The sequence below is a fragment of the Bos mutus genome, chromosome 14 (genome assembly GCF_027580195.1).
Source record: "Bos mutus isolate GX-2022 chromosome 14, NWIPB_WYAK_1.1, whole genome shotgun sequence".
Taxonomy (NCBI): domain Eukaryota; kingdom Metazoa; phylum Chordata; class Mammalia; order Artiodactyla; family Bovidae; genus Bos; species Bos mutus.
Genome location: NC_091630.1, coordinates 17,812,346 through 17,921,564, shown reverse-complemented (window position 1 = coordinate 17,921,564; position 109,219 = coordinate 17,812,346). Strand labels below are relative to the sequence as shown.

At 41.3% G+C, this 109,219-nt stretch overlaps 3 protein-coding genes across 7 annotated transcripts in view; 1 reads left to right on the top strand and 2 right to left on the bottom strand.

Annotated features, from left to right (window-relative positions):
• Positions 1-2,924: 2,924 nt before the first annotated feature.
• On the bottom strand, positions 2,925-88,274 carry SPAG1 (sperm associated antigen 1). 2 transcript variants are annotated; one of them, XM_070383042.1, is made up of 19 exons: positions 88,151-88,274; positions 84,713-84,854; positions 81,894-82,053; positions 71,774-71,899; positions 65,602-65,666; positions 64,992-65,098; positions 63,999-64,104; positions 59,521-59,651; positions 55,880-55,986; positions 53,724-53,883; positions 29,492-29,863; positions 29,080-29,179; positions 22,815-22,967; positions 18,192-18,358; positions 14,531-14,663; positions 11,849-11,975; positions 5,531-5,695; positions 4,079-4,450; positions 2,925-3,974 (listed from the first exon to the last, which is right to left on the bottom strand). In XM_070383042.1, exons 2-19 carry the CDS (start codon positions 84,850-84,852, stop codon positions 3,843-3,845), a joined length of 2,823 nt encoding a protein of 940 aa, XP_070239143.1. In that variant the 5' UTR covers positions 84,853-84,854; positions 88,151-88,274; the 3' UTR covers positions 2,925-3,842. The 2 variants fall into 2 exon arrangements, with proteins under 2 accessions (XP_070239143.1, XP_070239144.1); XM_070383043.1 differs by lacking the exons at positions 64,992-65,098; positions 84,713-84,854; positions 88,151-88,274 and having other exon boundaries at positions 81,894-82,031.
• A 5,978-nt stretch (positions 88,275-94,252) lies between these two features.
• On the bottom strand, positions 94,253-97,259 carry POLR2K (RNA polymerase II, I and III subunit K). Of its 4 annotated transcripts, none has more exons than XM_005887006.3 (4): positions 97,172-97,259; positions 96,031-96,099; positions 95,587-95,679; positions 94,253-94,920 (listed from the first exon to the last, which is right to left on the bottom strand). In XM_005887006.3, the coding sequence occupies exons 2-4, from the start codon at positions 96,089-96,091 to the stop codon at positions 94,898-94,900; spliced, it is 177 nt and encodes a 58-aa protein (XP_005887068.1). In that variant the 5' UTR covers positions 96,092-96,099; positions 97,172-97,259; the 3' UTR covers positions 94,253-94,897. The 4 variants fall into 4 exon arrangements, with proteins under 4 accessions (XP_005887068.1, XP_070239147.1, XP_070239148.1 ...); XM_070383046.1 differs by having other exon boundaries at positions 96,031-96,228; positions 97,172-97,242; XM_070383047.1 differs by having other exon boundaries at positions 96,031-96,228; positions 97,139-97,233.
• A 9,331-nt stretch (positions 97,260-106,590) lies between these two features.
• The window catches only part of FBXO43 (F-box protein 43), a 13,330-nt gene continuing 10,701 nt past the window's right edge, over positions 106,591-109,219 (top strand). Inside the window, exons 1-3 of the mRNA XM_070383020.1 lie at positions 106,591-106,659; positions 107,418-107,784; positions 108,169-108,210. Coding sequence (XP_070239121.1) covers positions 106,591-106,659; positions 107,418-107,784; positions 108,169-108,210 — 478 coding nt within the window. The remainder of the gene's footprint in view (positions 106,660-107,417; positions 107,785-108,168; positions 108,211-109,219) is intronic.

The following is a 109,219-nucleotide window of genomic DNA, read 5'->3' as shown; positions in this document are numbered from 1 at the left end:
TCTTCGCATGAGGTGGCCAAAGTACTGGAGTTTCAGCTTTAGCATCATTCCTTCCAAAGAAATCCCAGGGCTGATCTCCTTCAGAATGGACTGGTTGGATCTCCTTGCAGTCCAAGGGACTCTCAAGAGTCTTCTCCAACACCACAGTTCAAAAGCATCAATTCTTCGGCGCTCAGCCTTCTTCACAGTCCAACTCTCACATCCATACATGACCACAGGCTTACCTAAAACAGCTCATAGATGACAGTCCATTTTACACTGATAGCATCTTCATTTCCCCATGAAATTTCCACCCTCACTCCCCTCCCTTTTATATTTTTGATGTCATAATTATCTTTTTATGTTGTATATTTGTGAACAAATTATAATAGCTATAGTTATTTTTAATACTTTTCCTTTAACCATTATCTATAATTAAAGTGGCTAATACAGCATCCTATTATAGAATTTTCTAAATTTGAGTACATATTTTTCATCTTTACAGGTATAAAGGTGTTTTCATGTCACTGATGAGCCTCTTTTCATTTCAGCTTGAAGCACTCCTTTTAACATTTCTTGCAAGGCAGGTCTAATGGTGATAAACTCCCTCAGCTTTTGTTTGTCTGAGAAGGTATTTTTCCTTCATATCTGAAGAATAACTTTGCTATATGGAGTATTCTTGGTTGGCATTTTTTACCCTTCAACACTTTGAATATGTAATTCTGCTGTCTCCTAGACTGAGGTTTTGGTGAGAAACCTATTGCTAATCTAATGGATGTACCTTTGTAGGTTATACTCATACTCCGTCGCTCAGTCGTGTCCAACTCTTTGTGACCCATGGACTGTAGCCTGCCAGGTTCCTCTGTCCATGGGATTTTCCAGGCTAGAATACTCGAGTGGGTTACCATTTCCTTCTCCATTGTAGGTTACACGTTTTTAACCCCCTGCTGCCTTTAAGATGCTTTGATTTGTAGTAATTTCATTACAGTGTGTCTTGAAGAAGGCATTTTCACATTTAGATAACAGGGTGATCTATTAGCTTTGTGAATTTGGGTGTCCAAGTCTCCCCAGGTTTGGGAAGTTTTCAGCTAATATTTAAGTAAATGTTATGTCCCCTTCCCCGTCTGGATTCCCAATTCTCCTAGCATATATCTTCTCTCAAATCCCATAGATCATACATGCTTTCTTTGCTTCTTAAATTGTGATTTATTTAAAAATTCTCATCCCCTAAGTCATTTACTGTTGGAAGAAATGCACTACTGCAGAGGCTGTCCAGTGCACTCTTTATCTCATGTACTGAAATTTTCAGCTCCAGAGTTTTATTCTTTTTTTGTGATTTCTTGGCAGAGTTAATTTTGTTCATGTATTTTCATTCCTATTATCATTAAGCTATCTTTGAGTTTTCCTGTAGCTTTCTTCAAAACAGCTATTTTGACATTTTTATCAGCTACATCAGAGTATTTTGAGGCTTTGAGCTCAGTTGTTGCAGAATTATTGGTATCTTTTGGGGGTGATATATTTTCTTGATTTTTCATGTTCCTTGTATCTTTGTGTTGTTGCTTCTGTATCTGAAGTAGCATACCTCTCCTTAAGTCTTTACTGGTTGCCTTTAGACGGTACTGGGGTACTGGTACTGATCGCTGGTGTTGCTATATGAGGGGTTTCCTCGATTTCTGAATGGGTGGACCTCCTCCACTCTTCTTGTTCAGCCTTGTGGACGAACTCTGATGTTTCTTATTGTTCCTAGAGTTCACCAGAGTGGCTGCTGGAAATCTCTCTTTTGTTTTCTAGAAGGTAGTGTTATATACAGCTCCAACTGCAATTTCTCTCTTACCTGCACACCCTGGTCCACTCTTCTGCGAATCCTCCAACTACTGAGCTTGCTCTCACTGCCTGCACACTCAGAGGCATGCCACAGAATGGGAGGGGGTGTGGGGTTAGCACTTGGGGATGCCCACAGACCCAGCGGAGAGATCCCTGAGTGGTACTCCCAGAGACTCATGGGCAGACTTCCTGCTGAAGTTCTGAAGCAGTCTGCAGGAACTGTGCTCCTTTCATGCCCTTGATATTCTTGCCTGCTTCCTTCACCTCCTCTTCCCTTCCTTCCATCATGGAAGTGCCGCCTCTGGACTGCTGGTGCTGCTGCAGAGAAACAAGTGTCTCCAGGTGTGACCCCAACAGCTGGGACGGCCCACTGCTTCCCACGCCTCCATGGGGGAGGCTGTCCCCTACAGCCAGTACTCGGTATGTACCTGTTTCCTTTTTATCTTTCTACTATACAGTTACTAACACACTCCCTCATTTGCTTATACAAAAAAACTATCATTCAAAAGGAGAAAACTATTTTTTTTTTTTTTTGCTTGAAGACTAGAGTTAAATACCCATCACAGTAGATTTTCATTTATGAACTTAGGAAAGAATAGTTTAAAAGAAAAATTGCGGGGGTGGTGCTTCCTGGTGGCTCAGTGGTAAAGAATCTGCCCACCCAATGCACGAGACGTGGATTGGATCCCTGGTCTGGGAAGATCCCATGTGCCAAGGAGCAACCAAGCCCATGCGCCACAAGTACTGAGCCGAGGTTCTAGAGCCTGGGAGCCACAGCTACTGAAGCCCACATGCCCTACAGCCCCTGCTCCACAACAAGAGAAGCCCCCACAAGCTGAAGCCTGTGCACCTCAACTAGAGAAAAGCCCGCACAGTAATGAAGACCCAGCACAGCCGTAAATAAATAAATAAATATTTTAAGGAAAAATGGCAGTCTGAAACCATTTCCCCACAACACTTTAAATATTCTTTAATTATTAAATATTAGATAAAATAATAATGGGTATGGTAATAATGAATGTGATAGTCTTCTTTCATCTGCTCTTCTGAAGAACAAGAAAATGCTCCAGAAAAAAGAGAATTGACCAAAGACTACAGGAATAAATGACAGCACACTGATAGAGACCTGAATGTTTTATTGTAAGAAATACCTTTACTTTGACCCAAGTAACAAGCGAGCTCTCAATATAGAGAGTTCTTCATTTTCCCTTTTGCACTAAGGGAATAAATATGATCATGCTTAAAGGAGGAGGAGACAAAGGAGGGAGAAGTAATTTAAAATGTTTGGGGGAAATGTGCGAGTGATAATTCAAATAGAAATGCAGGCTTGGTTGATTTTATACAGTGCTAGTTCTGTTATTGCTTATATAAACAACACATAAGGGAAACCAGCCTTTAAAAATCTAGTAATAGAATTTTTGGCAATTTCTGCTCTTAATTAGTAGGCAATACTTCCATATTAGAAAAAAATAGGTTCCTCTTATAGCTCTAAATAACCACAGTTTATTTAATAATCATTTCATATTATAGACTTAAATGTTGTGTTTCATCTTAGAGGCCTGTCATCCACAAGTTAATATAAAATGGGATTTATATATATCTTAGCAGAAAATAAAGGTGATGTAATAATCACTGTTAATGATTTTCACTTTTAAAAATGAACTATAAAGAAATGACATTTCTATCAAACTTAAGAGGACTGTTTCATAGCCCAAAGAAGTAGAATTTAACTCAAAATTTTAACAAGTCATTAAGAGAAAATGTATAATATAAATTAAAATGCATCTTAACAAGTTCCAAATATACTTATTAAATATAAAGATGTTAGTTCTGGTACATAAGAAAATATTTACAACTAATAAAAAGCAGACTGTAGAATATACGTGTTCTGTGTATAAAAATAAGTAAAATATTTTATAGTCCAGACCAAGGGATCTTTTCTAAGCCAGGTTTTATCCATGCAGCTCTATTACAATACCATCTCACTGGCATTACCGGAACACATACATACATGGAAGAAATCTAACCGTTATCTTGATTTAAAGATCATAGTCCCTTTTGAGGGCTTGTACATCTTCTAAAGTAAAATGTTTGTTTGGTGCATCTGAGAGGTCATCAAAGAGCTGCTTAATCTGCTCCTTTTGGCCTTTGCTAATTAGTGTCAACATCATCTGCAATAAGGGAAAAAATTATATCAGCTTATAAATGAACATTTTAAAATTATAAGAACCCTAAAAGAATCTATCTCCACGAATGAGATATTTTTGCCACTTACCTTAAACCTTTCTGCTTTGCTCAGATATAAAAGATGCTGATACACCAAGGAGGGATCTTTATCAATAAGATGACTTTTCAGAGACTGGAGGAGGAGGAGGAATGTGTCCCCTTCAAGTTTGTTACTTAACAACACTGGCAAATCTTTCGGTTCAGTGATGGCTAGCAGGTGTGCACAGGCTCCTTGATCTTTTCTCGTGCTGATGGCGTTTATAACCTGACCAAATTCGTAGGCATTGTTAGGCTTGGAGATCAACAGTTTCTCATAGAGCTCTTGTGGCCCGTTGCTGGTGTCCCCCTTCTCAGAAGCAAGGCCATCCATGGGGACCTCCTTCGAGGTCCTCTCAGGCTCTTCCTGATGGCCTTCACTCACCTGCAGGAGGAGGAGAATTACACCGTGACCCAGACAGCAGTGCCTGCACACACCCCCAGGTTACTTTCATTAAAACAGGAGGGAACTGAAAAACACCATGGGCTGTATTTTAGTCAAGTTCTAAGTGAAAAACATGTAACTTGCAATAAATCATAAAATCTACTTATTTTTTAGGAAGAGAAGTTTTAAAGTCTAAGCATCCATTCATAAAAGTATTCTTTTTTTAAGGTTTAAAATTTTTTTTGACATTGAGAATATGACCATGAAATTTTTATAATTTTCCATGAGTAAAAGCTGCTGTGTAAAAGAAGACCTATAACAACTTTATATCTCTTCTTCATGACAGATTTTATATTTACTTATTTCCTTATATTTGATAGGGACGTGAAGTTACATTTTTCAGTTCTCTTAAAAACAGTTTTTTTCTTCCCTCCTTAGTGGGGAAAAAACTCCCTTGCTTCTTTCAGGTATTAGCCTCCTACTCTTAGTGGAAATGTAAGATGATAGACAGGTTGATATGAGCATTCATGAATACATAGGGATCCACGAGCTGACATTCTTCACTAAAGGCTACAACACAAGGCACTGGGTTATCTGAAATCACAAAGGCAGGTTTGGTTCTAGGGTGGTCCAGGACCCCTGATGAGGCTGATCTTGTTTACAAATACTAAGAAAGGTCTGAACTGATCAGGAACCTCTCTGGGTGTGGTGTGCAGGACGCTGAAACTGAATCAGTCCTCTAGGGTTCTTCAGGTCAATCAGGAAGCAAAGCTCAGTGGTCACAGGCTCACAGGGCAACCTGGATAGAAGCAATAAAACCACAGGCCAGGTGGCATGGAGGGAGGGGAGCACAGAAAGAAAGAATGCAGACACCCAACAGGTTCTTAAATCCAAGGTGGAAATGCAATGGCCATTTACCACAACAAAAGAAAAATTTTGTCATTATAATCTGTTAAAATGTCTTCATTGATTACCAGGATAAAAACACAGAATTTTAAAAATTCATAGGAATATGACCTCAGAATCCCATGAGTATAGGATCTCCAAAGAGTACTTACAGAGATAATCAAATACACGTACCTCTTGAATCTCAATTTTCCTTCTCTCCTTTTCTTTGTTGAATGATGCTGTATTATCCTTAATATTAAGGATTCTGGTTACCTCTTCCAGTTCCATTTTTGCCTCAACAATACTTGGGTCTAGCAGGAGAACTTTATTGAGATCGTTTAAACTTTTCTGATAATTCTGAAAGCAGGAGGGCAGAGAAAATAATTCTCATAAATAAAAGGAGAAGGGGCACAGATGAGCCTGAAAGGGAGACTGGTGAGATAAGTACACAGAGCGTGCACAGTAGGTTCCCATTAGTACCACAGTAATAAAGTCAGGCCTATGAGCTAAGTCTTGGGCTACGATACTATAATCCGTAACACAACAGGGGCTTCCCAGATGGCTCAGTGATAAAGAAGTCACCTGCCAATTCACGAGACTCAAGTTTGATCCCTGGGTCGGCAAGATGCCCTGGAGGAGGGCATGGCAACCCACTCCAGTCTTCTTGCCTGGAGAATCCCATGGACAGAGGAGCCTGGTGGGCTACAGTCCACAGGGTCGAAAAGAGTCGGACACGACTGAGCAACTGAGCACACACACACGTAACACCGAAGAGTGAGCACAGAATCTGGAGTCAGAAGTTAAATTCTGTATCACCACAGCTTTCACTGTCCCTGACACACAGGCATTGTCTGCTAAATGAATGAATCAAAGAAGCAACAGCCTCGTATCAGTACCTACTAGCAGCAAAAACTTGAGCTAGACCCCACATCACCTTTCTGAGCTTCAGTTTTCTCATCTTTAAAATAGGAATAACAAGAGATTCTTCATTCTAGTTTTCACAGGGCTGTGCCAAGTAATAAATGAATTAATAAAACGTGAGTGGCTTACACCTACAAAGAGCTGGACAAATCTTAGTTGTTACCATAACGTCCTATTCCATAACACCCTTGGAGTTGTAAACTGTCCAGACAGGCTAGAGTTAATATTTATTCTCCCATAAAGAGTCAGGCAATACCTTGGAGAGGTGGAAGGAAATGAAAAGTGTTGTGTTTAACCAAACACTGCACAGAATATGGTGACAGAGGACACTACAAAATCAGCCCGCTGGTGAGAGGCCATATTCCAGAACTATAGACCAGACTCATGTTCTGATTAAGCCAAAAGTAATTCTGTGAGGAGGCGAAGAATCCCAAGTATTCGTGACATATAATAATAGCATGCACTGGACACGAAGCACAGGTAAAATGAGTTAGTGGTTATGTGACATTCCTGGGGGACTAGCTGTAAGGACACAGCCCTTCCCACTCCACCCAGCAATAGACCAGAGCAAGAGCGATGTGCTTAAAGGGATAGCCTTAAACTGCTCTAACTTATTGTTTAAAAAAGGTGAATTATTTACGAACTGTATAGTACATCGGGCTTCCCTGGTGGCTCAGAGGGTAAAGCGTCTGCCTGCAATGCAAGAGACCTGGGTTCGATCCCTGGGTCAGGAAGATCCCCTGGAGAAGGAAATGGCAACCCACTCCAGTACTCTTGCCTGGAAAATCCCATGGACAGAGAAGCCTGGTAAACAACAGTCCATGGGATCGCAAAGAGTCGGACACGACTGAGCGACTTCACTTATATAGTATATCGGTACTATTGACAACCAATCTGCACACAGCAGTGTGTCACCAGAGCACAGTCAGAACCTGCTGCAAGAAAACAAGTGGCCCTGGGTCTCCATCCCGGGTGTTCAGCAGGGTGGGAACCATGCGGAAAAGCACGGGGGTGGGCGGTGGGGCAGGCGGAAGGGGGACTAGTCTTCCTTCTCCGCGTTTTAGTCCCACAACTGCCGGATAAATACTAACTTTTACTGTCCCCATTTAAAGACGAGGAAACCGAGGCACAGAAAGATGATCTTTGAGATGATCAAGGCAGCAATGAGCAGAAGGCGGGTGTGAGGATGGTTGTGGAGCTCAAGGGAGAGGCCTGAATATGGAGTCTTGGAAATGGAGGGTCACCACCGAGGCGTGGATGTGACTCTTTTTCCATCAGTTCAAGGAAAGCTTGTGCCTAAAGAACCAATCTGTTTGGTTAGAAGAAAACCTAAGAAAGCAAGAAATACACTTTGATAAATGATAAACAGAGGCAGGCAGTGTGAAGAGAGGGCCCGAGAGCAGGAAGGGCCGGACAGCCATGGGGTGGGGGGTGCAGAGGAGGCCGCTGGGTCAACACAGTGTCAGACCAGACGGGTCACCGGTGCTCCGTGTGCTGTGGGCTGGGACACGGTGGCGGAGCAGACAGCGGGGCCTGGGCCCTCATGGAAGCTCATGTCTTATGAGGGAAAACAATAATAAGACGAGGGAATAGACAAATAAATAAAGTAAGCGTGCGGGCACCATCATTTACGCAAGTAAGAAAAGCAAGGGTTGAGATAGATACTAACAAGGGGCAGGAGTCTCCTTTGACACTGCCTGTCAGAGCAAAGGAGACTGGAAGGGAAGCAAGCCCTTGGAGTGAAGGGCAGAGCTCACACACAGAGGAAAGTGGCTCCAGCAAAAAAGGAGGACAGGAAGAGACGCTAATGACCTTGCTGCTGCTGCTGCTAAGTCGCTTCAGTCGTGTCCAACTCTGTGCGACCCCAGAGACGGCAGCCCACCAGGCTCCCCCGTCCCTGGGATTCTCCAGGCAAGAACACTGGAGTGGGTTGCCATTGCCTTCTCCAATGCATGAAAGTGAAAAGTGAAAGGGAAGTCGCTCAGTCATGTCAGACCTTAGTAGGCCTTAAAAAAAAAAGATAAATCACATATGTTTGTGACAATATTTACTATTAATAAATGTGCTTAAACTACAATAACAACAATTACTTTAGATGATGTTACTGTTTTTGATACTTTGGGCCTGCTGGCGTCCCTGGATGGCTGTCAATTTCCAAGGGCAGGCTACATGTCTCACCACCTCTATGCTCCCACAGCCCAGCACACGCTGTGGCACTTGAGAGAGTAAACAAACTGTAACTAAACCCAAGATGCTCAGTTATCTTTTCTTATGAAGAACAGCTGAACAGTAAGAAAAGCCCTGGACTTCCCTGGTGGCCCAGTGGTTAAGAATCCGCCTGCCAATGCAAGGGACATGGGTTTGATCCCTGGTCCGGGAAGATCCCACATGTCATGAGGCGACTGAGCCCATCTGCCAATTACCAGGCCCGCGTGCCCTATAGCCTGTGCTCTGCAACAAGAGAAGCCACAGGAGTGAGAAGCCAACGCACCACAATTAGAGAGGAGCCCCCGCTTTCTGCAACTAGGGAAAGCCAGCATACAGCAATGAAGACCCAGTGCAGCCGAAAATAAAACTATATAGGGAAAAAAAGAAGGAAAACTCTGTAGTTTTCAAACCTGGCACACAAGGAAAAAAAAATTTAAGCCAGCTAGAAAACAAATAAAATATCTGAGAAAGCAGAGTTTAGTTCAGAAGCACAGGCAAGGCCCTGCTCCCTGTGGGCTCGTGGGCCACCTCCTTAGCAGTCATACAGAGGAAGCCAGTCCAAGTGTGAGTTCTGATGCATTTTATAAGCAGCCTTTGAAGATACTCAAATTAAATTCACTTGGCACATAACTCAAACCACAGGGGATATAGATAAAACTATGAGAGATCAAACCAGAAAAACAAGCTGCCAGTCTCATACTCTACTGGGGTAGGATTACTAAAAGTTGGGATTCTCTTTCTGCATTGTAATGCAATTTCCAGAATTCATTCCAAGGAAGTACAAAATTCCAGTCTTTCAAACAGTGAGGCAGCCAGTATGGGATAAACCTGCTCTAAGAGTTTAGAATCTTGATATAGAAGCTCATGAGTCACACACATCATGACTGCCTCATGGACCCAATCCATTAAGTTAAAAAACAATTGAGTAAACTTTCAAGAAGCCTCTTTTAATTCATGGTGCCACACCCCTCCTAGGAAATCTTTACGTGAGGTTTACAAATGAGTATGTTGTTAACAAAAAAAGAGGAGTTGGGGCAGGGGGCATGGTGGTGGTGGTCAGGTGGCCTGGGCACTGGAAATCCAGGGCCGCTGCGGAGCTGCTGGGCCGGCGAATGGGGCAGTCACATCCCAGAGGGTAACACGGCCCACTTTCATCAGGGTGGAAGCTCCTACACTTGGGACACTTCTCGACCTTGCCCTCTGCACCTCTTCAATTGGCTGTTCATCTGTATCCTTTATAACAAAAGGAAGGGCCGGGGAGGGGAGGGAGGGCAGCAGCATGGCTGAGGGGTCGTGACCGGTCATCCTGCCTCAGTACCGGGGTCACTCCACTGCAACCTGAGGGGATCTAGGCTCTAGAAAAGCCTGAATGCTCAGAGCACACAAGCACACATCCTTATCTGATACAGGACATAAAAAACATGACCACCCTCTTTCAACAAAACCTAGCTTTTATGGAATTAAAAGAATTCTCTCAAACTCAGTAAGGTCAACACTCTGCCCTCAAACCTCTCCCTCCTGCTGTATACCCTCCCTCATCACACTGCACCGCACACATCACATCACAGCCACCCGAGACAGAACGCAGGACACGGCCCCAGTACTTATCCGAAGGAAGCAGAAACTCTAATTCAAAAAGACATTCCCATGCTCACTGCAGCATTATTCACAACAGCAGCCTAAGTGTCCATCGATGAACGAATGGATAAAGAAAATGTGGTATATCTACATAATGGAATACTATTCAGCCATTAAAAAGGGAAGTCTTACCATTTGTGACAACATGATGGACTTTGAAGGCATCATGCTAAGTAAAATTGGTCATATAGAGAAAGACAATTATCATATGATCTCTTATATGTGGAATCCAAAAAAAGAAAAAAATGAAAAAATGAAGTCGCTCAGTCGTGTCCAACTCTTTGCGACCCCATGGGCTTGTAGCCTGCAGGCTTCTCCGTTCATGGGATTTTCCAGGCAAGAGTACTGGAGTGGGTTGCCATTTCCTTCTCCAGGGGATCTTCCTGACCCAGGTATCGAACCCAGGTCTCAGGGACCAAACCCTGGTCTTCCACCTTGCAGACAGATGCTTTACCCTCTGAGCCAGTCCCCAGACCTGGCTAAAAAAAAAAAAAACCCAACACTGAGAAACAACCTGAACTCACAGAAACAGAGAACAAAACTAGCGGTTGCCAGAGGAAAGGTGGGGGTTGGGGAGTAGAGGATGGGCAGAATGGTCAAAGATGTTCAGAAGGTATGAAATTTCAGTTACGAAATAAGCCATGGAGATGTAATGTACAGCATGATGACAAGAGGCAATGATAGCATATTGTACATTTGAGAGTCTCCGAGAGAATAAATCTTGAAAGTTCTCATCACAAGAAAAAAATGTGTTAACTGTATAGTGAACTTGGAGAAGGAAATGGCAGCCCGCTCCAGCATTCTTGCCTGGAGAATCCCATGGACGGAGGAGCCTGGTGGGCTGCCGTCTATGGGGTCACACAGAGTCGGACACGACTGAAGCGACTTAGCAGCAGCAGCAGCAGCTGTATGGTGAACTAAACATACTGTGATCATCTGATCATTTCACAATACATACAAAGATCAAATCACTATGCTGTACATCTGATACTAATATAAAATGTCAATTATATCTCGATTAAAAAATAAATTTAAAGAAGAAAGAAAAGTCAATGACCTGTACAATGTGTGAACTTCATTGTATTAAACTTTAATCAGATTCTTTAAAAATACCATTGCAGGAAATGCTATTTCCCAGGATGTTCTGAGTTTTCCTTGTGTTGTTATTTTCTACAAATGAGAATGTTCACTTTTCCACACAGAAGCAGCAGCGTCAAGAAAAGTGTAATTATATAAACTGTCTTTGAAAATAATGGTGTGGTTTTCTTGGAGAAGAATGCGGTCCTATGGCCTCCTAGGGACCACTTGCCAGTTTAAGGCTCAAATCACATGAACCCCCTGGCCTCTGCCGCGTCTCTGCCAGTGTCCATGGGTGAACAACCTCTTCTGTTCCATTCCTTCCTCCCCGCCCCGCCACAGACAACCCCAGCCCTCTGCCCGAGGAATCCAGCAGCACTGCCGGGGGCCTTCAGTAACTCAGCAAACATTCCTGTCCCTTAAACTGGACCTATTCTAACTAACGACACTCCTTAGAAAATCAGGAAATAAATCCTCATTCTTGAGCTGGAAGGAATCTTAGAAATCTGCGGCATCTTCCTAGATTTCAGGATTGGTGGGTACGGAACCAGGCTTAAACCCCAGGATACTGCCACACCCATTCCTCAAGCCCGTAATTTATGTTCATCGAAAGCATGTGATTTGTTCAGAGATGACCCTGACATATGAAAACGAAGGTTTCCTCACCTTGAGCCCTTTGTGAGCAAGGGCTCGTCTATAGCAAGCTTTCACATTCCCGTGATCCATCTGAAGGGCCTGGTCACAGTCCTGCTTTGCCTCTTCAAATTGGCCCAGCTTCAAGTAACAAAGGGCTCTGGTGTAATGAAATGGAACTCAGCATTATCAAAGGTAAAAACAACATATCCATAAACTGGGGCAGCTAATAGAAATCAGAAAATAACTAAATAAGTCTGTTTCTATAACACAGCTGCTGCAATTGAAACCTAACATTTTTTTCTCCAGCGATGCCATTTTCTGGCAATACTTGGAATTAGGGACCCTGGGGATACCACTGCAATCAAAACAGTCCAGGCCCTCAAGGAGGCTGCAGTCTAGGGGAAGAGACAGTCTATCAAAAGAAGCAAATGCAATGAAATCTGTAAAGGATGCTCTGGGAACACAGAGCTGAGAATCTCTTCAGACGTGGTGAAGCTGAAGTGAAAAGACAGTCAGGGAAGACTTCCCAGAAGAAGGGACATTCAAGTTGAAGCCCAGAGTACGTGCGCAGCGAGTATTATCCAATGGGAAGGCGCTGGGCTGAGACTTAAGATGGAGGGAGGGCGCACAGCCCGCGCAGAGTTCAACAGTGACAGAGAACGTGGCGCTCCTGGCGCTACCTATGGCAGGAGTGTAGGGGAGGTTTGGGGAAGGGGAGGCCAGACAGGAAGGGCCTGGCAGGAGGCTGAGCTTTATCCAGCACTTAATGGAGTCTGGTGATGGGTTTTTAAGGTTTTCCCAGGTGGTGCTAGTGGTAAAGAACCCACCTGCCAATGCAGGAGACGTGAGAGACACAGGTTCGATCCCTGGGTCAGGAAGATCCCCTGCAGGAGAGCATGGCCGCCCACTCCAGTATTCTTGCCTGGAGAATCCCATGGACAGAGGAGCCTGGCGGGCTACTGTCCATGGAGTCTGAAGCAACTTAGTACGCACGATGGGTTTTTAAACAGAGGTGGACCCATTCACTGTGTTTGGGGAAGGTCACTCTAGCTGCCAAGTGGAGAATCGGAGGGGACGAGGCTGAGCCGGGGACACCGGGAGGGTGTGGCAGACGGTGAGGGGGAGTTGGTGACAGCCAGAGCAGGACTGATGGGGAGGGGGGATGGAAAGGAGTTTAGAAGTCCTAGAAGAGTTTAGAAGTCAGGACACCTGCGCTGCATGGACTGACGAGGGAGGCGTGGGTCAGGGGTGAGAACCCATCATGAGCACAGAAGGCAGGGCGGCGGCGCTCAGGTCCAGGGCTCAGAGACAGAGATCAGTCAGTTCAGTCGCTCAGTCGTGTCCGACTCTTTGTGACCTCGTGGACTGCAGCTCGCCAGGCCTCCCTGTCCATCACCAACTCCCAGAGCTTGCTCAAACTCATGTCCACAGAGATGTGGAGCTCAGAACTGAAAGGTGGTAAATGGAGCTGGGGAGAATATGAAATGGGCCAGAGGATATTCGAGCGAAAAAGAGATCTACACCTTTAGAAACCCAAGAACAGCAGGGAAAGAAAAGGCTTAAAAAAAAGAAAAGAAAACCTTAGGGAGCAGAGGAGTGCCAGGCACGCGAGCAGTCTGCAGGAGAGGGGAGGCAGTCTCTGGGGAAAATTAAGAGGCCACTGACGCCAAGACCACAAAGGCCAAACAGGAGATGGGCAGAAAAATACCTGCTGGTTTAGAACGAGAACTTTTCACAAAAGAAGGTCGCCAAAAAGAGGAAAACATGGCCAAAACAAAACAGTGACAAGTTTAAAACATTTTCTGAAACAGCTACAAAACCCCACGCCGAGTCACTATTCTTTAGAAACCATACCTTACTCGTCCTTGTCACTGAAGACTCTCTACTACCTAAAAAATCCCCAATCACTGTATTCCAGGTAACTACCTTTTTCACCATAACGTGAGCAGCGTTCTGGAACACTCGGCTCATCCCGACTACACTCGAGAAGACACGGACCCTGCCCTCAGTACTTCAAGAGGAAAGGGGCACTGGAGACACTAGCATGCAAGACAGCTGATTCCCGGTCCCACTCTGGAGGTTGAGGCCTCACACCAGAGAGGGAGGGGGCAGGGAGGCCTCACACCAGGGAGGGAGGGGGGCAGGGAGGCCTCACACCAGGGAGGGAGGGGGGCAGGGAGGCCTCACACCAGGGAGGGAGGGGGCAGGGAGGCCTCACACCAGGGAGGGAGGGGCAGGGAGGCCTCACTCCAGGGAGGGAGGGGCAGGGAGGCCTCACACCAGGGAGGGAGGGGCAGGGAGACCTCACACCAGGGAGGGAGGGGCAGGGAGGCCTCACACCAGGGAGGGAGGGGCAGGGAGGCCTCACACCAGGGAGGGAGGGGCAGGGAGGCCTCACACCAGGGAGGAGGGGCAGCACCAGCCAAGCCAGCCAAGGCTGAGCAGGAACCCTAACACAGCCTGTGTCAGCTCTCCCAACCCTAACACAGCCCGTGTCAGCCCTCCCAGCAACAAGATACCAAGACACCTCAGGCTTTCAATCTCTCCTATGGCCTTACTTCTTAAAAAAAAAAAAAAAAACTCACTTAGAACAATTTATTATATATACTAAATTCTCAGAGTCATGGGAAAAAATTTTGGCAATTAATCAGTCTATAATTTTTTCATCAAAAATATCAACATAAGAAATACAGCAAGTGGCAGAGAACTTGCCTGTTTGTATAAATGGCACATTCCTTGTTGTTAATCTTCAAGCATTCACTGTATTTACTAAGGGCATCTTTATAGTTTTTGTCTTTTACACATTGATTTCCTTCTTCTTTAAGGGTTTTAAATACTTTTTCATCTATGGAACACACAAAAAAAGTGGAATTATTCATACAAGCACCTCTACAAAACTTTAAGTATACTGTAAACTAAGTGACCACAAACCATACAGAGCTAAAGTCTAAATGGAACAAAATGTTGTATATGAATTAAAAAGATAAATTGGCTACAAGTAAAAATTTGATTACACAATGACGACACAGTTTTTTCAAATTAGAAAATAAAATACAAGCGATTGTATCATTTTATCCATATTGGTATGCCTTCTCTCTGCTGGAGACAGTAACTATGTCGTGAAAAATGAATGAACAAACCCATTAAAGCCTTAATTAGACTTCTTCCAACAGTCCAAGTTTCCTTGGAAAAACCACACCTCCTCCCCTCTCTGCTCCTGTGGTTTCAGCAAAGCAAACCTCACCCCAGCCCTACCTTTTGGGGTAATCTGTGCTTTACTATGGAGAAGGAAATGGCAACCCACTCCAGTGTTCTTGCCTGGAGAATCCCAGGGACGGGGGAGCCTGATGGGCTGCCGTCTATGGGGTCGCAGAGAGTCGGACACGACTGAAGCGACTTAGCAGCAGCAGCAGCAGTGCTTTACTAACCAGCACATTATACTCCCTTGGCCACAGTCAGCTAATTGGTCAGGGAAGGACCTATGAGAGCCAATAAGTGACAATAAGATTTTTGTGGCAGCTTCTGCTAAGGTAATTCTTGCTTTTCCCTGTGGAACATGAGGATAAAAGGCTATTTTGTCATTGTGCAATACAAGGGGAGAATCTGTCTGAGAATGGGGTCAACAGAGCAAGAGAGATACCAAGACAGAGAGCTCAAGAATAACCTCTGAGCCCTGAATCTAGCTGCCCAGGCAGCTATCCTACCTGTGGACTTTTCCACAAGGGGGGAGCCAATGAACAACCTTTTCTGCTTAAGACATTCATTGTTGGGTTTTCTGTTACTGGCAATCAGAGAGTCCTAACTATTACTGTTGCCTATTATCTTGCCATGAGCATGACCCTCCACTCAGGATCCATTCCCTTCTTCCTAAGGGTACCTCGATATTCACGCAGCTCTCACTCCTCTCCTACTCAGCCCACGTGTCCAGGGGAAATTGACCCCACCAATCAGAACTTGGGTCTAAGTCAATCAGGGCATTTTTTTCATCACTGAGGGAGTGGCTCAGGAAAGAGCATATGACTCATTAGAATAAATACCAAGACAGTTTAGCCTACAGAACAACAGGCTAAAAAAAGCTAGATCTTTAGGGCAATGTATTTCCTAATCCTTAAATTAATACCACCAAAAGCAGTGGTGTCTCTCTCTCTCTTTGGACACTGATCTGTGCAGTCATTAAGTCTAAAACTGTTACAGTTCTGTATTTCTGGCCATACCCTGAGCGCTGACAAATCATGCCTGATTTTGGAGCCTGCCCAGGCCCTTTCAGTTACTTTGAGCCAAAACTATCTCCTTACAGTTATAAGTCAACAGATTTTCTGTGACTTGCAACCAAGGTTGTCTACCATACATAAAATATTAAAATTTAAACTTTTAAATCTATGTATTAACTTTATAGAGTAAATATAAAATGAAAATCCATAACTTAAATTTTAAAATATATCTTTAAATTCTGTGCTCTAAAGATCCTGATAGATGCACTGAATTTATAGTATAAACTTGGAATATAAATGATAACCTTATTTGTCCCTCTGCACAAATGGCAAGAATATTAATTTTTCATCCCTTATTTCAAATCACAGAATATTTCTGCCTAATGTTTCATGTTTCAAAAAATCTCACACTATGCAGCCAAATGACACTCGCCATAAATCTTGGCGTCTATATAAGCTCTAAAACAGATTATTACAGAGGATTTTTTCCCTCTAATTTGCTGAAAATTTTTCCTCAAGCTTTTCTTCCCACACTGTTTTTAGGAATGTGGAATCCAGTCTCACTAATAAATATGAACAGAAAGAACTGATTATTCTTGTGCTCATGACTTGCTAGAACATATCTGCAGCATGGTTAGTTTTTGCATGTTATTAATAATGAAGAGCTACCCTTTACTGACCAAATAACTTTGTGCCAGTCCCCACTGATTACAGCCTCTAGAAACTAGAGATCTCTACAGCTTCCCCAGGACTGCTGCCCATTTAAAAGCCTTGGCAGAAGTTCCCTGCCTCTTCTTTCTAGGCAAAGAAAAGGGTGAGGGTCTAACACCAGCCTTCGGGACATGCCAGTTCAGGAACCTCAGGGGCTTTGCAAGATGAAGCCCAACAAAGACACACATGGGTCCCTCAGCAGGCAGTAGAAACGGAGCCTCAGCTGGCTTTCAGGCAGAAGGCCAGTGTGAAGTCACACTGACTACACACTCTACACAAAGTGCTGAGGTGGGCACTGTGGGGATGCACTTGTGGACCTGAATGACTATGATGTAAGGGAGAAGGAAGTCCCGCTAAGATACATGTTATAAGGCTTTATTCTTTCAAAAACATCAATTTCATTACACTAGCCTTGCCACCACATTCATGGTATGATGAGAACCACACGGCTACTTAATTCTTTTTCTTATTATTAATAATAATGCTGACTCAAACTTTATTAGGAGCTTCCCTGGTGGCTCAGTGGTAAAGAATTCACCTGCAATGAGGGAGATACAGGTTCAATGCTCAGATCAGGAAGATCCCCTGGAGGAAGAAGTGGCAAGCCACTCCAGTATTGTTACCTGGGAAATCCCATGGACAGAGGAGCCGGAGCTATAGTCCATGGGGTTGCAAAGAGTCGGACACTACTGAGCGATTAAACAATAACAACTTTTATGAAGAGGTTCAGTCAGTTCAGTTCAGTCACTCAGTCGTGTCCAACTCTTTGTGACCCCATGGACTGCAGCACGCCAGGCCTCCCTGTCCATCACCAACTTCCAGAGCTGACTCAAACTCATGTCCATTGAGTTGGTGATGCCATCCAACCATCTCATCCTCCATTGTCCCCTTCTCCTCCCACCTTCAATCTTTCCCAGCATCAGGGTCTTTTCAAATGGGTCACTTCTTTGCATCAGGTGGCCAAAGTATTGGAGTTTCAGCTTCAACATCAGTCCTTCCAATGAACATTCAGGACTGATTTCCTTTAGGATGGACTGGTTGGATCTCCTTGCAGTCCAAGGGACTCTCAAGAGTCTTCTCTAACACCACAGTTCAAAAACATCAGTTCTTCAGTGCTCAGCTTTCTTTACAGTCCAACTCTATGAAGAGGTTACTGTACGCTTACACAGGCAGCACGTTGTACTGAGAATACCATATGCATATCTCCACTTATTCCTGAGCATAACTCCGTGAGACAGTTACTCACATCTCCCCGTTTCACATACATGAAGACACTGGAGGTGGGCAGCAACTCCTTAAGACTCTGCAGTTAGACAGAGGGAGAGCAGGGTCTTGAACTTAAACCCAGGTCTGACGCCTGATATCACGCACTTACCCTCCCGCTCTACTGAGAAAATAACATGCACAGCTGACAATAACCCTCAGAAGAAATGAGTGCAGGCTTCCCCTACCTGGCATGCCCGGCTGGGAATGGCAACAGGAATCTCCCACTTGGTCTGGGGGCGTCTCTGCTGCAGGCCGCCAAGCCCGCACTTGTGTGGAGGTGGGCACAGCAGGAATGGGTGGCAGCTTCTCCCGCCAGTTTGGGCCATCCAGAGCGATCAAAATCTTTGTTATCCTAAAAAGAAAATCAGTTTTCTCTGTCGATCATGCAGTTTGCTTTTTTATATTACTGAAGGGTACATCAAGGTAAAACTTACAAATGCTACACAGCTCACGGGGTCACAGAGAGTTGGACACGACTTGGCGACTGAACAACAACACGCATTTGTATACTTCCCTGTAGAAAACACAGCAACTTGAGCTATATGCTGTCCACATAAACTGTCTTTGAAAGGACTTTTAAAAGTTGCTCCAAACTATGTAACTTTAGATCTTTTTTGTATCAAAAGAAAAAATGAAGACACTTCTAATTGGTTTAAGAAATTTTTAAATGTATATGCAATAAAATTTTAATTTTTAAAAAAAGTAAAGTATAAAACTAAAATTTAGGAAGCCTAGAAGAAATGTGCCCCACATAACATTTCATATAATTGCTAAAGTGATTATCACTCTTGGGAATTAACAGAAGTACTTTAGAATGGCTATGCCCAAACTGTATACTAAAAATAGGCACACAGGACTGGCTGCTGAAACTGATGAGGGCGTGTACGTGTGTGCTGAGTTGCTCAGTCATGTCTGACTCTTTGCAACGCCACAGACTGTAGCCCACCAGGCTCCTCTGTCCATGAGATTTCCCAGGCAAGAGTGGGTTGCCATTCCCCTCTCCAGGGGATCTTCCCAACCCAGGAATCGAACCTGTGTCTCCTGCACTGGCAGGATTCTTTACCACTCAGCCACCTGGGAAGCCCACAACTGACGAGGAGTGGCTGTCAAATGGAATAGTGCTTCTTCTTGAAACATTAACGTATGGTTGATACTCTTACCTGCATTGTTTCATCTCTAAAACGATCCACTCATTGTGTTTTCATATGCATAAAGATGAAAGAATTTGATAATGGAGTCTACTACAAGGACCCTTGTATTAATGACATTTGCTAATGGCTATAAATAATATTCAGATTACCACCCCTGATTATCACTTTTGCATCATTTTAAACACACAAAGTATCATACTTAGATTTTAAGACAAACCTAAATTATGTCTGGGATAAATGTGGTTTTAAAAAAAGGTGCTCCCCAAGACTGAGAAAGTCACTGGTAATTAGTAGAATGCATTCAAATTAGTTAACTCAGTAGTACTTTTTATGTGAAAAAATTATATTTATATACAGCCAAATATAATACATACATTCTCCCTACAGTTTCATAAACTTAAATTTCAACAGTGATCTTTGGTTATGATAGCCACATTTCATATTTTAGTACAAAAATATTTTTTTGAAAAATAATGCATAACCACCCACCACAGCAGAAGAAAAGGACGCTTTAGAAAAAAGAATTTTCAAGCAAAACTTGTATTACCAGCAGAAAGGAAGGAAGAAGCAGCTTAAAAGAGATGATGTGTTGCCAGGGAGTAAATAAGTATATGCAGGGAAATGTAACATATGAGATTCCTGGAGAGGAAAAGAGGAATATGGTTAATGGAAGAAACAAAATAAGCATAGATGTTTAAATTTTTTTTTCCAAAAAAAAAAAAGCTGCTTAGATGGAAAAGCAAGCATAAATACAGGGTTCATGAAAAGGAATAGTGAAATTTTTTAAAGACTATTTTACAGAAAATATATATGCCAAAACCAGACAAAGCCTCCTCACCTTCTCATAAAATGATACATAAGCAATTACCATTCTATTAAAAAAATGAATGAGTCTTAAAAGTCAATCTGTGTAAAAGCACCTTCTTGAGTACACCTAAAAATTACAATACAATTCTCAAAAAACTAAACAGAATTACCGTATGATCCACCAATTCCATGCCTGGGAATACCCCAAAAGGAACTGAAAACAGGTATGCAAACAAAACCTCGCACATGATGTTCACAGCAGTGCTATTCACAATAGCCAAATGGTGGGAACAGCCGAAATGTCCTTCAACAGATGGATGGGTGCGACACATCCACACAGTGGAATATTGCTCAGTCATAAAAAGAAATGACATCATCACACATGCCACACCACGGACCAACCTTGAAAACATAAGCTATGTGAGTCAGGCACAAAAGCTATACACTGCATGTTTCTATTTATATGAACTCTCCAGAATAAGTAAATCCACAGAGACAGAAAGCAAATCAGGGGCTTAATGGGGGTTTCCCTTTGCGGGGGAAGGGAATGAAGTATTTTGGAACTATTAGAGGTGGTGGCTGTCCAATACTGTGAGTGTACTAAAGGCCACTAAATTGTACACCTAAAAATAGTAAATTCAGTTGTTATGTGAATTGTACTTCAATTTTTTTTAAAGTGTAAAAAATGTAGCAGGTTCAGAAATATGAATGATCCCGGTCTCTTGGACATGAATTTCTCCCTTCAGACCCATTCAGTCTATCACTATGAACCAGAGTTCCTAAAACACCTCTTCACAGGCCCCTCGTCTCTGGCAGACACTTCAGGTGTCTGCCCACTTTTTTTCACAAGAACTTCTAACCCGGGGAGAAGATCCTACTTTTCCAACCATCTCAGAGACCCCCAGGCAGAGGATGGGCGAATTAACAGCAGAAACCCACAGCACAGGGTCTGCTGGAGAATGCATTCACTCCACACAATTTTACTGAGGATGCCTGCTGTACAAGGTACTGCAACAGCACAGCTGGATAAAACACAACCCTGACTTCCCAGAACTCTTAGTGGAATGAATCTAAAAGAACTTTATGAAAAGAGATAATATGGAAAGAAGGCACAGCTTGGAGGGAGAGGAGCCTGAGGGGCACGTGTGCTGGGGGAGATGGGTGGATCATGGGACGTCCTCTCCTAAAGGTAAGAAGGGACTTAGCCAGACAAAAGCAGGGAAGAAGAGCCTTCAGGAGCCCATGTGGAGGCAGCAAGTGATGTGCAACCAGGCGGCTGTGCAGCAGGAGAAAAGGCTTGGAGGGCTCCCAGGGACACACCTGATTTTACAGGATGGAGACCATGCCCTGAATGCCCACGGTTCCATCAGGTTCCACTCTAGATCCAATAACCAGTATCTTTTCTTTTCTTCCCAACAGGTGGGTCCCTAGCGACCACGGAGAAGAAGCACCAGAGAAAAGCTGCCCACTCAACACACAGATCTTTCCAACAGTTTTCTCCAAAGTGCAGTAGGACCGGGTGGGGAGGTAAGGCAGGACTATAAGTCACGAGTTCTCATCTTCTTCAGCTTTGTTCAAGGTCCCCTCCGTGGTCAGTCAGTGCCCTTCACTGACCACCTCCAGTGCTCATTCTCCAAAGCTGCAGCCCACAGACCAGGGCAGCCTGACCCCTCTGTGATCCCCTCACTCATCAACTAACGTTCCTGCTTGGGGATAACGTATCTTATGTTAAGTTGTTCCCCCCTAGCTACATTCTACTTTGCTTAAAGACAGAGACTGTGTCATTTTCCCCCTTCCTCTCTTTCTGTGGGGTGTGTGGGACATGGTACACTACATCAACACAAGGCACAGTGTGACACACAAAAATCCTTCAAAGAGATTATACTTTGGACAAATGGAATCAGAAAATATCATATATAACTGGAAATGTTAGCCAAGTAGTAACTTTTCAAAGTTCACGTGAAAGCAGTTTATGAAATCTGGAAGCTCTTACTTTCCCGTTCTCACCTAGGGAGTAAATAGGTCATAATATAAATTAAATCCAAATTCTGTGCTATTTAACCATCCTGTGCTGTGCTTAGTCGCTCAGTCGTGTCTGACTCTTTGTGACCCCATGAACTGTAGCCGGCCAGGCTCCTCTGTCCATAGGGATTCTCCAGGCAAGAATACTGGAGTGGATGGCCATGCCCTCTTCCAGGGATCTTCCCCACCCAGGGATCGAACCCAGGTCTCCCACTTTGCAGGCGGGTTCTTCACTGATTGAGCCACAAGGAAAGCCATCACCATCCTAGATGAGTGTCTATCTAAAGGGCATAGAACACAAACATCTAGTAGGCTCATGAAACATCCACTCTCCTGAGGAGAAAATAAAATATGTTTCCACTGACAGATGTGGTGCCAATGAATACCTGCAGATCCTGCAGAAGACGACTCAACACGGCAGGCAGGCTTCGCTGCATTTTTGGATCTCGTCCTATAATCAGTACTGACGTATGACATCACTGAAAACACCCTTCTAACCCCACAGATGTTAACAAATACTAAAATCAAATTCTGTACATCTTGAGTTGCACAGAAGAGCCATACCCTGTGCTGTTTTTAAAATTAAGTGTATATCATATATAACATTGGGCGTCAGAGGACAACTCAAAACATATCACGGGACAGTTAGAAAGTTAGAGAGTGAGAACCATTTGGTTTGGAAGGGGTGAAAAAAGGCACACATCCATGTAATGCCAATAAGGAAGGACATGTCCACACCCTGACCTGGTTCTGAAAGGAGGGGAAGAAACGAAACCTCATTCCATTAGAAAACAACTCGCCCTCGGGCAGCGGCCTCGATTAGGTTACCTGTTAATACTGTCATTTGCTAACTGGATTCCACAGTCTATTTGCAACACTGTTTTATAATCCACGTAAGCTTTCTGATACTGCTCTACAGTTTCATAGGCCATTGCTCGTCGAAGAAGAGGCTTGATAGAGAATGGATGAAGCTCCAGGGCCCTAAAGGAGACAGAAATATTACATGTCATTTGTTATGAAGATCACTCCCTAACTTACACTAACCTGGCATATCTGTTAGGACTGAACTCTCACATACATGCATATCTGATATTTCACCTTGGGGATCTGGCAACATACCAGAAAGGCAAACCCAGAGCAATCAATCTGTGGTTACTTCCTTTCTTTTAAACCAGTCCCCTTTGGCACTTGCTCTTCCCCAAGTGAGACTGAGCTCCCAGGCAACAGGCACTGCCTACCCCTTCAAGCCCCCCTCCCAGGGTCGCCCCCTCACCCCCATGGGCTAACAGAGCCCGCATGGCACCGGCTCAGAGTAGGCTTTGCCCCAGGTTCTTGTTACTGACAGATCCAAGGGAAAATTTTATTTGCACCTATCTACTTACTAAGGCCCTTAGCACAGGACCACAAAAACCTACAATACCTTTTGAATATCAGACCTCTAAAGCTTAACACAGTTGATTATGATTTAGTTGCTGCTGGTCAAAAATAGACCGGAGGAAATCGAGGAAGTTAGTATACAATGATTTCTGTAAGTCATGAATTTTCTAGCATACTTTTTATTCTGTGAAGTACTTCCAGGATCACTAGAGATGTATTTCAAGGTTATGTTCCTTGGTTTTGTTTGAAATAACTGCTTAAGGCTAGGTCACTAACTTAATGCACTTCACTATACTCTGAAATAAAGAATACAATCAAAAGATGGTATTTGAGTGAAAACTATTGTACTCTTAGTTTTAACAAAATCAGTTGAAACTGTAAAAGAGTATTATGGGTCGATACCAACATTTATTAATATTCCACGCAGAGATCCCATGAAGAGCCTACTTCCTCTCTGATCCACTAACAAGAATCTGCGCCAGACTGTCCACAGTGGGGATAAAGGTTTGCTGGTGATTCTTTACGCACAAGCAGTTTCCATATATCAGACACTTGACCTGCTTCAGGAAAAGCATGATTTCTTCCCCAGTAGATCTGTTTATCCCTGTCTACAGTGATCTGGAAGGAGGAAGTCCTGACAACACCTGCAGGTGTGAGTCACTGCAGATGACATCTAATGTCACAACAGGCCTGGAAGGTAAATATTCATATGTTCAGGACAGATGAGGGAGCAATCTGCCCACATGCCTGATCTTCTGAACTTAAGCCACGGGAGACCAAGGGCATTGCTGGTCTCGATCATTACTATATCCCAGCACCTAGATCACAGAGGGCCACTGGAGGTGCTCAGCAAAGCCCTCCCAAGTGAACCTTCAGGACCCACACTCTTGCCACCACAAGCACAGATGAAAGCACCACAGATTAAGAAAGGCTCAGTCACCTGCCACCCAGAGCCCTTGGTAATTCTTCACATTGTACGGATACTTGACAGCACGTGTGGGTGTGCTCCTGGGCTGTATACCACTCACTCTGTTCCAGAAATGTCATTAAACCTAATTAGCATCATTTCTTTGAAAAAGAATCATTTTTGCTCTGCCTAGGTACTAGGATTGCGGGTGATTTTAACAATCTCTTTTGCATTGTACTGGATTTAAAATTCTTTTTTTTTCCATAATAGGTATGTGTTACTCTTGTAACCAGTAAAAGTTTTTTTAAAAATAAAAGTCTATTAAAAACACTCAAACACTAGAAAACAGGTTTTTGGGTATCAGGATCTATCACCTGTACCCCTGTCTTAAATCTACCTTAGTTTAATGCTTAGGAGATAGTAACTACATGAACACTCATTATAAAAATAGGTCACAGACACGAGACGGCCCCCATTTTACCAAAGACTTGCAATGCCCAAGGAGCTATTTATCCACAAGATGGACCTGAGATAGGCGTGGAATCTAAAACTGAATGAGATGATGCATTTAATTTATAGCACTTCCCAGCTGAGTAAATGCAAATTTTTCTTTTTAACCACAATCCTGAAAATGAATGTGAGCTTATGAATGGGAATTCCACTAAAGGAAAAAAAGAAAAGCACATCTATTCATAAACACACAGAGAACTTTTAAATCAGAGTTTACAAGAGCTTAACTATTCAAGTTAACACAGTTAAGAATCTAAAAGAGCCTTCTAATTTCAAGTCCATCAGAGAGAAGCAAAGATGAGCAGAAACAGAATTACTAGCAGCATTCATTTGAGTCTGTCGAAATACTCTCCATGAAAAGTCCGGGAAAGAGTTTTGATGTATTTAGATAACTCAAAAAGGTTCTCTGACAGATTGGGAGTGGTGAAGATGTTTTTTAACATCTTCTGATAAACAATTACGAGAACTGTTTTATGGTTTTCCAGAAGTCATGTACCAACATGAAAGTTGGACCATAAAGAAGGCTGAGTGTTGAAGAAGTGATGCTTTTGAATTGTGGTGCTGAGAGACTCCTGAGAGTCCTTTGGACCGCAAGGAGACCAAATCAGTCAATCCTAAAGGAAACCAACCCCGAATATTCACTGAAAGGACTGATGCTGAAGCTGCAATACTTTGGCTACCAGATGCGAAGAGGTGACTCATTGGAAAAGACCCTGATGTTGGGGAACACTGAAGGTAGGAGGAGAAGGGGATAGCAGAGGATGTGAATTTGAGCAAACTAAATACTTCTAGTGCTCCTTCAATTATTATTTTAAAAATAAGCCAAATTAACTGATATTTAATTTGCTTAATTCCTGAAAAACAAGTTAATCTTGTCATTTAGGGAAAAAATAGGGCACAACATAGTAATCGTAGGGGAAAATATTCATGTTAACCTCTGTAACCTGAAAGGATGAAGTTCTGTTTGCTTTCCTGTGCATGTACTTGGTGCAGACAGGGGCTGGCATGTCACCACTGTCATCCTCAAAGCTTTAACATTTCTGGAACAATTTCTGTATGTCTAGTAACTATGCTGAATGCTTCTTTTGCAATATCTGCTTAATGTTTGCCTAAGTTCAGTCAAGATGTGCTAGTGTTCTCTCTCTCTTTTTCCCCCCCAAAATGCATAAAAAGTTATTTCACAAGTAAATCTATGAAAGTTATTTCATAGGTTCCCCCTTATTTTAAATTTTGCTCCCAGGGAATTTTTCTTTTTCACTGTTTGAAACCTGCTACCACTTGTAATAAAAGTCTGTGCAAACAACTCTCCAAGGAGCAAAGATAATTAACTGAAAAACTAAAACACAGGCTTTCTCTAAAAGGTATGTAACCTTTTGAGGTGAAGAGAAAAGAGATATATTCCTGCTAATAACTGGTTTTCAATACAGCCATACTTCAACATGTCCCCAAAGGCAAATCATGGTTTCCCTGGCATTAAAATGAGTTTAAGAATCATTGCTTTTGAGTAAAATCACCCCAATCACCCAGTCACCTTATGCTGAGACTCATATGTCAGGTATCAAAGAAAACATCTAAGTAGGTCGGTTTCTAGAAAGGTCGGTACTGACCAGCAGAGCCAGATTCCTTGGCTGAAAACACAGCCTTTCACTAAGGACCCCTCACCTAAACCTTCCCCTCTGCCTCCTCCCTCCCCGGCAGGCAATCCTCCTGTCCTCCTTCAAGACAAAACTCCACTCCAGAGTCAACAGTGTCCTCTGTGACTTCCTCCTGGGTCTCCACTGAAACACAACACATTTTAGCAAGAAAATGTCTTACACCATATCTCACTTACACCATCTCACTTAAGTCCACTGTTTTTTAACCGGAGTACTGAACTCACTGAAGGAAGACCTGAGACGCATCTGAAGGGTAATGTATTAGGCAATAGACACTTGAACTGAAAGGCTCTTAGCTGCAAATCGCAAGGTGCCTGATACTATGCAAATCTACTTGGTCTTGTTGTTAGTTATGGGCAGTGGCAAACGTTTAACAGCTGGCTCTCCTGAGAAAAAGACCCAGATTTGTGGCATTTGCCAATTTTCATAGTATTAGTAGTACTCCAATCATGTCAGATTTCAACTACCAACTTGACTTCAACCAACTCCCCAAATCCTGAACACGTTGTGAGCTAGCACAACTGTTGATGATGTTGAGACAGACCAAAGTGAATATAAATATTATTTATTTTAAATTTGAATATGTAAAATTGGCAAAAAATACAAGCAGCTCGCAGCTTTCTTTTTAAACTGCAGGCATAGATACCAGCAAGTTTTTACCCACATATGTAAACTGATACTGTCGATGAAAAAAAAATTGTTCACCTTATAATCAAGGTGTCCATGTATGCCCCTGTGCAAACTAGGGCTTCTAAGAGTGAAAGGGAGTAATTCTAATAATTATACCACACAACGGTGGTAAATCGAGACTGTGAAGGTTACACCAGTACCTGCAGCTTCTTATTTTTTAGATGCACTAACAGTAACACATTAATGGCAGAAAGCGAAGAGGAACTAAAGAGCTTTTTGATGAAGATGGAAGAAGAGAGTGAAAAAGCTGGCTTAAAACTCAACATTCAAAAAAAGTAAGATCATGGCATCTGGCTCCATCACTTCATGGCAAACAGATGGAGAAAAAATGGGAACAGTGACAGATCTCATTTTCTTGGGCTCCAAAATCACTGCGGATAGTGACTGTTGCCATGAAATTAAAAGATGCTTGCTCCTTGGAAGAAACACTATGACAAACCTAGACAATGTATTAAAAAGCAGGGACATCACTTTTCCCACAAAGGTCCATATGTCAAAGCTGTGGTTTTTCCAGTAGTCATGTATGGATGTGACAGCTGGACCATAAAGAAGGCTGAGTGCTGAAGAATTGATGCTTTCAAACTGTGGTGGTAGAGAAGACTCTTGAGAGGCCCTTGGACAGTACAGACATCAAACCAGTCAATCCTAAAGGAAATCAACCCTGGATATTCACTGGAAGGACTGGTGCTGAAGCTCTAATACTTTAGCCACCTGATGCAAAGAGCCAACTCCTGGAAAAGATCCTGATGCTGGGAAAGACTGAGGGCAAGAAGAGAAGGGGGCAGCAACAGAAGATGAAATGATTGGATGACATCATCGACTCAATGGACATGAGTTTGAGCAGACTCTGGGAGATAGTGAAGGACAGGAAAGCCTGGTGTGCTGCAGTTCATGGGGTCTCAAAGAGTCGGATATGACTTAGTGACCGAACAACAATAAACAGTAACTTCTTCCCAAAGGGCTCCTCAAGCAGGCTTAATATTTAATGGTTAAAAAAAATGTAAAAAGCTACTTTTTATTTATGTAAATATATTCATCCGTCTCAGTATGTAACTTGTTGAGTACCATGGATGACTACTGTGCTTGAGGGATGCACACGCAATTCCTGACCTCAGAGAGTTGAAATTCCTCTGCAGAGGGTGACGTAAGGGCCTACAGGTGTGAGAGTGGCAGTAAGTGTTCCAGCCATGCAGAAGACCATGAAGTCTGAGGTGCAAGGAAAGTGGAGAGGAGGGGCAAGCTGAGGAAAGATTCCTGAAGCAAAGTTTGCAGAGGGCATTACACATACAGACCAAAGGAGAGCAGAAAGCTTGTTGGGGGGAGGGGAAGGGGCGCAGGGTGCAGTGTGGTGACAAAGTGTTAGTCACTCAGTAGTGTCCGACTCTTTGCGAACCCATGGACTGGAGCCCGCCAGGATCCTCTGTCCCTGGAATTCTTCAGGCAAGAATACTGGAGTGGGTGGCTTTCCCTTCTCCGGGGGATCTTCCCGACTCAGGGATCCAACCCCGGCCTCCTGCATTGCCGGCAGATTCTTCACCACCTGAGCCACCAGGGAAGCAGAGATTATAATGATCTGCAACAGCATACTGGGCAACTGAACACAGGCTGAAACAGTCTGCACAAAATAATGCTTCAGGAAAAGTCATCCTGATGCCACGGTGGATTGGAGGAGGCAGAGACACCGGTCAGAAGGCTTCTCCAAAACTCTGGGATCCATGTGGAAAGACTATGATTAAGGTGGTAGCTAAGAAATGAAAGAAGTTTGCACAAACATCTTCTATAATTGTCTTCATATATGTAAAAGGATGTATGAGCTTTATGTGTTAACCAATTAACGCACCTTCAATGTCATAAAAAATCAGATTTACGCAGAAACGTTAGAAGGGTATTAAATACTGCATTCATCCCACTGAAATGATAATCTGTTGACAAAGCTGAAAAACGGGCAGTTTACCTGTTACAATCCTGAATACAGCCACTGCAGTTTCCGTCTTTGAGGTAACATGCTGCTCTATTTGAATATAAGATACTTAGATCGGCTGCACTTCCACTTCCTAAAAATCACATTTAATTAAATGGTTACAATCCATTGGCTAATCACAGTTCAGCAGAAGATTGAGGTCTCCGGCGGCACTGCGGTCCTACACCCGCGGCTAACGCGGCTGCGAGCAGCTGCCGGTGTACGCGCTGGCCGGAGGCCAAGCCCGTGACCGGCAGCTGCCCACGCGCCCCGCCCCGGGCACACGCGGCGCGCCCCGAGGTTCGGCCGCATCCGCCCTGCCCTCGGTTCGCGGGAAGGGAACGGACGCAGCGGGCGCCTGTCATTCGCAAGGGGCCGGGGAGACCGCCGGGCGCAGCCCACTCACCTGCGGACTCCAGCTGCGCAATCGCCGCCGAATACTTGAGCGCCGCCTCGGAGAACTGCCCATTTTGAAAGAGCTCGTTGCCCTGGCTCTTCAGGGCGGCGGGACCCATCGGGGCGGCGGACCCCGGCGGGGGCGCGGCGGGTCCCGGGGACGGGCCGGCCGCGGGCTCCCCGGCGCCCCGCCCGCCGCCCGCCGGGGCCGGGGCCCGCGGTCGGTCGCGCTTGTCCGCGCCGGCCCCTGGCGTCCGGCCCCGCCGCGGCGCGCCCCTCTCCGGCCGCTTGCCGCCCTCGCTCCTGCGCGTCAGCTTCTTCTGGATGTTGCCCATGGCGCGCGGCTCGGCGGCGCTCCCGGCTCCCGCCGACTCCGCGGCCTCTGTGGGGAGTGGATGCGGGAAGTGACTGTTTGCATCATCCGGAGCAGCTACCGCCGAGGCCGCGGCAGTGCCGGCGCGGGGGCGGGGTCCCGGGCGAAGCCAGGAGGAGCCGGCCCGCCCCTCGCCGGGAGCCGGGCAGTTCCGGCGCCCCTGGGAGAGGCAGCGCTCCTGTGGACCCCGGGGCTTCCCGGGCTGAGGACTCAAGTCAAGCCCGGATTTAACTCTTCGAACGCCGAAGAGCTTGGGATGTGAAAACCGGCATTTCAAACATCATTCCCTTCATCACAGCGTACGTGTCGAGGTAGACCTTACAAAATTTGTACTTTTTTTCCGCCTAACAATTTACAAATGAATGAATGAAGTTACTAAGACTTGAATACAACTGCACTCCCAAGTTAGGGTACCCTTTCCTTCTGTTAAAGAACTGGGAGAAGATAATTTTTTCAAATTATCTATTTCAAATAATCAAAAAATTATCAATTTTTTTCAAATTATCAAGTCCAAGTGATTTTTAAGGCATTTAAAAATGATTTTAGCAAAGAACTCACATAAAACAGACACCTAGTTTTTAAAAGGAACCTTAAAAAGTCAGTAAAATTTCCATTACAATACCTTACTCCAAGTTAAAAATTCCTCTGATCTTGATTGAAAGATTTCAAGTATTTATCAGAGCTTTAATAATTGATTATTGAACTGATTTTTAACTGTGAAAATAACAAATATTTCATTGATGGGTGTCTAAATATTTAAAACAAAGCAATTCATCATTTCAAAGCACTAACTGCAGAGACTTCCCAACTTTCTCTTGTAATAAATTCTCATGTAATTTTTAATGAATGTATTTCCCATTCTGTTTCATGAATGTTAAAGCCAGAATCTGAAACACAGATGAAATAGAAAGCCACAAGTACATAAATGAAAATCAGTGGATAGGTGATGGTCACCTTAAGGCAAGCAATGAGTTTATCAGTTCAGTTCAGTCGCTCAGTCGCGTCCGACTCTTTGCCACCCCATGAATCGCAGCACACCAGGCCTCCCTGTCCATCACCAACTCCCGGAGTCTACTCAAACTCATGTCCATCGAGTTGGTGATGCCATCCAGCCATCTCATAGCATATTGGGCACCTACCGACCTGGGGAGTTCCTCTTTCAGTATCCTATCATTTTGCCTTGTGAGAGGGCATCAGAGGGCAGACACACTGAAACCATAATCACAGAAAGCTAGCCTATCTGATCACATGGACCACAGCCTGTCTAATTCAATGAAACTAAGCCATGCCGTGTGGGGCCACTCAAGACAGATGGGTCATGGTGGAGAGGGCTGACAGAATGTGGTCCATTGGAGAAGGGAATGGCAAACCACTTCAGTATTCTTGCCTTGAGAACCCCATGAACAGTATGAAAAGGCAAAATGAGTGTATAAAAAGCACACTAATTAATAGAGTTTTCTATACAGCAGAATGACATTCAATTTTGGATCACTGACCAAAAGAGGCTTAATTATTAAAACAAAAGATGATCTTGTAATAGTGATAAACCCCTAGATTGAACCCAGTAGAATTATTACAGCAAAGCTCTAGTACTCTTCATCTGGTATTTGCTGCTCAGGTTCCACCCAGAATAAAAATGGACGGAAGCATAAATCAGTGTCAGCAGAAATGATGAGCAGCTAGTGTTGTTTTCGGTTCCCTTGTGTGTCATCATGTCTGACCAATACTGTTACTAAATTGCTGCTATTTATTTAAAACTTACTATGAGTCAGGACCTTTACTTACATAATCATTCTTCATTATCATTAGTCTTCATACCAAGTATCATCCCCACATTACAAATGAAGAAAGAGAGACACAAGGAAAAGACTAAGGAATTCGATCAAGCATGAAGATCTAGAAACAACGTAACTGGGACTCAGGATCCAGAGGAAATGAAATGAACGCTGTACCTCTTTCCTTAAGATTGAAATGCCCCTGAAATTTTCCTGCACAGGTAAGCAGAGGCCCAAACACGAAAGACCTGTGAGTCCTGGGGGCTATTTAGCTCCCTGGAACACATTCCAGAGGAGTCGTTCAGAAGATGGCTCCAAACATAGATCAGAGGAGGCCTTATCTGGAAGACACTGACTTGGGAATTTCGAGCATAAAAACAATCATTGAAGTTTGGTGGATGTGGAGGGAGTCACTGAGATCTTCCAAAGGATTCCTGAGAAATAAAACACTTAAAAAGATGATCAGAATTGCCAGTGGAAGTGGAGTATCACCTAGAAATGAGAGGAAAAAAAACGGGAAGGTGTACTGCTTCAGAAACCAAGAGGAAAGAGCATTTCAGGGACAAGGGAGTCAATGATTAACAACTGTCAAAGGAAGGAATGACCAACAGTTCTCACCGCATAAAGACTGAAGGAAACCATCAGATCTAAAAACCACAAAGACTTCAGTAGCCTTGGGTGGTGTGGTGGTTTAGGGTAGCTGGTAGATACAAAAATTCTCAATGAAATACTAGCAAACTGAATCCAATAGCATATTAAAAGCATTATACATCTTGACCAATGGGATTTATCTCAGGAATGGAAGAGTATTTCAACAGTAGAAAAATCAATCTATTCAATACCTGCCATTAATAGAACATGGGGGAAAAACCATATAACCATAGCTGACACTGAAAAGGAACTTGACAAAATCCAATACTCTTTCATGATTAAAAAAAAAAAAAAACTCAAAAAATGAAGAAGTAAAACTTCCAACATGATTAAGTATATCAAGTACATTTATGAAAAACTCACAGCTAAGATCATACTCAATAGTGAAACCCTAAAAGCTTTCCCCTGAAGATAGTTTTCACTGTAGCTACTCAACATTATACTGGAAGTTGTAACCTGGTCAGTTGAGACAAGAAAAAAGAAAGAAAAGACGTCCATACTGGAAAGGAAAAAGTAAAACTATCTCTATTCAAAGATAACATGATTATCTTCAGATAGATTCTTTAGGATTATATTTACATAATACACGCACACACACAAACCACCAGAGTTAATAAGAAAATTCAGCAATTTCAGGGTACAAGTTGTTGTTCAGTCACTCAGTAGTGTTTGACTCTTTTTCACCCCATGGACTACAACACACCAGGCTTCCCTGTCCTCTATCCCCTGGAGTTTTCTGAATGTTGAGTTTTCTGATAGTTTTCTGAAATGAACCAGAATCATTTTTTGAATGCTGAGTTTCAAGCCAGCTTTTTCACTCTCCTCTTTCACCTTCATCAAGAGGCTCTTTAGTTCCTCTTCACTTTCTGCCATAAGGGTGGTGTCATCTGCATATCTGAAGTTACTATTATTTCTCCAGGCAGTCTTGATTCCACCTTGAGCTTCATCCAGCCCAGCATTTTGCATGATGTACTCGGCATATAAATTAAATAAGTAGGGTGACAATATACAGCCTTATAGTACTCCTTTCCCAATTCTGAAACAAATCCATTGTTCCATGTCCGGTTCGAACTATTGCTTCTTGACCTGTATACAGGTTTCTCAGGAGACAGGTATTCCCATCTGTTTTAGAATTTTCCACATTTTGTTGTGATCCACATAGTCAAAGGCTTTAGCATAGTCAATGAAGCAGAAGTAGATATTTTGGAATTCCCTTACTTTTTCAATGATCCAACGGATCTTGGCAATTGATCTCTGGTTCCTCTGCCTTTTCTAAATCCAGCTTGAACATCTGGAAATTCTTGGTTCGCATACTACTAATGCCAAGCTTGAAGGATTTTGAGCATAATCTTGCTAGTATGTGAAATGAGTGCAACTGTACAGTAATTTCAACATTCTTTGGCATAGCCTTTCTTTGGGATTGGAATGAAAACTGACCTTTTCCAATCCTGTTGCCGCTGCTGAGTTTTCCAAACTTGCTGGCACTTGAGTGCCGCACATTCACAGCATCATCTTTTAGGATTTGGAAAAGCTCAACTGGAATTCTGTCACCTCCACTAGCTTTATTCATAACAATGCTTCCTAAGGCCCACTTGACTTCACACTCCAGGACGTCTGGCTCTGGGTGTGTGATCACACCATCGTGGTTGTCCAGGTCATTAGAATCTTTTCTTGTACAGTTCTTCTGTGTATTCGTGCCACCTCTTCTTAATATTCTCTGCTTCTGTTAGGTCCATACTGTTTCTGTCCTTTTTGGTGCCCATCTTTACAAGAAATGTTCCCTTGGTATCTCTAATTTTCTTGAAGAGGTCTCTAGTCTTTCCCATTCTACTCTTTTCCTCTATTTCTTTGCCTTGTTCACTTAAGAAGGCTTTCTTATCTGTCCTTGGATCAACATATAAAAATCTGTTATTTTTATAAACTAGCAATGAAAACTTCTGAAAAGAAATTACAAAAACAATTCCATTTACAATAGTATTCAAAGAAGTAAAATATTAAGGCAATTTTAACCAAGGCAATGGGACTTGTGGGATAAATATTGCTGAAAGACATTAAATGGAAAACTATCTCTTCATCATGGATAGGAATACTTTCTTTTGTTAAAATATCCATACTATACAAAGCAGTCTACAGATTCAACATAATCCCTATCAAAAATCCATAACTTTTTTGGCAGAAATGGAAAAACTGATCCTTCACTTTGTATGGAATTTCAAGAGGCCTAGAATAGCCAAAACAATCTTGAAAAAGAACAGAATCAAACGACTTACACTTCAGATTTAAAAACTTATGGAAAGCTACAGTAATCAAAACAGTATGATACTGATATAACGATAGACATGTAGATCAATGAAATAGAGAGCTCAGAAATAAGCTCACATATCTATGGCCAAGTGATTTTTTTTAGGGTAACATATGTTTTGCTGCTGCTAAGTCGCTTCAGTCGTGTCTGACTCTGTGCAACCCCATAGACAGTGGCCCACCAGGCTCCCGTGTCCCTGGGATTCTCCAGGCAAGAACACTGGAGTGGGTTGCCATTTCCTTCTCCAATGCATCAAAGGGAAAAGTGAAAGTGAAGTCGCTCAGTCGTGTCCAACTCTTCGAGACCCCATGGTCTGCAGCCTACCAGGCTCCTCCGTCCATGGGATTTTCCAGGCAAGAGTACTGGAGTGGGGTGCCATTGCCTTCTCCAACATATGTTTTAATTTTTATCAAATGGAAATCAATGTGATAGTACAATGAAACCTCTGAAAACCACGGCTTTGACCACATCAGTCAGTCCATCAATCAGGTGGGGTTTTTTGGGGTTTTTTTGTTTTTTTTTGTGGCATATTTGATTTACAGTATTATATAAGTTTTAGGTATACAAAATAGTGATTTGCAGTTTTTAAAGGTTAGACTCTATTTATAGTTATTATAAAACATTGACTATATTCCCTGTGCTGTATAATAAATCCTTGTAGCTTATTTGTTTTATACAGAATAGTTGTACCACTTAATTTGCCCCCCCCAGCATGCCCCTCCCCCTCCCTTTCCCCTCTGGTAACCACTAGTTTGTTCTTTGTGAGTCTGTTTCTTTTTTGTTGTATCCACTAGCTTATTTTATTTTTTAGATTCCACATATAAGTTTTATCATACAGTATTTGTCTTTCTCTGACTTATTTCACTAAGCGTAATCCCCTTCATCCACATGATGCTGCAAATGACAAAATTTCACTCTTTTTTAGGATGGAGTAGTATTCCAGTGTGTGTGTGAACATCATATTTTCTTTAGCCATTCATCTGCCGATGGACACAGGCTGCTTGCATATCTTGGCTATTGTAAATAACGCTGCTATGAACATTGGGGTGCATGCATCTTTTCGAATTAGCGCTTTTGTTTTATTTGAATATATACCCTGGAGTAGAGCTGCTGGATCATATGGTAGTTCTACTTTAGTTTATTGAGAAACTGCCATGCTGTTTTCCAGGCTGCCTGCACCAATCTGTGTTCCCACCAACAGTGCACAAGGGTTACAATTTCTCCACATCCTTGCCAACATTTGTTATTTGTGGTCTTTTTGATGCTAGCCACTCTGACAGATGTGAGGTGATATCTCACTGTGGTTTTGATTTGTATTTCTCTGATGATTAATGATGTTGAGCATCTTTTCCTGTGCCTGTTGGCTATTTATATATCTTCTTTGGAAAGATGTCTATTCAGATGTTCTGCCCATTTTCTAATTGAGTGGTTTGTTTTGACAGAGCAAGTTAGCACTGTTTATATATGTGGGATATTAATCTCTATTGATCATAGCATTTGCAAATATATTCTCTCATTCAGTAGATTGTCTTTTTGTTTTGTTGGTGATTTCCTTTGCTGTACTTTTTAGTTCGATTAGGTCCCATTTGTTTGTTTTTGCTTTTGTTTCCTTTGACTTAGGAGACAGATCCCCACCCCCCCCAAAGAAAATACAACTTATGTCAAAGAATGTTTTTCCTAAGTTTTCTTCAGGAGTTTTATGGTTTCTGGTCCTAGATTTAGGTCTTTAATCCATTTTGAGTTTACTTTTGTATACGGTGGTAGAAAATGTTCTAATTTCATTCTTTTACTTGGAACTGTTTAGTCTTCCCAGTACCACTTATTGGAGAGACTGTTTTTTCTCCATTATATATTCTTGCTTTCTTTATTGTAGTTTAATTGACCATAAGTGTGTGGGTATGGCCAACTAACTTCTGACAAAGATGCCAAGTCCATTCAATAAGGAAAGAATAGTTTTGTTTTGTTTTGTTTTTTTAACAAATGATGTTATGATAACTAGATTTCTACATGTCAAACAATAACAAAACCCCCAAAACCAAAGCTAAGTTGGACTCCTTCTTATATGAATTAATCAAAATAAATAAATGACCTAAAAATAAGAGCTAAAACCCTAGAACTCTTAGAAGAAAACATAGGAGTAAATCTACATGACCTTGGATTTAACAGTCGATTTTTGTATACGACACCAAACTTTTGTGCCTCAACTGATATTATCAAGAAAGTTTTAAAACCTGTGGAATGGAAGAAATATGCTAATCAAGTATCTGATAAGGGTCTAGTATCAGAATATATAAATAACACTTAAAGTGAAACAATAAAAAGACAACCTTCAAAATGGGCAAATGACTTGAATAAACATTTCTCCAAAGAAGACACACAAATGGCTAATAAACACATGGAAAATGATCAACATAATAAGTCATTGTTGTTGTTCAGTCGCTAAGTCATGTCCGACTCTTTTTGGCTCCTTGGACCACAGCATGCCAGGCTTCCCTGTCTTTCACTATCTCCTAGAGTTTGCTCAAACTCATGTCCACTGAGTCGGTGATGCCATCCGACCATCTCATCCTCCGTCGTCCCCTTCTCCTCCTGCCCTCAATCTTTTCCAGCATCAAGGTCTTTTCCAATAAGTTGGCTCTTCCCATCAGGTGGCCAAAGTATTGGAGCTTCAGCTTCAGCATCAGTCTTTCCAATGAATATTCAGGGTTGATTTTCTTTCAAATTGACTGGTTTGATCTCCACGCTGTCCAAGAGCATGTCCTTGTCAAAAGTTTTCTCCAGCACCACAGTTGGAAAGCATCAATTCTTTGGCGATTAGCCTTCTTTATGGTCCAACTCTCACATCTGTACATGACTACTGGAAAAACTATGGCTTTAAGTATACAGACCATGGACGGCAAAGTGATATCTCTGCTTTTTAATACCCTGTCTAGGTTTGTCATAGCTTTTCTTCCAAGGAGCAGGTGTCTTTTAATTTCATGGCTGCAGTCACTGTCCACAGTGATTCTGGAGCCCCCCCAAAATAGTACCTGTCACTGTTTCCACTTTTTCCCCATCTATTTGCCATGAAGTGATGGGATAATGTCATGATCTTAGCTTTTTTGAGGGAAATCCAAATCAAAACCATAAGGAATTAACACTTTACACCCCTTGGGATGGTTATACTGAAAGTGGTGAACTATAACAGGTGTTTGAAAGAATGTGGAGGAATTGGAATCTTTATATATTGCTAGTGAGAATATAAAATGGTGTAGCTGCTTTGGAAAACAGTCTTGCAGTTCCTTTAGAAGGTAAACATACAGTTTCCATATAAATCAGTATTCTACTCTTAAGTTTGCTGCTGCTGCTGCTGCTGCTGCTAAGTCACTTCAGTTGTGTCCGACTCTGTGCGACCCCATAGATGGCAGCCCACCAGGCTCCCCCATCCCTGGGATTCTCCAGGCAAGAACACTGGACTGGGTTGCCATTTCCTTCTCCAATGCATGAAAGTGAAAAGTGAAAGTGAAGTCGCTCAGTCGTGTCCGACTCTTCGAGACCCCATGGACTGTAGCCCACCAGGCTCCTCCATCCATGGGATTCTCCAGACAAGTCTACTGGAGTGGGGTGCCATTGCCTTCTCTGACTCTTAAATTTATACCTCCCCAAATTATAAACATATGTACATGCACAGACACAAACCAAAAATTCCTGTACATGAATGTTTATAGAAGCATTATTTATAATAGCCACAAAGTAGAAAAACCCAAATGTCCATCAACTGATTAATGAAAAAAGAAAATGTGATATTATCCATGCAATGGAATATTTGTCCATAAAAAGGAGTGAAGTACTAAAACATTGGTCTTAGTAATATTTTTTTGGATATGTCTACTCAGACAAGGGAAATAAAAGTAAAAACAAACAAATGGGACTACATCAAGCTAAAGAACTTTTGCACAGCAAACTATGAAGAACTGAAAAGGCCACCTATTGAATGGAAGAAGATATTTGTAAACAATATATCTGATAAGGAGTTAGTATCCAAAATATATAAACAACTCATATAACTCAATAGCAAAAAAACAAACAGCTTGGTTTAAAAATGGACATAGGATATGAATAAACATTTTTCCTAAAAAAACATACAGATGGCCAATAGGTACATGAAAAGATGCTCAACACTACTGATCATCAGAGATTAAAACAACAATGATCTATCAGCTCACACCTGTCAGAATGGCTATTATCAAAACGACAACAATTAAGTGTTAGCAAAGATGTGGAGAAAGTGTAATCCTTGTGCACTCTTGGTAGAAATGTGAATTGGTATAGCAACTATGGAGAACAGTACGGAAGTTCCTCAAAAAATTAAAAATAGAACTATCATACTAACAATTCCACTGCTGGGTATTTGTCTGAAGAAAACAAAAGCACTAATCAGAAAAGATAAATACACCTCTCAGCGTTATTTACAACAGCCAAGATATGGAAGCAACCTAAGTGCTCAGTAATAGATGAACGGATAAAGAAGATGTAATTTATTTATATATAAACACACACTCCAGTATTCTTGCCAGGAGAATCCCATGGACAGAGGAGCCCGGCAGGCTATGGTCCATAGGGTCACAAAGAGTCGGACAAACTGAAGCGACTTGGCACACACTTAGCATGTGTGTGTGTGTATATATATATATATATATATTTATTTATAATGAAATATTATATTACTTGGTCATAAAAAATGAAATCTTGTCATTTGTGACAACATAGATAAATGTACAGGGTATTATGCTAGGTGAAATGAGTCAGAGAAAAACAAATAATGTATGATTTCACTTACATGTGGAATATAAAAACAAAGCAAATGAACAAACATAACAAAACAGTCACAGATACAGGTGGTTGCTGGAGGCAAAAGGGCTGAAGGGAGAAGGTTTTCTGAGGAAGATTAAGAGACGCAGACTCCAGTTGCAAAAATAAATGAGTCACAGTTATGAAATGTATAGTACGGGGAATATAGTCAACAATTATGTAATACCTTTACATGGTGACAGATCATAGCTAGACTTACTGTGGGGATCATTTTGAAATGTATAGAGATATGAACTCGCAAAGAGTGGGACACGACTGAGCAACTGAACTGAACTGACTGATGAACTCACTAAGTTGTATAACATGTTGTTGGTCAATTATACTTCAAAACCAAACAAACAAATGCACATTAAATAGAAAAAAGATCAGATCTGTGGTTACCAGAGGTGGGGAACTCGGGGAGGGGGAACTGGATGAAGGCAGTCAGACGTCCAGTTATGAGATAAGTACTAGGGATGTAATGTGTAACATGATAAACATAATTAACAGTTTTATATGAAAGCTGTTAAGAGAACAACAGTTCTAAGAGTTCTCATCATAAGGAATAAGATTTTCTATTTAAAAAATTTCATTACCATATGAGATGATGGATGCTTTCTAAGCTTATTGTGCTAATCATTTCATGGTTTATGTGTCAAATCATTATGCTGTACACCTTAAACTTGATACAGTGCTGATGTCAATTATATCTCAATAAAACTGAAAGGGGAAAAACAAAGCATGAAGTACTGATACATATTGCAACATGGATGAACCCTGAAAACATCATGCTATCGTGAGAGAAGCCAGACACAAAAGGCCACATATTGCATGATCCCATTACATGAGATATTCAGGACAGACAAATCCATAGAGACAGAAAGTTGATTAGTAGTTGCCAGGGGGAAAGGGAGACAGGACTCATTGCTAATGGGTATGGGATTTCTTTTTGTGATGATAAAATGTTTTAAAATTAGACAATCGGGATGGTTGTACAACCTTGCTGCTGCTGCTGCTGCTAAGTCGCTTCAGTTGTGTCCGACTCTGTGCGACCCCACAGACGGCAGCCCACCAGGCTCCCCTGTCCCTGGGATTCTCCAGGCAAGAACACTGGAGTGGGTTGCCATTTCCTTCTCCAATGCATGAAAGTGAAAAGTGAAAGTGAAGTCACTCAGTCATGTCTGACTCTTAGCGACCCCGTGGACTGCAGCCTACCAGGCTCCCCCGTCCATGGGATTTTCCAGGCAAGAGTACTGGAGTGGGGTGCCATTGCCTTCTCTGTGTACAACCTTGTGAGTACACTAAAATCCAGTGAATTTGTAAAGGGTGAATTTTATGATACAGGAATTACATCTCAATTTTTTTTAAAAAATTGAGATATAAATTTTATCTTACCCTTGTTTTATTTTATCTTACCCTTGACAACAAAGAATACTTTTTTTTCTATCCTGGTTAATTGGATGGGAGAGGAAAAAAGAATCTAATTTTCATCTTTTTATTAGCAATACAAAATGTATTGATCATTTAATTTCTTGAATAGTGATTTATCTACTTATATGCTTTGTGGACAGAGGAGCCTGGCGGGCTGCAGTCCATGGGGTCACAAACAGTTGGACATGACTGAGCGACTGAGCGCGCACACACACACACACACACACACACACACACATGCTTTGTTCATTTTGGTTCTAGGCTCTTTAACTTGGTTTTATTGCTTTGTAAAAGTTCTTCATATTTAATGTCATTAACCCCTTGCACTTCTCTTATTTTGTCATTTGCCTTTTAATATTTTTATGGTATCTATCATATAATTTTTAATTTTTACATAATCAAAATCATTCTTTTTCTTTATGATTTTGTGCCTTTTAACTCTTTGAAATCTCCACCTTGACACCCTCCTGATTCCAACAATTCTAGGACAAGAAAACTATTTATATTTTATTCTTCTGTTTGTTAATGACTTTAATTTTCTTATATTTCATTTTTAAGCAGGGAACAAGCGACAACACTACCAGGGAGTCTAGATGCTACTTTCCTCTGATGGCCACTTCTAAATGCTCTCTCCTAGGGACTTGTGTGCGTGCTCAGTCATGTCTGATTCTGCGGCCCCATGGATTGTAGCTCTCCAGGCTCCTCTGTCCATGGGATTCTCCAGGCAAAAATGCTGGAGTGGGTCACCATTTTCTTCTCCAAGGGATCTTCCCATCTCAAGGATCAAACATGCTCTCCTGCATTGGCAGGCAGATTCTTTACCACTGGGACACCCCCTCTACTAGAGAAAGAAAATGAAAATAGGGAAGCTTCCGAGAAAGCCCAGGAATTCAAATCCCAGAACCAATCAGCTTTGGGAGTCCTTAGAAGGACAGGTGAAGAAAGCCTATCAATTGTCTTATCTCAGTACCTGACACAGAGTAGGTGCTCAGTAGCTGTCCGCTGTTAAATTAAACCCATTGGTTACGTTGTACCTCAGTCTGGATGAATTGGGCCTGGCCAACCCAGGTGGAGCCTGCAGGGGAGCAGCATTATCACCTGAGGTTAGAACACACTAATTGCTGCATTTTCCCATGGTATTTAGGGCTCCTTGCATCATACCCCATAATGACTGAGGGTTCTTTCTTGGAATGTGGTGGGAGGGGAACCACCAGCAAAGATTCCAACTTGATAACCTCTCTCTGGGCTTTCACATTATTTTCCTAAAAGTAACTTGGATTTCTCCTGTCTTGTCCAAGCCTTCAGGACCTCTCTGTCCATGTTATCTAACAATGGAACTTGGTAAAAATGAATATAAGATAGTTCCATTGTTCTTATTTCATCTTCAAAGCAATGCTACTGGGCTTCCAGCCATTTAATCTACTTAATCTTTTTTTTTTCTAATATATCTTGGGATTTTTTATGAATATAGAAAAACCCCCAAATATAGGACTTGATAGGAAAACATACATTAAAATTTTATACACAGTTAAATCTTAACAGTAAAAACAATTCATACAGATTGATGCATAAGGAGAATGGAGGTGGTGGGGGAGGAATCCAGCAAAAAACTGCAGTCGTTTCTTTGAGCTGTGAATTAAGGTTAATCTACCTAATCTTGATTTGCTTTCCTGAGAAAGGGGAATTTAAAATTTTCTATCCTTCCTATAAGACATTTTTGTTCTCTGAATCTTGTGTATTTGTATGCATTCCCTAATCTACAAATGATTATGGAGGGCCATGAATGCCAGGATCAGAAATGGTCCTCTTAAAGCTCTGATTGCTTGGAGATCTGAATACTGCTACTCTATGGGACTTGCCTTAGGGATAACCACCTAACTCAGACAGAAACGTATCAATCTGATAAGCGATATTACACTATAACGATCCTGACTCAGATTTTTAATCATGGAACCATGTGTGTTATGGGCTTCCCCTGTACCTCAGTTGGTAAAGAATCTGCCGGCAATACAGGAGACCCAGTTTCGATTCCTGGATCGGGAAGATCCCCTGGAGAAGGGAATGGCTACCCACTCCAGTACTCTTGCCTGGCGAATCCCATGGACAGAGGAGCCTGGCTGGCTACTGTCCATGGAGTAGCGAGAGTCGGACATGACTCAGCAACTAAACCACCACCATGTGTATTACAGATTTTTTGATTAGCCCTCTCTTGTTTATCTCTAATTGTGAAGAAGGCATTTTAGTATTTTGAGATACAATTGACACAAAACATTGTATAAGTTTAAGTTGTACAGTGTGGTGATTTGATACATATATATGTTGCTGCTGCTGCTGCTGCTAAGTCGCTTCAGTGTGTCTGACTCTGTGTGACCCCATAGACGGCAGCCCACCAGGCTACCCCGTCCCTGGGATTCTCCAAGCAAGAACACCGGAATGGGTTGCCATTTCCTTCTCCAATGCATGAAAGTAAAAAGTGAAAGTGAAGTTGCTCAGTTGTGTCCGACTTTTAGCACACCGGAATGGGTTGCCATTTCCTTCTCCAATGCATGAAAGTAAAAAGTGAAAGTGAAGTTGCTCAGTTGTGTCCGACTTTTAGCGACTCCATGGACCGCAGCCTACCAGGCTCCTCTGTCCATGGATTTCCAGGCAAGAGTACTGGAGTGGGGTGCCATTGCCTTCTCCGTGATACACATATATATATTGCAAAATGATTACCACAATAGGGTTACTTAACACATCCTTCACCTTGCAAAACTACTATATTTTTTGTAATAAGAATATTTAAGATCTACTTTCTTAGCAACTTTCAAGTATATAATATGGTATTGTTAACTATAGACATCATGCTGTATACTGAATCCCCAGAACTTACTCATCTTATAACTGGAAGCTTATACCCTTTGACCAACTTCTCCCAATACCTCCAACCCTCAGCACCTGGCAACCACCATTCTAGTCTCTATTATTATGAATTTGGCTTTTTTAAGATTCCACACATAAGTGAGATCATACAATATTTATCTTTCTTTGACTTGCCTCACTTAGCATAGTATCCTCAAGTTCCACCCACGTTGTTAAAAATGGCAGGATTTTCCTTTATATTATGGCAGGATAATATTCCTTTTGAGTGTGTGTGTGTATCTGTGTCTGTGTCTGTTTCACACACTTTCTGTACTTATTCATCTGTTGGTAGATACTAAGATTGTTTCCATGTCTTGGCTATTGGGAATAATACTGCAATAAACAATGGATATCTCTTCAAGACAGTGATTTCATTTCTTTTGGACATATACCCAGAAGTGAGATGGCTGAATCATATTTAAATTTTTTTAGTTAAAATGTAATTTTTAATTTTTTTACTTAAAAATTTGAAAATAGTTCTATTTTTAATATTTTGAGGAACCACCATACTCTTTTCCATAGTGGTTATATTCCAACAGTGTACACGAGTTCCCTTTTCTCCATATCCTTGCTGACACTTGTGATCTCTTGTCTTCTTGATGATGGCCATTCACACAGAGTGAGGTTTTCATTGTGGTTTGGCTTTCCATTTCCCTGATGATTAATGATACTGAGCACCTTTTCATGTACTTGTTGGCCAAATGAAGGTCTTCTTTGGGAAAATGTCTATTCAGTTCCTCTGCCCATTTTTTAAATCAAAATCAATATTAGTCCTTAACTCACTTGTTTCTCAACATATGTTCAAACTCTGATAAGAGTTCTTGGTACAGCATCAGCACAAGAGTGGATAAACACCAAATCCTACCTGTTTCTTTCACAGGACAGCCTGGTGATGTTCAGCCTGGGTTTTATGGAACCTATGCTTTCTTGCTGTTGTTGTTCATTCGCTAAGTCATGTCTGACTCTTTGCAACCCCATGAACTGCAGCAGGCCAGGCTTCCCTGTACTTCACTGTCTCCCAGAGTTTGCTCAAACTCATGTCCATTGAGTTGGTGATGCCCTCCAATCATCTCATCTTCTTTCTCCCCCTTCTTCATCGGCCCTCAATCTTTCCCAGCATCAGGGTCTTTTTCTAATGAGTCGGCTCCTTGCATCGGGTAGCCAAAGTATTGCAGCTTCAGCTTCAGCATCAGTCCTTCAATGAACATACAGGACTGATTTCCTTTAGGACTGACTGGTTTGATCTCCATGCTGTCCAAGGAACGCTCAAGAGTCTTCTCCAGCACCACAATTTGAAAGCATCAACTCTTTGGCATTCAGCCTTCTTATGGTCCAATTCTCACATCTGTACATGACTATTGGAAAAACTATACCTTTGACTATATGGACTTTCGTCAGCAAAGTAATGTCTCTGGTTTTTAATATGCTCTCTGGGTTTGTGACAAGCTTTTCTTCCAAGGAGCAAGCATCTTTTAATTTCGTGGCTACAGTTACCCTCTGCAGTGATTTTGGAGGCAAAAAAAACACCAAAATCTGTCACTGTTTCTACTTTTTCCCCATCTATTTGCCAAGTGATAGGAATGGATGCCATGATCTTTGTTTTCTGAATGTTGAGTTTTAAGCCAGCTTTTTCACTCTCTTCTTTCACCTTCATCAAGAGGCTTTTTAGTTCCTCTAAGTTTTCTGCCATTAGAGTGGTATCATTTGAATATCTGAGGTTGTTGATATTTCTCCCAGCAATCTTGGTTCCAGCTTTGAGTCATCCAGCCTGGCATTTTGCTGTTGTACTCTGCATATAAGTTAAATAAGCAGGATGACAATATATAGCCTTGACGTACTCCTTTCCCAATTTTGAACCAGTCCGTTGTTCCATGTCGGCTACTAACTGTTGCTTCTTGTCCCGCATACAGGTTTCTCAGGAGACAGGTAAAGTGGTCTGGTATTCCCATCTCTTTCAGAATTTTCCAGTTTGCTGTGATCCACACAGTCAAAGGCTTTTGTGTAGTCAACGAAGCAGATGTTTTTCTGGAATTCCCTTGCTTTTTCTATAATCCAATAGATGTTGGCAATTTGATCTCTGGTTCCTCTGCCTTTTCCAAATCCAGCTTGAACATCTGAAAGTTCTCAGTTCACGTACTGCCAAAGCCTAGCTGGAAGGATTTTAAGCACAATCTTGCTAGCATGTGAAATGAGTGCAATTATTGGTAATTTGAATATTCTTTGGCATTGCCTTTATTTGGGATTGGAATGAAAACTGACCTTTTCCGGTCCTAGAACATTGTTGAGTTTTCCAAATTTGCTGGCATATTGAGTGCAGCACTTTCACAGAATCATCTTTTAGGATTTGAAATAGCTCAGCTGGAATTCCATCACCTCCACTAGCTTTGTTCGTAGTAATGCTTCCTAAGGCCCACTTGACTTTACACTCCAGGATGTCTGGCTCTAGGTGGGTGACCACACCATCATGGTTATCTGGGTCATTAAGACGTTTTTGTCTAGTTCTGTGTATTCTTGCCACCTCTTCTTAATCTCGTCTCCTTCTGTTAGGGCCTTGCTGTTTCTGTCCTTTATTGTGCCCATCTTTACATGAAATGTTCCCTTGGTAGCTCCAATCTTCTTGAAGAGATCTTTAGTTTTTCCTATTCTATTGTTTTCCTCTATTTCTTTGCATTGTTCGCTTAAGAAAGCTTTCTTATCTTTCCTTGCTATTTTCTGGAACTCAGCATTCAGTTGGGTATATCTTTCCCTTTCTCCTTTGCCTTGCACTTCTCTTCTTTTCTCAATTACTTGGAAGGCCTCCTCAGACAACCACTTAGCCTTCCTGCATTTCTTTTTCTTGGGGATGGTTTTGGTCACTACCTCCTGTACAGTGTTACAAACCTCCATTGATAGTTCTTCAGGCACTAATCCCTTGAGTCTATCCATCACTTCCACCACATAATCAAAAGGGATTTGATTAAGGGCATACCTGAATGGTCCAGTGGTTTTCCCTACTTTCTTTAAGTCTGAATTTGGCAAAGAGTTCATGATCGGAGCCGCAGTCAGTTCCAGGTCTTGTTTTTGCTGACTGTATAGAGCTTTCCCATCTTCAGGTACAAAGAATATAATCAATCTGATTTCAGTATTGACCATTTGGTGATGTCCATGTGTAGAGTTGTCTCTTTTGTGGCTGGAAGAGGGTGTCTGCTATGACCAGTGCATTCTGTTGGCAAAACTTTGTTAGCCTTTGCCCTGCCTCATTTTGTACTCCAAGGCTAAACTTGCCTGTTACTCCAGGTATCACCTGACTTTCTACTTTTGCATTCCAGCCCCCTATGATGAAAAGGACATCTTTTTTTTTTTTTTTTTTTTTTTGGTGTTCTGGAAGGTCTTATAGGTCTTCATATAACCAGTCAACTTCAGCTTCTTTGGCATCAGTGATTGGGACATAGATTTGGATTACTGTAATGTTGAATGGTTTGCCTTAGAGGTGAACAGAGATCATTCTGTCATTTCTGAGACTGCATCCTAGTACTGTATTTCAGACTCTTTAGTTGACTTTGAGGGCTATGCCATTTCTTCTAAGAGATTCTTGCCCATGGTAGTAGATACAGTGGTCATCTGAATTAAATTTGCCCATTCCCATCCATTTTAGTTCACTGATACCTAAAATGTCAGTGTTCACTCTTGCTATCTCCTGCTTGACGACATCCAATTTACCTTGATTCATGGATCTCACGTTCCAGGTTCCTACACAACATTCTTTACAGTACTGGACTTTACTTTCACCACCAGACACATCCACAACTGAGTGATATTTTCGCTTGATCCCAGCCTCTCCATTCTTTCTGGAGCTGTTTCTCCCCAGTAGTGTATTGGACACCTAACCACCTGGAGGGCTCATCTTCCAGGGTCATATCTTTTTGCCTTTTCATTGTGTTCATGGGGTTCTCGAGGCAAGAATACTGAAGTGGTTTGCCATTTCCTTCTCCAGTGAACCACGTTTTGTCAGGCCCTAAGTAGCAGGGACATGCCCTTCAGCTGCTCCAAGTGGCCAGGTGACATGCCGGGTGCCCTAGTTCTCCCACCATTGGTTCTCATGGAGCACACAAACCTTCACCGGGCACTAGGCGTCAGTCAGCACGCCGCCCAAAGGCACTGCTGGAGTCCCTGGGCCTTAGTTGGCATCTAACAACCATCTTGAAGAGACAGACTTTGGAATCTCACACATTTGAAGCCATATTCTATCCACGTGACTTACAATCTGTGCAAATGTGGCAAACAACCTTTCTAAGCTTCCATTTCCTAATCTCTATGTGTGTGTTAGTCGCTCAGTCGTGTCCAACTCTTTGCAACCCCATGGACTGTAGCCCACCAGGCTCCTCTGTCCATGGGATTCTCCAGGCAGGAACACTGGGGTGGGTTGCCACTTCCTTCTCCAGGGGATCTTCCCGACCCAGGCATCAAACCCGTGTCTCCTGCATTACAGGCAAATACTTTAAGTATGGATAATTAATCGCTTCCTTGAGGATTAAGTGAAAAACTATATGTAAAGCACTTTCATAGTTCTTCATGGGTGCTAATTGGTCAAAAAAAGTAATGAGAAGTGTGATTCCTGTCAATATGGAGTAAATAAACTCCACCCTGTGTCTCACACTGAATACAACTAACAACCTTGGACAGAATTCATGGAGCAGTTATATGAGGACACTGAAAATAAAACGGTAGCAGGCTGATGAGGGGTGGAACTAGAATTGGAAATACCCCCCAAACAGCAGTCAGTTTCTCCATTTTCTTTTCTTTGATATTTCCTATCCTGGATCAATGGCAGTTTAAAACCCAGAACAGTCTGCTGGGTATGGAAGGAAATAGCTTTAGGAGATGCCCTCTATTATTTATCTTTTAAAACAACAACAAAAAAAAGATACTTAGCCCCTATGGGGAAATTCCCTATTCCATTTGTTTTGTTTTTCCTTTCTCTCCAGTCCCAGTGCCCAAACAGTGCATTAGCAAGTGCAGAGGCAGCGGCAATCAAGTAGATACTTAAAACCTCGGGGGAGAGGAACTCTTATGCTGGTCAGAGAAACTGCTCCCTAGGATATCCCCATTCTTTTTCTTTCCTCTTGCTGCTCAGTCCTAGAGGCGCATAGTCATGGGATGTGTACAGTAGAATTAAATTGTTGTTTTCTAGCCAGAGGAAGAGGAAGAAAAACCTCTGAGAGCCACAAAGAGTAGGGAAGAATCACAGAGAGGAGGGAACTTAAAAAAACAATTTTATAATTGTATCTGAAATGAGCTTGCCTGCCAGGGGATCCATATGCATAAATGTAACTTCAAACATTCTACCAAAATTTTTGAGAAGTGATTTTACAGGGGAAACCATTGCCCAGACCCCAGGTGGTCATGGGGTGGTACACAAGTGGGACAGATTCAGATAACACTGCAAAAGTTTTGAAAATAAATTGACAATAGAACCATAGTTCACAGAATTAGGTAGGAAAACTGTTACCCAAAACTAACCAGATTTTAAAAGTTCCACATCAGAGTTGAACAAAACTGAAAATCACATATAATAATATTAAGAATTGCTAATATACAGTACAAAATTCCTTACAAGTGAGGAAGAAAGAAAATATTAACATTTAGCAAGGGAAAAGGCAATTAAATAATACCAAACCCTGGGTAGGGCTTCCCTGGTGGCTCCGTGGCAAAGAAGCCACCTGCCAATGCAGGAGACGTGGATTCAATCCCTGGGTAGGGAAGATCCCCTGGAGAAGGAAATGGCAACCCACTCCAGTATTCTTGCCTGGGAAGTCCCATGGACAGAGGAGCCCATGGAGTTGCAAAAGTAACTTAGTAACTAAAAAAAAGTAAACTAAAAAAGTAACTTAGTAACTAAACAACAACCACAACAAAATGCAAATTAGAACCACAATGAGAAACCACCATACACCTAAGCAAATGGCTAAAAATATTTTTAAACATAAAATGCCAAATGCTGGCAAGAATGTGAAGCAGCTAGAACTCTCATATGCTTCTTAGTTCAGTTCAGTTCAGTCACTCGTTCACGTCCGACTCTTTGCGACCCCATGGACTGCAGCACACCAGGCTTCCCTGTCCATCACCAACTCCCGGAGCTTACTCAAACTCATGTCCATCAAGTCAGTGATGCCATTGAACCATCTCATCCTCTGTCATCCCCTTCTCCTCTCACCTTCAATCTTTCCCAGCATCAGGGTCTTTTCCAATGAGTCACTTCTTCAAATCAGGTGGCCAAAGTATTGGAGTTTCAGCTTCAGCATCAGTCCTTCCAATGAATATTCAGGACTTATTTCCTGTAGGATGGACTGGTTGAATCTCCTTGCAGTCCAAGGGACTCTCAAGAGTCTTCTCCAACACCACAGATCAAAAGCATCAGATCTTTGGCACTCAGCTTTCTTTATAGTCCAACTCTCACATCCATACATGACTACTGGGAAAACCATAGCTTTGACTAGACAGACCTTTGTTGGCAAAGTAATGCCTCTGCTTTTTAATATGCTGTCTAGGTTGGTCATAACTTTTCTTCCAAGGAGCAAGCATCTTTTAATTTCATGGCTGCAGTCACCATCTGCAGTGATTTTGGAGCCCCAAAAGCAAAGTCTGTCACTGTTTTCATTGTTTCCCCATCTATTTGCCATGAAGTGATGGGCCCAGATACCATGATCTTAGTTTTCTGAATGTTGAGCTTTAAGCCAACTTTTTTCACTTTCATCAAGAGGCTCTTTAGTTCTTCGCTTTCTGCCATAAGGGTGGTATCATCTGCATATCTGAGGTTATTGATATTTCTCCCAGCAATCTTGATTCCAGCTTGTGCTTCATCCAACCCAGCGTTTCTCATGATGCACTCTGCATGTAAGTTAAATAAGCAGGGTGACAATATACAGCATTGACATACTCCTTTTCCTATTTGGAACCAGTCTGTTGTTCCATGTCCAGTTCTAACTGTTGCTGTTATGAATCTGTTGTTCATACAGATTTCTCAAGAGGCAGGTCAAGTGGTCTGGTATTCCCATCTCTTTCAGAATTTTCCACAGTTTATTGTGATTCACACAGTCAAAGGCTTTAGCATAGTCAATAAAGCAGAAGTAGATGTTTTTCTGGAACTCTCTTGTTTTTTTCATGATCCAGAGAATGTTGGCAATTTGATCTCTGTTCCTCTGCCTTTTCTAAATCCAGCTTGAACATCTGGAAGTTCACAGTTCATGTACTGTTGAAGCCATATACTTCTCATGGGAATGCTTCTCATGGGAATGAAAAATGCTGCTTATGGGAATAAAATGAAAATGCTGCTCATGGGAATGAAAAATGGTACTGCCATTCTGGAAAAGCAGTTGGAAGATTTTAGTAAAGTTAAACATACACTTGCCCTGTGACTCACAGTTCACTCCTGGTATTTACCCTAGAGAAATGAAAACATATGTTCACCCAAAAATCTGTGCATGAATCTTAGTAGCATATTTTATGAATAGATAAATCTTAAATCTTAGTATTTATCTATTCATAAATACCAAATACTGGGAAAAAAAACCCAAATGCCCTTGAACAAATGAAGGGATAAACAAGCAGCGATATACCCATGTAAAGGTGTACTACTCAGTAATAAAAAAAGAATGAATCAAAGATACATGCAGCTACATGAATGAATCTCAGTGACATTATGCTGAGTGAAGGAAGCTAGTTGCAGAAGGTTACATATTCTCTGTTTCCATTGATGTCACTTTCCGGGAAAAGTTAAACTGTAAGAACAGATAATAGATCAATGGCTACCCAAGGCTTGGAGTGAGGGGAGGGTTTGGCTAAAAGGGAAGCAAAAAAGAAAGAATACTTTCTTTTGGTCAATAATTTGTGATGAAATTGTTCTGTATCCTGACTGCAGTGATGGTTATACGAAATTATACACGTGTTAGAACTGCACACCAAAAAAGTCCATTTTTACTATTGTAGTTTTTGTTGTTTAGTTGCTAAGTAGTGTCCAACTCTTTTGTGACCTCATGGACTGTAGCTCCTCTGTCCATGCAATTCTCCAGACGAGAATACTGGAGTGGGTAGCCATTCCCTTCTCTGGGTGATCTTCCCGACCCAGAGATTGAACTTGTTCTCCTGATTGGCAAGCGGATTCTTTGCCACTGAGCCACCAGGGAAGCCCACTTTTACTATATGTAAATTTTAAAAATAATTGTAAAATAATAGCAAAAGATGCTTACTCCTTGGAAGGAAAGTTATGACCAACCTAGATAACATATTCAAAAGCAGAGACATTACTTTGCCAACAAAGGTTCATCTAGTCAAGGCTATGGTTTTTCCTGTGGTCATGTATGGATGTGAGAGTTGGACTGTGAAGAAGGCTGAGCACCGAAGAATTGATGCTTTTGAACTGTGGTGTTGGAGAAGACTCTTGAGAGTCCCTTGGACTGCAAGGAGATCCAACCAGTCCATTCTGAAGGAGATCAGCCCTGGGTGTTCTTTGGAAGGAATGATGCTAAAGCTGAAACTCCAGTACTTTGGCCACCTCATGCGAAGAGTTGACTCATTGGAAAAGACTCTGATGCTGGGAGGGATTGGGGGCAAGAGGAGAAGGGGACGACAGAGGATGAGATGGCTGGATGGTATCACTGACTCGATGGACGTGAGTCTGAGTGAACTCCGGGAGTTGGTGATGGACAGGGAGGCCTGGCGTTCTGCGATTCATGGGGTCGCAAAGAGTTGGACACGACTGAGCGACTGATCTGATCTGATATTGTTTCAGATAAGACTTAAACTCTTTTTAATGCAAAATGCTGGCTAATTATCTTGTTACATATAAACCCTAAGAAAAACATTTGTTGCCAGAACTTACTTAAAAAGGTGCGCCTCAGTCCTTGAAGAGCTGCCTACTTTAAAGTCTCCTTTCTTCCCTTTGGTGCCCTCACTTTCTTTCCTATCCTCTCTCAGTTGCTCTGCTCTGTCTCCGCTTCTCTCACCTCCTCCTTTTCTGTGCTTTTGTCTTCATCCTAGCTTAACCGGTCATATATTAACCTGAGGTATGTATTTTACATTATATTTTTTGCCACTTAAAAAAAAAAAAAAAAAAAACTTATACTCCTTGTTTTTTTTTTTTTTGTTTTTAGTTGAATGACTTGAACATTTTATATTTCTCCCTCAAAATTAAAATATTCTGTCAAATTACTTAAAGTTGATTTTTACCTGTGAATGATTTTCAACACTGACATTTCCCCCTTAGTTGCTCAGGAGTTCTCAAGAAGAAACAAAAACTTCCTCTTGCTCTGGTCAGGTGAAAAGGCAGATTTTTTCACTTAAAGTTGATATAACTTTCATTGTCTTACATTATGAAGATGAAAATTTATATAGTCTAGATTCTTTTTTAAAAAAACAATTACATCAAAAGTGAAATTGCATATTTTTAAAAAATTTCTTTGGAGAGAGCATGTACAGCAATAGTGCATTCATTTTTAGGTATATAACCCCTCTGAAGTCAACATATTTGTTTGAAACTAAGCAGCTACCCATAAAACAATCATCTCAGAGATTGATTGAAGGTTAACTTACAAATGGTTGGTGACAAACAAGCAGCCATTTGTATGTAAAGGTGATAATCAGGAATTAAACTGAGTATTAGAAAAGATGTCAGACTATGAAGAAAAATAGGTTTGAGAGATTGTATTAAGGAAAAGATTTTAACTAGACTTACATGCTGATCATTTCATGATATATAAAATTATTGAAACATGTTGTACACCCAAAACCAACATAATATTATGTCAATTATACTTCAATAATAAAAGAAAAAAAGATGAGCTGTATTGAGAAAAAGAAGAAAAAACTTGCTTGTGGATTTACAAGGTAAAGGCTATAAAAAGTTTGGTAGACTAAGAATTTCTGTACGAATAGAAAATTTGAACCAGCTAATCATATAACAAGATAGCTCTTTTGCATAAATGAAAGAGAAAAGATGTCTTACTCTTATCTCCACTGCCATCTTCATGTTTTATTCCACTGTCCTTTTCATCTTCATCTTCTGAGTTTTCTAGTTCCTGAATAACCATCCTTTTCCCCTTGGTTTGAGTCTTAGATGCAGGTTCAGAATTTTTCAGATCTCTTTCAACCTCTGACAAGGTTTTCTACAACATAATCACCATGTTAAAGAAAAATTTTTTCTTTAGTAAAAAATACAACTATTCTTGCAGGTAATAATATGAAGATATTGAAAAGTGAATAAAGATAACTAAGATGAAGCTTTTTATGGTGGTCTTTATTTTTCTTTTCAAACAACTTCATTGATTTCTCTGATTATAATTATATATTTCTATTATAAAAAATTAAAGTATAACAAGCATAAAAAAGGAAAAAAAACTATCTGCAATCCCGCCTCTCAGATAAACTACTGATATTCTGATGATCATCTTCCTATATATGTTTGTATGCATATAAACTTGCAGACATGTCCAAAAAGTTTTATAAAAATTAAACCATACTGCTGTTGCTGCTGCTAAGTCGCTTCAGTCGTGTCTACTCTGTGACCCCATAGACGGCAGCCCACCAGCCTCCCCCATCCCTGGGATTCTCCAGGCAAGAACACTGGAGTGGGTTGCCATTTCCTTTTCTAATGCATGAAAGTGAAAAGTGAAAGTGAAGTCGTTTAGTCATGTCCGACTCTTAGCGACCCCATGGACTGTAGCCTACCAGGCTCTTCCGTCCATGGGATTTTCCAGGCAAGAGTACTGGAGTGGGGTGCCATTGCCTTCTCCGAAACCATACTACACATGCTTTTAAAGAGTAATATTTAAAGGTTTGGCAGATTTACTTGTATCCCACCGTAAAGGAAATCAACCCTGAATATTCACTGGGAGGACTGATGCTGAAGCTGAAGCTCTAATACTTTGTCCACCTGATGCAAAGAACTGACTCATTTGAAAAGATCCTGATGCTGGGAAAGACTGAAGATGGGAGGAGAAGGATACGATAGAGGATGAGATGGTTGGATGGCATCACTGACTTGATAGACATGAGCTTCAAGCTTATGTCAGGTACCCTGACCACCAAGTTCCATGGGGGCAGCAGAAGGCCCAGATAGGTACTACACACTCAGTGGGTTTGTGTCACAGCTGAGGGGTCTCACATTTAGAAAACTCAACACCCATATTTTATAATGTTGTTGTTGTTCAGTCGCCCAGTCATGTCCAACTCTTTGTGACCCCATGGACTACAGCACTCCAGGCTTCCCTGTCCTTCACTATCTCCTGGAGTTTGCTCAAACTCATGTCCATTGAGCTGATGCCATCCAACCATCTCAGCCTTCACATATGAAAAGCCAGCTCACTGGAAAAGACCCAGATGCTGGGAAAGACTGAGGGCAGGAGGTGAAGGGGGAAACAAAGGCTGACATGACTGGATGGCATCAACTCAATGGACATGAGTTTGAGCAAACTCCAGGAGCCAAACTGTCGCAAAGAGTTGGACATGACTGGGCGACTGAACAACAACAACATTATAAAATATGGATGTTGGGACATGAGTTTGAGCAAGCTCCGGGAGTTGGTGATGAACAGGGAAGCCTTGGCTCATTGGCTTGCCATGCCATGAGTAACAAAGTCTTCTGTGCCTGACCCAGGAGTCCTGTAAGTTTTAAATAGGGTAAAGTCTCAGACCCTTCATAGTTTTTGACACTTACCTCCACTCTCTAGGTCTGAACACAGATCCCCTAAGTACATATCTGAGTCAGTTTACTGTCAATGATGCTATGCTTACCATACAAGTTAAAGGAAGAAACACTCTTTTATGGCCATTAAGCTCATGCCTAATCCTACTAGGAACTTCTACACCACCCTGCATAATAAACTGAAATTGGCTCAAAGAAAAGGATTGCCTACAATGCTGTAGGAAAGAGAAAATTATTTATCCTTTAGGAGTAGGTTAATGATTTTGGACAATTTAAGAGTCTGCTTTCTTTCACTTCAAATACATGTTAACACCGGGGGGTGTCTGAGATGTATCTACTATTTAAAGTTGTGTCCTATTCATTCCTCAATATCATTTATCCAGCAAGGCTGGTATCTTAACATAAACCCAGAAAAAGCAAACTATAGAATTAGGTGAGGGATTGCTTTCTGTACTTACTTTGGCCAACTCATTATCAGGTTCAACAGCCAGTACTTTATTCAAGTCTTCTATAGCTTCCTGGAGCTTGTTTTGATGCTTATATGTGGTGGCACGGCGCAGAAGAGCTGAAAATTTACCAAAATAAAAGTTATATTTTTTTAACATGTGGCATTCTGATTATGACACATTCTTCAAGGGGAAGAATTTAGAATGCAATTGTGCAAACTAGACCCATTTTAAGATTCTTACAAATATAGAAAATGATCCTGAGGTCAAACAGAAGAGGCTGCAATAAAAAACTGTCCCTTCCAACAGCCTGGCCCTCTGACAGCTCCAGGCTCTGCCAGTTCCCCCAAGGCTGAGAGACTCCACATCTTAACCCTTTGAAGGCACCATGCTGTGCTACAATATTGGGAAGCTCTTCACTAAATAATAATATGTTCCTCCTTATAATCATCATGACTATTATTTCTACTTTCTGAAAACTTAAAAAGCCTTTCATTTAAATGTGGTATTTATATTAATAACCAAGCACCTAACTCAGAATATGGGTCCTTAGTGAAGTCTTTATAGCAATCTAAAATGAATAGGAACACAGAGAATCTTGGTGTTTAAGTCCAGCTAAGTTCAGAAATTGCACACTTTGGTAAATTGTATCAGAGAATTTTTGAAGGTTACAGCATCTAATTTGATAATTTTTAATACTAAAATGAATCATGATTAATTATGTCATAAGAGAACTTTGTGTAGTAAGCCATGATTTTGAAAAGAATCAGGCTTTGTAATTCTGGAATTTATATCTGATTCTGTAATTTATATCTGATTTATTTTAATAACACTATTTTAAAACATAAATTTGGCTAGTTTGATTTTAGTCTTAGAATGAGCCAGGAAAATCTAGAGGATAAATCATTTCATCATTAATATAAACAAAATTATAGCATAAGTACAAATTGAGCTATTACTGTTCCTATTCAGATTTCAGAAGGAACTGTCCATAAAGAAATATTCATGATATAACAATTACCATTTTAAAAAAACTCTTTATTTTTGGAAATAATTTCAGATTTACAGAAAGTTGCAAAGCTAATACAGACAGTTCTTATATACCCCAACCCAGCTTTAAGGCTAATATCTTACATAACTATGATATATTTGCCAAAACTAAGAAATGTTGTTAACTAAACATTAGACTTTATGTGGATTTCACCAATTTTTCCACTAATGTCCATTTTCTGCTTCAGGTTATAACCATATACTATGCTGCATTTAGAACAATTAATTTTTGAGTAAAAAATAAAGTTTCAAAGAGGATGATATTTATCCACTTAAGAAAATCTAAGAATTCTTAATGTTTTATGGCCATACTGATTACTAGATTTGGCTCTGTCAAACTTGTTTTTTTATATAGTGAAGATTCTGGTGCTTAAGAAATTATTCAAATGGGGAAAAATGAAAACAGAAGACCATTCTAGTGCAGAAGAGTAGCACAGTGGTTGAATGTGGACTCTGGAGTGTCATCCAGTGTCAAGTCCTGGCTCTGTCACTTACCAGCTGGGTGATCTTAGGTGAGTTGTTCAGTCCCTCAGTATGTCCATGTCCTTTTGTAAAATGAGTGTGCTAGTAACAGCTGTTGTTGTTTAGTTGCTAAATCATGTCTAACTCTTTTTCGAACCCATGGGCTGTGCAGTCCGCCAGTCTCCTCTGTCCTTGGGATTTCCCAGGCAAGAATACTGGAGTGGGTTGCCATTTCCTTCTCCCGGGGATCTTCCCAACCCAGGGATCAAACTCGTATCTCCTGCATTGGCATGTGGGTTCTTTATCACTAAGCCACCTGGCAAGTCCACTAAAAACAGTCCCTGCACCGTTACTGAGCTGTTGTGAAAAGTAATGGAGTTAATATATGTACTGCATGGCACAGGGCCTGGCACAGTGGTCGTGTGGAGACCGGGCACCTGCCTAAAGCTAGGACCCCACACATATGCTGTGATAGAGACAACATACAAGCAAAGAAGAACTTTACTGGGGAAGGGAGGGCATCCATGCCGATGACAGTCGGGCTGATGCACCAGGATCCGTCCTCAGCACACCATGGTTTCTGCCCACCCGTGTTTGTAGGCATGTGGGAAAAAAAGTAAGTGGTTGTATTTATCTGAATCCATAGTATTTAGAAATAGAATGAATCTACTATAATTTATGCCTCTCCCTTTCGGAATGACTCCTTGGTAACAGAAAAGGAGAGCAGAGTCTGACTTGCATACTTCAGCTTGGACCATAAGAAGGTACAGTAGGAAAGCAGAATGGAGGGCGGGTGTTGGTGGGGAGGTGTAGTCAGCTTTGGACACACTTAATTTAAGATGGCCTATGGACATCTAGGTGGAAAACCCAAAAAGCAGCTGGTGGAACGTTCTAGAGCTCTGGTGTGAGCTTATTAATAAATATTTAAAAATCATATTTAAATTTATTTTTTAGATAAAAAGATACAGTTCAATAAGCCAGTCAGAAAAAGATAAATACTGTATGATTTAATTTGTATGAGGTACCTAGGATAATAAAATCACAGAGACAGAGAGTAGACTGGTAGTTGCCAGAGGCTGGGGTGGGTAGAGAGGATAAAGAGTTGCTGTTTCATGGGTACATTTTCAAGATTTAAAAAGTTCTGCAGGTGGACAGTAGAGCTGACTGCACAACAATATGAATGTACTTAAGACCACCAAACTCTGTACTTAAAAATGACTAAGATGGTAAAAGTTTGTGCTATGTCAATTTTACCACAATTTTTTAAAAATTGAAAGGGAACAAAAACCCCACAAACTACAGCTCAAATGCGAGCGTGAGATATTTCTCTAAAAACGCATGTAGGACTTCCCTGGTAGTCCAGTGGTTAAGAATCCAGCTGCCAATGCAGGGAACGTGGGTTTGATCCCAGGTTGGGGAAATAAGATCCAACAGGCTGAGGGGAACTAAACCCATGCACCACAAGTACTGAAGCCCACGTGCTCTAGAGCCCCTGCTCCGCAACAAGAGAAGCCGCCGCAGTGAGAAGCCTGCGAATCACAACGAAGAGTGGCCCCCACTCGCCACGGCTAGAGAAAGCCTGCGGGCAGCCATGAAGACCCAGTGCAGTCAAAAAGAAGTAAAAACAAAAACATGTACACTTTGCTCAATCATCTGGGATTACTAGCTACATCAGTGCAAGTAATTAAAAAGTTAAATCCGAAGTTAAACTTGAAATGCAAAGTAACTTGAGGAAGGTAATGATTCACATATAGAAATTTGAGTTTATTTGAATTTTTTTTAGTGTAAACATTGGAGAAGGCAATGGCATCCCACTCCAGTACTCTTGCCTGGAAAATCCCATGGATGGAGGAGCCTGGTAGGCTGCAGTCCATGGGGTCGCTGAGGGTTGGACACAACTGAGCGACTTCACTTTCACTTTTCACTTTCATGCATTGGAGAAGGAAGTGGCAACCCACTCCAGTGTTCTTGCCTTGAGAGTCCCAGGGACGGGGGAGCCTGGTGGGCTGCTGTCTGTGGGGTCACACAGAGTTGGACACGACTGAAGTGACTTAGCAGCAGTGTAAACATAATGAGTATCTACAGATGACCTTCAACAGATGGTGCAGCAAATTTAAAGGTATTCTATGAATACTTTTTACCCTTTAAGTTCCCAGGTTCTAACTCCAAGACCTTTTCACAGTCCTGAAAAGCACTGTTCCAGTTCTGCAGTTTGAGTTCTGCTTGAGCACGATTGTTGTAAGCTGCTACGGTGGGAAGCACGGATAAGCTCCTGTAAAAGAGACACTTTTAAAAAGTTTTTAATATTTTATTGTGGTAAAACGTATGAAAGAGACATTAATGTCAACAAGCGAATGACAGGAAAACATAAAATGGAGAAACTCAGCTAAAGTTAGAAGCTAAAACAATCACAGCTCATGTTGTGGGTAGAATTTCGTCCACTCAAATTGGTAGGTTGAAGTCCCACCCCCCAGCACCTCAGGATATCACTACACTTGGAGATAGTCTTGAAAGAGATGATTAAGTTAAAGTGAGGTCATGAGGGTGTTTCCTAATCCAATATGACTAGTATCCTTATAAGAAGACACACCCAGAGGAAAGATCACTTGAGGACACAGAGGGAAGATGGCTACAGACAAGCCAAGGAGAGAGGCCTTAGAAGAAACCAACCCTGCAGACTCCTTGATGTCAGACTTCTAGCCTCCAGAGCTGTGAGAATACATTTCTGTTGTTTAAGTCAATCAGTTTGTGGCAGTTTGAAGGGCTGCTGCTGCTGCTGCTGCTAAGTCACTTCAGTCGTGTCCGACTCTGTGTGACCCCATAGACGGCAGCCCACCAGGCTCCCCCGTCCCTGGGATTCTCCAGGCAAGAACACTGGAGTGGGCTGCCACCTCCTTCTCCAATGCGTGAAAGTGAAAAGTGAAAGTGAAGTCACTCAGTCGTGTCAGACTCTGAGCGACCCCACTACCAGGCTCTTCCATCCATGGGATTTGCCAGGCAAGAGTACTAGAGTGGGGTGCCATTGCCTTCTCCGAGTTTGCAGGGCAGCCCCAGCAAATTAACGCAGCATGGGCTGTCAAAAGTAATACCATAAAATTCTACAAACTACTAAATCAATGTTTAGACAGATGCTTAAGTTTCTAGTGAAAAGGTTTAAAATTTATTCTGGCTTTAGAAGTGATATGATCATTTAAATACCCGTATTGTTGCTGCTAAGTCGCTTTAGTTGTGTCCAACTGTTTGCAACCCCATGGACCGTAGCCCACCAGGCTCTTCTGTCCATGGGATTCTCCAGGTAAGAATACTGGAATGGGTAGCCATTCCCTTCTCCAGGGGATCTTCCCAACCCAGGGATCAAACCCAAATCTTCCTCATTGCAGGTGGATTCTTTACCATCTGAGCCACCCTTAAATACCCACACAGATCTCCTCAAAACAAGCCAGTTTAGTTAACATCAATTTTTTTTTTCTTTTTTTTACTCTTTGGGGACAATTTCCTAGTTAAAAAAAAAAAAAAAAAAAAAGCAAATAGTGATCAACCACAACTAATACCCTTTGTTAAATTATTATCGTGTTAACAGACACAGTCTGTTATCTAAAAGTAGATTTAACTCTTAGGAAATAATCATAATCTTACCAAAGGACTTTAACTGAAGGAAACAGAAAAGAGCAGTAGTAATTGAGGAATACAGACCTTAAGAGAGTAAGTTTTACTACACTAAGGATATGAATGCAATATAATTAACGAAAAGAATAATTTTAAACCTACCTGGCTATTGCTTATAAAATTGATTTGAAATGTTGTAGAATAATTTGCTAGGGACTTCCCAGGTGGTCCAGTGGCTAAAACTCTATGCTCCCAATCCAGTGGGCCAGGGAGTTCAATCCCTGGTCGGGGAACTAGATCCTGCATGCTGCAACTAAGAGCCTACATACTGCAACTCAAAGATTCCACATGGCACAGTGGAGACCTAAGACGCTGCCTGCCGCGACCAAGACCTAGTGCTGCTGCTGCTAAGTCGCTTCAGTCGTGTCCGACTCTGTGCGACCCCATAGACGGCAGCCCACCAGGCTCCCCCGTCCCTGGGATTCTCCAGGCAAGAACACTGGAGTGGGCTGCCACCTCCTTCTCCAATGTGTGAAAGTGAAAAGAGAAAGTGAAGTCGCTCAGTCGTGTCCGACCTTCAGCAACGCTATGGACTGCAGCCCACCAGGCTCCTCCGTCCATGGGATTTTCCAGACCTAGTGCAGTCAAATAAATAAATACTCTCTATATAGTTTTAAAATAATGTATTCCTAAATATAGGAATGATAAGGGTATTGGTACACTGAATCTTCTAAATCCAGAATTACAATATAAGATAAAAACAGAAAACTCACAGAGTGTCTATTTATTAAGATCATTAGTGGAGATTTCCCAGGCAAAAATACTGGAGTGGTTGTCATTTCCTTCTCCAAGGGATCTTCCCAACCCAGGGATCGAACCCACATCTCCTGCATTGGCAAGCAAATACTCTATTGCTGAGTCACCTGGGAAGCCCCACAAGATCATTAAAGATGAATATAAATAAATCACATGGTTGGGTAGCAATCAAACATAGAAAATACATGTAAGAATAAATAACACAGGAGCGTGACACTGAGTACCTCCCACCTGCCAGACACTAAACATTAAACTCACTCAATCCTCATTATAACGCACAGAGGAGGAATTACTGCTTTCCCAATCTTACAGATGAGAAAACAGATGGGGCAGGAAGGTTAAGTAACATGCCCAAGGCCACAGGCTTGAAAATGGTAGAGTTAAGGTTCAGACCTCAGTGGTTTACTCTAGCACCTGTTCTCTTTACCATCATGTTACCCTGCCTTTCAGCAACTTGTTTTATTTAATCCTCACAGCTGCTCTGAGGTTGGCACTATTATAGTCTCATCACACTGAAATGTCTGAGACAAAAGAGGTGAAGAATCTACCCAAGGTCTGAAAAGTGGCAGTGTGAGTTCCCTTAACCATTGCACTATGCTGCTTTAATTCTTCACCTCTATGATTTCTTCAAAGAGGAAGACAAGAAAAAGTTTGTTCCCTGTAATAGGCAGGAGATTCTCCACTGGTGGAAATCTATAAGAAGAGAGAAAACAATACCAGAGCTGACACCCACCTGCCCAAACAGCGGAGGTTGAACCAAATGAATGATACCTCAATTCTATAAGAAGAGAGAAAACAATACCAGAGCTGACATCCACCTGCCCAAACAGCGGAGGCTGAACTGAATGAATGATACCTCAATTCTATAAGAAGAGAGAAAACAATACCAGAGCTGACACCCACCTGCCCAAACAGCGGAGGCTGAACTGAATGAATGATACCTCAATTCTATAAGAAGAGAGAAAACAATACCAGAGCTGACACCCACCTGCCCAAACAGCGGAGGCTGAACCGAATGAATGATACCTCAATATTCTCTTTACTTTGTATGTTCACTTCAACAGTTTAGAAACACAAGTGTTAAAAAAAAAACCAAAAACTTCTTTCAAAGGTGGAAGCACAATTTTACAGCATTTAGTTCTATTAATAAGATAGCATTCGTGGTTCTATAAGCACAGTTTGTCTATAACAGTATTTTAAGAAATTAGTTTATTTTTCACAGACTGTAAGAGCTTCATACGTTCGTACAAGCATACAATGAACATGTACTGTGAACCAGGTGTTGGCTGGGCATTAGGGGTCCAGTGGTATTTTTAAAAATGACAAGTGGGCTCAATCTTACAGACTTTATAGTCCAGTTAGTGCCAGATCACACAAATTTGAATCATACCTCCAACAGATATTACAAAGAGGTAAAATTACTATATGGGTTTGCAAATTTGGCAGTGGCGGGGGTGGGGGGCATTGGAGCGGTAATTGAGTTGGGTGGAGGTTTAACCTGGTCTGAGAAGTAAAGGAAAACTTCACAAAAGAAGTAAGGCATGGGCTGAGATCTGGATAATAAGTTAGAATTAACTAAATAACAAGTAGAGGAAAGAGTATTCTAGACAGAGGCTCAATATATGCAAAGGCCTTGTGGTGGGAGGTAGTACCATAAAATACTAGAGCCGGGCAGTCTACTACAGAACCTGAGTTTTTAACCTCTATCCTGAATGAACTTTCTGTTGAGTTCCATCCAGACAGCTTCTATTTCCTCTGTAAAATAGTAAAGTTAGAAACTCTGTCAAACATGGGAGTGGAGTGGGAGCTTGGAGTTTTAAGAAAAGTATCGAGAAAACAAGGCAAACACAAGTGAAAATGAAAGTGAAGTCACTCAGTCGTGTCCGACTCTTTGTGACCCCATGGACTGTGGCCTGCAAACTCCTCCACCCATGGGATTTTCCAGGCAAGAATACTGGAGTGGATTGCCATTTCCTTCTCCAGGGGATCTTCCTGACCCAGCGATCGAACCCTGGTCTCCTGCACCGCAGGCAGACTCTTTACTGTCTGAGCTAAACACAAGTGAATATATGATAAATTGCAAGTACCATATATTGAGTGATTATGACACATTATTTAGCTTATTTATATCATTTCAACAATCAAACACTATCATTTTTTAAATGACAAGATTAAACCACATCAAAAATCTGCTCACCGAGTATAGTACTTTACAGCTTCTTCATAATCTCCTGACTTAAAAGCTTCATTTCCTTTTTCCTTTTCACGCGTAGCCAGAAAAACCTTTTCCTTTTCAGTTAGACCTATAAATAAATGTTATCTGCTGTAAGTAAGAATATAACTTGATAGAATTTTCCAAATTTAAATCCAAAAATGCTTATTTTAACAGAAGCAGAAAACTATAAAAACGAATAAAGCAAATAAAAGGTTTCCTAAGTTTATGATATTTCTATTCTTTTTAATCATTCAGAATTTTTGAAGGTTTAGATTTCTCAATAATTGTTTTGCTTTACATTAAAGGTACTATGTACCTGTGGACTTCAAGTGAACAGAAAGTGCTCCATCTTTTTGTTTTGAGGAAAAGAAATTTGAAGGATTTGGACAAAAAAGATTTGAAAAAGGGAATGAAAACTGAATCATGGTAAAAACAAAATAGGTTTACATATTCATATGTTTTTAAGTCTTATTACACTTAAGTATCATAACTATTATTATTCATAAAATTAATAAGTTTAAGGATAGAATGGAATTTGTTAGAGGTGATCAGCCCTAGGAGAAAATTCATAAACTTTTTATGGAAATATACAGCTCTTAAAGAGAATGTCTTTGGGTCAACAGTTTTTATTATCATTCAAAAAAGGTAAAGATTACTGCTGCTGCTGCTGCTGCTAAGTCGCTTCAGTCGTGTCCGACTCTGTGTGACTCCGTAGATGGCAGCCCACCAGGCTCCCCCGTCCCTGGGACTCTCAAGGCAAGAACACTGGAGTGGGTTGCCATTTCCTCCTCCAATGCATGAAAGTGAAAAGTGAAAGTGAAGTCACTCAGTCATGTCCGACCCTTAGCGACCCCATGGTCTGCAGCCTACCAGGCTCCCCCATCCATGGGATTTTCCAGGCAAGAGTACTGGAGTGGGGTGCCATTGCCTTCTCCAGTAAAGACTACTAAATCATTCCTATTTTCCCCCCATTACCTGCTGTATCTAGTCTTGTCTCAATTTTAGACAAATGTGATTTGTTGTTTATTACAGTTCTTTCTTTATCTTCATCAAGTTTTGCACATTCTTTTTCCACGTCAAATCTTAAATGAAAAATAATAAAAAACTAGGAAAAAGCTCAATACAAACAAGAGAATAAAACTTATTATTGATACTCTTGTATCTGTATCACTGTGCCTTTAGAAATAATATTCCAAAAATATATGGTAGGTTTGTATTAGATGTCACCTGTATTTTTTCCTAAAAAACACAGAATTTAGCGAGGACTTAAATTTTAATCAGCCCTAAATTGTGCAGAACTTTGTTATTACAGTAGTGACTAATTTATCTTAATTTAAAAATTTGTTATTTTGGATGGGTAAATATTGCATTAGTTATTTTTGGTTACTCATAAATAAAAGGATGCCATAGTTTTTTATTTAATGAAGAAACAAAATCAAGAGTGCTTAATCCAAATACTCTTAGTACTCTACTGACATAACTTACATTTGATATGTTCAGGTTTAAAATAATTAAGGAGTTATTACAGTATTTTATGACAGTGAATTTTTACGGACAATTTTATATAAAGAAATATAAAACATACTTATCCCACTCCGCATAATCTCTCGGAATTTTCTTTTTAGCTGGTCTACTTTTAGAATTCTTATCCTAAAAGAATAAAATTATATTTTATGAGATATTTAATATAAGATTAGCATATTTTCATATAAAGGTGAAGTATTGGCTTAAGATACATGAATTGAATGGATAAGAATAAGTTACCCTTGAAGATAGGACAGTTTCAGTATTATAATTATTAACATAATAATACACAGCAGATTAATTATGAGAGTGATGAATAGGACTTTAGGTACATATGTAAAACTTTAAAACTTACATGTATGAAATGTGATTATTATTGATTTTCTTATAATGAAAAAATATGAAACTATCATTCATTCTTTTAAAACCTAGGCATTGAAGAAATAGCTAGTTTGCTGTATTAGAGCTGTTTTGCTTACAATGACAGATACCCAAGTTGGACTAATTTTGTTTAAAAAGAATAATTTACTGGCTTATGTAACCAAATGGATGAAAGGGCTGGGATATTGCTGGATAAAGGATTCATATACCCTCTCTCTATAGCTCTTCCTCTCTCCACCTGTCTTCTCTTCCCTAGAATTCTCTGCTTCTCTCTGCCTGATTGCTTGCTTTCTCTATGCAGTAGGAAATGTGGCTACACTCAGTCTGGGATTATAACCTCACCGGCTTCCCAATCAGAAGGGAAAAGGAGACTGACTCTTCTCCCCATCTTTAGTTAGAGAAATCCCAGGGAAGGACTCTGATTAGCTAGTTTGCATTATGGGTCATCACTGACCAATCCCTAGCTTTGTGTCATTAAGTGGCTCAACCCAGGGCACATGCCCACTGCAAGCACCAGAAGGGAATGAGAGGAAAGCAAACAACAGCTAAAAATAGTTTCTTAAAAATCATCATTTGAAATCATCTGAATGGATACACAAGCACAATTCTGTAATATTATACACTGGTCATTAGGGGTTAACACAGGTCTTCCAAATATTCCTATATTTCATTATACAATTAAAAATCATATCTGTTAAAATTTTCATGGTGATCACCAACAGGCACATGAAAAGATGTTCAATGTCACTAATCATCAGGGAAATGCAAATTAAAACCATGAGATATCACCTCACACCTGTCAGAATGGCTATCATCAAAAAGACCAGAAACAACAAACGTTGGAAAAGATGTGGAGAGAAGACAACTCTTGTACACTGTTGATAAGAACATAAATTGGTGCACCCACTGTGGGAAACGGTATGACGGTTTCTCAAAAAACTAAAAATAGAACTACCATATGATCCAGCAGTTCCACTCCAGGGTATATACCAAATATTGCTGCTGCTGCTAAGTCGCTTCAGTCGTGTCTGACTCTGTGCGACCCCATAGACGGCAGCCCACCAGGCTCCCCCTCCCTGGGATTCTCCAGGCAAGAACACTGGAGTGGGTTGCCATTTCCTTCTCCAACGCATGAAAGTGAAAAGTGAAAGCGAAGTTGTTCAGTCATGTCCGACTCTGCGACGGCTCCTCCATCCATGGGATTTTCCAGGCAAGAGTACTGGAGTGGGGTGCCATTGCCTTCTCCTACCAAATATTAGGTTGGTACAAAAGTAATTGTGGTTTTGAATTGTGAATTTTAAATCATTATAACTAGGTTTAAACACATCTTTATTAATCAAAATAGGAAGTGTTACAATCAACACATTTTTTTTGCCAATGAGAAATAAGTTTGTTTATTCTTGCAGCATAAAAATCTGTGCTTCAGGGTTTGATAAACTCTTGGAAAGCACTTTCTGCACCCTGCTGGTAGTGGAAGTGTTTTCCCTGCAAAAAGTTGTCTAGATGCTTGAAGGAGTGGTAGTCAGTTGGCAAGAGGTCAGGTGAATATTGCGGACACTTCATTCAACTTCTGAAGCATCGGTTGTCATGGAGAAGAATTGGGCCCTTGCTGTTAACCAATGCCAGCTGCAAGTATTGTAGTTTTTGGTGCATCTCATAGATAGGCTGAACATATACTTCTCACATGTAATGATTTTGCTGGGATTCAGAAAGCTGTAGTGGATCAGATAGGCAGCAGACCACCATGACCATGACCTATTTTTGGTGGAAGTTTGACTTTGGGTAGTGCTTTGGAGCTTCTTCTCAGTCCAGCCATTGAGCTGGTCATCTCCAGTTGTCATATAAAATCCAATTTTCATTGCACACCTCAATTTGATCAAGAAATGGCTCGTTGTGGTTTGTGTAGAATAAGCAAAGACAACACTTCAAAAGAACAGTTTTTTTGATTTATGTTCAGCTCATGAGGCACCTACTTTATTGAGCTTTTTCACCTTTCCAATTTGCTTCAAATGCCAAATGACGGTAGAATGGTTGACATTGAGTTCTTCATGTAGTTTTTAAGAGGATCGGTTTCAAAGATTTCTCTCGATTGGTCATCATCAACTTCCAATGGCTGGCCACTATGCTCCTCATCTTTAAGGCTCTCCTTTCCTTTGCAAAAATTCTTGAACTACCATTGCATTGTACATTCATTAGCAGTTCCTGGGCCAGGTGCATTGCTGATGTTGCCAGATGTCTCCGCTGCTTAACAACCATTTTGAACTTGAATGAAAAAGTCACTTGAATTTGCTCTTTGTCTAACATCATTTCTATGAAAAAGTGAAAGTTGCTCAGTTGTGTCCGACTCTTTGCAACCCTATGGACTACACAGTCCATGGAATTCTCCAGGCCAGAATACTGGAATGGGTAGCCGTTTCCTTCTCCAGAGGATCTTCCCAACAAAGGGCTAGAACCCAGGTCTCCCACATTGCAGGCTTATTCTTTACCAGTTGAGCCACAAGGAAGCCCAAGAATATTGGAGTGGATACCCGATTTGAACCAGGGTCTCCTGCATTGCAGGTGGATTCTTTACCAACTAAGTAAAATAAACAGCAAATAACTGCAACCATGAAATTAGAAAATGATTGCTTCTTGGCAGGAAAGCTATGACAAACCTAGATATTGTATTAAAAAGCAAAGACATCACTTTGCCAACAAAGGTCCATATAGTCAAGGCTATGGTCTTTCCATTAGTCATGTATGGATATGAGAGATGGATCATGAAGAAGGCAGAACACTGAAGAACTGATGCTTTTGAACTGTGGTGCTAGAGAAGACTCTTCAGAGTCTCTTGGACAGCAAGGAGATCAAACCAGTCAATCTTAAAGGAAATCAACCCTGAATACTCATTGGAAGGACTGATACTGAAGCTGAAGTTCCAATATGTTAGCCACCTGATGCAAAGGGCAGACTCACTGGAAAATACTCTGATGCTGGGAAAGACTGAAGGCAGAAGAAGAGGGTGACAGAGGATGAGATGGTTGGATAGGATCACTGACTCAATAGACATGAACTTGGGCAAATTCTGGGAGATGGTGAAGGACAAGGAGCCTGGCATGTTGCAGTCCATGGGGTCTCAAACAACAAAAATAAGTCACTAGCAAAAAAACATAAAGCAAGAAATTCAAATTAAAATGGTGTATAATATAACCACATTTAAGACTGTATTCCAATATCAAACAGCAAAGTTCAACAATGCAAAACTGCAATTACCTTTGCACCAACCTAATAAAATGAAAACACTAATTTGAAAAGATAAATGCACCCCAATGTTCACAGCAGCATTATTTACAATTACCAAGATCTGGAAGCAACCTAAGTGTCTGTCAACAGATGAATGAATCAAGAAGTAGCATATACATACAATGGAATACTACTAAGCCATAAAAAAGAATGAAATTTTGCCACATGGAACAACATTCGTGAACTTGAAGGCTACTATGCTAAGTGAAATAAGTCAGGCAGAGAAAGACAAATATTATATGATACCACTTGTATGTGGAATACAAAATATAAAACAAACTAATAAATATAACAAACAGGAAACAGACTCACAGATATAGAAAACTGGTGGTTACCAGTAGGGAGAGAGAAGGTGAAAGTGGGGATTAGGGGGTACAAACTATTATGTACAAAATAAATAAGGTACAAGGATATACTGTAAAATACAGGGAATACAGCCAATATATTATATTAACTATAAATGGAGTAAACCTTTAAAAATTGTGAATTACTATAAGACCTATAACTTGTATAATACCATACACCAACTATATCTCAATTAAAAAAAAATTAAAACTACTCACAGAGCTCATCATAAAAGTCATTAAGTGTCTACCCTAAGGGGAAATTTTTTTTTTGTCATAAGCATCTATCTGAGAGCCCCCTAAGAATATGAAGTACTGTGAATTTCACCTGAAAGCTCAGATTTTACCACTGGCAACTAATACCATTCATTGTTTTCCTTGAAGTGACAGACCATTTTATTCATTTATAAGAAAATGTCTGCCAAAAACTGAACTCTGAATAACCATAGCTGGTCTGTCAGTCATCTCTTCAAGTAAAAGTTGTTCCAGGAAAAAGTTGCTAATTCGGCTGACAGTCAGTCACACAAGTGGGTTTTCTTATGATGATCATCATATTTCATTTCACAGTGAAGTGCTTTCTGTGAAGTCTGCATTTTGTCACACAGAATATTAAAAAGATATGTCTTCAAGGTATCATATATAACAGAATACATTTTTTGTTGTTTCATCAAAGACATTTTTAAGTTAAATAGGAATTTCTTACTATGAGTGTATAATAGCAGTGGAGCGAACAATGACCACTAGTTTAATCAGTGCCACCGCCTTAATTCACGTTTTGGGCATCCCTGGTGGTTCAGGGGTAAAGAATCTGCCTGCCAAAGCAGGAGAAGTGGGTTTGATCCCTGGGTCAGGAAGATCCCCTGGAGAAGGAAATGGAAACCCACTCCATTATTTTTGTCTGGGAAATCCCATGGACACGGGAGCCTGGTGGCTACAGTCCATGACGTCACAAAGAGCTGGACATGACTTAATGACTAAACTTTTACCCTTAGGGCAAAAGTCAATGAAGTGAAAGAGACAAAGCATTATTTTATAAAAGAGTTTTAAAAATAACATTGACTTTATGGATCCCCTAGAAGGATCTCAGGGATAACCAGCATCCTTGGACCATACTTTGAGAACCACATTAGTCTGTCTACTCCTACTGGACTACAGTAAGGACACGGAGGAAATATTATTCATTGTTATAGTTTCAGGATACAGTCTAGGCACACAATGAGGGTTCAATAAATATGAATTCATTGATTACAGATAGTGTTATCCTTACTATACTTATTTACTGTGTACCTCAGTTACCTGAGTAATTCCTAATGAGGAGTAAAAAGATCCAGGAAGGTAAATTACCAAAGAGCAGAGTGATGAAGGGCTAAGGATATTTTTCAAATAAAACTGAGAGGTCAAAGAAGAAATGAGAAAAACAAAAATGACTCAACCCAAAATGAAGACAATTAGGTAACCATCCTCTTAGAGATGATAAGAATAAAAGGGGGAAAAAGCAGGGAAAAAAGGAGGGCAGAGGCAATGGAATGTATGATTCAAGCCAAAATCCCCTGGAGATAAGGGCTGGGATCTGTAATATCAGGGTCAGGTAGACACCAAGAAGCTCAGTTTTAACTGGAAGTTAAGTGAACCTGGAACCCCAACAGGCCCCTTCTCTATGGAAACCATGCATGAGAAAGGAGAGCCCTGCATGGCAAAATAGGGACCAGTCTCACAGAAATAACCGTGAGGGGCTGGGGATGGGGGAGGGGGATGCGCTAAACAGAGAAATGCCATATATAACTGCTTGAAATCCATGGATTTAATGGATTAATTAAACAGATTAATCCATCTGTTTAATGCTTTAAATCCATATTTAATTATACAAACAATTCCCACTGTACCTCTACTGGATACATAAAATTATCCCCTGAAACATTTACATACTCAACTGGATCTTAAGTACTCATCAAAACTTGTCAGAGTAGAAGAGACAGAACAGTCAAAAAATAAAAATAAGGGAAGCAGTAAACCCAAGATGCAAGTTCTTCAAAGGAAAATACTGTTTCGTTTTGATCTCCAGGGGAGGCTTACTCAACAAGGTGAAAACACAGGATCACAATGAAAAAAATCTCCAGCTGCCCAGAGGACACCACACTTTGGCTACAATGATTAAACCAAGCTAATGTTCTTAATAAACAACAGTTTTCTCCCTTACCACCTACCCCCCACACCAGAAAGGTGTACCTTGGCAACATGAAGATGGCTGTTTGAACCACGAACTGGAGGCAAATTATCTTCCACTGCTGGAAATGTTTCAGTTTCATGGAAGTGTATTTTATCATCTTCTTTTTTAATTTCTGATACCCAACTCTGAGAAGAAGAGAGAAAAAAAGAAGGTAAATATACAATTTTAAATAATTAACCAGACATTAGAAAAGACTATATATATATATATCATCATACTATGGGTCAATTTTTAGGTGACAATTTGATCATGACATTCCCTCTACCTGAAATGCCCTTCTTACTCTGTGTTTTGCAATTGTAGGGAAATACACCATAACAAAGCTAGTGGAGGTGATGGAATTCCAGTTGAGCTATTCCAAATCCTGAAAGATGATGCTGTGAAAGTGCTGCCCTCAATATGCCAGCAAATTTGGAAAACTCAGCAGTGGCCACAGGACTGGAAAGGGTCAGTTTTCATTCCAATCCCAAAGAAAGGCAATGCCAAAGAATTCTCAAACGACCGCACGATTGCACTCATCTCACATGCTAGTAAAGTAATGCTCAAAATTCTCCAAGCCAGGCTTCAGCAATATGTGAACCGTGAACTTCCTGATGTTCAAGCTGGTTTTAGAAAAGGCAGAGGAACCAGAGATCAAATTGCCAACATCTGCTGGATCATGGAAAAAGCAAGAGAGTTCCAGAAAAGCATCTATTTCTGCTTTATTGACTATGCCAAAGCCTTTGACTGTGTGGATCACAATAAACTGTGGAAAATTCTGAAAGAGTTGGGAATACCAGACCACCTGATCTGCCTCTTGAGAAATTTGTATGCAGGTCAGGAAGCAACAGTTAGAACTGGACATGGAACAACAGACTGGTTCCAAATAGGAAAAGGAGTATGTCAAGGCTGTATATTGTCACCCTGCTTATTTAACTTACATGCAGAGTACATCATGAGAAATGCTGGACTGGAAGAAATACAAGCTGGAATCAAGATTGCCGGGAGAAATATCAATAACCTCAGATATGCAGATGACATCACCCTTATGGCAGAAAGTGAAGAAGAACTCAAAAGCCTCTTGATGAAAGTGAAAGTGGAGAGTGAAAAAGTTGGCTTAAAGCTCAACATTCAGAAAACTAAGATCATGGCATCCGGTCCCATCACTTCATGGCAAATAGATGGGGAAACAGTGGAAACAGTGTCAGACTTTATTTTTCTGGGCTCCAAAATCACTGCAGATGGTGACTGCAGCCATGAAATTAAAAGACACTTACTCCTTGGAAGGAAAGTTATAACCAACCTAGATAGCATATTCAAAAGCAGAGACATTACTTTGCCAACAAAGGTTCGTCTAGTCAAGGCTATGGTTTTTCCTGTGGTCATGTATGGATGTGAGAGTTGGACTGTGAAGAAGGCTGAGCACCGAAGAATTGATGCTTTTGAACTGTGGTGTTGGAGAAGACTCTTGAGAGTCCCTTGGACTGCAAGGAGATCCAACCAGTCCATTCTGAAGGAGATTAGCCCTGGGATTTCTTTGGAAGGAATGATGCTAAAGCTGAAACTCCAGTACTTTGGCCACCTCATGCGAAGAGTTGACTCATTGGAAAAGACTCTGATGCTGGAAGGGATTGGGGGCAGGAGGGAAGGGGACGACAGAGGATGAGATGACTGGATGGCATCACTGACTCAATGGACGTGAGTCTCAGTGCACTCCGGGAGTTGGTGATGGACAGGGAGGCCTGGCGTGCTGCGATTCATGGGGTCGCAAAGAGTCTGACATGACTGAGCGACTGATCTGATCTGATCTGAACAAACTTGGCCTAATCAATATAGATTTCTATGTTATTTTCAAGAGCACATGGAGCATAGGCCAAAAAAGTCTCAATAAATCTCATAGGGTTGAAATTATACAAAGTATGGAATCTGACCACAACAGACCTAAACTAGAATTCAGTAATAATAAGTATTTAGACCATCCCCAAGAAATTGGAATTTGAATTCACTTATAAGGAGTTCATGAGTTAAAAAGGAAATTAGATGGAAAATAATTTGAAATAAGAGATAATGAAAACATGACATATAATAATTTATACCATGCAGATAAAGTATTAGAGGAAATTTTACAACTTTAAACAAGAAGAAAGGTTCAAGATCTATTATTAATAGTTAAGCTTCTACCTTAAAAAACTAATAGAAAACACATTAAAGCCAAAGTGAGGAGGAGGAAATAAAAATAATTAAAAAATAAGAGTAGAAATCCATAAAACACAAAATAGAAAAATAAAATCAACATCCAAATATTGTTTTTTTTGGAAATAAACAATTGACAAACATAACAAGACTAGGCAAAAGAAAGTGAAAGGAAAAAAAAAGTGAAAGAAAAAAATACAAATTAGCAGGCATAAAAGAAGCACATCTCTAACAATCCTACAGATATTTTTTAAAAAAAGATATTTTAGACAAATTTATACCAATAACTTTGCAATTTAGATAAAATAAACAAATTCCCTGCCCAAGGCAATTTACAGACACAATGCAATCTCTATCAAATTACCAATAGCATTTTTCACAGAACTAGAACAAAAATTTAAAAATTTTTGGAAACACAAAGGACCCTGAAGTGCTAAAGCAAGCTTGAGAAAGAAAAATAAAGCTAAGGATTCAGGCTTCCTGACTTCAGACTATACTGCTGCTGCTGCTGCTAAGTCGCTTCAGTCGTGTCTGACTCTGTGCGACCCCATAGACGGCAGCCACCAGGCTGCCCCGTCCCTGGGATTCTCCAGGCAAGAACACTGGAGTGGGTTGCCATTTCCTTCTCCATCAGACTATACTACAAAGCTACAATAATCAAAATAGTATGGTACTGGCACAAAACCCATAAATACAGATCAATGGAACTGGATACAGAGCCTCAAAATTATCCACAGACCTGTGGTCAATTAATCTACAACAAAGGAGGCAAGAACACACAAGGGCAAAAAGACAGTTTCTCCAATAAATAGTGATGGATAACTGGACAGCTACATGTAAAAAAGAAAATTAGAATATTCTCTAACACCATGCACAAAAATAAACTCAAAATGGATTAAAGACCTACATGTAAGACTGGATACCAAAACACTGCTAGAGGAAAACACCAGCAGAACATTCTTTGACATAAATTGCAGCAATACCTTTCCTGACCCATCTCTTAGAGTCAGGGAAATAAAAGCGAAAATAAATGGGACCTAATTAAACATAAAAGCTTTTCTATAGCAAAGGAAACCACAAAGAAAATGAAAAAACAGTCTACAGAATGGGAGAAAATATTTGCAAATGGTGCAGCTGACAAGGGATTAAACTCCAAAATATACAAACAGTTCATATAACTCAGTATAAAAAAACTCCAAAGAACCCAATCAAAAAAACAGGCAGAAGATCTAAATAGACATTTCTCCAAAGAAGATATCAGTTCAGTTCAGTTCAGTCACTCAGTCGTGTCCGACTCTTTGCGACCCCATGAATCGCAGCACGCCAGGCCTCCCTGTCCATCACCAGAGTTCACTCAGACTCACGTCCATCGAGTCAGTGATGCCATCCAGCCATCTCATCCTCTGTCGTCCCCTTCTCCTCTTGCCCCCAATCCTTCCCAGCATCAGAGTCTTTTCCAATGAGTCAACTCTTCGCATGAGGTGGCCAAAGTACTGGAGTTTCAGCTTTAGCATCATTCCTTCCAAAGAAATCCCAGGGCTAATCTCCTTCAGAATGGACTGGTTGGATCTCCTTGCAGTCCAAGGGACTCTCAAGAGTCTTCTCCAACACCACAGTTCAAAAGCATCAATTCTTCGGTGCTCAGCCTTCTTCACAGTCCAACTCTCACATCCATACATGACCACAGGAAAAACCATAGCCTTGACTAGACGAACCTTTGTTGGCAAAGTAATGTCTCTGCTTTTGAATATGCTATCTAGGTTGGTTATAACTTTCCTTCCAAGGAGTAAGTGTCTTTTAATTCCATGGCTGCAGTCACCATCTGTAGTGATTTTGGAGCCCCAAAAATAAAGTCTGACACTGTTTCCACTGTTTCCCCATCTATTTCCCATGAAGTGATGGGACCAGATGCCATGATCTTAGTTTTCTGAATGTTGAGCTTTAAGCCAACTTTTTCACTCTCCACTTTCACTTTCATCAAGAGGCTTTTGAGTTCCTCTTCACTTTCTGCCATAAGGGTGGTGTCATCTGCATATCTGAGGTTATTGATATTTCTCCCGGCAATCTTGATTCCAGCTTGTGTTTCTTCCAGTCCAGCATTTCTCATGATGTACTCTGCATATAAGTTAAATAAACAGGGTGACAATATACAGCCTTGACATACTCCTTTTCCTATTTGGAACCAGTCTGTTGTTCCATGTCCAGTTCTAACTGTTGCTTCCTGACCTGCATACAAATTTCTCAAGAGGCAGATCAGGTGGTCTGGTATTCCCATCTCTTTCAGAATTTTCCACAGTTTATTGTGATCCACAGGCACATGAAAAGATGCTCAACATCACTCATTACTAGAGAAATGCAAATCAATACCCCAATGAGGTATCACCTCATACTGTTAGAATGGCCATCATCAAAAAGTCTACAAACAATAAATGCTGGAGAGTGTGTGTAGAAACATGAACTCTTCTATACTATTAGTGGAAATGCAAACTGGAGCAGCCACTATGGAGAATGGTATGGAGGTTCCTTAACAAACTAAAAATAGAGTTAACATATGATCCTGCAATCCCACTGCTGGGCATATATTCAGACAAAAGAAAATATACATGCACCCCAATATTCACTGCAACACTACTTACAATAGGCAAGACATGGAAGAAACCTAAATGTTTATCAACAGATGAATGGATAAAGAGGATGTGGTATATTTATTCAATGAAATGTTACTCAGTCATAAAAAAGAATGGAATAATGCCATTTGTAGTAACATGGATGGACCTAGAGATAAATCAAAGTGAAGAAACTATACTCAGTAGTTCACAATAACCTATATGGGAAAAGAATATGAAAAAAATAAGACACTAACATATATGTATGCATAACTGAATCACTATGCTGTACACCTGAAAGTAACACAACACTGTAAATCATCTGCAATAAAAATAAATAAATAAATAATGTAAACAGATCAGAAAAATAAAAAAAAGATAGAATGATGGTTGCCAGGGGCTGGTGGTGGGGGTAGGATTGGAGAGTTATTGTTAAATGGTATGGAGTTTCAGTTTTGGAAGATGAAAAAGTCCTTGAGATTTCTTGCATAATAATATGAATATACTTAACACTAATGAACTGTATACTTGAAAATGATAAAGGTGATAAACTCTATATGATGTGTATTTTATCACAATAAAAATAAAGAAATAAAATTTCATAATTGAAGTGACTTGGGATGAGCAAATTAAATTAAAAACATCAACTTTTATAATAGTATAAAATAAATACTTAGGAATAAATTTCATTAAAAATATATAAGAAGAATATATACACTGAAAACTACAAACACTGTTTCAAAAAATTAAATAAAGCTTATATGAACAGAAGAATACATGTTCATCGATCAGAAATCTCAGTATTATCAAGATATCAATTCTTCCAAAACTGATCAACAAATTCAAAACAATCCCAACACAAATACAATTTCTATTTTATAGAAATTGGCAAGCAAAGGACCTGGAACAGCCAAAACAACTTTGAAAACAAAGAACGAAGTTGGAGGACTTGCACTACCTGATATGAGAAAGGAATCTGAAAAAGAATAGATATGTGTAAACGCATAACTGAATCACCTTGCTGTGCATGTGAAACGAACACAACACAACACAACTATTGTAAATCAACTGCTTCGTTGCTGTTCAGTCACTAAGTCATATCTGACTGTTTGTGACCCCATGGACTGTAGCATGTCAGGCTCCTCTGTCCTCTGCTATCTCCCAGAGTTTGCTCAAATTCATGTCCATTGAGTTGGTGATGCTATCTAACCATCTTATCCTCTGCCTCTCTCTTCTCCTTTTGCCTTCAATCTTTTCTAGCATCAGAGCCTTTTCCACTGAGTTGGTTCTTTGCATCAGATGACCAATCTATTGGAGCTTCAGCACCAGTCCTTCCAATGAATATTCAGGGTTGATTTCCTTTAGGATTGACTAATTCGATCTCCTTGCACTCCAAGGGACTCACAAGAGTCTTCTCTAGCACAACAATTCGGAAGCATTAATTCTTTGGCGCTCAACCTTCTTTATCTGACTCACATCCCTACATGACTACTGGAAAAAACATAGCTTTGACTTTACAGACCTTTGTCAGCAACATGATGTGTCTAGGTTTGTCATAGCTTTTCTTCCAAGGAGCAAGCATCTTTTAATTTCATGGCTGTAGTCACCATTAACAGGGATTTTGGAGTCTAAGAATATAAAATCTGTCATTGCTTCTTCCACTTTTTCCCCTTCTATATGCCATGAAGTGATGGGACTGGATGCCATGATCTTAGTTTTTTTAATGTTGTGTTTCAAGTCAGGTTTTTCACTCTCCTCTTTCATCTTCATCAAGAAGCTTTTTAGTTCCTCTTCACTTTCTGCCATTAGAGTGGTGTCATCTGCATATCTGAGGCTGTTGATATTTCTCCTGGAAATCTTGATTCGAGTTTGTGATTCACCCAGCCCAGCATTTCACATGATGTGAAGCAGGGTAACAATATACAGTCTTGTCGTACTCCTCTCTCAATTTTGAATCAGTCAATTCCATGTCCGGTTCTAACTGTTGTTTCTTGACCCAAATACAGGTTTTTCAGGAGACAGGTAAGGTGGTCTGGTACTCCCATCTCTTTAAGAATTTTCCACAGTTTGTTATGATCCACACAGTCAAAGGTGTTAGCATAGTCAATGAAGCAGAAGTAGATGTTTTTCTGGAATTCCCTTGTTTTCTCCATGATCCAACAAATGTTGGCAATTTGGCCTCTGGTTCCTCTGCCTCTTCGAAACCCAGCTTATACATCTAGAAGTTCCTGGTTCATGTACTGCTGAAGCCTAGCTTGAAGGATTTTGAGCATAATCTTGCTAGCATGTGAGTATACTCCAATATAAAATTAAAAATGTTTAAAAAGACTTATTGTTATCAAGACAATGGAATACTCGTGTAAAGATAGATATTTAGATTAATGAACAGAATACAGAAACAGAGCTACACATACAAAGTCAACCTATTTTTGACATTCGCACCAAGAAGTTCAATGAAGAAAAGATAATAATTCATTAGATGCTTGAATATTTGGATATCCATATTGGTATATACAAATATATGCACTGTATGTGTATAAATTTGTGTGTGTGTCCAAAAAATAAAACTGATCTACACCTACATTTGAGAGTTAAAACGATAAACTTCCTAGACATATCATAGGAGAAAATTTAGGGATCTTAAATTAGACAAAGGTTTCTTAAATAAGACACAAAAGCACAAACTATAAGAAAGATTGACTCAGCCATTAAAAAGAATATATTTGAATCAGTTCCAATGAGGTGGATGACACTGGAGCCTATTATACAGAGTGAAGTAAGCCAGAAAGAAAAACACCAATACAGTATACTAACGCATATATATGGAATTTAGAAAGATGGTAATGACAACCCTGTATGCGAGACAGCAAAAGAGACACAGATGTATAGAACAGTCTTTTGGACTCTGTGGGAGAGGGTGGGGGATGATTTGGGAGAATGGCATTAAAACATATATAATATCATATAAGAAATGAATCGCCAGTCCAGGTTCGATGCAGGATATAGGAAGCTCGGGGCTGGTGCACTGGGATGACCCAGAGGGATGGTATGGGGAGGGAGGTGGGAGGGGGTTCAGGATGGGGAACACATGTACACCCGTGGCGGATGCATGTTGATGTATGGCAAAACCAATACAATATTGTAAAGTAAAAAAATAAATTAAAAAAAAGGAAAGAAAAATTGGTTTTATCAAAAGTAAAAATTTTTGCTCTTCCAAAGATGCTATTTAAAAAAAAAAATGAAAAGGCAAGCCATACAACATCAGCAAATATTTGCAAAGATACATCTTCATGTGTAAAATACACAGAAGATATGTATTTTACAGTTCAATAAGAACATAAACAATCTAATTTTTTTAATGGGCAAAGGATTTAAAGACAAAAGAAGATATATGGATGACAAGCAAATGAAAAGACATTCAACATCATTAGTAATTAGAGAAATGCAAATAAAAAGCACAATGAGATACCATTATATACCCAACAGAAGAGCTAAAATTAACCAAACTGACAATCCTAATTATGGACCATGATGTAGAGCAACTGGAACTTTTATCCATTATTGGCAGGATTGATTGCCACTTTAGGAAATATTCTGGGGGACTTCCCTGGTGGTTCAGTGGCTAAGACTTGTAGTTCCCAATGCAGGGAGCCCAGATTCGATCCCTGGTCATGGAACTAGATTCCACACACCACAATGAAGACTGAAGATGCGACACAGCCAAATAAATAAAAAGAAAGGAAAAAAAATTTTGGCATTTGTTCATCAAGTAGTAAATGGTTAAACAAACTGTAAGATAGCCATACAAATCACTGCTGCTGCTGCTGCTGCTTCTAAGTCGCTTCAGTCATGTCCGACTCTGTTCGACCCCATAGACAGCAGCCCACCAGGCTCCCCCGTCCCTGGGATTCTCCAGGCAAGAACACTGGAGTGGGTTGCCATTTCCTTCTCCAATGCATGAAAGTGGAAAGTGAAAGTGAGGTCGCTCAGTCGTGTCCGACTCTTTGTGACCCCATGGACTGCAGCCTACCAGGCTCCTCCGTCCATGGGATTTTCCAGACAAGAGTACTACTATTCAGCAATTAAAAGGAATGAACTACAGACACATGCAACAACACAGATGAATCTCAGAAGCATCATGCTAAGTGGAAGAAGACAGATATGAAAGAAGATATGCTATATAATTATATTTATATGACAGGCTAGAAAAGGCAAATCTGTAACAATAGAAAGCAGTTCAGTGGCTGCCAGGAACCAGGGTATATAGTCAGTACTGACTGCAAAGGGGCATAATGAAACTTGTAGGGGTAATGGAAATATTCTATAGTACATATGATTTGTTAAAACTCAGTGAAATAACCATAATACAGCTATTTTTTAAAAAATAGAAATACAGTTGATTTACAATATAATGTTAGTTTTAGGTGTATAACATAGTGGTTAAATATTTTTGTAGATTATATTCCATTTAAAGTTATAAAGTAATGGCTCTATTTCTCTATTTCATCCTTGCTGTTTATTTATTTTATACATAGTAGTTTGTATCTCTTAATCCCTTACTCCTATCCTGCCTCTCTTTCCTCTTCTCTCCCCGCTGGTAACCACTAGTTTGTTCTCTATATCTGTGAGCCTGTTTCTGTTTTGTTGTATACATTCATTTGTTTTATAAAATGGCTAAGTTTTATTGAATGTAAACTATAACAATAATGCTGATTAAAAGAAATCAGTAAAGACACAAGCAGGTCATTAACGAAATAAAAAATTCAAGTGACAGACTTCTAAAACTTTAACGTTATGGTAAACAAATAATACATTATGTACTGTCATTTTCAAAGCATTTACTTGATTTTAAAATGTAAAAAATGATTAGAGTGTCCAGGGAAGAGTAACCTGAAGTAGCCATTCCTACATTCTACTGTTGGGAGAGTACAAAGGTACAACTTTCTGAGACACAAAGAAACGTGTTTTAACAGAAATACATTCAGATCCTTTCAGATCAAGGCACTTGAATTCTAATAACTTATTCCTAGGAAATAACCAAGATGTACAAAAAATTATGAACAAACACGTTTGGATAGCACTATTTATACATGCTGACTGAATTATGGTTCTTTTGTAGGATGGGATATTACTTAGTCATTTAAAATACATACACGTACGTGAGCATGCTTCCCACCTCCATAAATATACAAATCTACAAAACACAGTCACAATAGTCTCCTGGATGTAAGAAGCAACCAATACCATGTAAGTAATTACCACAAAATTCCCTTTTCTGATTTCAGACAAGTAGATATATATCCCATGACAATGTCACCAAAAAAGTGATGTTACTCTATACCTTTATGTCACTGTCAATTTTTTCCCATTCTTCTGCTGTAAAACTGGATGCTGTTGCCGCAGGTTTATCTTTCCTCAAAGCTCTACTTCCAGGAGCCAAGCCTGAAAGGTGCTTTTCACAAAATTCAGTAAGTTCAGGATAGTATCCTTCCTCACCAGACCTTTTAAAAAATTCAGAATTTTAGAGTTACCACTTTATTTAGAGAGCACGTAAACCTGTGGTTTGTAAGCTGGGTTCCACGGAGCCCAGGGGTTCCAAGGACATGTCATGACCCGCCTCTCTACAAGGATGAAGGCTGGGCTGCTGCTTTCCCCGAAACTTCCTCAATTTCAGCAGCCTCTACTTTCATCTGGTCTATGGAGTGTCACAATGAAGGGGAGAAACAGGAGCTCCAAAGACACCAATTTCCATCACACACTTTAAAAGTTGAATGCATAACATTTTCTCTCCTCTTCAACACTCACATGTTCATTTTGTACATAAGGTAATTTTAAACTTATAAATGGAAATTCATTATTAGAGACAGGCAGAGAGTAAGACTTTGGAATTACTTTCCAATGAGGAATTTCTATCCTAGCTCAATCTTTTCCTGCAAGGGGATAGGAAGATAATGGCAGAGAAGAGTTTAGAACAACACACCTCTAAATTCAGCCACTCAAGGAACAGAATTCCTTCCTCACAGAGTCAGACGGAGACATCTGTTCCTTTTTGCTTGTTTATTTTTTTAAGGAAAATCAATCTTTTCCCTGTTTCTCGTGAATCTGCTTACTTTTAAAATTTTAGAGAAATAAAAATAAATCCCATTTTCAAATTAAATTTTAAAATATAATTCCAAGTCCATACCACTTAAAAAGGCTATTCATAAAAAGAAATCTTTCAAATCCTTTCATCCCATAAACTCTCATTTTCTTTACTAGTCATTGATCAAATACAATTGAAAATGTTCTCATATGTTGAGAAAAACAAAAGAGAAAACAATGATATGATGAGGCTATTACCTCAACTCTGGCTGGGGACAAGCAGGACTGCTTAGGATGGGCAGGAGGCTAAAGGTGAAAGAAAAAGGAAAGGACATAGAGATAAAGAAGGGCATCAGAGGAAAGAAAAGAATCACTGCTGAGTAAAAGGAATACTATTGATGTCCTGGAAAGGGCAAGTTCATGCTCACAAGTGCTTCTGCAATATGAGGCTACCCTCCAAACGAAAATCCCTCAAGAAACACCACACAGGTGGCACAGGTTGGTATGCAGCGGGTCAGTGTTTCCCTTTTTAAAAAAATATTTACTTACTTGGGTTTCCCAGGTGACTCAGTGGTAAAGAATCTGCCTGTCAATGCAAGAGACTCGGGTTTGATCCTTGGGTTGGGAAGATCCCCTGAAGAAGGAAATGGCAACCTGCTTCAGGCAACCTGCGTCGAAAATTCCACGGACAGAGGAGCCTGGTGGGCTAGAGTTCATGGCATCTCAAAGGGTCGAACACGACTGAGCGACTGAGCACATTCGTTTATTTGGCTGCGTCAGGTCTCAGTTGTGGCACCTTGGGATCTTTGTTGCATGTGGGATCGTTCATTGTCATATACAGACTCTCTCTAGTTGCAGTACCAGGGCTTAGTTGCTCCGAGAGCTGTGAGATTCCAGTTCCCTGATCAGGGATCAAACTTGCGTCCCCTGTATTGAAAGGCACGCCACTGGACCACTGGGAAGTCCCAGGTCAGTGTTTGTTGCAGAGTTCCCTTGACCACCTGCCTGTCCATCTTCCAGGGTGTTGTTAAAAACACATGTTCCTGGGCCCCGATCCCAATTTCCTGAAGCAGAATCTCTAGGAATGGGGCTCTCAAATTAGCAATTTTTTAACCACCATATTTGGTGAATATGAAAGTTTGACAATCACGGCCACAGGGCTCTTACCCAGAAAAGGCCTTAATTCCCTGACTTTTGTTCCTACTTCCTGCTCCCACCTCACCATCCATGTGACAGCTCCCAGTGAGTAACCCACCTTTGTTGGCAGGTAGTGTGAAGTGCGGAGAAGGCGATGGCACCCCACTCTAGTACTCTTGCCTGAAAAATCCCGTGGACGGAGGAGCCTGGTGGGCTGCAGTCTATGGGGTCGCGAAGAGTCGGACACGACTGAGCAACTTCACTTTCACTTTTCACTTTCATGCATTGGAGAAGGAAATGGCAACCCACTCCAGTGTTCTTGCCTGGAGAATCCCAGGGACGGGGGAGCCTGGTGGGCTCCCGTCTATGGGGTCGTACAGAGTCAGACATGACTGAAGCGACTTAGCAGCAGCAGCAGCAGCAGCAGCAGTGTGAAGTGAGACAGTGCCAAAGTGCTTTATCAGCAGAAGCAGATGCCTCCTAACAGCTGCTTCACCTTTTCCTAGAAAATGGGAGGAAGCAAGAAAAATGCTCTCCTTCTGGGATACCGATTAACCTAAGTCTGGTGCTGGAAAATGTGGTTCAGTCACTAAATCATGCTTGACTCTGTGACCCCATGAACTGTAGCCTGCCAGGCTTCTCTGTCTATAGGATTCTCCAGGCAAGAATACTGGAGTGGATTGCCATTTCCTTCTCCAGGGGATCTTCCCAACCCAGTGATTGAACCTGTGTCTCCTGCATTTTCTTGCTGGAATTAAATCGGGCTAGAACCCTCCAAACTAACCACAGAATTAAAACCACTGTTTTGGAACCTAACATGGACAAAAACAACAATCTCAATATTTGAAAATTTGCTCCAAAATTTCTAATGAGGCTTTGACTTTCAGAAGTCAACAATATAATTAAAATTGGCAGACTGAAACAAGATTTTTTATCGCTTACCTGAGCACACAAAGAATTTTTTCCAAGTGTTTAACATCTGAACATTTTTCAATATACTTGAAATCCAAATGTTCGACAGGAATTTTAAATGTTTTTGTTGTCCCGAAGCCCCACAATGATGGATAATCTTTGGTGGCCATAGCTGAAATGTAGTGTAGGAAAACAGTTACAAATCTTATATAGTAAAACTCAATTTGGATAGTAGTAACCATCTAGGTACTTCTGCAATGTTTATTTTTCATTTCTACAGAAAAGGAGATGAAGTATTTCCTTTTCTTAATGTGAACCATTTTAAAAGCTTTTCATTTAATTTGTTACATTGCTTCTGTTTTGGTTCTTTGGTTTTAAGACATCTGGGATCCTAGCTCCCTGATCAGGGATCAAACTGGCACCCCCTGCAAAGTCTTAACTATTGGATCGCCAGGAAGTCCCTGGAGTATTTCTTCTAAGGAGGATGCTCATTGTAAACTCTGTTTGATAAGAATAGTTAGCATTCATGGGGCTAAATTACTCTCTACCACACATGGATTAGCTTCCTTAATCTTCACTTAAGCAAAATTGAAATATAATGACAAAGCAGGATTTGGGGTGTAGAGGAAAAATCTTTTCCCTCTACCAATTTGGGTTCAGTACCTGAGGCCTATAAATCACACTGACAAAAGATATTAACAGGAGAAAAGGTTTATTCTGGGGGCTTCACAGAAAAGTGAAAACTCAAAGAAACAGCTAGTTTTGGGAATTTATGTATCATTCTAACAAAGTGTGATAAATTGTGTAGAAATGATTAGACAAAGGAAAAAGGGTTTTGGCTTCTAGAAAGTAAATATATGGAAAAACTAATGGAAGGTAAGAGTTATTTTAATGAGGTTTGTTTCTGCAGACTCACCTCAGTGCTGACTGTCCATCTGCTGTGATAAGGATTGTACTCCTCACCTTGGTATGAGAGGAGAAGAGGGAACACCTTCATAAAGGGAAATTTATGTCCTGCTTTTAGGCAGAAAAGGGTAAGGCAGAAAGAGTTTTTTCTGTGTCTGCTCTTATTTGCCTTCTGCTCAAAATAATCTTTATGCCAAAGTGGCCAACTTGGGTGTAGTGTGCGTATTCTGATCCTCTTTAGTGCTCAAGCTGCTTTTTTAAGGTATCTTTTAACATTGATTTTGGTATCTCCTACTTTAGCTGTTGTGTTAACATCCTAATCATCCTTTTGATTCAGTACAAACATAAATAATATCCTTTCTGTAAATCTGCATCGTCTTCTTCCACATTCCCTGACTCCTTACATTCTCAGTTGCCCACTCCCATCAATGAACAGCTGCCAGGCCTAATATGTTCTAAAGGCACTCTGTACATACCTCTCTCATATGTATAGCACATATCCGAATTCTATTTCTTGGTCTTCTAGATTGTGAGAGATCTTACCTAATTCATCTCAGAGCTTCAGAACTAACATAGTAAGTAGTGTCTTATATCCCTTAAGAAATACCTGCTAAACACAACTGAATTAGGAATATGATGGCCTTGGACAGTTTCACTCTACTGATACTGCTAATGACAGTGTCAATAACAGCAACAAATACATAATTCTTAATGAGCTTTGCATATATTATTATTTTGTTTAATCCTTCAACTACTGTATCAAGTATGTCTTAAACAGAGAGCAGTAATAAGTTAACATTTATGAAGCTAAATTTCTATATGTCATGAAGTATCTCAGTCCTCAAGACCACTTTCATGAAACATATTACTTCCTTTTTACAGATAAGGAAGGTGATGTTTCAAGTATATAAATTGCATATGGTCATATAATTATTAAGTAGTGAACTGAAGAGTTGAACCTCAGGCCACTACAGAGCCCACATACTTAACTGTCATACAACTCATGAAATCAACTTAGTCAGCTGCAATCAGCATTCTTTTATGAGGTAGAACAGGAATAAAATCAGACTACCTGACACAAACCATTAAATACTGTTTTACAGAAACTTTTATTTCATGCCTATATAAAGAAATGATAAATACAGGTATATATAAATGCACACACAAATGTGTATATAAATGTTGCAAAGTAAAATGTATACATTATGAGTTATATTGTCAAAGTTTTTTTTTTTTTTAAACACTGCACTAAAACACACTGGGTGATAAATTTTAAAACAAGTAGCAATAAGTCTAATCCATAAGGAATATTCCCTTCAGCATGCCTGCCCTCTGAGTCTGGTCATACATCATACGTCTGCAGAAAAAGGATGCACTGTCAGCGTCTCCATATTCCTGCTGGCTTTGACTTGGGTACAGAATATAGATGACAGTTTGTCAGCTTTTGAATGAGGTCCAGCGAAGAAGTGAGAATATGGCCTACCATACTAGCAGGGCCCAGTAGGATGGCCTCCTATCACAAGGGTAGCCTTAATGGTGGAAGTTACATGAAACCAAGTGAAGAACTTTAAAATTATTGATGCTGCCCAGAATAGAATGAGTTGTCTATAGGAGAATTTTTCCCCAAGAGCTGGAGGATATTTGATGGGAGGATTTAAGCATCTAACGGGATTAAAATAGATTACCTTCAATTAAAGGAATCTTGAAACCCCTGAGGTTTTATGATTTGAATAAAACATAGTGAAAAACGTTAGAAATGATAAAGACATCTCTTACCTAATTAAGAGAATTTCAACGTAAACCCTGTTTTAACGTTTCTGAGAATCTTTTTTGAGAACTACCACGTGGAGGACTGCGGTGGGGAGGATACACATTCTCAAGATCAATAAATGTTAACTCTCAAACTCCAAAACACAAGTTATACTTTATTTGCTCGTTAGAACTCTTCCACATCTGCTTGCAACTTGTCTCTGATTAGGAAAATTGTGGTCCTAGTTGGGGTTAACTTCTCCACCATCCTAACTCACATCCATTTCCCACATTTACTCATCAGTTTGTCAGTAATACCTCCAGCGCAAACTGCAATGCGCTAGTAATGGGAAAAACTGTTTTGACTTCCACCTTCGCACGTTCTTCCCAGCATCCACAAGGCTGGGCGCCACCTGCAGCCGGAGACGGAAAGGAAACGGCATCCTCCAGCCCGTAGCAACGGTTTCTATGTACAGCGCGACCGGAGAGGACAGCGGGCTCAGGGCCTGACCGCGATCCCGGAGCTTCTACAGCCAACCCCAACGGTCAGGGGGCACTTCAGGACTCTTATGAACAATTTCTCTCTAGTCCCCGGCGTTGTTCACAAGAACTAGTGGCTGCTACCAGAGACCTTGCCCCAACATCCGCCACCTTCAGCCCCGAGAAACAAAGGGCCCCAGTTTCTTTTCCCAACTAAGAAGGCGGTTCATCCCGCGCTCCCTCCCCACCTCCCAGTCTATCTTTCACCCCGCCCTCCGGAGGGAGGGATTGCGATGGGGAGATGTAGTTTACTCCTGGCCGGCACATACTCACCTGGTTCAGACCCCAAGCCGTGCAGAGGACCCAGCCACACACCGTACCAGCCTCGCTAAGGCACCCGGGGAGGGGCGCGGCGCGCCGCCCCGCCCCGCCCCGCCCCGCCCCGCCCCTGCCCACACTGCCCCTCCCAGACCGAGAGCTTGAGGCGGATCGCCGCGGGCGGGGTTTAGGGCCTCTGCATGACGACTGGCTAGTCTCCGGTTTGCATCCGCTGATTGGTCTTGCAGTCCCAGCTTCACTCAGACACAGGATTATTAAAGAGAAGTGAGTTGCAATTCCACGTGCTCTGGAATTTTCTTTTCACGCACACTTTATGGTTTTTTTCTGGTCATAATTGTGTACAGAAACAATCAAGCTGAATAAACAAGCAGGATAAACACTAACTCGAAAGTAAATACACTGTTGGCAAATTAAAAACATCACTATCATCTTCATAAAGACATTCCATCCAAGAATATATAGATGGATTAGAAGTAAATGTGAAATCTTTCACAGAACAGATAAAGAAAAAGAGAGAAAAAAAGGATGAAAAAGTTAGGACAACGAGTTTAAACTAGATTTAAAAGATCTAGAGAGAATACAGAGATCATTTCAGTTCAGTCGCTCAGTTGCGTCCGACTCTTTGCGACCCCATGAACTGCAGCACTCAAGGCCTCCCTGTCGATCACCAACTCCCGTTGTCCATTGAGTCGGTGATGAAATCCAACCATCTCATCCTCCGTCGTCCCCTTCTCATCCTGCCCTCAATCTTTCCCAACAACAGGGTCTTTTTTTTAATTTTATTTTATTTTTAAACTTTACATAATTGTATTAGTTTTGCCAAATATCAAAATGAATCCCATCAGGGTCTTTCCAAATGAGTCAGCTCTTTGCATCAGGTGGCCAAAATACTGGACTTTCAGCTTTAACATCAGTCCTTCCAATGAACACCCTGGACTGATTTCCCATAGGATGGACTGGTTGAATCTCCTTGCAGTCCAAAGGACTCTAAAGAGTCTTCTCCAACACCACAGTTCAAAAACATCTATTCTTCTGTGCTCACCTTTCTTTATACCCCAACTCTCACATCCATACATGACTACTGGAAAAACCATAGCCTTGACTAGACAGACCTTTGTTGACAAAGTAATGTCTCTGCTTTCTAATACGCTGTCTAGGATGGTCATAACTTTCCTTCCAAGGAGTAAGCATCTTTTACTTTCATGGCTGCAGTCACCATCTGCAGTGATTTTGGAGCCCAAAAAAAGTCAGCTACCATTTCCACTGTTTCCCCATCTATTTCCCACGAAGTGATGGGACCGGATGCCATGATCTTAGTTTTCTGAATGTTGAGCTTTAAGCCAACTTTTTCCACTCTCCTCTTTCACTTTCATCAAGAGGCTCTTTAGTTCTTCTTCACTTTCTGCCATAAGCGTGGTGTCATCTGCATATCTGAGGTTACTGATATTTCTCCCAGCAATCTTGATTCCAGCTTGTGCTCCACTCAGCCCAGGGTTTCTCATGATGTACTCTGCATATGTTAAATAAGCAGGGTGACGATATACAGCCTTGACGTACTCCTTTTCCTATTTGGAACCAGTCTGTTGTTCCATGTCCAGTTCTAACTGTTGCTTCCTGACCTGCATACAGGTTTCTCAAGAGGCAGGTCAGGTGGTCTGGTATTCCTATCTTTCAGAATTTTCCACAGTTTGTTGTGATCCACACAGTCAAAGGGTTTGGCATAGTCAATAAAGCAGAAATAGATGTTTTTCTGGAACTCTCTTGCTTTTTCAATGATCCAGCGAATGTTGGCAATTTGATTTCTGGTTCCTCTGCCTTTTCTAAAACCAGCTTGAACATCTCCAAGTTCACAGTTCACGTATTGCTAAAGCCTGGCTTGGAGAATTTTGAGCATCACTTTACTAGTGTGTGAGATAAGTGCAATTGTGTGGTAGTTTGAGCATTCTTTGGCATTGCCTTTCTTTGGGATTGGAATGAAAACTGACCTTTTCCAGGCCTGTAGCCACTGCTGAGTTTTCCAAATTTGCTGACATATTGAGTGCAGCACTTTCACAGCATCATCTTTTTGGATTTGAAATAGCTCAACTGGAATTCCATCACTTCCACTGGCTTTGTTCATAGTGATGCTTCCTAGGGCCCACTTGACTTCACATTCCAGGATGTCTGGCTCTAGGTGAGTGATCACAGCATCGTGATTCTCTTGGTCGTGAAGATCTTTTTTATATAGTTCTTCTGTGTATTCTTGCCACCTTTTCTTAATATTTTCTGCTTCTGTTGGGTCCATACCATTTCTGTCCTTTATTGAGCCCCTTTGCATGAAATGTTCCATTGGTATCTCTGATTTTCTTGAAGAGATCTCTAGTCTTTCTGTTCTATTGTTTTCCTCTATTTCTTTGCACTGATCACTGAGGAAGGCTTTCTTATCTCTCCTTGCTATTCTCTGGAACTTGGCATTCAAATGGGTATATCTTTCCTTTTCTCCTTTGCTTTTCACAGCTATTTGTAAGGCCTCCCCAGACAGCCATTTTGCTTTTTTGCATTTCTTTTTCTTGGGGATGGTCTTGATCCCTGTCTCCTGTACAATGTCACAAACCTCTGTCCATAGTTCATCAGGGACTCTATCAGATCTAGTCCCTTAAATCTATTTCTCACTTCCACTGTATAATCATAAGGGATTTGATTTAGGTTATACCTGAATGGTCTAGTGGTTTTCCCCATTTTCTTCAATTTAAGTCTGAATTTGGCAATAAGGAGTTCATGGTCTGAGCCACAGTCAGCTCCTGGTCTTGTTTTTGTTGACTGAGGATAGGAAGTGATTAATTCAAGAAAATTTCCCGGAACTGAAGAGCTTGAATTTCCACACTGAGAGTATACTCCCAACAACCAAAACAAGCAAAGAAAACAGATTCATACCAAGGCACATGCTGCAAAATTTCAGGACACAGCAAAGAACATTCAAATTTCTAGAGAGAAAGTAGGTCATAAAGGATAAGGAAGAACGGTTTTGTACTTTCCCACAATAATACAGATAACTAGAACACAACAAAACATTTCAAAATTCTGATGTTCGCAATAACACAAGAAAAGGTCATTTTAGGCAGAGAGAAAAACATGAGAAAAGGCACAGGCAAGGAGGTCCATCATCAGCTTTAAGAACTACAAACATCTCCTTAGAACCAAAGATTAAGAGGTGGGTTGAAGTGGTTACAGAGGAGGGAGAGGACTCTGCTTCTACTATTCCCAACAGTTTTTTACTTTATCAAAATGGGAGGCTACTGAAGGTTTTCAGCAAGACAGAGCCGTGAAATTTCTATTTTACAACGATCCAAGTTGGGATGGGAATTCCACTGTGGTCCAGGGGTTAGGACTCTACAATGAGCAAGCTAAAGAGTATGGAAAACAGCGAGACCAGCAGCTGAGACTAATCCCAAGGCTGATACAAGACATAGAAGAATGGTACAAAGAAGATCTTCATGACCAAGATAATCACGATGGTGTGCTCACTCACCTAGAGCCAGACATCCTGGAATGTGAAGTCAAGTGGGCCCTAGAAAGTATCACTACGAACAAAGCTAGTGGAGGTGATGGAATTCAAGTGGAGCTATTTCAAATCCAAAAAGATGATGCTGTGAAAGTGCTGCACTCAGTATGTCAGCAAATTTGGAAAACTCAGCAATGGCCACAGGACTGGAAAAGGTCAGTTTTCATTCCAATCCCAAAGGCAATGCCAAAGAATGCTCAAACTACCGCACAATTGCACTCATCTCACACACTTTACATTAGTAAAGTAATGTTCAAAATTCTCCAAGCCAGGCTTCAGCAATACGTGAACCATGAACTTCAAGATGTTCAAGCTGGTTTTAGAAAAGGCAGAAGAACCAGAGATCAAATTGCCAACATCTGCTGGATCATGGAAAAAGCAAGAGAGTTCCAGAAAAGCATCTATTTCTGCTTTATTGACTATGCCAAAGCCTTTGACTGTGTGGATCACAATAAACTGTGGAAAATTCTGAAAGAGATGGGAATACCAGACCACCTGACTTGCTATATAGGAAAAACTTGTATTCAGGTCAGGAAGCAACAGTTAGAAATGGACATGGAACAACAGACTGGTTCCAAATAGGAAAAGGAGTACGTCAAGGCTGTATATTGTCATCCTGCTTATTCAACTTACATGCAGAGTACATCATGAGAAACATAAGCTGGAAGCAGCACAAGCTGGAATCAAGATTGCCAGGAGAAATATCAGTAACCTCAGATATGCAGATGACACCATGCTTATGGCAGAAAGTGAAGAAGAACTAAAGAGCCTCTTGATGAAAGTGAAAGAGAGTGAAAAAGTTGGCTTAAAGCTCAACATTCAGAAAACTAAGATCATGGTATCCGGTCCCATCACTTCATGGGAAACAGATGGGGAAACAGTGGAAATGGTGGCTGACTTTTTTTGGGCTCCAAAATCACTGCAGATGGTGACTGCAGCCATGAAAGTAAAAGACGCTTACTCCTTGGAAGGAAAGTTATGACCATCCTAGACAGCATATTAGAAAGCAGAGACATTACTTTGTCAACAAAGGTCCATCTAGTCAAGGCTACCTTTTTCCAGTAGTCATGTATGGATGGAGAGTGGGGCTATAAAGAAAGCTGAGCGCAGAAAAATTGATGCTTTTGAACTGTGGTGTTGGAGAAGACTCTTGAGAGTCCCTTGAACTGAGAGGAGATCCAACCAGTCTATCCTAAAGGAAATCAGTCCTGACTATTCATTGGAAGGACTGATGCTGAAACTCCAATACTTTGGCCACCTGATGCGAAGAGCTGACTCATTTGAAAAGACCCTGATGCTGGGAAAGATTGAGAGCAGGAGAAGGGGACGACAGGATGAGATGGTTGGATGCCATCACCGACTCAATGGACATGAGTTTGAGTAAACTCTAGGAGTTGGTGATGGAGAAGGAGGCCTGGCGTGCTGCAGTTCATGGGGTTGCAAGAGTCAGACACAACATAGCGACTGTACTGAACTGAACTGAATACAATCATCTGTGCAGAAACTGTAATGGTGTGAATAGATAACATTTATTACTTTAAGAGTTTTTATGGAGTATTTCATTTTATCTTGCAGCAAATGTTTGGGGAATGTGCTACAGTGTAGTTTTTCATGCTCATCTTACAAATAAGGAAAGTGAATCCTGGTGAAGTCACTGCCATCTAACACGGGACTCTGCAGGTGTATGTAGGTGTAGGTGTATGAATTTCTTGACTTCAACAATTAAGCTGAAGTTAAATAAACTGGCCAGTAAATGAGAAGTGCTGGATTTGAACCAATTTCCATGTATTTTTGATGAACCTTTGTGTCTGGTAAGCAGTTTAAGTAGGGAACAAGTTATGTGTTAGCTTCAAGCTCAGATTTACTGATTTTTATATTTATAGGCACTATTCAAAAGGATTTTTTTAAAAGCTATTTTATATCTATCGTACCTTTTCTATAACTGTCCAGGTAGGCAAGAAGTAAAATTACTTCCATTTTATAGATGAAGGGGACACAAGGAGGTAACTGATTGAAACGAATTCCAGGAGTAATACTTTACCCATTAAACCACAGTCTAGTTAACCAAATAACAATACTCAAACTACTAATGCACAAATGACCTATGATGAAATTAGAATAGTTAAGAGCAACATTATCAGTAGTTGGGGTTTAGGCAGCTGTCATTTGTCGGGACTCTTCCATACAGAAAGGACAAGCTCAAGAAGGAATATGGCAGAATCACAGAATTATGAAAGCCACGGTCTAGGAAAAACTGGACTAAGGAAGCACCCTTTAAAAATCTTGAGTATGGTAGTGCTATACAGCACATAATGAATTTATAGAACTTAGTATTTAAGGATGGCAGTAGAAATAACAGGTGCTTCTTTTAAATGGCACAGATAATTCTCTGAATGTCAGAGACACACAAAGCTATCAATGAAGTTTATGCAATCGAATCCTGGAACAGATGGAGTATCTGAGTATCCATATTCCTAGTTATCAAAGCAAAAGCTTTAAACATTCATCCAATAATTAAGTGTAAACCAACTTTTTTTTAAAATATGCTGAAAGCAGAATTTTTTGTTTACTTTAATGAATAATTACAACTGGGAAACCACACCTGCCTTAACAGTCTGCTTCATCCACTTTACTTGGGATTGATTTTATCTTACAGAAAGCAACCATCAAAGTTTCTTTTCCCTTGCCCAAGATTTTAAAAAGTCAACCATTACATATAAATACAGGAAGGCCTATGCCAAGTTAACAAATGAAAACTGTAACTCAAAATGAGGTATGCACATTGACAGTAAGTGCATTGGTATACTCCATACAAAAGCTGGAGAGTTTACAAACAACTGGTGATGTAAAACAGAGGTTTCCTAAGAACTTACTTAATTAGACCTTTAAAAAGCCCTAGAAAACTTCATTTTTAACAAGGGTCCCAGATGATTCCAGGTTTTGCTTAAAGTGTAGTTTGGGAAACATTTTTAACCTCCACTGAGTGTCAGATTACATATACAATAAAATTAAAATACAAACCATGTACTGAATGAAAAATAGTATCTTTATATAAGCTATTAATAGATATCTAAATACAATATGGTTTTTTAAAATGAAATGTGTATATAATTGTATTCATAAAGTACACTAATCAAAATCTATACAACATTAACAACAAATCCAAATAAAAATGAAGATATTCCTCTGAATTTCATGTTTCACCGAGCATCAAAAACCACCACTGTAATATACCAAGTTAAGGACATAAAAAGGTACATTAAAATTAAAATTTTAGTACTTTCAAGTCACTTTCTCTTTGCAATAATCTATTTATTTAATCTAAAATGTTAGTTTAGATTTATTTAAGTTAATCTAAAATGCACAAAAGAATAAAATGCACTATTTACTATGATGAGAAGTGAACTAAAAAATAAACTATTAGCCCTCTTTCCATGATAGAGACCAATGCACCAAGAAACTAAAGCAGTGTTAAAAGCGATAATTTACTGTTCTAAAAAATACTGTCAGTTATTACATAACAATTTACTCTGACTTTCAGCTAATTCCTAAGTCTCACTTTTTCCATAAGGTAGCATAAAAACTCACTATTTGTAGTTCCCCTTGTATAATTTAGTTTGTTCATAAACTGAAGCTCAGGAATGAGTACTTATATAGAATTGCTGAAAAATACACTTATGAAAGCCAAAATCAGCTAGTATTTAGATTACTTGGTATACGTCTACACACCGAAGTACTGTGATAAAAAAGAAAATGATAAACATTTTTTTTTTGGTAAGTAATCCAAGTTGTTACCATTTTCACAAGTAATTAGTCTTTGACTATCAAACCAGGTGTTATTCTTCACTTGCTCCCATCTCATACCTAAGAAGCACAGTTAAAAGGATACATCTTTTAGTCCTTTTCTTGTACATTATTCTGTATCCACATTCTCTGCATCGGATGGGATCCCTTGATTTTATTTCATTTTCTGTGTGACATTCTAGAAATGAAAACACGTTCATTTATTCAATGCCTAAAAGAGAAATTATTACAGACAAGCAAATTATCTTGACCATATTTTTCATCCAACACACTAAAATACAAATATTCCATCTCAAGGATGTGTTGCTATTACCAGTAAGCTAAAGGAGAGAGAAAAAAAGAGTGGTGGGCAAGGCACTTTTCCTAGAATAGGAAATGAAAAGTTAATGAGAGGATTTTTTTTTTAAAGACTGCTAAAGCTGTTCCGCTTTCTAACTTTAAAGATGAACGACTCACTTAAGTCAAAGACAAATGCACAATTCTTTTTTTTTAGCCGAGTTTAAATACTCTTACTTTGTGTTACTCTTACCTCCACAGATATATATCATTGGCTGCTGCTTTGGGGGTTGAACGTCCTTCTGGGTGTCCATTGTTGTCCCTGAAATCGGAGACTCAAATATTTAATATCTCAAAGCGGGGCCCTCACAAATCCAACCAGGAATCACTTTTCCGAGGGAAAGCTAAAAAGGTCTCAATTCCTAGTCAGTACTTTGTTTCATGGCTGGGTCTAAAGGACAAAACAAACAAACAAAAAACGTGTTGCGCATTTACCCCCAAATTGGACTCTTATTTTACAGATGAAGGAACTCAGGTTTGCTGCTGCTGCTGCTGCTAAGTCGCTTCAGTCGTGTCCGACTCCGTGCGACCCAATGGACAGCAGCCCACCAGGCTCCCCTGTCCCTGGGATTCTCCAGGCAAGAACACTGGAGTGGGTTGCCATTTCCCTCTCCAATGCATGAAAGTGAAAAGTGAAAGTGAAGTCGCTCAGTCGTGTCCGACTCTTAGCGACCCCATGGACTGCAGCCTACCAGGCTCCTCCATCCACGGGATTTTCCAGGCAAGAGTACTGGAGTGGAGTGCCACTGCCTTCTCCAACTCAGGTTTAGGGAAGTTCATTTGGGCAGGATTACTCAGTAGCAATGCAGAAGGCCCGGGTTCGATCACTGGGTAGGGAAGATCCCCTGGAGTAGAGAATGGCAACCCACTCCAGTATTCTTGCCTGGAGAATTCCATGGACAGAGGAGTCTGGCAGGCTACAGTCCATGGGGTCGCGAAGAGTGGGACACGACTGAGCGACTAACACACTCAGCTGCAGAGTCAGAGAGATTTAGATCTGATTGCAAAGCCCGCGTCTTCATTTAACACGTTATATTTTTCCAAACTTTAGCAGGAGATTGTAAAAGAAAAAAAAAAAAAACAAACCACAAAACTTCTCTCAACAGTAGAACACGAGAACCGAAGATAAGAGAAGAATAACTCCCCAAAGCTAGTCAACAGTTAAACAGGGAAACAACCCAAAAGCTAAACCGGCAAAGGACTAAAAGTATCGACTCTATCCCCAGCCTCTCCTGACTCTAACCCTTAAACTAGACCTCTTTAGACCTTATTGTCTTTTCAGTTTGGGCCCAAATTCCTACCTTCAAATCCCAAACCTCCAATTCCCTACTCACGTAACACGGAGAAATCTCTAGGCCTCTCCAAACAGATTTCGACTCGCCTCTGAGCCGCGGGCAACTTCCGGCGCTCGCTTCTGACGTGTCGGAGTCTCCGCCCCTTCCGTTCCGGGTGTGGCTGAGGAACCTGGATTGAGTAGAGGCGGAGGAAACGGGTCTTTTGGTGTTTTCGAGTCTAGTCTAAAGTGCTTGTTTCGCTCCTAGCTGTTTTCGCTTGTCAGGGAAGCAAAGCACGTTAGCAGCCTTTCATGTCCTAGGAGGTTTGTTTATCTGGCAAATGAAGTCTGCAGAAAGGAACATTTTTCTAGGCGGGCAGAGGGTTAGAAGAGAAACCCCAGTGAAGTGCTCGTGGAATACTAGGCTGACCGTTACTCCGAGGAACGTAGAAGAATCGGCTCCACCGCGGATATCCACGTGCAAAAGCCCTTTACAGACTACGTGTTTCGAATAGTTTGCTATTTGTGCCGGGGCAGTGGAGCACCCCCTCGGTCGCTATCTTTCATATAATTTCGTTTTTGCTTTTCGACCCATTCTCTCCTAGGCGCTCGTTCTCTCTCTGACTCATACATTTTACTTGTGGGCGGCTACGTCAGTTACTCCCACTTAAAGCTAAGGGATTTAGGTAGTGGTAGTCACTCCAGTCGGAGAAGGCAATGGCACCCCACTCCAGTACTCTTGCCTGGAAAATCCCATGGACGGAGGAGCCCGGTAGGCTGCAGTCCATGGGGTCGCTAAGAGTCGGACACGACTGAGCGACTTCACTTTCACTTTTCACTTTCGTGCATTGGAGAAGGAAATGGCAACCCACTCCAGTGTTCTTGCCTGGAGAATCCCAGGGACCGGGGAGCCTAGTGGGCTTCCGTCTATGGGGTCGCACAGAGTCGGACACGACTGAAGCGACTTAGCAGCAGCAGCAGCTGTGCACTGACCCTCCTTTTGTCCCCTGTATTCATTCCTCCTTAGAAGAACAAGAAGACTTGACCAGTGAGGCCGTGTTCTTTCAAAGGTCAAAAATTTAATGAAATTAAACAGTTGGGTTCACAACGTTTGCGTCTTTCACAGTAATAGCTTACGGTGAACCATGTCGGATTTGTGGTCTCCGAAGAAGATTTAGCATGGGCATCAGGAACTAGGCTTCGGACGTTCAGAACTTTGTGTGGCAGGTTTCATTACAGTGAAAAAGGACAGAAAGCTTCTAACGTAGATATCAGAAGAGGGGATGGAGAGTGCCCCCCTCGCTAGTCTTAGCAAGGGAGCTATATACTTTTTCAGTTGGTTGTTACAGTGAATCAAAAGAATGTCTCAAGGCTGTAAAGGTCTTACCAGATCCATTCCGACAACTTAAATTTTAAAATAATGGGATAACATTTAAAAATAACATTTTTAAAATAATGGGCTTCCTTTGTGGCTCAGACAGTAAAGAATCCTCCTGCAATGTGGGAGACCTGAGTTTGATCCCTGTGTTGGAAAGATCCCCTGGAGAAGGGAAAGCTACACATTCCAGTATTCTGGCCTGGAGAATTCAGGCCATGGGGTAGCAAAGAGTCCTGACAGAACTGAGCAACTTTCACTTTCACTAGAAAGATCTTACCAGACCCATTCCCACAACATACATTTTAAGATGACAGGATAGTCAGAAGGTTCTTAAGGAGGAACATGTCCTCCAACAGGATACATTGTTGTTTTATAATCATGGTAAAGAGTTTAAGGAAAAACATACCTTGAGCAAGATGAGTCGTTAGTTGTGTAATTATTAGCTCTGGGCTTAAAGAAAAAAACATTTTATGTGACTATGTTGAAGGAATGTAGGAAAGAAACGTTTGTCCTTTTCCTTGACAGCCCCAGACCCCTTTCTCTTCCCTCTCCTCCTTCCCCCTCTCCTCCTCCCCCTCCTCCTCCTCCTGAATCAACCTACGTAAGAATTAGCGCTCTCAACAGCAAGTATATCAGAAAGGGGAAGAAGAAAATGAAGTTATTAAAATTTAGAAAATAAACAGTTGTTAATAACTATTGTAATTAATATGAAAAGCAGATTTCTTTCTCCCCAACATCTACTACATTGGTTTCTTACTGAAAGTGAAAGTCACTCAGTCCTGTCTGACTCTACAATGCCAGGGACTGTACTATACAGTCCATGGAATTCTCCAGGCCAGAATACTGTAGTGGGTAGTGTTTCCCTTCTCCACAGGATCTTCCCAACCCAAGGATCGAACCCAAGTCTCCCATATTAACCAGCTGAGCCACAGGGGAAGCCCAAGAATACTGGAGTGGGTACCCTATCCCTTCTCCAGTGGATCTTCCCGACCCAGGAAATGAACCAGGGTCTCCTGCATTGCAGGTGGATTCTTTACCAACTGAGCTATGAGGGGAATCCTTTATTGGTTTCTTATTAAGCAGGCTCTATTGCTTTTTTCTCTCCCATCCAGCAACCTGGGAACATTGAGCCTGACCTTTCATTTCCAGAAGGAGTTAATTGGTTGCACCTCCACAGACCAACTTGGGACTTGACTTTCTGGATTTTTCTAGAAGCCAATTTTTAAATATCCAGGAAACACAGTGGAGTATCCTGCTTCTTCATTGTTCAGTTCAGTCGCTCAGTCATGTCCAACTCTTTGCGACCCCATGAACTGCAGTACACCAGGCTTCCCTGGCCTTCACCAACTCCTAGAGCTTGCTCAAAGTCATGTTATTCAGTTGGTAATGCCATCCAACCATCTCATCCTCTGTCATCCCCTTCTCCTCCTGCCTTCAGTGTTTCCCAGCATCAGGGTATCAGTCCTCCAATGAATATTCAGACTGATTTACTTTAGGATGGACTGGTTTGATCTCCTTTCAGGCCAAAGGATTCTCAAGAGGCTTCTCCGACACCACAGTTCAAAAGCATCAATTCTTCGGTGCTCAGCTTTCTTTATAGTCCAACTCTCACATCCATACATGACCACTGGAAAAGCCATAGCCTTGACTAGACGAACCTTTGTTGGCAAAGTAATGTCTCTGCTTTTTAATACACTGTCTAGGTTAGTCACAGCTTTTCTTCCAAGGAGCAAGTCTCTTAATTTCATGGCTGCATTCACCATCTGCAGTGATTTTGGAGCCCAAGAAATAAAAGTTTGTCACTGTTTCCATTGTTTCCCCATCTATTTGCCATGAAGTGACAGGACCAGATGCCATAATCTTAGTTTCTTGAATGTTGAGTTTTAAGCCAGTTTTTTCACTCTCCTTTTTCACTTTCATCAAGAGAATCTTCAGTTCCTCTTTGCTTTCTGCCATAAAGGTGGCGTCATTTGCATAGCTGGGGTTATTGATACTTCTCCCTGCAATCTTGATCCCAGCTTGTGCATCAGCATTTCACCTGATGTACTCTACATATAAGGTAAATAGGCAAGATGAAACTATACAATTTCTTCCTCCACAGACAGGCTAAGATAGAACATAAATATTTTTTATCAGCAGCTGTCTCACAAAGTACCTCCCCTCTTAGCCAAAGGGAAGAGGTAACTCAATAGAGTGCTGAAGAATTGATGCTTTTGAACTGTGGGGTTGGAGAAGACTCTTGAGAGTCCCTTGGACAGCAAGGAGATCCAACCAGTCCATCCTAAAGGAAATCAGTCCTGAATGTTCATTGGAAGGACTGATGCTGAAGTTGAAGCTCCAATACTTTCACCACCTGATGCAAAGAACTGACTCGTTTGAAAAGACCCTGATGCTGGGAAAGATTGTAGGTGGGAGGAGAAGGGGATGACAGAGGATGAGATGGTTGTATGGTGTCACCAATGCTATGGACACGAGTTTGAGCAAGCTCCGGGAGTTGGTGATGGACAGGGAAGCCTGGCATGCTGGAGTCTATGGGGTAGCAAAGAGTCAGACATGACTGATCGACTGAACTGACTGAAGAAATATTAGGTAAAACTATTGTCATCATAAGAGAAAGGTTATGGAGTGATCCAGAAAGTGTATCTTTGTGCCTTTTTTTTTTAATTGTTTTTTGAGAGGCATGGCCCACATCACACAGCATGTAGGGTCTTAGTTCCCTAACCAGGGATCCAAAATGTGTCTGCTGCATTAGAAGCACCAATTCTTAATAACTGGACTGCCTGGAAAAGTGTAATTTTAGTCATTGCAAACTGACTTGGATTCTGATTCTGCAGCTTGAGGTATTAAGATAAGGGAGCCTCAAAAATGGATCAACACATGCAGAATAGAAATGATTCCTGGGACCCTACAGAGGGGTAGGATAAAGAATTCGTGTCAAGGCTAGTTCCCAGACCAACATTATCTTTCCTATCTGCAAGAATCAGTAATTTTAGGATCATTCTGAACCATGGTCAGTAGATGCTGTTACAGCTAACTTTCCTTGAGCCTTTACTGTGTGCCAGACATCACTGCATTGCCCTATCCTAATGAACATATTAGTGAAAGTGCTGCACTCAATATGCCAGCAAATTTGGAAAACTCAGCAGTGGCCACAGGACTGGAAAAGGTCAGTTTTCATTTCAATCCCAAAGAAAGGCAATGCCAAAGACTGCTCAAACGACCGCACAATTGCACTCATCTCACATGCTAGTAAAGTAATGCTCAAAATTCTCCAAGCCAGGCTTCAGCAGTATGTGAATTGTGAACTTCCAGATGTTCAAGCTGGTTTTAGAAAGGACAGAGGAATCAGAGATCGAATTTCCAACATCCACTGGATAGTCAAAAAAAGCAAGAGAGTTCCAGGAAAACATCTATTTCTGCTTTATTGACTATGCCAAAGCCTTTGCCTGTGTGGATCACAATAAACTGTGGAAAATTCTGAAAGAGATGGGAATACCATACCACCTGACCTGCCTCTTGAGAAACCTGTATGCAGGTCAGGAAGCAACAGTTAGAGCTGGACATGGAACAACAAACTGGTTCCAAATAGGAAAAGGAGTATGTCAAGGCTGTATATTGTCACCCTGCTTATTTAACTTATGTGCAGAGTACATCATGAGAAACGCTGGACTGGAAGAAACACAAGCTGGAATCAGATTGCTGGGAGAAATATCAATAACCTCAGATATGCAGATGATACCACCCTTATGGCAGAAAGTGAAGAAGAACTAAAGAGCCTCTTGATGAAAATGAAAGAGGAGAGTGAAGAAGTTGGCTTAAAGCTCGACATTCAGAAAACTAAGATCATGGCATCCGGTCCCATCACTTCATGGCAAATAGATGGGGAAACAGTGGAAACAGTGGCTGACTTTATTTTTCTGGGCTCCAAAATCACTGCAGATGGTGAATGCAGCCATGAAAGTAAAAGATCCTTACTCCTTGGAAGGAAAGTTATGACCAACCTAGACAGCATATTAAAAAGCAGAGACGTTACTTTGTTAACAAAGGTCTGTCTAGTCAAGGCTATGGTTTTTCCAGTGGTCATGTATGATGTGAGAGTTGGACTATAAAGAGGGCTGAGCACAGAATTGATGCTTTTGAACTATGGTGTTGGAGAAGACTCTTGAGAGTCCCTTGGACTGCAAGAAGATGCAGACAGTCCATCAAAAGGGAAATCGGTCCTGGGTGTTCATTGGAAGGACTGATGTTAAAGCTGAAACTCCAGTATTGTGGCCACCTGATGCGAAGAGCTGACTCATTTGAAAAAACCCTGATGTTGGGAAAGATTGAAGGCAGGAGGAGAATGGGACAACAGAGGATGAGCCAGTTACACGGCATCACCGACTCAATGGACGTGAGTTTGGGGAAACTCCGGGAGTTGGTGATGGACAGGGAGACCTGGCGTGCTGCAGTTCATGATGTTGCAAAGAGTCGGACATGACTGAGCAACTGAACTGAACTGAATGAACATATTTGTCTTGTGATCTTGAATACTAGTGCTTTTAAATCTTTATAGTGCGGTTATGGAGATGCATGTTGCTATTTTTCTCCCCTGAATATCTGTTTTCCTTTTCCTTGATCATATTCATTTAAGTATACTGCATAGCTTGAATATCATGGTGATGGAAAACCTTTCATTATGTATTCCTGGATAGTTCCCAAAAGAAGCATTAGATCAGTGGAAAACATTTGGGTTTTAGAGTTCTGAGGTCAGTAATGAGATTACACCCAATCCAGAAAGGGAAGGGAAGAGACCAAAGACTGTGATGGGTAAATAATAGGAAAATATAGCTCAGTGGCTTAAATTTGGGCTATATGAGTAAAGCTAGGGCTTTTCACTTTCATGCATTGGAGAAGGAAATGGCAGCCCACTCCAGTGTTCTTGCCTGGAGAATCCCAGGGACAGGGGAGCCTGGTGGGCTGCCATCTATGGGGTTGTACAGAGTTGGACACGACTGAAGTGACTTAGCATAGCATTAGCAGGGCAAGCTAACATGTAACCAGGTGTCTTTTGCCCCCCTTTTTTTGGGTGAGAAGTGGTATAAAAAATAGTCCTTGAGTATCTAAAGGAGTTATGGTGTACTCTTTTATTCTCCAGTTGGAACAAAAGAAAAATTAACTACAGAAAGAGAAAAGGGCAATGTTTAAATGGTGTTTGGGGGTGTGTGGATTTTAACCATAGAACAAATTCCCTTCCCTGTCTACATTACAGTGGAGGGGGACGCAGACCTTAAAATAGGTAACGAATAAGGTATTTCTTTCTTTTTGACTGCTCTGGGTCTTCATTGCTTTGCGAGGGCTTTTCCTAGTTGTAGCAAGTGGGGCTACTCTTTTGGGGCATGTGGGTTTCTCGTGCGGTGGTTTCTCTTGTGGAGCACAGGCTCTAGGGTACACAGCCTTCAGTAGTTGCTGCATGCATGCTCAGTAGTTGTGGTGCCTGAGCTTAGTTGCCCTGTGGCATTTGGGATCTTCTTGGACCAGGGATCAAACCTGGGTCCCCTGCATTGACAGGTAGATTCTTAACCATGGGACCATCCCAGGGAAGTTCCAATAATATGATATTATAGGAGGTGATACATGATATGGAGAAAATTCAGCAGAGAAGGATAGCAAGTGCTGGGCGGGGAGTGGCAAAATAGAGACTGGATTGTAAGAGACTTGTTTGAGGACCTAGAAAGGACACTACTCCCTCTACCTGAATGTGTGACTGAGGCTTCAGGAAGGTGCCATCTTGACAATGGCACCTTCTAGCTTTACTCATATAGCCCAGATTTAAGCCACTGTAATTTACCAGTTCCTTACCGTAAGTCCTACTGGTACCTCAAACTTAACAACCTTGAACTAAATTCATCTTATTTTCTCCCAAACTTGTACTCTGCTCCTCATTCCCCTGCTCCAGGAAGCTGGTTCTGCTGACTGAATCGGGTCTAGGTTCTTCTCCACCCCTACTATGTTCCAGAGTAATACAGTCGCTTCCTATGCCACTCTCGCCTCTCTTCTTTCTGTCCTCCACTCTGCCACCAGAGTGGTCCTTCTAAAATGCTCTGCATTGCTGAGAGGATAAACTTCAGACTCTTAACATGCATCCAAAACTCTCCATGGCTTGGCTTCTTCCCCTTGTCAAGAATTTTCTTTGCCCTTTCCTGGAACGAGTCAGTTTTCAGCTATAACAAGTTATTTACAGTTTCTGTAATGTGCCCTACTGTTTCAATTCTCCTGCTCTTGCACATTTTGTTTTGAGTTTAGAATCATCTGCTGTCTTTAAAGATGTCACTCGTCCTTCAAATTCCACCTCATCTATCAGAGTGTTTAAGACTCTGTGTTTCCATTTCAAAGGGCACGGGTTTGATCTCTGGTTTCAGAAATAAGATCCCCCATGCTGAGCGGGTGAAGCCAAAAGATAAATACATAAAAGCATATCACAGTCTTTGTATAGTTAGCTCTGCCCGCTCTTCTTCTATAGCGTTAGTTGATCTCTTTTTGTGTTAGTGCCATTCCTCTACTATAGCACTTATACCAGCTAGCAGTAACTGCGTCTTTCCATCTTTGTTTTCCCAGTACCTAGGCCAGTAATTTGGAGAAGGAAATGGCAACCCACTCCAGTATTCTTGCCTGGAGAATCCCAGGGACAGAGGAGCCTGGTGGGCTGCCATCTATGGGGTTGCAGAGAGTCGGACATGACTGAAGTGACTTAGCAGCAGCAGCAGCAGCCCAGTAATTGGCACATTGAAAGAAAGTGAAAGTCAAAGTCACTCAGTCGTGTCTGACTCTTTGTGAACCCATGGACTAAACAGTCCATGGAATTCTCCAGGCCAGAATACTGGAGTAGGTAGCCTTTCCCTTCTCCAGGGGATCTTCCCAGCCCAGGGATTGAACCCAGATCTCCCACATTGATCTCCCACATTGCAGGCGGATTATTTACCAGCTGAGCCAGGAGGGAAGCTCAAGAATACTGGAGTGGGTAGCCTATCCCTTCTCCAGTGGATCTTCCCAACCCAGGAATTGAACTGGGGTCTCCTGCATTGCAGACAGATTCTTTACCAACTGAGCTGTGAGGGAAGCCCTCATTTGGCACATGCTGCTGCTGCTGCTGCTAAGTCGCTTTAGTTGTGTCTGACTCTGTGCGACCCCATAGACGGCAGCCCAATAGGCTCCTCTGTCCCTGGGATTCTCCAGGCAAGAACACTGGAGTGGGTTGCCATTTCCTTCTCCAATGCATGAAAGTGAAAAGTGAAAGTGAAGTTGCTCAGTCATGTCTGACTCAGCGACCCCATGGACTGTAGCCTACCAGGCTCCTCTGTCCATGGGATTTTCCAGGCAAGAGTACTGGAGTGGGGTGCCATTGCCTTCTCCTCATTTGGCACATAGTCAAAGCTTAATAATTGTTAGTGAGTCTGATTTTTTGATATATGGCATTTAGAATATCTAAGGGGCATCCAGGTGGAGAAGTTCTGTCCATCTGGAGAGTGGCAGCAGTGCCTGTAACTGACTTTAAAGTAATGTTTTTAACTCCTAATCCGAATTACGTAAGCACAGAATGGTAAAGTAAGAAAAATGTTGTGTAGGACGCCCCATTTAGGGAATAAACAGAGGAAAAGAAGACAGAAAAGAGAGAGAGAGAGATTAGGAAGAAACTGCCAAGAGCAGAGGATGGAGCCTGGCACATAAAATATCCCTTTTTAGATGTCTTGAAAAAAAAAAAAAAAAGCATAATCTAGTTTACAGATGCTGTAACCAAGTTAGTCATATCTTTCAGATCTTATCCTGTGTATAGCTGTACTTCTAAAGGATGGCATTCGGTTTGTAACCTGCTTTTCACACTTCATCTCCGGAAACATCTTTAAGTGAACGTTCTCCTACATTATTTTTAATAGCATCCCACAGTAGGACCTATTGGATTTCCCAGACGGCGCTAGCGGTAAAGAATCCGCCTGCCAGTGCAGGAGACATGAGATGCCAGTTCGATCCCTGGGTGGGGAATCCCCATGGACAGAGGAGCCCGGCGGGCTAGTCAGTCCGTAGGGTCGCAAAGAGTCGGGCACAACTAAAGCAACCTAGCACGCATGGCGCCTAGGACCTGTATAGGACCTTTCTATACAGTGTTGCCCGAAGTTAAAACGGAGATGGGGGTGGTGGGGGTCGTGCGGGGTGGGGGGCGGAGATGGGGTGGGTGGGATGAGGGGCGGGAGGTTGGGGGGCGTGAGAAAGAGCCTATCAAATTGGAAAGCCCTTAGGTGCCTCAGAGGGGCTTTCCAGGTGGGAGCTAGTGGTAAAGAGGGCTTCCCTTGTGGCTCAGGTGGTAAAGAATCCGCCTGCAATGCGGGAGACCTGGGTTCGATCCCTGGCTTCGATCCCTGGCTTGGGAAGATCCCCTGGAGAGGGAAAGGCTACCCATTCCAGTATTCTGGCCTGGAGAATTCCATGGTATGTAAAGTCCATGGGGTTGCAAAGAGTCGGACTCACTCACTCAGTGGTAAAGAAGCCGCCTGCCAATGTAGGAGACTTAGGAGACGCAGGTTCGATCCCTGGGTCGGGAAGATCCCCTGGAGGAGGAAATGGGAAACCACTCCAGTGTTCTTGTCTGGAGAATCCCATGTACGGAGGAGCCTGGCGGGCTACAGTCCGCGGGGTCACAGTGAGTCTGACACAACTGAAGCGGTTGAGCACGCACACGGGTGCCTCGGTGCGGTGAGGGCGCCGGGAAAGCAGAGACGGAGCTCCCGGGCGCAGGCGGGGCCGGGGGTCTGCGGGGTCGCGGGGCGGCGGCCGGCGGGAGGAAGGGGCGGGGCGGCGCGGCGCGGGGCGGGGCGGTTACTTAGGGCGGGCAGTTCAAACCGAAGGAGGGAAAAGGCGGCGGCCCCACGCGGACCCGGCGTGGAGGTTGCCATAGCCGAGCATCCCTGGGGACGAGGCCGCGGCTCCTCGGCGGCGCTCGGGCGGCTGCCGCCCACACATCCCCGCCCGGCACGTCGGCGCGGTGGGCGCGGCCGCCCCGGGGCCCCCAGGTGGGCGGGAGCGGGGACGCCAGGTGCGTGAGGGCGGCCGGCCTCTGGGCGTCCCCAGCCCGGCGCCCGCTCAGCTTCCCAGGGCCCGCGACGAGAGAGGCGCCCCGACACGGTTCGCCTTCCTCTCGCTCTGGTTCCAGGCGACGCCCGCCCGTCCTCGGCCCGTCGGCGGCTTCCTGGGGTCCTGGGGCCGGCCCGGCCTCCCTCAGCCAGCCCGGCCTGAGGAGGGTCCGCGGACCGACGAGCGGCCTGGTTGACGCCCCCGGGGAGACCGTTAACCAGCCACCCGCCGACGGCACCTCGTGCAGGAGACGACCGCGCAGCAGCTGACCCTGCGTGGTCAGAGAGCCGAATTGGGGCCGTTTTCCTCCGTCCCGAGACTAGCTGGAGCACACAGAGATATGACAATTTCTGTTGTCTGGAAAGCTGGGGGGAATTCAAAGTGATTTAGGTCTTTTAAAGCGTTAGAAAATAATCCCGATAGCACGTACTTGAGGTATCCTTCAAATCTTAGCCGGCATCGTGCTGCTACTGCATGTTTCCATTAATTGTTTAAAATTATTTAGTTGTCTCTTTAAGTGGTATTACTTTGGCGTGAATTTTAAAGGCAAAGTGAGAAATTTCCTTTATCGGAAGCCTACGTAACGTTGGCGTCTAAGAACTCGAGATTTACTGATGGTAAGATGTTGTACTTTAACAAATGAAGGAAATTCGGTTTTAATAACTTTAAGTACTTCATTGAGTTAACCAGTGTTTGTTTTGTTTTGTTTTTCTTTTTCAAAGAGCACTATAGAGATGTGTGTTCTTAATCCTTATCAGGAGCTTGATTTTAAAAAAATGAATATTGAAGAGGCTTGTTTGTTTCGTCAGTGAACTGTTGGATCAGTGAAACTGAGCAAGTCAACCGGCATTCCACGATTTTGCATAAATACTTTTGAAGTTTGAAAAACCACATTTTGAGACCAGTGTCTTGGGTTGAAAATGATGAAAGATGAAAAAAAAAATGATGACACCAGAGAAAGCACGGTGGAAGCAATTTCAAATGGGTAGATGAACAAAAGGAAAATCGGAAGTTTTTTGTATGTTTAAAGCAAGTGGTCTGTGGTTTGTAGCGGGGAGAGGATTTTATTTGCATCCCTGCTTTTGTTTCCATCAATTTGCCTCTCAGGTTCCCAAATTCGAGCATGGTGAGACACCTAGTGGTGAAGTAGAAGAATAGTTACATTTGTTTTAATTTTTAAACGTTTTAAAAAGGCTCGGACCTAACTTTACCAAATGACATGAGAGAAAACTATTACTTAATAAAGTGATTTTCGGAGAGTAGGAAACATTCGTGTGTGGAGGTGTAATTTGAAAACAAAAATTGTTTTAAAATATGAAATACAGAAAGCAAAATTTGATCATCTTGGCTGGTAAGCAGGTACAGAAGAGATCAGTGATTGTCACAATCTGAGGGAATCTAAATCAGAAGAGAACATGTGTGAGATTTACCAAAATAGAATATAGGTTTTAAAAGTTGAAAAACACTTACTTTGCCCAGTAATAATGATCATTGCACCACAAATAAACAATTTGGTTTTTTGGTTAGAATAGCAATTTAAAAAAAAAACATATTCACTTACATGTTTAACTGATAGAACTTAGGCATAAATAACTTTCCCAGTATACTCAACTAACAATATATCTT

Bases quoted from the DNA above. Each gene is read 5' to 3' on its own strand.
- SPAG1 (XM_070383042.1), bottom strand. From the start codon at position 84,852: ATGGCCACCAAAGATTATCCATCATTGTGGGGCTTCGGGACAACAAAA. The intron at 64,105-64,991 runs GTAATGGGGGGA...ATTTATTTATAG, and splicing joins GACAAGACTAGATACAGCAG to GTCTAACTGAAAAGGAAAAG. The intron at 4,451-5,530 runs GTACGTGTATTT...CTCCTCCTGCAG, and splicing joins GGAAAATTGAGATTCAAGAG to GTGAGTGAAGGCCATCAGGA.
- POLR2K (XM_005887006.3), bottom strand. From the start codon at position 96,091: ATGGACACCCAGAAGGACGTTCAACCCCCAAAGCAGCAGCCAATGATA. The intron at 95,680-96,030 runs GTAAGAGTAACA...TTTCATTTCTAG, and splicing joins AATGATATATATCTGTGGAG to AATGTCACACAGAAAATGAA. The intron at 94,921-95,586 runs GTATCCTTTTAA...GGTATATTACAG, and splicing joins CAAGAAAAGGACTAAAAGAT to TGGTGGTTTTTGATGCTCGG.